At 46.1% G+C, this 144,179-nt stretch overlaps 3 protein-coding genes and 1 pseudogene across 4 annotated transcripts; 1 reads left to right on the top strand and 3 right to left on the bottom strand.

Annotated features, from left to right (window-relative positions):
* Positions 1-4,801: 4,801 nt before the first annotated feature.
* Positions 4,802-7,926, bottom strand: LOC131403201 (T-cell surface glycoprotein CD1a-like; annotated as a pseudogene).
* A 25,804-nt stretch (positions 7,927-33,730) lies between these two features.
* CD1D (CD1d molecule) lies at positions 33,731-38,737 on the bottom strand. 2 transcript variants are annotated; one of them, XM_058539517.1, is made up of 6 exons: positions 38,606-38,737; positions 38,022-38,315; positions 37,448-37,726; positions 36,657-36,935; positions 35,784-35,883; positions 33,731-35,681 (listed from the first exon to the last, which is right to left on the bottom strand). In XM_058539517.1, the coding sequence occupies exons 1-6, from the start codon at positions 38,664-38,666 to the stop codon at positions 35,660-35,662; spliced, it is 1,035 nt and encodes a 344-aa protein (XP_058395500.1). In that variant the 5' UTR covers positions 38,667-38,737; the 3' UTR covers positions 33,731-35,659. The 2 variants fall into 2 exon arrangements, with proteins under 2 accessions (XP_058395500.1, XP_058395502.1); XM_058539519.1 differs by having other exon boundaries at positions 35,784-35,880.
* Positions 38,738-76,953: 38,216 nt separating this feature from the next.
* SMIM42 (small integral membrane protein 42) lies at positions 76,954-78,786 on the top strand. Its single transcript, XM_058536567.1, has 2 exons — positions 76,954-77,234; positions 78,703-78,786. Exons 1-2 carry the CDS (start codon positions 76,995-76,997, stop codon positions 78,784-78,786), a joined length of 324 nt encoding a protein of 107 aa, XP_058392550.1. The 5' UTR covers positions 76,954-76,994.
* A 22,331-nt stretch (positions 78,787-101,117) lies between these two features.
* Positions 101,118-124,776, bottom strand: KIRREL1 (kirre like nephrin family adhesion molecule 1). The gene is given in 16 exon segments (XM_058539516.1): positions 101,118-106,773; positions 107,030-107,107; positions 107,702-107,841; positions 108,005-108,112; positions 109,321-109,519; positions 111,043-111,143; positions 111,225-111,351; positions 112,083-112,210; positions 112,409-112,557; positions 112,708-112,813; positions 113,803-113,953; positions 115,841-115,998; positions 121,357-121,495; positions 121,497-121,507; positions 123,644-123,793; positions 124,643-124,776. Coding segments are annotated over 16 exon segments (2,307 nt in total). The 5' UTR covers positions 124,728-124,776; the 3' UTR covers positions 101,118-106,296.
* Positions 124,777-144,179: the final 19,403 nt, after the last annotated feature.

Below are 144,179 nucleotides of genomic sequence, written 5' to 3'. Positions count from 1 at the left end.
ACGAGTCTGCTGAAAGCTTTGCTGAGCTTCTCAGTCTCTTTAGCTGCCTCTCAAGGAATCAGCAGATGCTCCTGGGGGAAAAGCAGCCCCTAATACAGAGCTCACCTCTGTGAATTTCTGTGTTTTCCCAGATATTGGCCCAGGAATTCATCTCTCCTTTGTTGGTTGTTCAATGCCTTGAGGCAAATTATATTTGATATTTGTCTTGCTTTTTCTAGTTGTCCTTGACATGAGAGTTGGTCCAAATTAGGTAATCTACCATTTTGAGAAGCATAAGGACTTCTGTTTCTTTTTTAACTGTTTATTAATGAAACTTACTATCTTTCCATGAGTGAAGTCACAATTTGTGTCTCACAAATCTAGGCAATAACAGAGCTGGTATAGACAAATTATGACTATATAGTGGGAGGTGACTCTTGAGCCTGTGTACAAGCCTCCTGAATTCAAAGTTAGTTTCTTCACAGGTCTCCTTCTTGACCAGGAATCCAGTTCAAAGTAATATAGGAGGGGAACCAGATTTGGGGCATCTCATCTAGGCTGCACACCTAGTCTAGACTGAAAGCCAAGGCAAAACTAGCACTACTTGTTTTTATGCCGAGCGTTTTAAAATAATCCGCTTCTAACAGCTCCTTGATTCCTTTAACAGAATCTTTACCTCAGCCATTCCTGCTGAGGAAGCCTAGTTGAAAGTCAGTGCTTATAGAATCTCAGGCAAATTGCCTAAGATGTGCTTTGGCCTTGTGGTCTGTGTTTTCTGATATTGTTGGTGAGGCCTGTGCATTTATTTAAGGCCCAGCAGGTAAATCTCTACTTCCATAAGAGCACACTTTTGCTCTAGTGGATACTGCGGCCAGTCACCAATATACCCTCTTCAGGACAAATATGCTCATTCCTGCAGCTTAGGGGGGTATTAGCTGCTGACTACTCACAGATAGGTCTCTCTCCAGGAATTGCCTTCAGTTGAAGAGAGATGCTTTGTCCAAGAGAATGTTCCTTCCCTGGCGAGAGCACACATGAAATGTGGGAGTAAAAAGGTACAGTCCCATTACCTGTTTTAGGAAATCTCTGAAGGGTCATCCTAGCTCCAGAATTCTCTGTGAGCTTGATTAAATCCTCTGCTGCAACTGCATCACACTTCAACATCTCCCTCTGCTCGGTACTGCCTCCCTCTCTCTTTTACAGGTGTTGTTCCTGAGAGCACTTCCTAAAAAATGTTCTGCATGCAGGACAAGAGAGAACATTGCTTTCCCCTACATTCAAATACAAGAATCAGGCTTCATATAAACTGTGCCACCTATGAGCAGGTGCCTAGCCCTGAGCCATCACTCTGAGCAAGGATAAATGCAATCTATACCATGATTTGGCTTAAATTATAAGTTACCTGTCCATCCTTTACCTATCACATTATCAAGGATGCTTTCTCATGATAGCCTTAGGCTGATCAGAGTCCAGGACTACAGATGAGGATGGAATCCACCGACCAAAACTCACATGACTGTTATACGAGGGTGGTGTTTGAGATGTACAATTTTAATTTCCACAAAAGGTATTATACTGTATTCTTAATCTATTAATGTATTTAATTCAGCACCATTTTAAAGACCTGCCGTACTGCTCTGTGTCTAGTCTGTTGTTTATACCTGCTGCACAGAACCCCATAGTGTGCATCTAGTGCTTTTACTTACGTGTTGCCATAGGGATGAACATCTAGCGTGCTTCCAACACCTCAATACCATAAAAATGTTGTGATAGACATCTTTATATGTGTTCCCTCTGGACCTGGGTAAATATTTTCTATTATGCATATTCAGAAGTGGGACTACAGGGTCAACATGCACATCATTAGACAAGATACTGCTGCAGACTCTCCAGAATTTCTTCACCACCAATAATGCACGGGAATAGCCACCTAGTCCACATTTCTGCAAACACTGGCTTCTACAGCTTTCTGATTTTGCCAATTTCATGGTGAAAAATGAAATCTTGTCTTCACGTGTGAGAGTGAAAATGTAGATTGGAGCCTAGAGAAGCAATCAACCAGTCTAATCCAGGTAGCAAGATTGCAGTGATCCCACCGTTTGCTTTCCCCAATCTTGTATTTTTCACCTTTTCCCCCTTTCCCATATCAACTTTATTTTCCAAAACTTTACACGTGTGCAGCAGCTGCAACCTGCCCTAGGTCCCTTGGACATTCTCCTTGCCCTGGGCCTCCATTCTCAGCTCCCTAAACAAATTAGAGTTAAATCTTTTTCCACTAGTTCAACCCAAATAAATTGCTGTACTATGAAACTAAGATAGAAACAACAAACGAGAAAAAACAATAAATGTAAAATCAAAATAGAAAGGCAAAATTTTCAGGCTCAGAAAGAAAACGATGGTCTTTCTCTTCCTCACTACTTTATACTCAATATGTCCCTGCTGCATAGTAAGTGCTTAAGAATTATTTGTTAATTAATTAATGAATGCTAGAGTAGTTGATGTCTAGTCATATATATCTCCACTGACATTGCCATTCGGGGTCATCAATCGTAAAGAGTCGATCTCCATTAGTCACAAATACTGTATTTGCTAATTAGCCTACCTGATAAAATTTATTTCTAACCCCTAAATCAATACTCACAACACTTTAACAGTCATTTATAGACATGTGCAGAGTGGTGCAAAATTTGTAACCCTCCTCACACATTTCAAACTCAGGTTAAACAATGTGGTGCTCTGTCTTCTTTGTTTCAGTTCTCACACTCTAAATAAGTGTCCTTTTCACAGTCTATTTAGTGCCACATTTTCTGCATTTTTGTGCTCCTGGTTGAGGGATTTTGCTGTTTAAAATGGCCCTGAAGCATAGTGCTGAAGTTCTGTCTTGTGTTCCTGAGCAAAGAAGGCTGTGATATGCCTTATGGAGAAGATGCACGTGCAGATAAGCTTCGCTCATGCATGAGTTATAGGGTTGTGAGCCATGAGTTCAGTGTTAATGAATCAACAATGCAGGAATCCTAGAAAAAGGAAGAGGAAATTCACTGATCTGTATGTGGAGCCAGTCCAGGGAGTGCTAAAGTCATATCTATAATGCTACGATGAAGCTGTGGAAAGACAGAAAAGGAGCTAGATTTGTAAATTCACGAAATGACAACTGCTTTTTGTTTGTTTATTTGTTTTTAGAATCATAGTGGACAGCACAGCTGCGTGACTGAAAGCCCAAGAAATTTACCATCACGTTACCCAGGGTGGGGAAAATATTAAACACTTTTTGGCTGATCTTTTATTAGAAAGAAATACTGTGTAAAATATATAAATTATCTGCAAATGTATATATTAAATAAAGTGTCTTTAAACAGAAACACACATAAAACAAAGCTATATATTCATCAGTTGACACAAATGCTGTGACCAGAGGCTCACAGCAAGCTAACCCTGTATTTCCCACAGGAACAATGGCTCAATATTCACTAACTCAGTGTTCACAGTGACTTGAACACAAAGGCTGTGAATAGCAAGACCGTACTGGATGTATTCTCCTTACCTTGATCTCATTTCAATCCTGAGGATCAACACTCGTTCTCTTCTCTTTTTTGCTGAGGAAGATTCAGCGTGAGCTAACATCTGTTGCCAATCCTCCTCTTTTTTTGCTTGAGGAAGCTTAACCATGAGCTAATATGTGTGCCAATCTTCCTCTATTTTGTATGTGGGTTGCCACCACAATATAGCTGACAAGTGGTGTAGGTCTGTGCCAGGGATCCAAACCCACAAATGCAGGCCACTGAAGCAGAGTGCACTGAACTTAACCACTATGCCATGGGGCCAACCCCTTGTTCTTATTTATTGACCATCTTCTTTTCTCTTCAGTGACACACTTGCACTACTACCTCTCAGGCGTCACCTATATCAGTGCTTCTCAAATTTTAATGCACCCTTGAATCCCCTGCAGATTTTGATAAATGCAAATTATGATTCAGTAACTCTGAGATCCAAGATTCTATATTTCTAACAAGCTCCAAAATGATAACTCTGCTGCGTGTCCCTGAACCACACTGAATAGCAAGGGACTACATCCTGCCTTCCTCATTTTGCTTAGAATTCATGGAGCAATAGTTTCATTTAATTCTATAGTTAAATAATAAGAATGGTCAGTGACAACATCGTGCTTCTCCTTAGAGGCTGAGAGGAGTCACTAAGGAACTAGGAAATTGTGAGTCTCTTGGCCAAGTGAGAAGACTTTTAACAAGAAGAGCATCAAATATCTCAACTACTACAAACATGTCAGGAAGGAAAAGAATAAGAAAAGACTAGAAATTTACCGTAAGTTCAACACAGATTTTTATTGACAATATACTACATGAGGTAAGACACTTAGTTAAGGATACAAATATTAAAAAGATGTGGACTTTGCTCTCAAAAAGCTTAAAGTTATAAGGGGAAGAGGGATCCAAACAGCTACAATAAAGGGCAGGAAGTAAGCAGTAGATTTGGTAAAGTACAGTTCAAGTGTACTGAGGGTTCCGCTTGTGAATCAGGGAAGGTCCTCTGGAGGAAGTGATATCTGAAACGGACCTTAAAACCCATTAAAATATGACTATGTGGAGGTTGCTAGTACCCTAATCTATTCAGAGTTAAAATTTGACTTCTAAAGTCCCAGAACTCAGGTCAGAACAAGAAATCCTGCAAAATTGCATCTAGCTTATATTAACAACTGATCATTAAGCAGAAGTGAACAACAACAAAAAATGTTGTAGAGGAAGAGTTGAGTGGATGTCATATCTGTGTCAGGTTTAGATACATCCTGAGCCCCTGGGCTGCTGGGATCTCATTCTAAAGGGAGAATACTGCTTGGAGGTTCACAGTGTGTCCTGTCAACAACAGATATGGAAGTCACTGTGCATGAGGTGGAGGTGAGAAGTGAAGGGGAAGAAGGAAGGGGACTGGGTGGAGGAAAACTGAGGAAAGAGAAAACAAAAAAGATGGAAAGAGAAATGGGGAGTGGGGCAAAGAGCAGGAAGGATGGATACAAAGAACTCACCAGCGCTTCCTAAACCAAAATGCAAGAGCTGTCAGAAGTACCAGGGGCACTCTCACTGCCAAGAATGTCAAGCCCATGGAGCTGTGATGTTCTGTGGATTTGAGTGAACACAAGGGAGTCATTTCAAATCCATCCCATTTTACTGCATTTCCCTGGTCTTCGTTTTTTCATTTGAGTGTCTGCCTCACCAATCTCTTTTCTTCCTATTTCTTCTCTCATCCCTTTTCAGAGATGAATCCTTCATCTAACCCTCAACACCCTCCTACATTTGCACGTCCCTCATTTTCTACTTTTTTATTTCTTGGGTAACTTACTTTTCTTTCTTTTGGGTCTGAAACCCCTAGAATCCCAAATTTTTTTTTAAAGGTTTATTTATTATTTACTTATTTTGTGTGTGTGTGAGGAAGATCAGCCCTGAGCTAACATCCATGCCAATCCTCCTCTTTTTGCTGAGGAAGACCGGCCCTGAGCTAACATCTATTGCCAATCCTCCTCCTTTTTCTCCCCAAAGCCCCAGTAGATAGTTGTATGTCATAACCGCACATCCTTCTAGTTGCTGTATGTGGGACGCCACCTCAGCATGGCCAGACAAGTAGTGCCTCGGTGCACGCCCGGGAACTGCCAGTAGTAGAGTGTGCGCACTTAACCACTAAGCCACGGAGCCAGCTCCCCAAATTTTTAATCTAGTTCTCCTGTTCTGCTTGAAGACCAGCTACTCCCATTCCCAGCTTGGGCCCCAGTTCTTTTTTACCCCAGTAAAGGATGATATACTGGCCTCCTAGACTACTGTGTCTCATGCGGCAAGACAGGCCAGCTGCCTCAGTGGCTTCAAAATCCAAGGACACCAGAAGATACCATGTCCCATCAGCATTGGGCAAGATGTCACTTCGCTGAGTGCCTGCATGCTCCTGCTCGCCCTGCATCAACATCACCCAAATCGGTTTTGATTAGAAGCCAGACATGTGACAAACCAGCTTCAGATGGCCAAGACCAGGACTGTGGCCAGTGGACAGCCAGGCCTCTGGCTTTACTGGAGAGGACAGGAAAGGTATTCAGATGAAGACTCTAACACAGACTTAGAGGTTCAGATCTTCACATCAGTTTAGATAGACACATCTCTACCAACTCTAGGAATCTGTCACCTATGATTCCCTCTCCCTCTTGGCTCCTTCTTAGGAAGGGGATGAATGGAAATGTGTGATTTTAGAATAGAGAAGTCTTGGGGGAAGGGTGCAGGACTGACCTTGTCACTGGAGATCTGCCTTCCCTGCATCAAGAAGACTCAAGATGAGATGTGGGCAGGTGTCACTGAGGAACCTCTGTTATTTCCAGGCTGACTTTATCCAAATTGAATAGTCTGAAGACATGCTGAGCCCTACTTCCACCCTTTGGAGATGGCAACCCCGATGTTCTGGAAGCTGAGGAAATCTGATCCTTCATAAGCAACCTGCATGAAGCCTAATGAGGCTTCCCTGAAGTGCAGCTCACAACCTGCTGTAATCTGTACCTCAAAGGGATCTGGGGAAGAGGGGTTGTGAATTAATGAAAAAGGAGTACAAAAGATAAAATGAAATGAGAGGAAGCAAAAGATGATAGAAGCAGAAGGGGGAAGTGTAGGAGATTTGAGGGAATGGAGCAAAGTTTGGTTTCAGCAGAGCTTCAGAAAAAGGGGAATTGTTGCTAGTTGGAGATAGAGGAGGAGACGAATGACATAAGGAAGGGCCAAATTGTTCAAAGAAGGCAACATGAATGATGTGGTCAGAGAATAATGCAGGACGTAGTGTGAGAGAGTTGACATTATGATAATTTAGGGTGAGCGGAATGCAATAGCTTATAATGAATATATCAACAGAGATTGCTGAAGAGATGGAATGGGGGAGAAAAATCACACTTTAAGGAGTCAATCAAAGAGTGAGGAAGCTGAGGGTATCTGGTTGGAAACCAGGGAAAGGGGTTGTCACAAGATACCACTAATGGAAGATAATAAGGCACAATCCTGCAGTCAGTGAGAGAAGTTTGTAAGCAGCGGCAGATTAGAAGCTTTCGAAGTATCGGGATCTGCATTATACTCTCTGCCCAAAAGTATTTAATTGCAGTTTTATAGTGGAGAGAGGTAAGTTTCAGAAGTGAGGGGAAGCTGTTTCCCAGAACAATAAGAGATTCACTGAGACACACACACACCTCCCACCCATACCTCCAAACTCTATGGAGGGAACTGAACTCACATTCAAGCTGCCGTTGACTGGCATGGTCATGAAATGCCTGAAGATTTCCAATGGAGGACATATGGAATAGCTTTTCCAGTTCCATCCACTCTTCACTGCTGAAGTTGCCCTTGGGCCAGGGCCACAGGAAAAAGATAGTGCCAGAGTTGCTCCCCCACCCATGAGTCTGCAACTCACCCAACCAACCTGAGCCCAGAGTTTGTACCCAGGAACGATTGTAAAAGGATGAGATCTGGATGATTTGAATGGAGACTGTCCCCTGGAATTCTGTGGCAAAAGAACAGATACAATGAGGACAAAAACTGATATTGAGAAGGAGAGAGAAAGGAGAAAGAAAAGTACCAGAGAGGGGAAACTCAGAATCTGAAGGAAAGGAGAGCCGTAGTTACCTCAAGAGACATTTGCCTGCACCAGGGCCCCGTGCTTTCTATTCAGCCTTCAGAAGATCACAGGGACCTGTCAGGGACACTCAGAATGGAATGAGGCTGACACTCTCACCTTCCAGGTTTATGCTGGGGAAAACCCACCACATACACTCATACAAAAACACACATACACACTCACACGCACACACACACACACATAGACCCTCTTGCACCCAACTGGGCAGTTGCCAGAGTTCTTACCATCTTTATTGTCACCACCTGGGAGGAGAACTGCTAGCAATGGAAGTTGCAGAAACAGCATTTCATTTGCAAATATTACTTTCTCTCAGAAAAGTTGGTCTTTGATTTCTGTTCTAAACAAATCTACCACACAAGACTTCTATTCTGTCTTCCTTCTCTTACGAATAGAAAAATCTGTCCTTTAATCACTGTCTGCAACAAAGAAAATCTACTCCCTCCTTAAACCCTGGACTACTTATTCCAACTCTCATTTTCCCTCCAGTTCTCTGGACAGCCTACTCAGAACCTCATTTCCCTTCCGGTTCTCTGGACTACCAACTCAGACTCACTCCACTTCCAGTTCTGACTCTCCTCTTGAGCTCCAGCTTCTCTCCTTGTCACCAGCTTCCACCCTGTTCACTTTCCCCTGATTCATTTTCTATGGAACAAGTCATGGCATTGAAAAGTCACTTTACCTGTAGGGCTTTTTTTTCCCACTCATCCAATAAAACCATGAAACTACTAATCTCCTGCCCCTGCTCTTGTCTGTCACTCTGTCCTTCTCTTGCCCTTTTGAATATTCCCCAAATATTCTCTTCCCCTGTCTCACCCACTCCCCACCTCATTCACTTCTCTGACTTCTCATTGGTTGCTTTACTTTCTTTTTCAGAATCCCTATGTCTGCCCCGTGTAACAGTATAAATTACCACCAGATCTACATTACTCTTAGGCAAGAACCAGTAGCCATCACGGCGACCACAGGAACATGGAAACACAGAAAGAAAAACCCCTCTGTTTGGCTTGCATTGATATATATTCACTCACCAAACAATCACTTAGCGCCTGCTGGATCAAGCATCTTGCTACACTCATGGACATACAGTGCTTGACAGTGCGATCACTTTATTCAAGGAGCTTTTGGTCTACTTGGGAAGAAAAACACTTAAACCAAGACCTGTAAATATTGATGTGCTAAATTTTCTTATAATGTATAGACTCTCTAGACAAAAACAGCATGCTTGAAACAATAGTTTCGAAAATGGTGACCCTTAACTGAAGTTTGTCCGCTCAGATTCTTGACTTCAGTGGTTTGCTGGGGGTGTTAGATCTATACCCCTACTGTACTGGATCCCCAACATCTAACAGAGTGCCTGGCAAGTGGTAGGTACTCAGTGAACATTTTTGAATGATTGAATAAATTCGGTTCAGGCATCCAAAAATAATTTCTTTTATTTTTAAAATTATGGATATCTTCAAGGTAAAAAATTTTTAAGACATCAGAATGTGCTACTTGTAACCCTACTTGGTGAAATTAGAACCTATTCGGTTTTATTTAGGATGAAAGCATATTTTAATAAACACGGAGCTTACACACAGGGTTCTGCTGTAAATCTATCACTTATGAGAAGAAACCAATGAGAACTGGTGGGAAACGAAGTTAACAGAGTATTGTAGAGTCATTTATCCAAGATTCCCTTCTCATTGGTCCTACTTGGATATTCTGTGTTTGTCTTATTGCTATCAAACCTGAAGTGAGTTCACTCATCCATCACACAGCAAGCCAATCTCTGACACCAGGTGTAGTGGAAGAAAGTAGGAATTTTTATTGCAAAGTGCTGAGCAAGGAGAAAGGGCAGCTCGTGCTGTAATCCCGGACTCCCCAAAAAGTTACAAGCATGGGGTTTTTTTTTGCGGGGAAGATTAGCACTGAGCTAACATCTGTCACCAACCTCCTCTTTTTGCTGAGGAAGATTGGCCCTATGCTAACATCCATGCCCATCATCCTCCACTTTATATGGAACGCTGCCACAGCATGGCTTGACAAGTGGTGCGTTGGTGTGCGCCTGGGATCTGAACCCCAGGCTGCCGAAGCAGAGCGCACACACTTAACCAGTACGCCACAGGGCCACCCCACAAACAAGGATTTTTAAAGGGGAGATCAAAGGAGAGAAGTCGTGGTGGTTGTGACCACGTGCATCCAGGGGAGCAATTGTACAAGGGTTGGAGCAGACATTCTGGCCTTGAGTTAGTTGTCACCTTTTTCTACAGCAGGAGGTTTAGGGCTCCATTGATGAATCTTCCCATGCCACCTGAAATTGGGCCCTGAGGAGAGGAAGGAAACTGTCGCCAATTAACGATCACAAAGTTTACAAGGTTTTAGATAGGGAAAGGGGAGCTGTGGCTTTGCAGTTTGGTGTCCTCCCACCAGTCTGCGTTTGGTTGAGATAAGGGAAGATGTAGGTGCCCTCGGTTGTCTGCCTCTGGTTGTCTGCCTCCGTGATGAAAAGTGGATTTCGGCACCAGGCAGCCAAGGAGCTGGGGAAGCTTTAGCTTTTTGATAATTTCTGGATATCAGTTTCCCTTTATCAAGACTTCAAAGGATCAAACTTCAGCGTGAGCTCCAGCACAAGGCCACCTGGGCTTTCACAATTTGTTACTTCCATTTGCCTTGTGGAATTCAAGGATACAAATGTTAAAAGAACTGACACCTAGATGTGAATGTAACTTAGGGAAGCAGGGAAAGGAGATGAGTGCTTTTTGGTTTTTAACCTCAAATATGCTGGGTTGAATGTAGGGAAACTGATATCAGGGCCAGCATCATTATTATAATCTGGTCTCTGCGGGACATGCAGAACTTCTTCTTCCGTGGAGTTTACTTAGCACTCTTAAATATATGATTATGCTTTGTATCATCTGGATAAATGTATTCGGACTATTTATTTTGTTATTGCTTGGTTTACAAGTAAACAGAAATTATCTCAGGCTAATTTAAGGAAGAAAATAATTTTTTGGAAAGTTAAGATTAGAACATAGAAAGCTGGAAAGAGCTTCACTCACATACTTACAATTTTTAAAAGCTGGATAATCAAAATCACAACTTCTCTTGAACCCATCAGAGACCCGAAATATCAGGGCAACCAATTAACCCAGAATCTAAGGAAAGACAGACTCCTCCAAAGAAATAGGGGATGCAAACACTTGCTGACTTAGGACAGATGTCAGATGCTATACAAGCCAGTAAAAGTAATTCTGCCAAATATGTTAACAAATTACTAAAAAGTAAGAGGAGTCTACAGAACCCCCTAGAGTTTCAGACACAAGAAATTCAGTTATATCTCTAGGCTTTTTTTCCATAGACCTCACCAGAGATCCTGAAAGATTGGAGTCAAGGATGTAGACCAGAGAAATCCTTTCCTGTTGTGCCAGCCTAAGGTGTGAGAGCAGCTACTGCATGAGAAAGTCCCAACCAGATCTTTTGCCCCTATCTCCCAGACAGAAAAAAGTCTTAACCTGGTGGGGGAAGGGCAGAAAGCTCTGTTGCCTTCAGGAAACAGGTGAAGATGCACTGCAGCTGGGAAAAGGGGAAAAATGGGAAAGGGACGGTAAATATCTTGTCTAGACTATTAGAGGTTTCATACTGCTGAGAGTGTTGGATTCCCAAGGGGAAGGGGAGGGAAATCCCAACTCACCAGGTCTCGGGATGACGCGGGCCCACAGACACAGAAGACCAAACTTGATGCAAACGCAAGAGGTTTATTGAGCGGAGCTCCGGGTCGACTCGTGTCCCTCGCAGGAGACAGAGGGGTCGACCCCGAGCCTTAGGGGGCAAGTTCTTTTATAGGATTTGGGAGCATAAAGCGGGAAAAGGTTGGCGCGGTTTTACATGATTGGTTAATTCAAAACATTCAGACAGTTACATTTTATGGCGCGAATTGCTACGGCGCGAAACAGCTATCAAGGTGCACACACATGTCCCCACCTGGCCCCCCTCCACCCCGACCCTCCCAAACTTATCCCTCTGTAGCACTCCCTTGTTCTCAATTTTCTCTGAACAGTTTAGGGTGAGTCTTCCGCGAACAGAGTCAGTTGGGATCGATAGACTCTATTTATAAAAGACTCGCCCCAACTGCCCCTTAAGGTGTTAACATATTAAATTTTTAACATAATTTACATCCTTCAAGAGAAAGAGAGGAACTCTTAAAGTACCAGTCCCATCCTAAAAATCAAAACACTGCCAAAGAATGAGATGGAACTAGAGCAAAGATAATGCCCCTATTCCCTCTCCCAAGCTGGCTAGCAAGCACCAAGTCACAAGAGACATCACTGCTAGAAGAGGAGCAAGAATATGGAGATAATTCCTCTTGAGGCACAGCACAAAGGACACACCAAAACCTGAGTGGGAAGCTGACATTAAGAAAAACCCTCTGGCAAACAGCTCCACCATACAAACAAAGTAATGCTGGAGGAATTTTAAGACGGTTGAAACAACAATAAAACGCAAACCCACTTAACTGCTGATGTGATTGACTCAAACCCCACACACAATGCTTAGAAAAGAAAAGGCATATCCACTTCCAGACTCTCCCTCAAAAATACTATTTACCTCAATGTCTATTATTCTACACAAGATGTCTGCATTCTGACCAAAAATTATCAAACCCACACAAAAGGCAAGGAGGTGGAGCCCACAGGCACCTCAGAGGATCTGCATCTGCCCTGTGAGTCACTATGCCCAAGGGAGAGTGACATTAGCAAATTAAAACAAAGAAATGATAACAACAAAAAAATAAGAACAACAAAACACCAGGACAGATAGAAAGACAGAGATATCAACAGAACAGAAAAAGTTTCATATTTTAGAACCTTTAAAAGCATTTTTTTCTGCTTTTTAAGTATGAGCCCCCACATTTTCATTTTGCACTGGACTCCCAAAATTATGTAGCCCCCAGTGCTTATATCCTTGAGTGTGCTGTGGAGAAAGTGAGGAGGAGGCAGTTTGGGTTTGGGTAGGAAGAAGAAGGAAGAGTTAACTAAACGTGGAATGGAGTTCTAGGACCAAAGGTTGGGAGATGGTCAGAGACACCAAGAGCCATAAAAGATAGGGGAGGAGGAGGAGGAATCAAAGAAAGGGAGGAGAGGAGGAGGAGAAAGAAGAACAGGAGAGGAAGAGGAGGGTGGCAGAAGAAGTCGGGAAGCAGAAGATGGAGGAAAAGAGAAGCAGGAGGAAGAGGAGGCAGAGAGGGAGGAGATGGAGGAATGGAAAGACAAGTGGAGCAGAACCACAAGTCTCTTCAGCTCAGCTCCTGTGGGCGGAGTTAATCCTGGTCAGGGATGCGGGAAGCAGCTGGTCCTTGAGTCATGATCCCACTGTGCATCTGAAGCTTTCTCAGCCAGCCCCACTCCCAAGTGCACACTTATGGATGAAGGACAAGACCTGAAAGAGGAGACAAGAAAGGGGCTTCTTGGGAGCTGAGGGATATTAAGAACTGGGAGAGGTGAGAAAGAGGAGGACTGGAAGCAAAAATCAAGAGATAAAATGGGGGCATGTGGAGGTGACCAGGACCAAAATTAAAAAAAATAAATAGGGCCAGCCCCGTGGCTTAGCGGTTAAGTGCTCACGCTCCGCTACTGGTGGCCCGGGTTCGGATCCCGGGCGCGCACCGACGCACCGCTTCTCCGGCCATGCTGAGGCCGTGTCCCACATGCAGAAACTAGAAGGATATGCAACTGTGACACACAACTATCTACTGGGGCTTTGGGGGGAAAAAAAGGAGGAGGATCGGCAATAGATGTTAGCTCAGAGCCGGTCTTCCTCAGCAAAAAAAAGGAGGAGGATTAGCACGGATGTTAGCTCAGGGTTGATCTTCCTCAAAAAAAATAATAAAATAAAATAAAATAAATAAATAAAAATATATATATATATATATAAATAAATATATAAATAAATAAAAGACTTGGGAGAGAAGGAGATGGCTACACAGGTCACTGATAATCATGTGCTCCCACATAGGAGACCCCAGAGGAGAAAACTGGGATGGGTGGGATATACCCTGATTATAACTCAACCAGGCAGGGTTTCCCAGGTATCCTAGAGGAGACCAGCATTCTTCCCTGTGTCACCAGAACCCCCTGGAAAACTATTCTTGATTCATTGCTGCTCAGGCCACAAGCTTGCTTATGTTTTTTCTAACAGTTCTTATTTATTGCTCCCTCAAACACCATCACAGCTCTTGAATTCCTCCCTCTTCTCTGAAGCTCTCCTAGGACCCAGATATGAGCTCCCCTCCCCACACAGTCCCACACACTCATCTGACTTCCCGCTCCCCACCAACAAAAACCTCAACTTCCTGGCTAGAGAAATCCACTCCTCTTGTGACGATGTGCCTTTTACTGAGCTTCTCATTTTCCCTCCCACTCTTCTTCAAGCTTTTCTCTCACTTTTCTGGCTTCCAGCAGCTCTTCCTACATCTCGTCTGTCTCCTTCTTGCCTCTCACAGCAAATCTTTTGCAGTAAAAGGAGCTTTGGACTGAGAGTCAAGATGAATTCCTGGATGGGACACCTGCTGGATGCAGTGAACTGGATAAATCATATCCACACTATGGCCTCAGTTTCCTTATCTGTAAAATGACTGGTTGAAAGAACTGAATATTTTCTGTTATCACTTTTGGCTCTAACATTCTGTATGTCTTACTTCTATGGGCTCTCGTTCCTTCTCACCCATGTGTTCTTCTCTTTCCCACTCTGCTTCTCCCTCCTTCTTTCTCACTCTTCCTTGTCTTCACATTCTCCACTTAGCCTTCATCTCGGCTCCCAGGGCCTCCCCTCCATTTTCTCATACTCCATATCCATTCAATCTCATCTCAGCCCCTCCCCACTGACTGACTTTACCTAAAGCACTATTTAATCACAGGACCCTTGGATTCCTGTGTAAATATATAAAACACAGTTACGGATTCTACTTCTAGCAAGATGGCACACTACATAACCTCAAAAGACATAAAATATAAACACCCAGTTACAAGGTAAAAATGTCTTTTAATTCTTTTTAAATGCAGAGCTGCATTCACAACAAATTTAGGGAAACCTCCTAAGGAACAAAACAAAGAAGAAATGGGAACCCAGAGAGGCAAGCAGAAACTGACACTTGGGTGGGGCATGTACAGGTTCCTTAAAGGTTTGGCTATTGTGGTTACTTGCATCAGGAGATAAGGCCTTGAGATGAGGAAAACAATGGGAAAGATGCAACTGAGGCTTCTGCTACACTCTCATCTAGTCCAAGAAAATTTCCACCCAATTGTACGGGGGAGGAAGACTGTCTGTCTATTTAGTGAATGTTGGTTTGGTTGGGTTTTAGTTGTTTTGTTTTGGTTTTTTTTTGCAAGGAAGATTGGCCCTGAGCTAATGTCTGTTGCCAATCCTCCTCTTTTTGCTGAGGAAGATTGGGCCCGGGCTAACATCCATGCCCATCTTCCTCTACTTTATATGTGGGACACTTGCCACAGCATGGCTTGATAAATGGTACATATGTCACACCCAGGATCTGAACCTGTGAACCCCGGGCCACCGAAATGTAATGTGTGAACTTAACCACTACACCACCAAGCCAGCCCTAGTTTTTATTTGTTTCTCATTCTGAGAATTACTAATCACAAGTCAGAGACTGGAGTTTGAAAATATTCTACTTCTGCCGGCCCCATGGCTTAGCCGTTAAGTGCACGCGCTCTGCTGCTGGCAGCCCAGGTTCGGATCCCGGGCGCACACCAACGCACCGCTTCTCCAGCCATGCTGAGGCCGCGCCCCACGTACAGCAACTGGAAGGATGTGCAGCTATGACATACAACTATCAATTTTCAGCTTTGGGGGAAAAAAATAAATAAATAAAAATTATAAAAAAAAATTCTACTTGTGTGATCTTGGAATACACACTCCAATAAGTTAAAATAAAAGGTTATTCCAAGTTTGTAATATCTCTGGGACAGCTAGTGAAATTTAAAGAAAGTTAATCTCAAGACAATCACACTCAACACGAGCTGCAAAGGATTCCCACACATAAAGCCTTTCCTAATATGAGGCCACAATCCAAAATTAGAGAAGACAGTGAGAAATAGTTCATCATGAAGGAAAGTTAGCAGAAAGACAAATAATAGATTAGACCCTCAAGAAACCACACAGAGGAAATTATATTTTAAAAGCTTAAAGATATAAAAATAAATAATACCAGAAAAGAAAGAGACAAGATGAAAAAATAACAGGCAGATTTTTAATAGCAACTTAAGCCTCTAGGAATAAAAACGTTAATCACTGTAATTAAAAACTCAATGGGTGGATTAAGCAACAAATAGAGAAAGTAATTTAATAATATTTATAAATTGGGAGATCTGAAGAATTTCTTATAATGTAATACAGAGCTAAAGAGCTACTGAATATGAAAAAAGAAGTTAAGAGATATGGAGACTAAAATGAAATCCAATATAAGCCCAATAGGAATTTCATTAGGAGACAAAACACATAATGAGAAGAGGAAATATTTGAGAAAACAATGGCTGAGAATTTTCCAGAATTAATGAAAACCAAAAATCTTTAGCTTCAGGAAGACAAAAGCTCCAAATCAAATCAATGAATTTGAAAAATTATCTTCACTTTTCATAGTGAAGAAAGCAACTCAAAGATGTAGGTAACTTATAAATCAATAAACCAAAGTTCCTTTTCCTTAGATTTCAGTTATTATTTAAGTAATAATTGCACCAATATCTAATGAAGGGGAACAAAATTTGCCACCCCAAAACGTGTCTCTTTAATATGAGTGTTATTTTTAAGAAACAAAAAATTCAGAAAGTTTTTCTCGTTACCTCCCCCTTAACTGCCTAAAAAAATTTAGATAAATGGTCTGAAACAGGAACAGAGCTGTCACCACAGATATCTACAGAGAATACAGGCAAAGTATGGTGGGGGAGATAGCAGGGCCTAGAGATGAGAGTCCTCTCCATGTCCCGTTATCTCTTCATGGCATGGCAAACACTGGTTTTGTTGACTGAGAAAAAAATCACTACAACTTAAACATCAGATAATTATTTGAGCAATTAGAATTGCAAGTCAGGAGACACAGATTCAGGCAGAAACCCAAACTGTGTTCCAAGGAAGACAAAGAAAACAAGGGTTTATAAAGACAAAAATACAGGGGCCGGCCCCATGGTGTAGCGGTTAAGTGCACATGCTCTGCTGCTGGCGGCCCGGGTTCGGATCCCAGGCGCGCACTGACGCACTGCTTCTCTGGCCATGCTGAGGCCATGTCCCACATACAGCAACTAGAAGGATGCGGAGCTGTGACATACAACTATCTACTGGGGCTTTGGGGGGAAAAAAATAAATAAAATTAAAAAATAATACTAAATAAATAAAGACAAAAATACATTAAAATTACATAGGTTGTTGCAAAATTTGTGATTGCGGCTGGCAACAACTGTTACTTCTTGGCTGTATGTGATTGCAAGCTACGGCCATCTCTAAGGCAAAAAGATCTTATCTATAGGAGTGAGTATATTTCTTTTTAAAAAGTCAAGGTGAAAACAGTGAATCACGGTTCAAAAGTTACATTTCATCTGAGTAGAGACGTGGCATGTGTGCCTAAGCCCCATTTCGTTAATGGCCTCCCAGCTCAGTTTTAGAAGCCTTGACATATGATACTACTCCATTTTGTTATTGCTGTCTACAGTTTGCCAAACATTTGCTTTTCCCACTGCATGTAAACTGCCTTCTTCCCCTCTGAAGTATCAAAACACTACCCCCGACATTCTCTTTTGCCTTTAACTGAAGATGGTATTTATGGTGGAGGCTTCAGCCCTTTTGGGGAATTACTCCATTTTCCTGGATCTCTCCCATGTATACAAGTTGTTTAACTTTTTTTGATTTTCTCCTGTTATTCTGTCTCATGTCAATTTAATTTTTAGACCAGCCAGAAGAACCTAGAAGGGTAGATGAAAATTTCTTCCTCCTCCACACTACTAAATACCAAGGGTTGGACTAAACACTAAGATTAGAAAGAGTAGAAAGTGGCTCAAACTGTAGAGAACAAAACATGCAACTAACCATAAATATAGAGTATGACAATTCTCTTGTGAGAGATAGTATAGGAATCAAATGAGCCTCACTAGAGGCAGGCAGGACCAAGGCGGTGAGACTATATATCCATGAGAAAATTGCAAGTGGTTTTTAATTCAGAACTTTATGAAGATATCAACAAGGATTGAAACTGAATCTACATAATGAACACCACATATACCACTTTGTGTGTTAGATATCAGCTCCTCCTAACTCCTCAATAAGAAACTGATGAGAATTCTTGGACAGTCAGAGAACATTCTCCTGGCCATACTCCCTAATAGTTTTCACCTGTTCTAGCAACCACTAGATAATAAGGAGAATAATTAACACACCTGGTAGGTGCCTCTTTTTGGACAGATTGCAATTAATATTGATATTTTTTTCTGGTTTATTCTGCCAGGGCCCTTATGATCAGAAAGAAAGTAGGTGAAGACTCTCTTTGTTATGCGTTTACTCAGGGTTCTCCTTAAAAGCATCCTCTACAAAAAGTATTTTAAGAAGACTTTGTTTTTCCCTAATATCTTCTGAAAATGCTTCCTAAATGTTTACTTATTATCCTGCAATGCCTGTTATATGTTTGTTTAATTTACTACCTTGCTTAATGACTAATCATCTAGAAACAAACATTACGCCAACATGGGATGTATCAGTTTGCTAGGGTTGCCATAACAAAATACCACAGACCAGTGACTCAAACAACAAAAACTTATTTATCATGATTCTAAAGGCCAGAAGTCCAAGATCAAGGTGTCAGCAGATTTGGTTTCTTCTGAGGCCTCTCTCTTTGGCTTGTAGATGGCCGTCTTCTCACTGTGTCCTCACATCAGCCTACCTCTGTGCACGTGCATCCCTGGTGTCTCTTTGTGCATCCAAATTTCATATTCTTATAAGGATACCATTCAGATTGGATTAGGGACCACCCTATAGTCATCATTTTAATTTAATTTCCTTGTTAAAAGCCCTATATCCAAATACAGTCAAATTCTGGGAGTTAGGGCTTCAATATATGTATTTTAAGAAGACACAATTTACCCCCAAACACTGGATATTTTTACTTTTCAAAATCTTCTTGACTTTCAGATGTGTTTTTTTTTAACAGAGGCACCTTATAGACTTCAGAGACTATTGCTATGTCTTATGAAAGTAAGCTTTAACTCACAAAAAGTCTGCAATTCTGCATTGTTTACCTATTAATAATTATTGTCAAATATAAATATTGTATTTATATTTAAGTTGACATCTCTATTATCTAAAATGTACAAATAACTCAAATTCTTCTTTATTAAGCCCAAAGAGAAACATTTTCTTTTTCCTCTTGTTTCACAAGATGCACTTGAAGAAGAAGAAAGTAGGAAGAGTTACACGAGTGGTTATCAAGATTTATTATAAATCTTAAGTAATTAACATTACTGTATTACATTGCATTGGCACAAGGATAGATTTATAGAAGAAAAGACCAGAATAAAGAGCTCAGAAACAGATCCAAAAATATGGACACTTCAATATCAACATAATCAGTACTGTTTATCAGTGGTATTAGTCAATCGACTAACATTGAAAAAAATAAAACTTTATCCCTATTTCATACATCACACAAAAAACCAAGTACAGGTACACTGTAGATTTAAATGTAAAAAGTAAAATAATTAAGATTCTAAAAGTTAAAATAGTACAGTTGTTTTCAAAGTGTGATGATCCCCAGACCATCACAATCAACATCATATGGAAGTTGTAAGAAATGCAAATTCTTAGACCTCTTTCCTGACCTAAAGACTTAGACACTCTGGAAATAAGTCCCAAAAATCTGTGCTTGAAAAGCCTTCTCTATGATTCTGATACCAACTCAACTTTGAGAACCACAGATTAAGGAGAACATCACATGACCTTGGAGTAGGAGCAAATAATTTACAGGAGTAGATCACAACAGTTATTAAAAAAAAACCTACAAACTGTATGCCATTAAAAAGAAAACCTTTTCATCTAAATACAATTTTAAGAGAGTGAAAAGTAAGCCAAAAACTGGTAGAAAATATTCACAATGCATATATCCAACAAAGGACTAGTATTTAGAAATTACAAAGAACTTCAATCAATAAGAAAACCACTGACCCCCTCCCACGCCATACACACACACGATTAGCTAAAAACTTCAACTGGTACTTCACAAAGAGTGTATCTAAATGGCTAATAGGCGTTTGAAAATATATGAGGTAACATTAGTCAACAGGGAAATACAAAGTAAAATAAAAATTGCATACACTACACCCCCAACAGAATGGCTAAAACTAAAAGAGTTAATTCTATCCAATATGGGTGAGAAAGTGGAGAAGATGGAAGGTACATTGGTATAACTACTATGAAAACTAGTTTGCCAGTATCTATTAAATGTAAAAAACATATATAGTCTGTGACCCAGCAATTCCGTTTCCATGTATATTCCCAAGATAAATGAGTGTCTATGTTCACAAAAAGATATGTACAAAAATGTTCCAAGAAGCATTATTCAAAAGAGCTAAAGTCAAGGAAAAATTCAAAGTCCATGACAGTAGAAGGGACAAGTAGTGCTATAATCACATGGTGGAATAATACACAGCAGTGAAAATTGTGAACTGCTGCTACATGCCCCAATATGGATAAATTGCACAGAAATAATGTTGAGTGAAAGAAAGCAGACTGCAAATATGACTTATTGTATGATTTTAGTAACATGAAGTTCAAAAACAGAATCAAAACTAATTTATGGTGATAGAGATCAGAATATTTGTTGTCTTTAAAAGGACTAGAGAGTGGAGCCATGAGGGAGACACAATGGTGGGTTATCAGAGTGGTCACCACTATGAAAAACAAGTATCTGATCTCACTGGGACACTCTGGTGAATCATGCAGATCATGCCTCAGTGTTGTTTACCTGAGGAATATGAAGAGAGCACATATCCATGATCCCTGGACCATAATACTCAAGAATTGCCTCATAGGATGTTAATTCCCCTAAAACCTTGCAGTTTTGAACATCCACAAGTGAGGAGCAGCTTCACACAGGTGTCCCAACCACATCATGAGAAAAGCCACAGTGCAGAATTGCAAAAGATAAGCAGTGCAGCAGAAGTTAGGTTCTGTCACCATTTGCCTTAGCAACGGATGGGGGAAAGAAGTAGGCTGTGAGATATGTGGCTGGACACAAGAGGTGTCTGACACCGTCAGGTTTTTATGAACAAACAAACAAAAAATCTAATATATACACAAAATCAATCATTTTTTTTCCACAGGAAATCTTCACTATGCCACAACTGTTCAGTAACTGTTTAACTCCCAGTGACACCTAGTGGTGTAATATGGGCATTCACAAGCATCAAGTTACAGCTCTTCCTATGAAAATTCTACGTTGCTCAGTTTCACTCCATTCTGAATGAAAAACCCAGTGCCTGATGTGGACAGTCACCTGCAGTAACAGCTGTTGATCCGTTGGGACCCTTATCATAACACATCACTTTAAGAAGAGAAGGCAAACTCAATTTGGTAACTTGTAAGTAAACTCTATTGATGTGGGGAACTTTGTGGTAAGACTTTGCTGTAAGTAGAGGATTTTATATGACACTGGGCTACTTTCTGCATATGTTTTACCATAGTTACACTCAGCCTTAAATGAGATCTCTATCTTGCATTTATAATCTAAAAATCCCAATTTCTCCAAATGTAGGGAGTCACTCTACTTAAATCTCCAAATTAAATTATCTATGAGCAAGAATACCAACTAAATTCCATTAAATCAATTTAATTCCATTATTCTAAAACCACAAATAATTAATTTCTATTTGTCCCAATTTTGTTTCTATTTTATTAAAAATAAATACTTTGGTATCAAGTTTTATATGAAAACAATACACATGGTAAAAATTAATTGGCAAATTAAATGTTGAATTTTACCTGTAAATGTTTTGCTTTTGCGAGTTTTCTTTTGTAGTCATTGTTTCTACCAAAGTGCAATTTTCTCAGATTGCAATGTACAGATCTAATGGTACTATATGCAGTTTTAACCATCATAAATTTTATTTTGTGTTGGTTTTGCTGTTATTCACATTTATTTAAAAATTTAGGTAAAGCAAAAGTAGTTTAGCTCATTGATGCAATTTTAATGAGATGGTCTGTGATTTTCATTTCTCCTGGATTGGTTTATTATATTTCTAATTTGGTTCTCCCACAGCCTTACAAACTGTATACTAACTATGCAGGCTCTAAACTGAGAAAAAAGGCTAGAACAGGAGCAAATATTCTTTGTTATAGACACTACCATGTCACCTACAAATAAAGATAGTTAGGCTTCTTGTTTTACAATCATTATGGTTTTATTTACTTTCTTTCACCTTACTAACTCATAATAAGTTTGGGACCTCCGGTACAATGCTGAATACAAATGGTGAGCACAGACATCTTTGCCTTGCTCCCAATCTTAGAAGAAAAGCCTATACTGTCACCAGTTAGTATGATGTTAGCGGTAAGATTTTGTTGTTGTCCTTTATCAAATTGAGAAAGTTCCCTTTTATTCCTAGTTTACTGGGAGTTTTTGTCATGAAGAAATGTTGAATGTTTCAAGTGTTTTACTTGTATCTTTTGAGATAATAATATAGTTATTCTCTTATACTCTGTCAACATGGTGAATTATGTTTGATTTGCAACCATTAAGCCAATCTTCCTTATCTGGAAAAGTCCCACATAGTCATCATATAGTAGTCTTTTTATACACTGCTAGATTTTACTCTGTTTTGTTAAGAATTTTTCTGTCTAAGTTTATAAGAAATGTTAACATACAATTTTCTTCTCTTGTAATGGCTTTGTAAATTTTTAGTGATATGGATAAGCTGGCTTCATAAAGTAAATTGGGAACTTTTGCCTTCTCCTCTGTTTTCTGAAGGATTTGATGTAACATTAGTAGTTCTTCTTTAAATGTTGATTGAATTCAACAAGTCTTCTGAGCCAGGAGTCCATAGATGTGTGGTTTTATGTCTGGGCTTTCCATTCTGTTCCACTGATCTGTGTGTCTGTTTTTGAGCCAGTACCATGTTGTTTTGATTACTACAGCTTTGTAGTGTATTTTGAAGTCAGGGATTGCGATGCCTCCAGCTTTCTTCCTTTTCCTCAGGATTGCTTTAGCTATTGGGGTCTTTTTGTTGCTCCATGTGAATTTTAGGATTCTTTGTTCTACTTCCATGAAGAATGTCATTGGGATCCTGATTGGGATTGCATTGAATCTGTAGATTGCTTTAGGTAGTATGGACATTTTAACTATGTTAATTCTTCCAATCTATAAACACAGAATATCTTTCCATTTCTTTATGTCCTCTTAGATTTCTTTCAATAATGTCTTATAGTTTTCAGCTTATAGATCTTTCACCTCCTTGGTTAAATTTATTCCTAGGTATTTTATTCTTCTTGTTGCAATTGTAAATGGGATTGTATTCTTGATTTCTTTTTCTGCTAGTGTTTTGTTAGTGTGTAAAAATGTGACTGATTTTTGTGTGTTGATTTTGTACCCTGAAACTTTACTGTATTTGTTAATTATTTGGGCTGTGAGGGACCTTGGAGAACAAAGGTGTTCCCGTGGACCCTCCCCGCTCTCCTCTCAGAGCTGTGCGTGGTCCAACACCCTCGGTAGCTACCATTGGGGGAGGGAGAAAGATCACCTTACCTCCTTCCACTTCCTCTTGGGGGTCCAGCACCTCTACCTTCAGAGGTATGGCTGTGTGGGTCTCTCAGACGTCTTTTGTGTTGTGTGAATGTCTTCTGTTGGTATATGAATATCCTTTTTATTGTATCTTAAGGGGGAGAGTCTAAGGGAAGAGCTCACTCTGCCATGATGTTGATGTCACCTCTGTCAAGAGATTGTTCTTTGAAAAAATAAAGAAAATTGACAAGCCCTTGGTTAGACTCACTAAGAAAAAAAGAAAAAGACTCAAATAAATGAATTCAGAAATGGAGGGCCGGCCCCGTGGCTTAGCGGTTAAGTGCACACGCTCCGCTGCTGGCGGCCCGGGTTCGAATCCGAGGCGTGCACCGACGCACCGCTTCTCCAGCCATGCTGAGGCCGCGTCCCACACGCAGCAACTAGAAGGATGTGTAACTACGACATACAGCTATCTACTGGGGCTTTGGGGGAAAAAATAAATAAATTTTAAAAATCAGAAATGGAAGAGGAGAAATTATAATGGAGACCACAGAAATAGAAAGGATTATCAGAGAATACTATGGAAACCTATACGCCAACAAATAGGATAGCCTAGGAGAAATAGATGAATTCTCAGAATCATACAACCTCCAAAACCTAAGTCAAGAATAAATAGAGAATCTGAGTAGACCAATCACAAGTAAAGAGATTGAAATATTAATCAAAAACCTCCCAGAGGGCCGGCCCCATGGCTTAGCAGTTAAGTGCACGTGCTCCGCTGCTGGCGGCTGGGATTCGGATCCTGGGCGAGCACTGATGCACCGCTTCTCCAGCCATGCTGAGGCCACATCCCACATACAGCAACTAGAAGGATGTGCAACTATGACATACAACTATCTACTGGGGCTTTGGGGGAAAAAATTAAACAAATAAAAATTATAAAAAAAAAAAAAAACTCCCAGAAAACAAAAGTCCAGGAAAGATGGCTTCTCAGGTGAATTCTACCAAACATTCAATGATTTAATACCTATCCTCCTCAGATTACTAAAACACTGAGAAATAAAAAGTTAAAAAATGGCAGTAAGTACATACTTATCAATAGCTACTTTAAACGTCAATGGACTAAATACTCCAATTAAAAGGCATAGGGTGGCTGATTGGATAAAACACCAAGACCCATATATATGGTGCATACAAGAGACACACTTCAGACCTAAAGACACTCACAAACTGAAAGTGAAGGGATGGAAAAAGATACTCCACACAAATGGCAATGAAAAGAAAGCTGGGGTAGCAGTACTCATATCAGACAAAATAGACTTTAAAACAAAAACTGTAAAAAGAGACAAAGAAGGGCATTACATAATGATCAAGGGAACAATCCAACAAGAGGATATAACACTTGTAAATATCTACGCACCCAATGTAGGTGCACCGAAATATATAAAGCAATTATTAACAGACATAAAAACAGAAATAAACAGTAACACAATAATAGTAGGGGACTTTAACATTCCACTTACACCAATGGATAGATCATCCAAACAGAAGATCAATGAGGAAACATTGGCCTTAAATGACACACTAGAACAAATGGACCTAGTAGATATATACAGAGCATTCCATCCAAAAACTGAAGAATAAACGTTCTTTTCAAATGCACATGGAACATTCTCCAGGATTGATCACATATTAGACCACAAAACAAGTCTCCATAAATTTAGGAAGATTGAAAGAATACCAAGCATCTTTTCTGAACACAACGATATGAAACTAGAAATCATCTATATGAAGAAAATCAGAAAAGCACAAATATGTGGAGATTAAACAAAATGCTACTGAACAACGACTGGGTCAATGAAGAAATCAAAGAAGAAATCAAAAAATACCAGGAGACAAATGAAAATGAAAATACAACATGCCAGAATTTATGGGATACAGCAAAAGTGGTTCTAAGAGGGAAGTTGATAGCAATACAGGCCTATCTCAACAAACAAGAAAAATCTCAAATAAACAATCTAACAATGCACCTAAAGGAACTGGAAAAAGAAGAACAAACCAAGCCCAAAATCAGTAGAAGAAGGGAAATAATAAAAATCAGAGCAGAAATAAATGAAATAGAGACCAAAAAAACGAGAGAAAAAATTAATAAAACCAAGAGTTGGTTCTTTGAAAAGATAAACAAAATTGACAAACCTTTAGCTAGACTCACCAAGAAAAAAAGAGAGAAGGCACAAATAAGTAAAATCAGAAGTGAAAGAGGAGAAATTAACAACGGACACCTCAGAAATACAAAAGATTTTAAGAGAACACTATGAAAGGCTACATGCCAACCAATTCGACAATCTGGAAGAAATGGATAAATTCTTAGAATCATACAACCTTCCAAAACTGGATCAAGAAGAAGTAGAGAATTTGAATAGACCAATCACCAGTAAGGAGATCGAAACAGTAATCAAAAACCTCCCCAAAAATAAAAGTGCAGGACCAGATGGCTTCCCTGGTGAATTCTACCAAACATTCAAAGAAGACTTAATACCTATCCTTCTCAAACTCTTCCAAAAAATTGAGGAGGTGAGGAAGCTCCCTAACTCATTCTATGAAGCCGACATTACCCTGATACCAAAACCAGACAAGGACAAGACAAAAAAAGAAAACTACAGGCCAATATCACTGATGAACATTGATGCAAAAATCCTCAACAAAATACTAGCAAATCGCATAAACAATACGTTAAAAAGATTATACACCATGATCAAGTGGGATTTATTCCAGGTATGCAGGGATGGTTCAACATTCGCAAATCAATCAACGGGATACACCACACTAATAAAAGGAAGAATAAAAATCACATGATCATCTCAATAGATGCAGAGAAAGCATTTGACAAGATACAGCATCCATTTATGATAAAAACTCTGAATAAAATGGGTATAGAAGGAAAGTACCTCAACATAATAAAGACCATATATGAGAAACCCACAGCTAATATCATCCTCAAGGGTGAAAAACTGAAAGCTATCCCTCTAAGTACAGGAACCAGACAAGGATGCCCACTGTCACCACTTCTATTTAACATAGTACTGGAAGTCCTAGCCAGAGCAATCAGGCAAGAGAAAGAAATAAAAGGGATCCAAATTGGAAAGGAAGATGTGAAACTGTCACTATTTGCAGATGACATGATTTTATATATAGAAAACCCTAAAGAATCCACCAGAAAACTTTTAGAAGTAATAAACGAATATGGTAAAGTTGCAGGATACAAAATCCACGTACAAAAATCAGTTGCATTTCTATACACTAACAACGAAGTAGCAGAAAGAGAAATTAAGAATACCATCCCATTTACAATTGCAACAAAAAGAATAAAATACCTAGGAATAATCTTAACCAAAGAGGTGAAAGATCTGTACACCGAAAACTATAAAATATTGCTGAAAGAAATTGAAGAAGACACAAAGAAATGGAAAGATATTCCATGCTCTTGGATTGGAAGAATTAACATAGTTAAGATGTCCATACTTCCTAAAGCAATCTATAGATTCAATGCAATCCTTATCAAAGTTCCAACAACACTTTTAATGGAAATAGAGCAAAGAATCCTAAAATTTATATGGAACAACAAAAGACCCCGAATAGCTAAAGGAATCCTGATAAAAAAGAACAAAGTTGGAGGTATCACACTCCCTGATTTCAAAATATACTACAAAGCTATAGTAACGAAAACAGCATGGTACTGGCACAAAAACAGACACACAGATCAATGGAATAGTATCAAAAGCCCAGAAATAAACCCACACATCTATGGACAGCTAATCTTTGACAAAAAATCAAAGATAGAACTACCATATAATCCAGCTATTCCACTGCTGGGTATTTATCCAAAGAACTTGAAAACACCAATGCGTAAAGATACATGCACCCCTGTGTTCATTGCAGCGTTATTCTCAATAGCCAAGACTTGGAAGCAACCTACCCATCAAGGGACGAATGGATAAAGAAGATGTGGTATATATACACAATGGAATACTACTCAGCAATAAGAAATGATGAAATCCAGCCATTTGTGACAACATGGATGGACATTGAGGGTATTATGCAAAGTGACATAAGTCAGAGGGAGAAGGTCAAATACCACATAATTTCCTTCATTAAGTAGTAGATAACAACAACAATAAACAAACACATAGAGACAGAGATTGGATTGGTAGTTACCAGAGGGGAAGGGGGGAGGGAGGAGGGTGAAAGGGATAATTCAGCACAGGTGTGTGGTGATGTGTTTTAATTAGTATTAGGGTGGTGAACATGATGTAATCTATGCAGAAATAGAAGTATAATGATGTACACCTGAAATTTATACAATGCTATAAACAAATGTTACTGCAATAAATAAACAAAAAATTAAAAAAAATAAAAATAAAGTAATACCTATCCTTCTCAAACTATTTCAAATAATTGAAAAAGACAGAACACTTTCCAACACATTATATGAGGCCAACATCACCCTGATCCCAAAGCCAGACAAGGACAACACAAAGAAAGAAAATTACATGCCAGCATTGCTGATGAACATAGATGGAAAAATCCTCAAAAAAATAGTGGCACACCAAATACAGCAATACATTAAAAGGATCATACATCGTGATCAAGTGGGATTTATACCAGGGACACTGGGATGGTTGAACAGCTGCAAATCAATCAATGTGATACACCACATTAACAAAATGAGGAATAAAAACCACATGATCATCTCAATAGACACAGAGAAAGAATTTGACAAGATCCAACATCCATTTATGGTAAAACCACAACATAATAAAGGCTATATATGAAAGATCCACAGGCAGCATCATACTCAATGTGGAAAAATTGAGAGCCATTTCTCTAATAACAGGAATAAGACAAGGGTGCCCACTCTGGCTATTCTTATTCAACATAGTACTCGATGTATTGGCCAGAGCAATTAGGCAAGATGAAACAAAAGAATCCAAATAGGTAATGAAGAAGTGAAACTCTCACTGTTTGCAGATGCCATGATTTTGTATATAGAAAACCCTAAAGAATCCCTCAGAAAACTATTAGAAATAATCAACAACTACAGCAAAGTAGCAGGGTACAAAATCAACTCACAAAAATCAGCGTCATTTTTATACTCTAATAATGAACTAATAGAAAGAGAACTCAAGAATACAATCCCATTTACAACTGCAACAAAAAGAACACAATATCTATGAATAAATCTAACCTAGGAGGTGAAAGACCTATACAGTGAAAACTATAAGACAGTATTGAAAGAAATTGATGCTGACAGAAAGAAATGGAAAGATATTCCACACTCATGGATTGGAAGAATAAATATAGTTAAAACGTCCATACTACCTAAAGCAATCTGCAGATTCAATGCAGTCTCAATCACAATCCCAATGACGTTCTTCAAGGAAATAGAACAAAAAATCATAAAATTCATATGGGGCAACAAAAGACCCCAAATAGCTAAAGCAATCCTGAGAAAATTAACAAAGCTGAAAGCGTCACAATCTCTGACTTCAAAATATACTATCAAGCTATAGTAATCAAAACAATATGGTATTGGTACAAAACAGACACACAGATCAATGGAACAGAATTGAAAACTCAGAAATAAAACCACACATCTACGGACAGCTAATCTTCAACAAAGGAGCTAAGAACACAAAACAGAGAAAGGAAAGTCACTTCAATAAATGGTGTTGGGAAAACTGGACAGCCACATGCAAAACAATGAAAAGAAACCATTATCTTACACCATACACAAAAATTAACTCTAAATGGATCAAAAATTTGAAGGTAAGATTTGGTTTCAGTGAAATCAAAAACTCCTAGAAGAAAACATAGGCAGTACATTCTTTGACATCGTTCTTAGAAGGATCTTTTTGAATACCATGTCTAATTGGACAAGGGAAACAAAGGAAAAAAAAAAACAAGTGGGACTTCATCAGACTAAAGAGCTTCTGCAAGGCAAAGGAAACCAGGAACAAAATGAAAAGACAATCAACCAACCTGGAGAAGGTATCTGCAAATAATATATCCAACAAGAGGTTAACCTCCAAGATATATAAATAACTCACACAACAACAAAACAAACAACCTGGTCAAAAAATGGGCAGAGCATATGAACAGACATTTTACTAAAGAAGATATACAGATGGCCAATAGACACATGAAAAGATGTTCTACATCACTAATCATCAGGGAAATGCAAATCAAAACTACACCAAGATAGCACCTTCAGCCGTTAGAATGGCTATCATCACCAGAACAAAAAATAAGAAATGTTGGAAAAGATGTGGAGAAAAGGGAACCCTCATACACTGCTAATGGGAATGCAAACTGGTGCAGCCACTATGGAAAACAGTATGGAGATTTCTCAAAAAATTAAAAATAAAAATGCCATATGACCCACCTATCCCACTACTAGGTATTTATCCAAACAACTTGAAATCGACCATTCAAAGAGACTTATGCACCCCTATGTTCATTGCAGCATTATTCACTATAGCCAAGAAGTGGAAGCAACCTAAGTGCCCATCAACTGATGATGGGATAAAGAAGATGTGGCATATATATACAATGGAATACTACTCAGCCATAAAAAAAGACAAAATCATCCCATTTGCAAAAACATGAATGGACCTGGAGTGTATGTTAAGCAAAATAAGCCAGAAGAGAAAGACAAACACCACATGATTTCACTCAAATGTGAAAGATAAACTAACATACAGACAGTTTAGTGGTTACCAGGGGAAAGGGGGTTGGGAGTGGGCACAAGGGGTGAAGGGATGCATTTATATGGTGACTGACAAACAATAATGTACCACTAAAATTTCACAATAGTGTAAACTGCTATGACCTCAATAAAAAAAAGTTAAACATACTTACTATTCAACTGAGCAATTCCACTCCTAGGTATTTACCCAAGATAAATAAAAACATATGTCCACAAAAAGACTTGACATGAATGATCATAGTATTCTTATTTCTAACAACCCAAAAGTATAAATAGCTAAATTTTCATCAATAGGTTAATGGATAATTTGGTGTGTCCATACAAGAAAATACTACCCACAACAAGGTGAACTACTGATACACGCAACAACATGGATGAATCTCAAAAACATTATGTCAAGTGAAAAACCAGCACAATTCCATTTATATAAAATTCTCAAACTGGTGAAACTAATCCATAGAGACAGAAATCAGAACAGTGGTTGCCTGAGGCCAGGGGTTGAGAGACTTGTTAACAAAGTAACAAGAGGAGCTTTGGGGGAATTGGAAAGTTTCTGTCTTTTGGGAAGACAAAAATGTAGTTACATGAGTGTATATATGGGATAAAATTCATTGAACTGTACACTTAAATTAAGAGCATTTTCTTGTATGTAAATTATACCTCAATTATGTTCCTTATGTTAAAAGAGTGTTGAGCCAGCCCTGATGGTCCTAGTGGTTAAAGTTCAGCGCTCACCAGTTTGGCAGCCCAGATTCACTTCCCAGGTCAGAACCACACCACCTGTCTGTCAGTTGCCATGCCGTGGTGGCAGCTCACATAGAAGAACTAGAATGACTTACAACGAGAATATACAATTATGTACTGGGGCTTGGGGAGGGAAAAAAAAGAGGAAGATTGGCAACAGATGTTAGCTCAAGGCGACTATTTCCCTGCCAAAAAAAAAAAAGTGTTGAGTAATACTGATAAAATTTTAGGAGGGTGTGGTCAAGAAAGAAATATATTCGTTCTTGATGGCTCAGAGGAGTTTTCATTGAAGCTAAATCTTGAAGAAGGGTAAGATGTCAACAAGCAGGGAGGTAAACAGGAAAGAGTAGACCATCTGTGGAAAAATAAGTGGAAGACAAGTTGCCACTGAAGCATAATTATTGCAAATGCCCACCTAAGGATTCTGGCCTTTATCAGGCAGGCAAGGGAGAGTCAGGGAAGATTTATGAAAGGATGTGACATGTATGCTTAGGAAGAGTAACATGGCAATGTCGTGTAGCATGGACTGGAGAAAGAAAAGGTTCTGATGTAGCCTAAGGGAGGGGAGAGGAGGGTCTGAACACAGACAGGAACAATTAGCTGCAGAAAGAGTCACGGGTGCAAAAGTTAGATGGCAGGTGAGGGTGCATGGTGAGGGAGCAGCAACCCTATGCACCCATCATGTGTGGGAGAGGGTTTCAGTGAAAGGGTGAAAACAGTATTGTTCCTCAAAAGGAAAACAGGGTCCGCTGTGAACACTAGAAGGCCAAGGTAAGGAGATTGTGAATGGTGAGACACTGAGCTATGCCAGAAAAGCCCAGATGGAAGGGTCTGGCTTAGCAAAGATAGACATTTCTTCTGCAGATGAAGATGAGCAGAGAAAACCACCCTTTGAGCCAAGAAGGAGGAAAGATGAAGGATTCATTACTGGATAATCCTGCTTTTCACTAGCAAATAGCAAAGATGCTTATCTGCAGGGTGAAAACCAGGGAAACAAAAATGTGGAAGCACCCCATAGGGATGGTTCAGTAAAACCAGTAAAAGAAAAATGCAAGTCTTGTGAATTTCCAGCCAGAGTTAAGTAAAAGAAGTTGAAGAGGGTAAAGCCTTTTCTATCACTGTATCTCAGAGCAGGAACCAAGCTCCTGCATAGAAGACAAAGGAAGATCAAAGGGACAAGCGAGTCTGGGGAGTGGGACATGGGAGTGGAAAGATATGTGTGGCCTGAGAATAGAGGCCAGGCCCGGGAGGAGTCCAGAAGAGTCAGGGTTGAGCCCTTCACAGAACAAACGGAAAATAATAAATCAACAGAAAGTTTGTCTGAGCCAGTCCAGTTTACATCCGTCCTGGCTTAACTATTAAAAGCACCCCTCTTAATTACACCCTAAACAATGGAAGCTCCAGTGAATGAGAGGAGCAAATGCATTAAACGTGGGGTAGGTAACGACTCCTGAGGATGGTTTTGGCAAAGAATCAAATCTAAACTCTTGAAGGAAGAGCTACACCACACGTGGATCAACTCCGTGCCATAGACTTATGAGCAAAAGTAAATTCAAGTAATAACTTTAGAAAGTTCAGATTCCTGTGTATAGTCAAAAGTAGGCACGTGTATCCACTCGGTCTAATCAGGTTAGAGAAACAACACAGTGAACTAAGCAGAGGAAGTTTAATTATTAAACTATAATAGGAAAATAACTCTAAGATCTAAGAAAACTCTACATGGAACTCTAAGGCTGAAGAACAATATCCAAGGAAGAAGAAACTTGGAAGGGTAACCCCTCCCCAAGGCTGGCGTGTGGACCTCTTTGGAGAAGGTGTAGTTTAGCCCCTTGGGTGGCAGAGAAGTTCTGGTTTGTTCAGGCCAGAGCTGGTCTGCAGTCACTGAACAAGCTGGAAGCAACCCTCCAGACCTCAGGTGGGGGCTTGCAGAGAGAGTGGGTCTCAGTGGACACCTCTGGGTGGCCACTGGACTAACCACAGTTGCCACTAAACACTAACACTAACCTCTGCAAGGGTCTGCAGAAGAGTTGGGCACCAGGAAGGGCAGGAAGCCAGTTTCCATATTACGAGGGCCATGAAAAGGTTATTGCCAGGCTGTGGCTGCAAGGTCACCAAATGTCTGGGCAGGTGGCTTGGGAAGCACCCTACAGGATGCCTTTGCACCCACTCTGCTCACCCACCATGCAGTAGCTGGAAACTGCAGGAGAGCCCCTTCCTCCTGCAGTGCCTCTCCAGGGCTCTCTATTGAAAAAGCTTAACATTGTGCTTACTTTAAAGGAGAAATGATAAGAGAAATTCAGTCCATTATCACTGAACATATAGTGAAGGATGATTTTGGAGCTGAGTGGCAATAAATTGACAATCAGCATAGCACTCAATAAGAAACACGATATTCATAAAGAGAATATTAACACATTCTAAAACGAATTCTCAGGATTTTCTGAGCTGTTTTGAACTGAATATTTAAAGGAAGAAGACAGATTCTCCTGGAGATGTAGGTCTTTATTTCCAAAATAAATCAAAGTTGCTTAAAAATGAACCAGAGCTACTGTAAATTCATGCTGAAGCATTTCCAAAAAGATTTCCGTAGACACTTTAAAACACATGCCCTAAGAATGTGGAAGGCCAGCGGGATTGGTTCACAAACTTGACATTGCTTGGGAAGCTAAGCTGAATAGCATCACCTGAGGGCAGTGTGGTACCAAAAACAGTGACAGGCCCCACATTTAGAAGGTAATGTATATTGCACACATTTGTTCCCCACAACAAGTGTAGGAGATAATCTGTCTTAGTCCATTCAGCCTTCTATAACAAAATACCATAGACTGGGTGGCTTACAAACAATAGAAATTTATTTCTCACAGTTCTAGAGGCTGGGAAGTCCAAGACCAAGGCACCAGCAGATTTGGTGTTTGGTGAGGGTCCACCTTCTGGTTCATAGATGGCACCTTCTTACTGTGTCTTCACATAGTGGAGGGGGTTTGGGGTCTCTTTCATAAAGGCACTAATCCCATTCATGAGAGCTCAGACCTCATGATTTAATCACCTCCCAAAGACCTCACCTCCTAATACCATCACCTTGGACATTAGGTTTTCAACATATGAATTTTGTAGGGACACAAACATTCAACCTGTAGAATAATCAAGACAGACTTTATTATCCCCATATGACACAGAAGGAAACTAAGTTAGAGGCGAGAACTCCAGTCTCCTGATCCAGTGCACTTGCTGGTTCACCACACTGCCTCTCTAAATCCTACTTCAAATTCTCCTACTCCAGGAAGCCTTCTCTTACTAAATACAGACCAATATCTTAACTTAGCATTCTAAGAAATTTGTCACATGGCATTACACAATGCCTAAGAACACTGGTTCTCTAACTTGAGAGAAACATCAGAATCACCTGAGGGCCTGTGAAAACACAGATTACTGGGCCCCACTCCTAAGATTTCCCATTCAGTAGGTCTGGGGTGGGGCCAAAATAATTTGCAAGTTCCCAGGTGATGCTGAGGCTGCTGGTCAGACCACAATTTGGGAACCATTGATTTAGAAGGTAGCAGGATCTTCACCCACATCCTGGGTTCGATCTGCTAGTCCAGCATAGAAGATGCCAAATGCTAATTTTCTCAAGCAAAGACTCTCCAAGAGTTTAGTCTCACTTTTTCTGGATTTCAAGGGCTTTGAGTGCCAAGAGACTACTTCCCTGATAGCTAACAGATGATTTTAACTTGGCCTTCTCATTTCTTGGTATCAGGAAGGTCTGTTGTTCCTCTAAGTTTCCCGCTCTTTCCTCTCTAAGCCAAGAATAGAGCAGACAGCTGGGCCACCATCACTAGAGCTCATGCCTGCCCAGCTGCGTTCAGCCCAAGTTGGTTCCAACCTGAGAACATGGTCTCCTTTAATAGCCTATAAGGAGGGGAGCCCGTTTTGGGGGGGGATATCTTCATGCTTGTCTTCTTCCAGTCTGAAAACAATACTGGCCATTTGACAGAAATATCCCTACCCACAGTAGCTTTTTTCTACAAAATACACATACACTAAGATTTCTCCTCTTTTAATCAAGTTACACCAAGTAAAAGCTTGAGACACCTCTGTTTCTTATAACTTAACTTTCTCTGAAAGAGAAAATGTCCCTTTTTATAAATCCAAATTCACAATAGGAACCATGTCCTAAAATTGCCAATATGTCATTTAGGACAAACTTTTTATAAAAGAGAAACAGACTGAGACTCCCCAGGTTGTCTCAACCAGCAGAGGTGTATTTGGGGTCTCCCATACCACAAGTTTTGTAAAAGTTTGAGTCAACATTTTCATATCAGGCATGTTCACATAAAAATCCAGGCTTCCACTTTTCTTCAAAAATGTACGTTACAGCCAACCCAGGGTCTTACTTTATACTTGACGACAAGCAGTTGGACCTGCTTTCTTTGGACAAGACAAGTGCTTTCCAGCTGACTGCAGATTCCATCATTCAAACACCGAGCACGCACGCCCTTACACCACGGCCCTTGTCTGCTTGCCCTTGGTAGGCACCTGAGGGTGCACTTCCATTTTCACAGAATCACTTGGGCTCATAAACTTGTAGTATACGGAAAAAGAACTTAAATCTTCTTAGATAAAAATGTTAAAAGGATGTGATGAGAGCTGCTTTATGACTGTTCTCCCCTTCTTCAAAGTCCTTTCTTTTACTCTCAATTCCCAAGCACTGAAGTCCTCAGAACCTGAGGTCCTGAGTTCCAGACAGACAAGTGTGGCAAGGACAGTCACAGGATGTCTTGATAGGAGCTGTGAGAGAATAGAAAGGGAGAGACCATTGAGGAAAAGGGGAGAGGAGAAGATATGGGGAGAGAGATTGAGGGAAGGAGGAGATGGAAAGGGGAGACTTACCAGCGCTTCTTAAACCAGAAGGTTAATAAGCCTCCACTGATCAGGAGGGACATGAGTATTGCCCCGGCGATCAAGCCCACGGAAGCACGGCTCCGCTCTGCTGGGGGAACACAGGATGCCTCTCAGGCCAGGATCCCTCACTATTCCAAGTCCCCTGGTCTAAGCACAGGTGAGGATGCCAGGTGCTTCTTAGTTCCTCCCCCATTGAAAGCACCCACTTCTATTCCTCTGAAGTTTAGATGCCTTGTCTTTCTCATGGTCTGGCCATTGGTGATTCAGTCCACTTCAGCACATGACAGTACAGCATACACGGGAGAGGCAAGCATTTCGTAGCTAGGCAGATCTGAGTCTAAATCCAGCTCTTCCATTTTCTAACAGGGAGACTCTGGGTAGATTACCTGACCTAGCTCAGCCTCAATTTCCTCATCTATGAAATGAGAACAGTAGCACCTGCTTCAAACGACAGTTGGATGATTAGATGAATTGCTGTATGCGAGTGCTCAGCCTACACACAGGAAGCACTCAGTGAATCACAGCTACCTGTGTTACCCTCCCATTCGAAGGTCCCAGCTCCCTCTCCTGAGGCATGAATCCTCCTGAGATTCTTTACTTGCTGCCTACTTCGGGATCTGTGAGTTTTCTAGTCTCATTTTTCTTGTATATGGAACATCCTGTCTCCATCCTCTTTGAGCTCAGATCTTTATTCCCCTCCCTGTATCTGGCATCCCCTCCTTCCATCCCTGCTGCTGAGACGCCTCATCTTGGAACTGCTCTGTCCTGGTTGTGTCAAGTCCCACCCTTTCCCCACTCCCTCCCTCTATGCTTGAGAACCATCTCCTCCCATTTCCAGCTGGGCCCCCCGGTCTTTCTCACCCCAGTAGAGGATGATGTCCTGGCCTCCTAGACTGCTGTGCCTCACTCGGCAAGTCAGGCCGGCCGCCTCCTCTGCTGCCACATCCAGGGTTACTCGGAGATGCCACGTTTCATCAGCATTGGGCAGGACGTCACCTTGCTGAGTGCCCGGCTGCTCCTGCTCACCCCGCATCCACATCACCCACACAGGCTTTGGGTAGAATCCTGAGACATGGCACACCAGCAGCAGATGGCCAGGCCCAGGAGTAGGGCCACTGGACAGCCAGGCCTCAGGCTTTACTGTATCCAACAAGGGAATGGGGGATCTTAGAGTGAGGCTCTGGGCTCCAGGCCTCACAGCAGGCTCATGAGTCCCATATTTCCACCTCTGGAGATGAAGTCTTTCATAACGTCACTCCATTTGTGTTAGCTTCCCCAGGAAAGCCTTCCCTGATACCCATGTTCCCTCCCTGATCCTGTCTCCTGTAAACGCCACTGCTCTGTACTCCTATAGCACCCTGTGTTCAGCTATAACACATGCAGCATATTTCAAACACTGCTTTAATTGTTAACCTATCTTCTCATCCTCCCTCTCAAGCAAAGATCCTGTTTGACCCCCACTGTTTGTTTAATTTAATTCATGGAACCCAAAGGGTGCTCAGACAACATATGTGGAATAAATAAACACCTTCATGCCTTACCCATCCCCTCCTTTCTCTTCCCCCAGTGCTGAAAGGGAAGTGATCCCTGGGATGGAAAAATCCAGATGGAGCCCGGGAGTGGAGGGCAGGGAGTAAGAGGGGCAGGCTCACCTTGCTTGTCCAGTTCTGACCTCCCTGTCTCAAGGAGGCCTCTGACTAACTGAGGGCAGGTGTCATTGAGGAGTAACTGCACTGCTTCCTTGGTCCCCTGGTCGTGGTTGAGCACTCCAATGATTTTCTTGGCCCACTGTGGGGCATCTGGGGCTGGCACCCAAGAAGTTCCTTGGAAACTCAGGATATCTCTTCCTTGAAATGCTGTATGGAAGAAGCTTTCTGAGGTGTTGCCAGGGTGCACCTCACATCCAGCAGACACCTGGATCTCCAAGGGATCTGAGGGGAGGAATGGAGGTCAAAGAAGGGCATAAAGATTGGAAGGGATCAAGGAAAAGAAACTGGTGTGTGGGTTACACTGGGGACCCAGAGTTCAGGGGAATGGGAGTGGGTGACCCGGAGCAGGGGGAACAAGGAATATTTTGAGAAGTCAGAGGCTGAGACACCTCAGGCAGAAGTAGAAATCAGGAGAGAGCAGAGAGTCTTATCAGATGGGGTCAGAGTCTCCCAGTTAGGGTTCTGCGTCCACCGTCTCCCCTTGGGTAGCTGCCCAGGATCCCATCCCTCAGCTCACAGGCCGTTTGCAGCATTTTGACGAATTCCTGTATGTCCCTGGTGAAGCTGCTTCGATAAACCCAAAACAGATGCTGCAATTTCTCCCACTGCTGGTGACTGAATTTGCCCTGGGACCAGGGCTTTAGGAAGCGGATAGTGTCCGAATCGTTGCTCCACACGAAGGGCTGCAGTTCCCCGAGCCACGCCAAGCCGTCCGTGCGCGCCCAGCTGCGGTTGAGGAAGGACGAGATCTGGAGGCAGCGGAACGGGAAATTCCTTTGCGGGACTGGGAGAGAACGGAGATTGGAGGAGCCTAGCGAGTGCCCAGAGAGCAGAGAGCGAGAGGAGAGGGGAGAAAGAAAACAAACACAACAGGTGGGCTGGGGAGGAGGGTAGCTCTGAGCCGCGCTCCCCCTCCCGGAGGCGGGGGCCGGAGGCCGGGAGCAGCGGGTTCTGGGCCGGATCACGCCCGCGAGCTCGCGGCTCCCGGCTTCCGAGATGGATCGGTCTCCACCCGCCGCCGTCAGGCGTCGCTTCCTTTCCCAGCCCCGCTCCCTCTCTCCGCGCTCCCCTGCGCGAACCCGGCGCCCTCGTCCCACTCACCCTCAGAACTTCTCCAAATCTGGGGGAGCCCCCAGAGCAGCAGAAACAGCAGGCACCTCATGCCGCTGGGCGTGGGAGCCTCGAGGAACTGGGAGCACTGGGCCCCGACCTGCGATCTCCTTCCCCCACCCCCATCCCCGCCTCCCCAGCGCAGGTCTCTCAACAGCTGCACTCTTGACCTGGTTGGTGGCCTTTTCCCAAGCCCAGAAACAGGCAAAACTCCCACTCTGGCTTGCCCTGGGTTTGCTTCCACTCCAGTCGAGGGATCCTTTTGTCGTGTGTCAGGTGGCCTGCCTCGCCGTCAGCTATTTGAGCTGCAAAGAGCCTTGGTCGGGGTCCAAGGAGTGCTGACGCCGCCACTCTCTTCAGTATTGCTCACAACCGGCTTGTCTAAATCTCCTGTTTTATTGAAGAGTTTGCGAAGCGTGTGGGAAGCTTTACAACTATTATTTAAGTTTTAAAAGCAGGACATACAGTTGTATCTATGGTATAACTCCAACCATGTTAAAAATGCAAAGAAAAAACAAAGTAGAAGGAAAGTCCATGGCTTAGCAGTGGATGTCTCTAGGCAGAAAGACCATGGGTGATTTTAATTTACTTTACATTTTTTTATGTCTTCCAAAATTTCTACAAGTGCAAGTATCACATTTCTAATAAAATAAAAACATGAAAATTAATTTTCTCAGTTGCACATTGAGAGGATTGGATTGGGTTGGCTATGGGTCTTTAGGGCTTTCATATCTCAAGATTCTTCCACCTTAGTGTTCCCAGCCCCTCTTTCCTCATGTCTCTGTCCCTGCCCTCTTCCTCCCCTTCCCTTGGACGAGCCGCCCCCACTCCTTCTCCTCTGTCTTCCCTGACTCCTTTTGGAGGAATATCCCTGGACTCTCCTCTTCCTCCTCTCACTCCTTCTGCCTGGCCTCTCTGCCTGCTCAGTTTCTCCTCTGGCTCCTTACTCATTCACTCACTCTCCGAATATGAGCCTCTGTGTTAAAGAACAGAGACAAGTACATTATGTGCCTGGACCATAGCTCCCCACTTCTCACGCTGAAAATAAGAGTGATGAGACATAGTGGTCTGAACCTCAGATCACTGTGAGAAAGGGCCCCCACTTTGGCAAGTCAGAACCTGGGCAGCACCCTGTCACCTCCCTCTTCCCCTCTCCTTTTATCCAATCCATGGGCAACTCTCCTCGATTTTACCTCTTTGGAAATATCTCTTGAATGTGTCCCCTTCTCTACATTTCCACCTCCACCACCACCCTAACCTTTTGCCCCATCTCCTGAAATAGCTTTCTCAGGATAGAGACCACAGTCACTGGCATGACCTACAAGATTATGCACGGTCTACCTTCTAACATCATCTCTCACCCCAGTCCACTTGCTCTGTTCTTTAGCATCGCTGATGCGCTTTCACTTCCAGTAATATGCAAAGCTTCTTCCTGCTCAAGGTCTTTGCACCAACAGTTCCCTCTGCTTGGAAAGCTCTTGGCCCTCTCCTCCTCTCAGCCCCTTTCCACGCTTAGTTATTTCCTACTGAGATCTCAGCTCAAGGGTCACTTTCTCAGGGGAGTCTTTTCAGACCTCCCAGACTGTGAGAGCAAAGGCAGAACTCAGTTGGCCTCACTTCCTCTCCTTGTCGCCAGCTAGCTTTGTAAACCTCTCCTCCCAGCACATATCAGAGCTTCTAGTTATAGAAATGCTCATATGTCTGTCTTGTCTGTGTCCTCTTCTCAATCCATGCAGAATAGCCAGAATTCAAGGATCATGTCTCCTTCCTCTGGTTTCTCCCGTTCTGCCAACATTAATGCTTCCATCCTCCCACACTCAGCTGTAATAAGAGCCTTAGAGAGAATACGCTTCTGTCTTCACTCAAGGCTGGGATCTTGGAGATGGCCCTTATTTTGTTAGACACCCAGCCTATCTTATTAAGCTTAATGTTGCCCCCAAACAGTTTGAGATAACATCGAAAAATTATTTTTGCTACATATAGGGAGTTGAGTGATTAAATTAGGATGCAAAATTGCCTAAATATTGAGTAGATCCCTGGAGAGCAGGGAAGCTGTAAGGATAGAAGTGTCACACAAATAACCAATAACCATTCTTTTTGTGTGTGTGTGTGAGGAACATTAGCCCTGAGCTGACATCTGTTGCCAATCCTCCTCTTTTTGCTCAGGAACACTGGCCCTGGGCTAACATCCGTGCCCATCTTCTTCCACTTTATATGGGACACCGCCACAGCATGGCTTGACAAGTGGTGCGTCGGTGTGCGCCCAGGATCTGAACCTTGCGCTGCCGCAGCAGAGCATGCGTGCATAACCGCTATGCCACCGGGCCGGGCCCCAATAACCATTGGATAGAAAAGAGAGAAAAGCTGAGTTTTACTTGGGTCAGGCTGAGGACTACTAGCCCCAGAAGGCAGTTTCCACAAAACAAGAAAGCATTCTGGAGAAGCATGGTTTTCAGTACAGTTTTATACCTTTTTAGAACAAACAATGTACATCAAACATGCCCAGGATACATGTTCAGCAAAGTTTTAAAGACATATTGAGTTACAGATTAGCAGGTCAACATGACCCTGATGTCCAGGAAAGGAAACTTATCTTCAGGAGTACGGATACTGGCATCTGTATGAAGAGAGTATGCATTCCTATCTTCAAGGAGTGCATTCTTTTACATTAAGATAATGTTGAATGCATCGTCATCTTAATGGTTAAAGCATACTACAGTGTACGTTTGATAGGCGATAAGTCAGTCTTCTTTAGTTCAGGCTGAACCAGGTTTAAACCAGAATAGCTACCCCATATACCTCAATATGTGAAAATTTCTCATCAAAAGTAAAAAGAAAAATGATTATATGAATCATGGTACAATACCTAACTTTGCCTTCTTCAAATTTCCAACCTCCCTTTAAAAAGTCAAACGGGTCTGTTTAGTTTATCTGTATCTTAAAATTTTCAAGTGCTCTCATTCTTTCAGACTTAAAAGCAAGAACTATATTTTATCAACAACAAACAGACAGGCAGTCTAGACTTCAGAAGTTAGGGTTACCTGGAGATACACAAATATATTTGTCCAAAGGTCAGTTGAGTCAGATACTTATGAACTATTACAACTTCTACTGCTTTCTTCTGGGAAAAGACTCATTGGATCATGGAAGAACACTTCAGGGCAAGACTAACTCGCACATACTGGGGGCCAGAAAACCAGAGCACAAAGACGTGGTGATTTACCCAGGGCCTCGAAATAAACCATGAGAAGTCAGCCAGAGTACTTGCTGCTTTTCCCGGGAACCAGCTGTTATCCATGCCCCTAGATTAATCATGTCTTTCACTTCTAGAGGGTTTTCGGTTTACAAAGAGCTTTCACATATGCCATTTTGTTTAGTCCCCATAACAAGTGTGAGAGAGGGGGATCATTATCCCTAATTTGTAAATGAGGAAACCAAATCAAAGAGAGGGCCTGGAACTCTCAGAGGCAACACACAGTAATGCCTGGGAGCCAGCACTAGAATTTTCATCTTGTGACTCCTGGTCCGGCATACTTCCTTTTCTGTCACGGCTGCATTTGAGATTGTATCTCCTACTATAAGGAGGTGGTTAAGTGATATGACTAGTGTGGTTTCTTTTAACCTTGGGAGTCTGTAATCCGAGGTCATCGCAGCTCAAAAAGAGAGTAGGAATTTCTTGGGTGGCAGTGAGGTTGGACTAGAATAAAAGAATCACAGATGCTTTGAGTAAAAACAGCCACAAATATAATTGGTTATGGAGTCGTTGAGTTATCAGAAGCCCAAGTATCATGAATGCTTTGTTAGTATTCCCATCTCCTACCCCTACCCCTGTTCCCAATGAAAGGAATAATGGGCACCACCTACTGACTGCTGGTTACCCAGCTGGCTTCCAAGTCCTGCCTCTCTGTATTGTATTCCAATGGGTTCTGATCACCATATGTTGATTTGCTTAGTTCTCTTTTTACTCCTGGCAGTACTTTTTGGTTCTCTTTTTACTTCTAGCGTTACTGCTCCATTGGCTCGCTTGATCTGATTTTCTGAAATAAAACTTTCCCTTTGATCTCCAGAGTGCTTTTATTTGCTCTTGTTGATTTATGTGAATCAGAAACACGTATTAATATCTGAAATTAACTGATTCATATAATTTGCCTGTTTATTTTCTTATCTCTTTCCTTTGGTCTTACTCAGTACTGTATCCCCAGTGGCTACAACACTAACTAGAACATTGTAGGTACTCAATCAATATCTGCTAAGCCAAAAAATTGCCAAGCACATTTTCTATGTCTGTAACTATTCTAAGCACTTTACAGCCATTTTCTTGCTTAATCCTGGTAAGTATCCACAACGTATCTTATTGGTCTTGTTTACTGCTGTCTTCAGCACTTAGAATAGTCCCTGGGACAGTTTAGGCACCCAAATATTTTTCAAAAGAATGAAAAAAGGTAGTATTACTCCACATTTTATTTCTGGGGAAAAAAATTAAGTACAAGGATTTTAAATAACTTTTCACCAGCTTGTAAATATTGACTCTAGGACTATAACTCAAGTGTCTTCTTCCCAAATGCCATGTAATTTGCACTGTACTACGTATCTTCCCTCATACTATCCCAGGGAAAACCTGAGTATGGTATTAGGGGGACTCTAAGATGGAGAAAGTAGGTTAGAGTGAGGGAGAGTGAGGACTTTCAGCCCTGAAGATACTTGAGAAATCTCCTTTCCCAGAAGAGTCAAACCTAAAACATTTATAGATAGTTGGTATGAATGTGAGTGTGTAGTGTGTGTGTGTGTGTGTGTGTGTGTGTGTGTGAAAGAGACAGAAAACAGATAACGCTGTGAGGGAGAATGGAAGGGGAAATAAAAATGAAACTCCATTATTCCAATATACAGTATTTAGGGTAACATAGCAACAGTGAAAACAGCAAACATTAATGGAGAAAATAGAAGCCTAAGAGTTGTAGACACTGTAGATATACTCTTTGTATGTTCTACAGGTAAACAAAGAAGAATTGTGCACTATATGCTATGGTCATATGGCAGAATCAGAGAATCTAAAAATTAGATTCAAAAGTTTCCATACCATGTCTGTAAATCCACAGTGCATGGATACCTACTATGCACAGTAAATTGAAATGACACTATGCATATCAAACAGCAATCTGGGTCTAGATCTGACCTAGTAATTTCACCCCCGAGTGCATATATAAATTCAGGCCTCTATGTACCAAGAGACCTGTTCATAGCAGCATTGTTTGTAGTGACCCCAAATCAGAAATGTTTTCATTTATCAACTCAGGAGTAGTTATACTTTAAATGGTACCTTCATTTTGTTCTTTAGTTTGGAATACTCTCATTTATTATCTTTGTGATGGGTGATTCTCCATTATCTTTGCTATTCTCTTTTAGACTTTCAATTAGATAAATGCTGGAGTTTCTTGTTTTCTCCTCTACATCTCTTTAACTCAGTTTTATATTTTCCTTCTTTTTATCTCTCTTAGTGCATTTTTGGGTAATTTCTTTAGAGCTATCTTCTACTTTACTAACTTTACCTTCAACTATCTCTGTTTTGCTATTTAACTTGTCCATTGACTTATTAATATTGGAGACTAATTTCTCAGTTCTTGAATATTTATTTGATATTTTTTAAAAATCCTCCTGTAGGGCCCACCCAGTGGTGTAGTGGTTAAGTTCATGTGCTCTGCTTCGACGGCCCAGGGTGCTTGGGTTCAGATCCCAGGCATGGACCTACACACTGCTCAAGCCATGCTGTGGCAGCATCCCATATACAAAATAGAGGAAGAAGGCACAGATGTTAGCTTATGGCCAATCTCCGTCACAAAAAAAAAAAAAATCCTCCTGTTATTTTTATCATACTGTCCTATTTTTCATTATGGTTTCTATTCCTTATTTTAGCTCATTAAACATTTTGGGAATATTTATTTTATTATCTCTTTCAAATTATTTTATTATCTTTAATTCTTGAGATGTGAATTTTCTTATTGTGTCTGCTGACTCTTTTACCAGTGTAACTTGTACTTTATATTGTGTCCTCATCTTCATAGAGGGTTTTATTGATGTTTTATAATATTTTTTCTGTGAGAGTCTCATCTGACCTAGATTGTGAAAAAAGTCCATATAGAACTCTTTTGCATTTGCTTCTGCCAAAACCCTAGGAATATCACTGGCCCAGGACCAGTTCTTGTGTTAATTTCTCAGCATGTGGTTCATACTCTACGTAGACAACAAAATCTTGAGGCCTCAAACCAGTGCATATCACATGCCTGGGGTTTTAATTTTTCCAGGATAATTTTTTTTTCATTACACCTAAGGCCCTAGCAAGTTTTCTCATCACTTCCCAGGGCCAGTGGATAGGGTTTTCTTGCCCCTTTGTCATAGACTTTACACCTTTTAAAGGATCCAGCTTAATGCAGGGGACGTCTTTTGCAGAGTTCCACCTTCCACGATCCCAAGGTAAAGTCTGCTGTCCCAGCATGAGCAATACAAAGCCAGCCCCAGCACTAAGCATAGCCAGGATCAAAACCCCCATGAACTGCCTTCTGTCACCTCACCCTTACCATTACGGATGTAACACTTCTCTTTTTTACAAGCAGGTAGGAGCTTGACTATGTGTTTGAATTTGACTGTGTTGTTTATAATCTTTAGGTTACATTTCATTCAGCATTTACAAGTCTTTGAAGTCTGTGTTGGGGGGGGTGCACAGTCTCTATTACCCTACTCTGCCTTGTTACCAGAAATTGTCCGCTATGTTTGATATTGTTCTGAGTACCTTCATTGTAGAAGAGCATTTACAATTATGTCCTGTCCAGAAGAGGTCATTCAAAATGGAGAAGGGTCTGAAATCATCAAAATGAAGAACAATTTAAGGGATTGTGGATGTCTAGCCAGTGTTTGAAGATCTGTCATGAAGAAATGGGAACTCACTCACTTCTAAGTTGCTCTGGCTGGTGGCATTAGGTCTAGTGTGTGAAAGTAACCAGAAGATAAAATTTAGCTTAACACAAGAATGAGAAAAATTTATAGCTGCTAGAGTTATCTAATAAAGGATGATCTTATTTTTTTGTGAATTCTGCTAATAGGGATGTCCACACTGGACCTGACGACCAACTGTCAAATGTGCTGTAAAAGAGGTTACTGCATGGACTAGGGTCTTGCAGTTCTAAGATTATTTGGTTTTATGACAAAATTCTAATCTTCTGGGCTCACTTTTCATGGTCTATGGCTCAAGTAGCCTGGAAATCTAAGCTCATGGCTTAGACATATCAGGGAGATATTAGCCACCAGTGAAAGGAACAAAGTTCATAGAGTAACCAAAAGATGGAGGAAAACACATCTCAATGCCTGCTTTCTCACAATCCCCAACTTTGATTTCAAGGACAGGAAAAGAGCACCTACCCTTTTGTAATTGTTGCTTTTCCTCTCCATGACCCACAGTTTACAAAGCAGATGCCTTTGAAGAGTGACCATTATGTAACAGACACATAGCTACATCTGCCAGATTTTTTTTTTTTTTTTTTAACCACATGTTGCTACACCTCTTCAATCTTTCATTCTTCTTCCTTGGGGATCACATTCTCTCTGTCTCTCTGTCTCTCTGTCTCTCTGTTTCTGGCTGTCCTACATCCACATCCATATCCAGCCAAGTCATCCCATTCCTTCCCTTTCCTACTTTCTTCTCCCCTCCTCTTCCTTACCCCGTTGTCTCACCCCTGGATTCTGCCCCAGCTCCTGATTAGGGTACTCGCCCATCTCCCAAATGTAAACGTATCGGTAGTATCCTAGGAGCTCAAAACTCTGCTCAGTCATGTAAAAACTGGGTTTCTACCGTGGCTGATCGGGCAGAGCCCTGGCCCTGACCCCTTTGGTCAGTTTCTGTTTTACCCACAGTGTAGGCGTCACAGAAGATGACATGTCAACCAAGGTTCAAACCAATGAGTGAAACTTGAGCTTAGGGAAGTGAACTTTCTTCTCAGTCTAATGCTTTGACTACTAATATGTCTTGAGCAGTTGCTATTTGCCAACACTACAGTAAGCACTTTACATTAATTTTTCTCTTTTGATTTTCACAACAACCTGATAAGTTAGGTACCATTTTAACCACATTTTACAGCTGAGAAAACCAAAACATAGAGATACAAACTTGCCCAAGGTTATACAGTTAGAGGGTGGCAGAGATGGGATTTGAGCCCAGGCCAGGTTCTTAACTACTCGAGAATTCAGTCTCCCACTAGGGGTCTTAGCTCCTCTGTCCCATCCAGTGCTGTGCTTGAAGCAGGAATGGTTTGGAGTACTCGGAGTGAGGCCAGAGATCCCTGCATACAGTAATGTGCTTTTCAGCCCAGAGTTTTATTTGTCATAGTAAACTAAGAGAAATTGTGCAGGATGATCTGATTAGCTTTCCCTACATCACTTTTAAAATTAGAGATACAGAGGACTAAGGAGACTAAAAAGAGGAGTTAAAATCTAGCTTCCCCATTTTACGGGCAAGTCATTTAACGTCCGAGTCTCAGGTTCCTTATTTATGAAATGAGAATCTTATATAAAGCTTAGGTAGGAGACTAGATAATGTGTGTAAATCATCTGGCATGTAGTAGATATTTGGTATCTTTTAGTTGAATCTTAATCCAATGTCTTTTATTAGCACTCCCTTTCCCAGTCTACCCATTCTCATCTCCAGGCTACTTCCAACTCATCCATCAATTCTGATGCCGTTTACTCCAGAAACCTCTCTCACCACCACCCCTCGCTGCCCAATCTGAATTAAATGACAGTTCTGTTTTTCTGTAGAACCTTGTGCATGCGTTCATTCCAACTGTCACTACACTGCCACTACCTACCTGACTGTCTCCCCAACTAGTCTGTGTGTTCCTGGAGGAAGGAGACCTTTCCATTTATCTCAATAGTTCCAATGCCGAGCACAGGGTCAGACACATCACAGGTGCTCAATAAATGTTTAATTAAAGTATTTAATTTATTTAATTAAATAAATTTAATTTAATCTATTTTAAAAATATGTTAACTGTGAACTTAACTGAACACAATGGTTTTCGGGTTTGTTTTTTTTTTTTTTTTTTTAAGATTTTATTTCCTTAGAGCAGTTTTAGATTCACAGCAAAATTAAAAGGAAGGTACAGAGATTTCCTATATACTTCCTGCCACCCACACATACATAGCCTCCCGCATTATCAATATCCCCCACAAAAGTGGTACATTTCTTACAATTGATGAACGTACGTTGACACATCATTATCACCCAAAGTCCATAGATTACCTTAGAGTTCACTCTTGGTGTTGTACATTCTATGCATCTGGACAAGTGTAAAATGACATGCATCCATCATTATATATCATACAGAGTATTTTCACTGCCCCCAAAATCCTCCATGCTCCATTTATTCATCCCTCCCCACATCCCCAACCCCTAGAAACCACTGATCTTTTTCATGTCTCCATAGTTTTGCCTTTTCCAGAATGTCACATAGTTGGAATCATTCAATATGTAACCTTTTTCAGATTGGCTTCTTTTACTTACTAATATGCATTTATTTCCTCCATGTCTTTTCATGGCTTGACAGCTCATTTCTTTTTGGTGCTATATAGTATTCCATTGTCTGGATGTACCACACTTTACGTCTTGCTTGCTTTCAAGTTTTGGCAATCTTAAATAAAGCTGCTATAACCATCTACGTGCAGGGTTTTATGTGGACATAAGTTTTCAGCTCCTCGGGGTAAATACCAAGTAGTACAATTGCTGGATCAGGTGGTAAGAGTATGTTCAATTTTGAAAGAAACTGCCAAACTGTCCTCCAAAGTGGCTGTACCATATTGCATTCCCACCAGCAATGAATGGGAGTATCTGTTGCTCCACATCTTCACAGCATTTGGTGTTACCAGTATTCCAGATTTGGGCCATTCTACTAGATGTGCAGACACACTTTGTATTCAATGGTAAGGTGAAAGGAGTTGCCTAGATGAGTCAACTGCTGTTGTCGACTAGAGATCTAGTCGCATGGTTCTCACTCAGGCTGGAAGTCTTCAGAATGCAAATATTTGTTTGTTCTGCTCAGACTTCCTCTAAGGCAGTGTTTTTCAGACTATAATGACAGACCCCTTAAAAGCTGTGAAATCAATTTAATGGGTCACAACAAGCATTTCTGTTTTAGTGAGTATAATAGACTAGGATAGATAGGATAGAAAATCCTGAAATCAGACTGAATCACAAACAGCAAGGGTAAAAACTGTTTCGTGAAACAATTTTATGTGCTGCGTCAAAATGGAAAATGTATTTTTTAGTGTGATTCCCAGGCAAACATTTGAAAGTCATCTGCAAAATAAGCCTAGGTATTAGGGAAAGGGGCCATGATGGAGTAGTATTCTTGTCACTAAGGGTGCGTGTTTTGGGTGAGGAACTAGCCAAAACAAGTGAGATGGATGATTTGGGGAAGTAAATTGGTCTCTTCTTATAAAGACTATGATCGTTAATATTTATTGAGCAGTTTCTACAGGCCCGCATTATATTAAGCTCTTTACATGTATAGGGGATAAGAATTTGACACCTCAAAATATGTCTCTTTGCCTTGATTATTTTCAAGAACAAAAGACTCTGAAAGAAACTTTGACCTCCCCCACCACTCCTCCCCACTAACTGCCTAAAAGAAATTTAAGGCAGAATGCCTGTCCCCAGGACAGGCCATCACCATAGATAACTCTGGGTACCAATTGACTGGGAGGGTCCTTGCTAAGCCCATCCTTATCCAAGGTTTGTTTACTAAACATTTGCTTTTCCATTTCCATGTGAATTGCCTTCCTCCTCTTTGAGTCCCAAACCACTATCACCAACATTCTCCTTTGTCTTTAGCTGAAGTTGCTATTTAAGATGACAACTTCAGCCAGATGGCTGAGTTGCTCAGTTTTCCTGAATCTCTCCCATGTATACATGTTATAAATCTTTGTTTGATTTTCTCCTGTTATTCTGTTTCATGCAATTTAATTTGTAGCCCAGCCAGAAAGACCTAGAGTGAGTAGAGGAATTCTCTTCCTCCCCTACACATGTATTTTTCCTTTGGATTCTTACAACAGTCCTATAAATTAGGTATTGTCCCTATGGCTATAGCAGTTTGCCCTACACCTATACTTTGTTACAAGAGAATAATATGCCACAGCATAGAAGCCATAACTGTAAGATCTTTGTAAGATTCTGGATTCTTTGTAACTTTCCTACATATCCTTGTAATGATTAGGAATAAGTTCATGGGAATAAAAAATAGAGGGCTCACTGTTCTTTGAGAGTAGAAAGAAAAGGAGAAATTGCATTAATCTCATCCATTTGTATAGCCAGGATTCAGAGGGGAAAAGATCAAGGGATATAGCAATCCATGACAACTCAGTGGCACCTTGGTCTCTTAAAGGAAGTGTTACTTCAGCCTGTCCCCCCCTCCTGAGCAAAAACCCCAGGGATCCTGATAGTCTAATGTGGCTCTCTCTTTCTATTTTGACTCTCTTATATTTAAAGTAGCATTGCCTCATTTTTTTCCTTTTTCTTTCTCATTTTCCCTTTAAAATATTCCAGGCTTGACCCATATTCTTTTTGGTTTTATACTCTAATCACTTGAATCATAATTTTCTTAGTATTCATTTTAGAGACTGAGAATTCATGATCTTTTTAGCCTGCGTTTGTGAGGTCAATTCCCTTTGAATATACTTTCCAAATGAACGTACTTAAATTCCTTCCCCATCTCTTAATGCTCCCCAATCTTCTACCCAGATCCTGCTTCCCCTCTTTTCCTGGCTCTGTGGCCCTGCTCTGTTTAAGCATGGATTTGCCCAAGAATAGAACTATGTTTATGGTTTGGCTTCCAAGACGTGGTATTCCTAATAGTGCCTGGCATTGCTTCAGCTGCAGCAACATAAAATTAAGTGTCTTCAGAAAATCAGCTGTAATAAATCTAAGACCTATTTCTTTCCCTGGTATGTGGATGATCATTTGAATAGGGGTGACCAGTGGACCTGTGAGTCCCTCCCAACTCTATAATTTTATGCTTTTATATATTATAGCTATAATCTTGTCTATGCATAACTAGCCTTGGGAGTTTTTTAAATGTAGAGATTTCTGTTATTCAAATATTGTTATTAGTACTGCAAGTGTCATTTTTAGAAAGTCTAATATTAACAATAGTTTGCATTATTTTCCTCCTAATTATGTTACCTTTAATATTTCTCTTCCTAAGGGCTTACTTTTCACTTTGTAAGATATAAAATTTTGCCAGATTTTCCTTCTGTTTGGAAACCCTTACTTTGCCAGTTGAATACTGGAAAAGTTTAGTGTAAGCTATGAACTTGGGGCACCTGACAAGATTATTGAAGAAGAGCTGACACAACACCAATGCCTTCTGTGTTATGACTTCCCCAATACATCTTTTTCTATATCCATCAAAGAAGTAGAAAGATCATAGTACTGAAGATCTTGTGTTCTTCTGACCACGAGGAGAACCCAAAAGGTATTCTTCTCCATTCAAAAAACTATTCATTTATGCCCACCTTATATTTGCTGTTTCTAAATAGCTCACTCACTGTGACTTAACTATCCTCCAATATTTCTATGATTCAATCTTTCAGCAGCCTTTCACAGACAATTCTATTTAAATCTTTAATAAAACAAAAATCTGCATAAAATAAGTTCTCTGGACATGAAGAATGAGATAAAGTTTTTTCAATTCAATAAATACTTAATGAGCACTGAATAGACCTAGAGTTCTGTCCCACTGAACAGGCTCTTAGGCTAAGTACTTCTCTCCCCACCCCTGCAGGCTGGCTCCCCTCCACCTTGACATCCTCTCTCACCCTCAGAACTCATATTTTAACACCTTCCCTGTCCCTTGCCATCTCTTTTAATTCTCCACCACGGAATCCCAACTATAGTCAAACAAGTCCTCTTCTATCCCAGACAGGCCTTGCCTACTCTTGACTCTAAGCTTTTTCACTAGACATACCTCTCCCCATTTGAAACTAAGCTCCATGAAGGCAGAGAATTTTGTTCAGTGTTGTTCACTGCTATACCTCCCAGCACTCAGAACAGTGTCTGCAGTTATTGATGAAAGAACAGTTGAATGCAATTACTACTTGGTATTTAAAAACAAGTGTACCTCATTGACTTAAAAGTATATTCCCAGAAAGTTTAGTGAAAATTGACTTAATGAATATCAAATGTTAGTTTGACATGGACTCATATGGCTATTTCAAGATGTTCTGACTCGTCTTTCAGATTGACCTTTGAGTAGCAAAGTTTCCTTTTCTCTTTAGGTTATGCTGCCTATTAGTTTCTCTACCAAGTTGCCAATGATCTGGTAGCAACCACACATATTTAGGGAAAAAAATCATATAAAAGAACCTAGTGGGGGCTGGCCCCATGGCTTAGCGGTTAAGCGTGTGCGCTCTGCTACTGGCGGCCCAGGTTCAGAATCCCGGGTGCACACCGACACACCGCTTGTCCGGCCATACTGAGGCGGCGTCCAAGTAACTAGAGCAACTAGAGGGATGTGAAACTATGGAGTACAACTATCTACTGGGGACATGGGGAGAAAAGGGGATAAAAAAGGAGGAGGATTGGCAATAGATGTTGGCTCAGGGCCGGTATTCCTCAGCAAAAAGAGGAGGATTAGCATGGATGTTACTTAAGGGCTGATCTTCCTCAAAAAAAAAAAGAAACTAGTGATTCATCCACTATAGGAAAAGTGGATAAGTCTTACCTAATATAATTTTTTGGTAACTGCTTGATTTTCTAAGCTTTCTAATATCAGGTAAAACCTATGAGAAGTTAAAATGATCATTACAAATGTAGTCAACATTCCCATCCAAAGCACAGACCCAGCAAAGTGGCTATGGGGATAAAATATGTATACAAATTAACCTTTTTTTTTTTTTTACTTTTTCCAAGGCTGTATATGAATATAAAAACTCAGATTTGCATTATAAAGGCAAGTTGTAAAAATGGACACACTTATTCCATATTAAAAAGAGCATTAAGCCTGTATTTTAAAATGTCCAGTTACCAATCAAGAAGCTGCAGTGCATTCAGAAGGAGCACAGTCTATAAGAAGTCATGACAAGGTAAAAGGTTATTGTCTGAAGAGTGGTGCCCAGAATCAGGTCAGAGGGCAAGGAGAGACTATGAATCACAAGGTGAGAAAAGAGAGGAGAATTTGAAGTAAGTGTAGGATGAGCTAAAGTAGCTAAAGTTCTGGTCATGAGCAATGTGAGGACATTAGCGGCCTGTCTATCTATTTGTCCGGTTATTTTGTTTTATTGTGGTCCTGCAAACCGTGAGAAGCGGAGGCAAATATGACAGCTTAAGAGAACATATAAGACCACACAGGAAGTCCTTGCTCAACACCAAATCGAACTTGCACCAGCTGTGTCAACTCGGACAAAACTCTTTAACTTCCCTGAATCTCAATTTCCTCATCCAGATAGTGGGTATTATTAAAGCCCCTCACAGAGTTGTGATGTTTGGATCAATCATGATGGTGCACATATTTGGTACATTATCATGTGCTAGACAAAGCCAAGCCCGCAGCCCACAGCAAAGTTCCTGATTCTCGCCCCCTCCCAAGGCCTATCCTGTGTCAGTTTTCTCCTCTTCATCAATGGCATTTTGGTTCCCAAAGTTGTTCAGGCAAAAAGCCTGGGAATCATCCTTTCACTCCTTTCTTTTTTCCAGTCCATCAGGAAATCCATCAACTCCACATTTAAAGTATATCCAACATTCTACCACTTCTCATCACCTCCACTACAACTACCGTGGTCCATAGCACCATTTTCTTTTAATTTGGACTACTGAATAGCCTCTTCACTGGTCTGTCCACCTCACCTTTGCATCTTACAGTTCTTTCTTGACTTAGCCAGAGAGAGCCCTTTAAAATATGTCAGATTACATTACTCATCTGCTCAGAGCTCTCCAATGGATCTGGTCTCATGCAGAGTAAAATCCAGAGCCAGTACCATGGCCTACAATGTTCCTGCAGGATCTGGTCCCCTGCCATACCTCTCTGGCTCAACCTCCTATCCCTTTCTTCTTTACTCAGCAACAGCCACATGGGTCTCTTTGATGTTCCTCAAAACCACCAATTGAATTCTCACCTCAAGACCTTTACACTGTGCTTCCCACTGCTTGGAATGCTCACCCCCCAGATATCAGCATGGCTCATTCCCCCACCTCCTTCAGAACTCTCTCCAACATCATCTCCTCTGTGAGCCTTTCCTGACCACATTACATAGGGTGCCCCCTCCTCCTGCCACTGTCTGTCTCCCCACACTGCTTTATTTTTCTCCATAATATCTATAGTTACCTGATATCATATTATATATTGACTTGCTCAGCCATTCACTGTCTGTCACTCCGCATGAGAACGTAAGCAACTTGAGGTCAGGGACCTTGTTGTGTTCACTGTTGTTCGGCCAGCATCTAGAACATTACAAAGCGTGTCTCGTGCAGTCAATAAAATATTTGTCGAATAAACTTATTGAATGACATATGAGATTTATTTCCTAGATCAGCTGTAAATAAAGGTAAATGTTGAAAAGTAAGGATTTCAATTTAAGTAACTAAATACACAGTTAAAATGGATAAGACAACCTGTATGATATTCACTTGATAGTATGTCATGACAGTCATACTTAAGGTTTGACAACAGCATAATGAACAACAATAGGGGTGAGGGTGGGGGCCTGGCTGGTGATCAGGATACAAAATGCCAAGTGGAATCACACAGGCACTTTCAGTTTGGTGACTTTTGTATAAGTTCCCAAAGAGGTCAATTTTTTAAATTTTGATTTATAAAGATAAATAGCTAGACCTCCTCCTATTTTAAATTGGTCATTAACTTTTTGGCTTTTTGCCAAAAACATAAACAATACTGGCTATGTAACTGAGAAAATTTAGTTATTTTTATTGTGGTCTCAGTTTCCTTATTTAAAATGAAAGTATTAATATCTAGATAAAATGGAAGTATTCATAAATAGGATTTTTGTGAATGTTTTAAAAGATGATGTATATAAAGTTCTTAGTATGAAGTTGGATACAAATTAAACGCTAATGAATAACAGCTACTTTATTTCTATATCCTGTGGCATAGTAGGAGAGATGTTTGGTCTTTGTCCCCAGGTACTGGCACAGAGCTCCTAAAACCCTTGGGATTCCCTGAGTGACACTGTGATAGTAGAGTATTTTGTTCTAACTAGGTGGCCCTTGACAGACTCCTAGATAGCTTTAATATGGAGGCTGGCTGCCAGAAAGACCAACCCTCGATTAGAAGCTTAGAACTTTCAGCCCCACTCCCTAACCTCTGCGGAGGAGAGAAGGGCTGGAGATTAAGTTAATCAACAATGGCCAATGACTTAATCAATCACATCTATGTTAGTGATCCTCCATAAAATCCCCTAAATAACAGGGATCTGGGAGTTTGCAAGTTTGCAAACACATCCACATGCTGAGAGGGTGGCACATCTCAAATCCATGGGGACAGAGGCTCCGGCACTTGGGACCCTTCCAGACCTCGCCCTATGTACCTCCTCATCTAACTGTTCTTTTGCGTGCTTGATGATAAACTGCAATAGTAAGTATAGCATTTTCCTGAGTTCTGTAAATCATTCCAGCAAATCATCAAACCTGAATGGAAGGGAGGGTGTGGGAACCTCTGATCTTGTAGCCAAGTCAGAAAAACGTGTGAGGGGACCTGGGGACATGATACTTGCAACTGGCATCTGAAGTGAGCGTACTCTTGTGAGACTGATCCCTTAAGCCTGTGGAGACCAACACTAATTCCAGGTAGTGAGTGTCAGAATTGAATTGAATTGTAGGATACCCCATTGGTATGGGAGAGTTGGAGATGTGGTGTTGGAAAAGACTAACATATGTTTGGTTGGTGTGAGCGAAAAACCACATGTATGCATTGTATTATATTATTGGATGCATGAAACTCAGAGTTATGGGGTCAGTGCTTACAGAAATTTGGAAGACTTTAGTGTCGAGACTTAGCCAATGCCTCTCCAAAGCTATCCATGTCCTAATCTCAAAAATGTGTAATTATGTTAGGTTACAAGGCAAAAGGAAATTATGGTTGTAGATAAGATTAAGGTTGCTAATCACCTCACCTTAAAACAAGGAAATTATCCTGTATTATCTAGATGGGCCCAATGTAACCACAAGGATGCTTAAAAGTAAGAGGGAAGCAGAGAAAAGTCAGAGAGACGGCAGCACAAGGATTCAGCCCAACATTGTTGGCTTTGGAGTTGGACAGAGCAGTCATGAGCTAAGGCATGCAGACAGTCTCTAGAAGCTGGAAAAGGCAGTTCTCCCCTAGAGCCTCCAGAAGGAACATAGCTCTGCTGACAGCTTGATTTTCCCCCAGTGACCCTCATTTCAGACTTCTGAACTCCAGAACTGTAAATTGATAAATTTGGTTGTTTTAAGCCACTCAGTTTGTGCCTACCATCAACACTGCCTCAAATTGTCTATCCCTGTACTTAGAGCCCTTTTTAAGTCATAAGCCTTATAGTTTAACAGCCTTATAGTTTAACAGCACATTAAAACAGGCCTTCAGTACCTTCCCATTATTCACAAACTTAGTCCCAAACCACTTACACTGTCCCTTTTCCCACTGCAAAACTCCAACTTTCTTTAGATCTGCACTATCCAATATGGTAACCATTATCCACATGAGGCTACTGAGCATGTGAAATATGGCTAACTGAATTCAGATATAAGTGTAAAATACATACCCAATTTCAAAAACTTAAACATATGAAATGTAAAATGTCTCCTTAATAATTTTAAACTATTAATTGCATGCTGAAATGTTCATATTTAGGATATATTGTGTTAAATATATTATTAAAATTAATTGTGCCTGGTTCTTTTTACCTTTTCAGTGTGACTACTAGAAAATTTTCAATAACCTGTGTGCCTTCCATTATATTTTTATTGACAGTGCTGTTCTAGACCCATTCTAACCTGTAAATTTGGGATTAATCCTATGTGTATAGCCTCACTCTACCCTCAGGCCTGAGGCAGTAACATATTGCTTCCTTCCTTGACTGCTGTTGGCCACCCTGTGCCTGACCTCTAGCCACTGTGGGCCTCCCATAAACCATGCAATGAGAGGCACAGAAACCCTAACCATGGGCAAAATGCTGCTTCACGGCAATTATGCTAGACTTACTCAAGCTCTCCTACTCTACTATACTATAGTCTCACAGTTTTGGCAACCCTGTTCTGTTTTATCAGTCCCACTTGGCATTTTCCAAGAATCTAGAGGAGGAAAAAAGCGCTAAGAAAAGATTTGCTCATTTGCCAACTATTACAAACACTTCGGTTCCTCCTCCATAGCCTTGTTTAAACTTTTTAAGTTTACAATTAAAAAGTGTTTTACTAAACATAGGTGCACATATTACTTTTAAGTTTAATGCACGGATTTTAAGTTTAATGCACAGATAAAACTATTGGAAGGGAAATTTCTAAAATGTTAACTTCTAAAATGTTAAGTGTTTTCTCTGAGTAAAGATATAAACAGGTGATTTCTGTTTTGTTTCACATTTATCATTTTTCTGAAATGTATACAATATACATATATTGGGAGGAAAGGGAGGAAAAAACTTCAATTCTAAACTTCAGTTTATAACCAAACAGCCAAGCCTAATAGAGCACAGGAAGTAGTGTGTTCCCCATATCTGTGAAAAGAAGAGAAAGAGTGGGTTTCCTGTGGGTTTTGCTATCCCAAGAACCAAATGAAACAAGCCAAGCAGTTTGCTGATTCTCTTTAAGCGTCTTCAGGAGATCGTCTGCAAAGGCCTCCCAGTGGGAAGAGGAGATAGCCCAAGATTTCTGAAGACAGAAATAGAGATTCAACAAACAGAGAAGAGGGGGAGGATTTCCTGGGTAGGTCTGCCTGCACCAAGTAGCAGATGAAGTCATAGATCCCAGAATACTGTGTCTCTTCCTCTTTAAGCACCAGCCACCCAACCCAGACACACACATGACCAGACAAAAAAAATGGAGTATTTGAGAAAAAGCAGCAGAGTCCCCTAAGACACCTAAGGAATAAGATGGTTTCCTACTCTGCCCCAAGGTACCTCCCTTGCCTCGGTGTCTCTGCATGCAGTCAAGGTGCTGCAGCCTGAGTATGTCACCACTGGGTGTGTCTGCGTGATCAAGGGTCACAGCATAAGGCGGGGAGGACACGAGAAGCAGCACAAGATGTCCTCACTCAGCAGGTGCCTCCCCCATGTCCATGTTCACATCTGCATCCCGACAACCCTCCCCTATTAATGAGGAATTCAAGGAATGTACCAGAAATATCAATGGACGCCACCCCGCCCCACCACCACCACCAAACTGCCTTTGCCAACAGAGAGTAAGGGAAAGAGCAATCATTTTTATCAGACAGGCTTTGGTTCTTTAATCTGCTCTCTCACTTACAGCAGTGAGACTCTGGACAAGTTATTTTGATTCAGAATCTAAGTTGTAGTCAAAGTGCCTAAAATGGGAGGGAGACTAGTCAGGACCACTTTCCTAAGAGGCAACTTTGCACATTCCAGGAATGCTCCCTAGCTACAGGAAGTACATATTCTAGGTGAAATGGGCCTCCTTGGGGTCCCTTTGACTTCTCCCTCATCTTCCCTCATTCCTGTTCTCTCTGGATTCCTGTAAATGGAACAAAATTCCCCCTGATAGTCATTTTGATCAGAAAAAAAGGAGGAGGAGCTAAATTTATTTCAGACTCTTGACCTTCTACACCTTTCTCCAAACACACACACATACACACACACACACACACACACACACACTTCCCTCTGCTACAGCTTGCTCATGACAATCCTAATCCTATTCTTGCACCTTATCAGAGTTCTCTGCATGTACTTATGTTTGAAATGGACATGTCATTCAGGGAAACCGTTCAGGGGCCTAGAAAGAATCCTTGGCTCTAAAAGAAGAAAGAGGATAAAATGAAGCCCTTTGCAACAGGAAAAATTTAGGTTAGACTTTTTAAGACCCTTTAAAATAAAACTAACTCAGGAGGTCCCACTTCCCCTTTTGAGTAAAATTGTTCTTCCCTTTCTTGCTCCCCTCCCATTATACAGTTTTTTTCCCGAAAATATTTTCCTCAAATAAAGTTTATGAGTCACCTGGGAGAATACATTGTGTAATCACAGGGAACTCCCAATATGAAGAGGGCAGCACCACTTAACCCCAGTTACCAAAAGAGCTATGGGTGACTTCAGCATTTAGCTAAGTCAATCCTTTCATTGTTCAAGTGAAAATGAAATGCATAGAGGAGAACTATTTAGTGATAAAGAATCTAAATTCTAGCTCCTGAATCCCAGAGGAGTTTTTTAGACATGATTGTGAAAAGGGTAAGGAAAGATTGGCAAAACTAGAGGCCATGTTAGAGAACAGGTTTTGCAAAGAACTGGGCAGGTGAACAAGGAATGGTCTTTGGTATGCCTGGACCCAGGGCACCTACATTTATCAGGGAAGACCTATCAGAATTAATATAGCTGGAAGGATGACAGAAATTGAGAGGGTGATGTTTGGGCCAAGTATTGGAGGTTGAGTGAAAAACTGGTAAAGGGATGTGGGGAGGCGATCCTGACAGAGGGATATTCATGGCTGACCAACTTCTTCAGCTCAAACACAACTGCCACCTAGAGTCCATGGTTCAAATTGGCCCCATTTTTTTTTCCTGGTAAATGAGCCGACATCCGCAGAGCACGCACAATTATCCTTCTTGATGGCCTAAGAAAGTATTTTCTCTCCTCAATATTTTCTTGGATGTTTCTGTCAGGTGGTCTTCTCCCTAAAAGACGGCAGAAAAATGTGTGTTCTCCGATATACACGGAGATCTGAGAATCAAAAGAACACTGTCCCTGTCATTACATGTATAAGTTTCTTCAGTGCTGAGTGAGGGTGGAGTTGTGACCAAACTTTTTCTCAAACTCTGTACACTTATAGGCTTTTTCACTAACGAGAACTCTGGTGCTAGATGAAAGGAAAGCTCTGAAAGAAGCTTTGCCACATTGGACATATATATAGAATTTCTCCTTCAAGTGGATTCTCTTAAGGCTGAAAAAAGACAGCATGCCAACTGAAGCTCTTCCCAAACTCACTGCATACACAGAACCATTCCCCTGGGGATACTTCTTAGGGACAATCGCATCTTAGGCAAAATCCCTGGCACTTTTCTTGGTGAGATGCTTCTTTATCTTTCACTGTCTTTCTGTTGCTGAGCTTTTTCCAGTTTGGATGCTGTAGAGCATTTACTGTCCTTTCTTGTAATATTTCAGTATGCTCTAATACCCTGGAAGTATTCTGCTAACCAGACATACTTGAGTAAAAAAAATAAGGAATAACATGCCTCAAATATAGGTTATTATTATGAGAATCCAACATTTTTCTTCTGAAGAATTCAAAACAAAGGAAGAAAACCAAAATGAGGTATGGTCAACTTTCAATTGTCCATTATCACTGCCCACTTTCAACTGTTAACTTTCAGCTATCATTATCCACATCTTTTTTTTGGAGAGGAGCACAGTACTTGCTTTATTGCATATTTCATGCGTTGAAGGACATAATAAGCAGATTCTGGAAGTTCTCGGAAATACAACCAACCGTTTTTTGAAAACTAGGCTGAAATGAGAACTTACCATATTATTAACCCATTCTCTAAAGTCAGTCTACCAGAAAAATCAAAGACCTCTTAGACTTCTGAAATCTCTTACTCTCATGGTTTTGTTTGAAACAAAAGTAAATGACTAAAGTTAAAGTTTACATACTATGAATCAAAATAAAACCACCTTAGGTTTAAGATGTCAATTTAATAAATCATATTCAAATTCACTTGTTTTTGTGGGTTTTAAGCTGGAAGTGTTTAAAAGCAAGTATAAATATTTTGAAAGTTTTTATCTTTTCAGTCTTATTTTGCTTGGCATAACCTGCTCTTCACTCCCACTGCCACAACAACCCTAACTTACGACCCTAATTAGACACACATCATCCACTTGTAACAATCAAATGGAGCAAGACTGAGCTTGGGATATAACCTACTCATACATTCATTCTCGCTCTCTCTGTCTCAAATACAGACAGATACACTTACACATCACTCCCTCATGTCAGGCCTACTGCTGTTAGAACCAAGAGTCAGCAGTCCTGGACCTGTATGAACAGTAAAGGAGCAAGGAATGTGGAAAAATCTACAAAAAGAAAACCAAGTTGAGTGCATTAAGCCTGCTGCCAGAAGCTGGGGACACAAAGATGAATAAAATTATGACCATTTAACTGAAGAGGAAACAGGCCCAATGAGTTATGTGACTGGTCTAAAGACTTACAGCGAACAAGTGGCAGAGCTGGAATTCAGACCTGGGCCTGACTGAGTCCAGGGCCTGTACTCTTAAATACCATGAAGATAGCCCTTCACAGGACCACCTTCACAGGACCTAAAATCTAGTAGCTAGAAAGAGATTATTAAACACAGTAATGTGTTTTTGTTTTGATAGAACATAGGGAAGGAAACTCATCTATCATGGGGAAGAGAGGAGGGCAGTTAAAGCTTCTTGGAAGATATATTCCTCCAGCGGGGCTGGGAAAGACCAGCAACTGTAGAAAGGCAAGGATTAAGGGAAAGAGCATTCTGGGCAAAGAGAACAACACTCAGAAAAATAAAACAATATAGTCAGGGAATTGCAAATTTCACATTTCTGGACCATCAAGTGAGGAAGGGTACTATGGAAGATAAAAATGTTGAGGTAAACAGGAGTCAGAGTGGGGGAGGGGAAAGGGGGGTGCCTAGAATGCCAACTAAGGAGTTACCAACTGAGGGGTTTTAAGTAGGAGACATGGTCGCATTTGTGGTTAGTGACAATTACTCTGGTGATAGTGAACTGGATGCCTTGGAAGGGGTTGAGACTGGAGGCAAGGAGACCAGAGAGAGAAGTAAAAGCAGTAATTTAGATGAGACACAGCATAGGTCAGAATTAAGGTAGAAACCTAAAAGAATTCATTCTGCTATGAATCAACAGGAGCCAGGGGGAGACATCAGGGCAGAGGTTGTAGGTTTGGAAATCAGTAATTAATAAATGGCAAGGGAGGGGAAAGTTTACCCAGAAAGAGTGTGTACAGTGAGAAGATTAAGGACAGAATCCTGAAAAACATAAACACTTGATGGACTGGCAATATCCAAATGGCCCAAGAGGAAACGGTGAGAGTCAAAGGAGGAGAACCAAGAACTGGTAAAGGAACTGGTGAAGGAACTCTAAGAACTCAACAAGTATTACCTCATTTGACTCTCACAAGAACCCTCTGAAATAGGTACTATGATAAACCCTATTTTATAGATGAAGAAACTGAGGCATGGAGAGCTGAAATAAATATATTGAACAAGACCACAGTTTACTTACTAGGTAGTGAACACTGAGAAATCCTGCAAGAAGTAAGTAAGATGTAAGTCCCTAGTAAGATGAGCTGAAGAGTCCACTGAATTTGGCAAATTAGATTTAATTAGATGTAAACTTTATTGGAGCAGTTTTTTTTTTAATGACAGGGCTGTGAGCCTGATTACCATGGGCAGAAGATGGAAGGGAAAGTAGAGCTTAAGAATCTTGACTTTTAATGAGTGTGGCTGCAAAAAGGCAGGAGAGAGACAGCATGATAGACAACTAATTCAGGGCCTGTTGCCAGTAGACACGAAGATACATGATGGGAAGGGCTTTTATGTCTTAGCCATTGCCTGAGCCTGCTCTGCTGCTTGTAGAGATTCCTGAGCAGCGCCACTGCTTCTTCCCCATTTGTGTCTGCAGTAGCTGTTCTGGCCCAGCTCTGGAGCTCACCAGGCAGAACAATCAGGTTTTGTCTCTAGGAACACAGCTGAAGCTACAGCCAATAATCATAGAGTGTATAATTTGGGTGCTCACAGAATTAGCCACTTCCAGGTAACAGAATGCCTGAGATTCTGACAGAGGGTCTTAGAACTAAGATTTCTGAGGTTAGGAAGGATTCCCAGCCCCAAAGAGAATGATCTCCCACCTTAAGAACAAGAAAGCCCCACTGAAGACCTAGGAGGCTGGCTTCATGTTCTCAGCTGGCTCTTTAACTTTGTGGCTCAAGTCAGTGTGCTAGTCGAGCCTCTGGAAAGTACTTTGGCCAGATTCAGGGAAGAACAGAGAAACACAAGCAAATCAACAGAAAAAAATCCATAACACATATGTAAGTGAGCATGAGTAAGTAAGTGAGTGAATTATATTCACCCTTCACAATCTGCAGAACGGACAAAAATAAGTTGTAGTGGTACATTCTGACTACTGGTGTCGCTAGAGAGAATAGCAGAGATAATCCACAGGTAGGCTTCTTTGTTTCTTTTGTGTCTTACTTGCCTGGTTAGGCTCATCCTTCTGCACAAGGACATCATGGGAAGGTGGTCCCAGAGCTGAGAGAGTAGCAAAGAAGCCAGTTGAAAAGTATGTCAAGTGGGAAAAATGATTCTACATCCCAAATACACAAGAGTTGACTCTACCTCTTCAGACTTAAGAACTTTTACTGAGCCACAATTGAATAAAATATCCTTAAGTAGACCATTCTCCAGTTTCTCTAGAGTGTGGATTGTTCAAAGTTAAGGACTATGTTTTATTATCTCTGTAGACTCCACGCTATACACTATACACACAGTGGCTTACACATAATAGATGCTCTGTAAATGTAAATTTACATTTACGTTACATTGCTCTGTAAATTAAAAAAAATCCTTTCATTCTACAAGCCAGCTCCAAGTTCCTTGATTAACTAAAACATAAACTTACCCAAAATATCACATTCACTTGTTCATCCAACAAATATATATTGAGCAATATTTATATGCTAGTGTCTGGTAATAATACAATAAAGACACAATTCCTGCTCTCAAGTTACAATCTAGTGTTGGAAAAAACAGTCTCAGCACTAAGAACTATGATAGAGTTACGCATTTATGGCCTGGAGGTGGTAGAAGTAAGGGGAAGCTTCCCAAGGAAAATAACACTGGCTTAGCCTTAAAGGAGAAGTTGACCAAGTAGGGAAGAGGGAGGGGAGAGGTGCAGGATTGCAGGCAGAGTAAACACCAGGCACAGAGGTCAAGAGATAACAGAATCAAATCCTTGCTGAGCACTGACCCTGTGCTGGACACCACTCTAAGAACTCGACAAGTATTACCTCATTTGACTCTCACAACAACCCTTTGAAATAGGTACCGTGATAAGCCCTATTTTATAGATGAAGAAACTGAGGCATGGAGAGCTTAAGTAAATATATTGAAGATTACAGTTTACTTACTAAGTGATGAAGCCAAGACTGAAACCAAGAAGTTTGAGTCCAGAGCCTCTGCCCTTCACCACTTTGAAGTCGATGTAAGTTGTCTTTTGTAAAGGAGTATAAGTAAGATGCATAGGAAGGTGTGATAGGAAGAGAATAAGCAGGGAGGTGTGGAAGGAAAACATGAACGAAGAGTTTACATACCACGTGGTGGCATTTGAACTTTATCTTAAAGGTAACAGGGACCCACATGATGGATTTTGAGGAGTAACATGGTCTGATTTATTTGTGTATATTACTCTGTTAACACTGAATAGCACAGATCATAAGGGAATAAGACTACTAGAGGTAAGCAGACCAATTGGTAAACTATTGCAAGAACTGATAAGGACCAGGAAATGAAAGTGTGAACTAAGGTAGAGGCAATGGGGATAAGGAGGAAGGGACGAGGGCTTATAAAGAGGGAAGCCCGTTAAGGTATGGGAGGAACTGAAGGCCCTTGACGGCGAGACAAAAAGAGTGAGGTCTCACCCGAAAGAGAAATGGCAGAACAAAGCTCCACCGACGCAACCACTCCACACCCAGGTCTCCTGTGCAAGCAACTTCTCTGTGCCAGCTCAGCCCACTGGCCTCAAAGATTTATCTCCATAAGGTTGGACCGCGGCCCCCTGAACTACAACACCCATAGTGCCCCACGCGCAGGGCGAGTGACCTGGCCCCTTCCGATCCCCACTAGCCAATGGGCTTCGCCAATTTCCTCTGCCCCGGAAAAGCCTCTGGAGGATTGGGGGCTTCTGGTCTGGTGACTCGTTCATTTTGACCCTCGGGGGATCCAAAAGTGTGGTGCTTAAAGCGAGACCGCAACGCATCTGTCTTAGGTCTAAGGAAGGGACCTTCCATGGTATAGGTAAAACTAACGGAACGTGGGTGGCTTAGGCGGATCGATAGAGCCAATCCACTCCTTTTAGGCCCCTTAGCCACCTGTTCCTGGCAGGGCCTCGGACCTGGGGCTCATGCGCACTGCCCCACCTATTCCGCGGCGGGTCTCGGACTTGGAGCATGCGCTTTTCCCCCTTCTCGGGGCGGGCCTCGGGTTTGGAGCGCATGCGCAGTTGCCCTCCGGGGGGGGGGCGGTCCTTGGCCTAAGATACTCGCCCACTTTAAGACAGAGTGGACACCTGGTCGTGGGTCTCTAGTTTTTCCATTGTGTATAAGGCATTGCATTTTGGTTAATTCTGTCTTTTTTTGCCTTCCTTTTCTTTCTACTGTTTAACTTCGGGATGCAGCAGTGAAGTGTTAATAAGAGAGTCCCAGAGCTGGAGTTGAAATTTATACTTGGTAACAAACCAGCTGTGGTACAATGGAAAAGTCACTTAAACGTCGGGACCTCGGCCTCATCTGTGAAACCAGGATGCCGCTTGAGGTGCAGCCTGCCTCCTCACGCGGCTGGGGGGACTGTGGAAACGGTACCGGTGGTGGCCACAGGGGGCAGCACTGTCCAGGCCAAGCCGCCTCCTGGAGTCCCATGGCCCAGAGAACAAAGAAGCTGAGCTGGGCATGGGTCCAGCCTCGAATGAAGTGGGAGCAGGAACTGAAAATGGGACAGCATTGCTGGGGTCAGCTGGACGGAGAGGCAGGGAAAAGAAGCTGCACTGGCTTTTCTCTCTATCAGCAATTCCTGATAACTCTTTACCTAAATATCTTCCCATCTCACCACTTTTCTCTGTCCCTACTGCCATTCATAGATCACCATCATCTCTTGCTTAAATGATTTCCCTGTCTCCAGTCTCCACCTCACCCCTGTTGGATCATTCTAAAATGCAAATGTGATCATTAAAACACACCGTGGCGCCCCTTTGTGTTGGAATAAAGTACAAACACCTTAAGGTTTTCATCTCCTGGCCTCTTCCTACTACTACAACCCCCTCTCTCTCTGTGTTCCAATCATCTTCAAATATTATTAGTTCCTTCAACACACCAGGCTGCCTCTTACCTCAAGGGCTTTTTATGTATAGAAACAATTGAATGAACAGTCTGAACTCTGCTGAACACAATCTTGAGGTGGTTGTAACCAGTGCCTTCCACCATATTCAGTTCTCCGTTTCTGGCTCTGACAGATTCTGGAGCTTTCTGTTCATTTAGTTATTACAAGTGCAGTCTAGTGTAGTCCACTTTAAAACCTCAATCTCGCGTCAAGTTTTACACTCCTTCCCCTCAGTGTGAGCTAGGTTTCAGTCTTCGGACTTGGTTTGGGGAAATGGTGCATTCTCTCCTTTAATAGAACTGTCTCTTGCACTAATGTAAACTACTTGTTATTCTGGGACCTGAAGGAAGGATGGGGGAGGGTGGAGGAGGAAGGGCAAAAAGTCCTTTTACCTAATGGACATGTAATTACAATCACCTGTTGCTTATCTGCCTCTCAGGCTGAGGCTCACTGGTCATGGACACTTTCCATTTGGAAGGTGCCCATATACTAGCTTTTATGGGTACGTGGGTTAGCTTCCTGGGAGCTCTCCCCATTGCACAATCCCTTGATGGGAAATCTGCTCCAGCTTAACTGCTTCTCACAAGTCCTCAGATCCTTGGTGGTATAACTAGGCTCCCCTGGCTACCACTTTTCTTGGAAGGAGAACCAGCAAGATGGCTCAAGCCCTGTTGATTTCCACACTGTTCATTTGACTTACAGGAAACACACACATCCTTGTTGCAGGAATGACAGCTCTTTCCCTGTCCACCCTCTCCTTCCTCCAGGAATCACAGAACAAATCAGCAAGTTCATCTGCAGATATCTAACCAGGGACTGAGATGTCAGTCTCTCCTTGCCAACCCACGAATTTCTATGATTGGTTCTCTTGGAAACTCCTCACTTTGGGGAAGTGACAACAAAACGCACGACACTCGATCCCTTGGTTGGTGACTGAATCGTGACTCCATCAATTCCCTTTCTCTTTTCACCTCCACACCATGTTTTATTAATTTCCTGCAGAGGTAGAGGATGGGGTACTGGAGTACTGATGGGGTACCACGACTGGGGTACCAGAACTGACTTGCCACTTTTCGATGTTACGTGTCAGTTTGGCATCCTAACTGACAATTCCAGGGTATAAATTAAGTCCTACTTATCCTGCAACACAGATGCTGTCTCCTTTGCGCAAAACACTTGTCACACACCTTGACACCTTCTCTTTTTCTCCTCTTTCTGTGACTAACTCCTCCTCATCTGTTAGGTATCAGTGTAGAATCATCACTACCAGGAAGAGATCCTAACACCACCAAGCCTAAGGCAGGAGACTGATCTACCACTCCACAGCTCCCCGTGCCTCCCTTATCATAGCACTTACCACATTATATTCCACATGGCTCTTGATAGTCTATCTTCCCCCATGAGACTAAGTCCCATGAGGGCTGGGACAGTGTCAGTAGTGCTCATTTTTGTACTCTTAGTGCAAAATGAGTAAAGATTGTACACAGCAAACACTCAATATTTGTTGGCTAAATAGATGAACAAATGATTCATATGGTGTTGGGGAGGAGTCTGTGTGATTTGAAAAAGCCTAGGGTCCTGATGAGATGCCCCTATACCTGCTGCTGCCTACTCCCTGAGAACTATTGTGCTCTTCCTGCCACACACATCAGATTATGTTGGTAGAGCATCTTTGAAACATCTAAAGTGCTGTATTAGAATCTGCGTGCACTTTTATAAATTAGTTTTATTTGATCAACCTACCCTGTAAGCATTTGCAATGTTCGTAAAAGAGGAAATTGTGAGACAACCAAGGATGGGATATTACCTTAAACTTTTTGCTCCATTCCTGACAAGCCCAGAATCCTTTTCCCAGTTGATTAAAAGTGTGACTCAGTCCAGCAGGAGCTCCCTTTCCACTATTTGACTGTAATAGAAGGAAAATTATGACTTCTCCTAATACACCACAGCCTCTGGATGTGATGTCTCTTCATTTGTTCAACAAACTACTATTAACTGCCCTAGAAGGGCTGAGGGAGCTTTAATGTATGTCAGGCTGGGGCCCTTGAGGCTAATGGGACAGGATGAAGGAAGAACAGTTTCCCTGAAGTAAGCATATGTCAGACGCTAGGTAGAGATCTCAGAGCTAGAGCCATTCCTTCCTTCTCTCCTTACCCTTCCTCTCCACACCCCCACAATGGAGCAGAAAGGACAGGTTGTGCCACAGGCCTGTGGAAAAATGCCTCTTGGCCTTCAGAGCCCTGGAAAGAAATAAGATATTGTTCCCAGGAAGCAGTTCCAGACCTAAGATCTTCCCCATACCCCCTGCCCTGAATTGTCTGTTCTCTCCTTTAAAATGGGGCAGCATTTTTGTCTGAAGAACCAAGTTCCTGGATTAACTACAACATGAACTTACCCAGAATATCACATTCACTTGTTCATCCAACAAATATATATTGAACAATATTTATATGTTAGTTTCTGGTGATACTACAATAAAGACACAATTCCTGCTCTCAAGTTACAATCTAGTGAGGGAAAAAAGTTTCAGCACTAAGAACCATGATAGAGTTATGCATTTACGGCCTGGAGGTGGTGGAGGTCAGGGGAAGCTTCCCAAGGAAAATAACACTGGCTTAGCCTTAAAGGAGAAGTTGACCAAGCAGGGAAGGGGGAGGAGAGAGATGCAGGATTGCAGGCAGAGTAAACACCAGGCACAGAGGTCACGGGATAACAGAAGCAAATCTTTGCTGAGCACTGACCCTGTCCCGGACACCACTCTTAAGAACTCGACAAGTATTACCTCATTTGATTCTCACAACAACCCTTTGAAATAGTTACTATGATAAACCCCATTTTATAGATGAAGAAACTGAGGCATGAAGAAGTTAAGTAAACATACTGAACAAGATCACAGTTCACTTAGTGATAAAGCCAAGACTCAAACCAGGAAGTTTGCGTCCAGAGCCTCTGCCCTTCACTGCTTTGCTATCTGGTTCTTGAGGTCAATGTAAATTGTCTTTCATAAAGGAGGATAAGATGCTTGGCAAAGTGTGATAGAAAAAGAGACTAAGCAGGGAGGTGTGGAAGGACAACATGAATGAAGAGTTTATATACCATGTGGTGGCATTTGAACTTTATCTTAAAGGTAACAGGGATCCAGATGTTGGATTTTGAGAAGTAAGGTGGTCTGACTTATTTATGAATATTACTCTGTTAACATTGAATAGAATAAATCATAAAGGAATAAGACTACTAGAGGTAAGGAGACCAGTTAGTAAACTACTGCAAGAACTGATAAGAAGCAGGAAATGAAAGTTTGATGTAAGGTAGAAGGATAGGGATAAGAAGGAGGGGATGGATGTGAGGGATATTTCGAAAGAGGAACTGACAGTACATTGAAAGTGAGTAAGTGCAGGAGTCAGGAAGAAAGAGCAGTCTAGCATGACTCCCAGGTTTCTTATTTTGGAGGTTGAGTACAGAGGAGAAGCAGTGTTGAAAGAGTAGAATAATTAGGATGAATCTGGCTGTGAGGGTTTGAGATGACTGTGGTACAGTTAAAGGGTCAACTAGGCAAGATAATGGGCAGTTAGATTTATGAGTCTGGAATAAGGAATGAGATCTGAGTAAAGATACAGGTTACAGAGTCATTGGCTTATAGGTTGTTACTGAAACCATGAGAATGGATGAGATAACCCAGAGAAGATTTCCAAAGATAAAAAGACTGAGGGTGGACTCTGGGGAAACACGAAACATACAAAAGAACAACAGGATGTAAGGGGCTAAGAAGGAGGACTGAGGTAGGAGGAAAATTGTGCAGGCGTGCTCTCACCAAAGCTAAGAGGACAAAAGGGTTTCAAGAAAGAGGAATTGGTCAGTTCCGATACATTAAGATGAAATTTGAAAAGTACTCATATATTTGGGATGAAGAGGTTGTTTTTGGCCCTGGGGAAAACTGATTGAGTGGTGGGGATGGACGCCAGATCAAAGTGGGTTTAGGAGCAAGTGTGGGTGGAAGGAGATGGAGACGGGGCACTTTTCAAGAAACTTGGCTTTGATGGAAAGGAGAGAACAGAGGATGAACAGAGGGACGTTTTGTTTTGTTTTGTTTTTTGAAAGATAAGAAAGACTTAGCTTGGTATATTAGTTTCCTATTGTTGCTGTAACAAATTACTACAAACTTAGTGACTCAGCAGTACACAAATTTATTATCTTAAAGTTCTGGAATCAGAGGTCTTAAAGTGGGTTGGCAATGCTTCATTCTTTTTGGAGGTTCTAGGGGAGGATCTGTTTCCTTGCCTTTTCTAGCTTCTAGAGGCTGCCTATATTCTTCAGCTTATGGCCCCTTCCTCCATCTTCAAAGCCAGCAATGTAGCATCTTCCAATAGCGCTCTCTCTTTCTCTCTCTCTCTCTGCTTTTGTTGTCACATTGTCATTCTGTCTGACTCTTAAAAGGACTCTTGTGATTACATCTGACCCACCCAGATAACGCAGGATAATTTCTCCATTTCAAAATTCTTAACTTAATCGTATCTGCAAAGTCCCTTTTACCATGTAAGAAAATATATCCACATGTTCTGTGACGTCTTTGAGGAGCCATTACACAGCCTACAACATATAAGATCTGCCTGGCACATAGGAAGTGCTCAAAAACAGTATTATTAATAATAATATTAATATTTCTATGCTAAGGAGAATCATCAGAAAGACATTACAAACACAGGAGAGAGAGAGAGAAAGAGAGACTCAGAGTGAGAGAGAGAGAGAGTCTGAGAGAAAGAAAGAACACTTAGGCCAAAAGGGATGTGCCCAGAGCACAGCTGGAGGGAAGAACACTGTGGCCCCTGGACATTAAGTGAGACAATATACACACACCTGACAACGGTTTTTGAATGCAGCATTGCATACATGTTTGTTTTTCCCTCTTATTCCTTCAAGTGTGCCTAGACTAGTGAAGGACCATGGTATCGTCCCTACTTCAGCCTGACAACCCCACCATATGTGATCATGTAAGTTCCCCAAAATTTCACCTCTGATTTATCATTGTTTCTCCCAGAGCTCCTGGCTCAGTCTCTTGCAAAATAGATGCTCCATAAATATTTGGGCTCGAGTAAATGAATGAATTAATGAAAGAACAAATGAACAAACTTAAAGGACTGAGCGAATATTGATTTAGGGTGATCAGAATGTAGCAGCTTCCAACAGTGAAGACTACCTGCAAAAAGGCCTGTTTTAGCAGGGTTAAAAGGAGAGAGCTTAAAGAACAGAAAGGGAGATGTTGCAGGTGGAAGGAATTCTTCACAGGCAGAAAAGGGAGCCATGGGAGGGCAAGGTGGTATGTGGGAGTCAAGTTTTCCCCCTTAAGTGTAAACACTGGCTGAACTGATGAAGCACGTGGTCAGTAGAGGGCGTTACAAGCTGCTAAGAATGAGTCTGCATTGATGCAAGATAGATTAAAAATACTCCATGTTTCTTAAAGAAATGAGAATGACACTACAACAGAAAGAGCATTGGCATAAAAAGAGCAAGGAGTTAGATTAAAAAAAAAAATCTGAAGCTGAATGCCTGGTTCTAGAACAAACTCCTGCATGACCTTGAGCAAATTACTCAATCTCTTTGAGCGTAAATTGCCTGAGAGGATTAAGCCAGCTGACGAAGGTAGAGCACTTAGCTCAGTAGCCAGTATAAAGAAAGAAAGAAATGATTACTATTACTGTCTCTCGGAGTTCTTGTTTTAAATAAAATAACATGTCAAAGCACCAAGGATAGTATCCTAACAGGGCCCAGTAAACTTTAATGTCCTCTCTTCCATATTAGAAATTTAAACTAAATGCTCTCCATAAAAAATTTAAACTAAATGCTCTTCATAAACAAGGAGTGAGAGACACTGGAAGCTGGGAAGCTCTTGAGATTCTGTTACTGTCATCTAGGTAAGAAGACTCATGTAGTAATCAAGTTTCTTCAGGAAACAGAACCAATAGGATATATACACATCTGTGTATATATGTATATGTGTGTGTGTATATATTATAGGAATCAGCTCATGCGACAGCGGAGGCCAAAAAGTCGCATGATCTGCCGTCTGGAAGCTGGAGATCCAGGAAAGCCGGTTGTGTAATTCAGTCAGAGTCCAGAGACCTGAGAACTAGGAACACTGATGTCCAAGGGGAGGATGGATGTCCTAACTCAAGCAGAGAGCAAATTCACCCTTTCTCCACCTTGTTCTATTCAGACCCTCAACAGATTGGATGAGCCCATCTGCATTGGTGAGGGCAATCTTCTTTATTCAGTCTACTGATTCAAATGCTGATCTCTTCTGGAAACACTCTCACAGGCATACTCAGAAATAACATTTACCAGCTATCTGGGTGTCCCTTAGCCCAGTTAAGTTGACACATAAAATTAACCGTCACAACTCAGGACCTCTCAAGTTTATGGAGGACTCATGCGTTTGGGATTTAAGTGGTCAATACATAACACCTCCCTTTTCCCCACCAGTATATGTCACAATACTCTTTGCATCACAAAAATTCTGAACCAGTGGAGATAGAGAAATGAGGCAGATGGAAAAACTGACCTTTATAAAGACCATATTGGAAGATATGGTTTAGGTGTGCAGCGACAACAGGGAAGTTCGGAGTTAGACTGACTCACCACCCCATCATAATTATCAATGGAAAACCATAGGCCTCTCACTCATGGGAGTGTACCCCTGTAAAACTTACAGAAAGGAGCAGATCCAAGTGGGTGCTCTCTGTACCCAGGGGGTGGAGTGGGAGGGAGTGAAAGCCACAGTGGAGAGAGGCCATAAGTTTTCTGCCCCAAGAAAGAAAACTTTTTTTCTCTTTAGGCTTTCGGACACCGACATCCAGGTCATCCAGAGATGCTGGCCCCAGCCTATGGTAAACTTTTCCTCAACGGTGTGGTGGGTGGGTCAGTGGAGTTTCCCTGGAGATACTGGGGGGAGCTCAAACTGCCAGGCACTTCAATGTGACTCAGTTTATGGGCCCTGCCTCTCCAGAAATAAAATAAGTGCAGTTCAATCTGGATATCTTCAACAGTTGGTTCAGGGAATGATGAGTTGTTGGGCCATTTCCTACAGGTCAGCAACCCAAGTGGGAGCATAAAGGAAACGACCAGCTCCAGGCTCCAGCAGAGACTCGTCTGTACCCCGTCTAATGTGAGTTAGGAGTAACCAATCAAACCACAGTCCCAAGTGAAGCAGCAGAATAGGGAATGGAGAAGAGTACAGAAGATAAGGCACTGAGGAGCCCAGTTTGGCTCAGGAGATGTGATCAATATGCCTGAAACAATGAACCATAAAAGACACAGACGAGAATGCTAATAGTGGGTATGGGGTTTCTTTTGAGGGAGGATGAAAGTATTCTGAAATTAGATTGTGATGATGTTTGAACAACCCTGTGAACATACAAAAAAACATGAAATTGTACACTTTAAATGGGGGAATCGTGTGGTATGTGAATTATATCTCAATAAGAGGTTTGAAAAAAAAAGATCCTGACAACGTGTATCAGTGAACTAGGAGAGTGAGACCAGAATCCCAGTCCTTTACTTATGATGCCAATAACTGTGTGACTTGGTCACTTTCCTTTTTCGTGACTCAGTTTCCTCATCTGTTAGATAAAGGAGTTGGACTAGATGATTATCACAAACTTGGTGGGGTTTTTTTAATAATTTTATTTATTCATTTATTTTTTCCCCCAAAGCCCCAGTAGATAGTTGTATGTCATAGCTGCACATCCTTCTAGTTGCTGTATGTGGGACGCGGCCTCAGCATGGCCAGAGAAGCGGTACGTCGGTGCGCGCCTGGGATCCGAACCCGGGCCACCAGCAGCGGAGCGCGCGCACTTAACCACTAAGCCACGGGGCCGGCCCCCAAACTTGGTGGTTTAAAACAACAGAAATTTGTTCCCTCACAGTTCTGGAGGCCAGAAGTCCGAAATCTAGGTATTGTCAACACCATGCTCCCTCCAGAGGCTCTCGGGGAAAATCCAGTCCTTGCCTTTTCCAGCTTTCAGTGGCTGTGGTGGTCCCTCGGCTTGTGGCTGCATCTCTCTCTGCTCTGTCTTCACACCCCCTTCTCCTCTGTGTGTTTGTCTCTCTCAAAATGCCCTCCTCCTCTCTCTTAGAAGGATACATGTAACTGTATTTAGCACCCACTGGGGTAATCTAGGATAAGCTCCTCCTCTCAAGATCCTTAACTTAATCACACCTTTTGCCCAATAAGGTAACATCCTCATGTTCCAGGGAATTGACATAGATATCTCGGAGGAGGAGTGGGTAATTCATTTACAGATCTTTGCAAGTCTATAGGAGAGTTGGGAGAACGGACTTCAGAAAACCTGAACTGCCTTATATTCTCCAGTCACCCCCTCTTCACTTCTCTTCCATCCTAGTTCTTATTTAAAATAACTTACATTTGCATGGAATTTTATAGTTTGAAAAGTTATTATGCATTTATCAGCTCATTTCAGTCCTATAAAAACCTATAAATTTGATATCATTACTGTAATTCCATTTCTGCTGAGTAAGTGGAGGCTCAGAGAGATTAAGTGAGCTAACCAAGGTCATGAGTACTGGCAAGTGTGAGTGCTGGACTCCAGCCTGAGTCCTTGGACTCCCAATCCTGTGGCTCCCATTCTGCCATCACCTGCCTGAATCTTGGGGTGGCATCAAGAGGTTCCAGACCCAGATGGAGTAGGCGCACTTGGAGTACATTCAGTTCTCCCTATTCCTCTTGCTAAGCACAGCTAAAAACCCTGGACATTTTATATAAAACCAATATGAGAAGATTCTGAAAGGTGAGAAGAAGAAGACAAGCTGACTAGGGACCTTGGAACCCAAGGATCAACATGACAGTGAGTTCGCTGGGTTTTCTTTTTGCCTCACATATCCTGGACTGTGTGCTGGAGAAGCAGCCTGGAAATGCCAATGGGCAGAGACAAAATAAAGTCTCAAGAAAAGCCTGCTTGCTTTCTTTCTCTAGCCAAAAGACTAGGGAAAAGGCAATCTAGCAAGATAGAAAAATTTTAGACTATAACTGCCCTACTCCAGCCAAGCACCATGGAAAAAATCATGGCCCCACCCCCACCCCTATAAGCAAAGACCAAGTGGAGACCTTAGGTCTCCTCCCTTGCCCAGCTGTAATGAGGTACCCTTCCCCATTCCCCACCCCTCACCAGTGTGGTATCAGAAAAGACTGAGTGGGAGCAAGGACTTTCATCCCTGTGCAGAAGTAATGAGCTCCCCATCCAAAGGTAACAAGGCTCCCTTCCCGATGCCTGCCAGAGTGTCAGAGGAGCCTCCTGGGGAGTCAGAAATCCCACAACCACTCAGCAGTGAGCAGTTACTTCTCCCCCGCCCACCACAGGTTGACACAGGAGGCTGAGTGGAGAACCTAGACCTTTGCCCCTGCCTGGCATTAGTGAGGCAAAGTCTCTTACCTACAACTGGCACTACGTCAGAGGAATCCTGCTAAAACAGAAGTTCCAGAGTCTCATAACACTCAAAATGTCCAGCACGCAATCAAAATCATACATCATACCAAGAACCAGGAAAATCTCAAACTTTAAAAAAAGACAATCATCAGATGCCACTACCAAGATGATGCAGATATGGAATTATCTGACAAAGATTTTAGAGAATAACAAAAATGTATCAACAAGCAATTGTGAACACACTTGAAACAAATAATAAATAGAAAATCTCAGTGAAGAAATTGAAGATATAAAAAAAGAATCGGGGCCGGCCTGGTGGGGTAGTGGTTAAGTGCGTGCTCTGCTGTGGCGGCCCGGGGTTTGCCAGTTCAGATCCCGGGCGTGCACCGATGTACTGCTTGTCAGGCCATGCTGTGGCAGCATCCCATATCAAGTAGAGGAAGATGGGCACGGATGTTAGCCCAGGGCCAGTCTTCCTCAGTAAAAAGAGGAGGATTGGCATCGGATGTTAGCTCAGGGCTGATCTTCCTCACAAATAAAAATAAAGAACCAAATGGAAATTTTAGAACGGAAAAATATAATTACCCAAATAAAAACTCAATGGACGGACTCAACAGCAGAATGAAGGGGACAAAAGAAAAGAATTAGCAAACTTTAAGGCAGAACAATATAAATGACCCAAGCTGAACAACAGTAAATTGGGTAAATACAATAGACTTTTCTTCTCCTCTTGTGTTTCCTAAATTATATTTGACAGTTGAAGCAAAAAAGCATAACATTGTCCAAATGTGAATTTATAATGTATATAGAGGGAATATTTCATGAAATTATATTATAAATGGAGGAGGGTAAAGGGACTTAATGGGAGGTAAGTTTTCTACACTTGTCTCCAACTGGTGGAATGTGGACACCAGCAGATCTTCATGGTGGTGGAATTGTTCTGTATCTTGATTTCAGTGGTGGTCACAAGAATCTACAGGTATGATAAAATGCCGTAGAACTATATGCGCACATTTGTTCCAATGTCATTTACTGGTTTTGATTTTGTACTATAGTTACACAAGATTAGCCACTGGGGGACACTGGGTGAAGGGTACATGGGACCTCTCTGTATTATCTTTGCAACTTCTTATATACCTAAAATTATTTCAAAATGAAAAGTAAGAAAAATAAGAGGATTGAAGGGGCATCTTCACAGGTAATTGGGGAATTCCTTTTTCAATCTGGAGGCCAGACATGAAGGGAGGTGGTGCTCAGAGGGTAGAGGTTTCTGGACTGGAACCATCCGTTCAGACTATAGCCTCACTTTCAAGTGACATCATAAAGCGTCAGAAGCCCCACCCACCAACCAGAAGTTTTGCCAATTGAACTATCATCTTAGAACTGTGTTTACATTGGTAGCAGTTGTTCAACCTTGCTGAGCACACTTCACTGCCTGCTCTGTTACATCCAAAGGAAAATGGACCCATGTGAGCAAAAGGATCAATAGATGAGTGGCCACAGCTCCACACCCATGCCTAGGACATAACAAAGAGCAAGCCTAATTCTCTTGGTGTTTTCTTGGTTGTGTGGGCAGTCTGCTTATACCACATATCTCAATTCCTTGAGAAACCTATGTCTTCCCCACAACTTTTCTTATGGGACAAGGGCACACTCATCACTGCCATATCTGCTCCTGCTTACCTAGTAAAAGTTCTCTTCTTCTTTGCACTCCTAATAACTCTAGTTACTCTACTCATCCTGGTCTGGAAAGTAACCAAAGGAAAAGGCAATAAGAACAGAGAGCCAGACTTAAGAAAGGAGGCAACACTGCTGCCACGAAGATCTACGGTTCTTGGAGGAGACTCCATTGAGGTGAAGACCTGGAGGTTCAAGAAGCAGAGCCATCTTGGGAGCTGTCTTAGAGCCAAGAGCCTGGGAAAGAAGAGCTGTTTTAGGCACCCAATTCCCCCAATGCCAGATGATCTGCCCAGGCCTGATTTTCGTCCTCTACCACCACCTCCGTTATAATTCACACTCATCCTGCTATTCTTTGCTTTGTCCAGGCTCCTGAGTTTGAATGTCTTCTCTCTGTGGATCTTCTAGACTAAAATTATAAATGGCTCTTGATTTCTAATGGCATTAACTGAAGAAAGGAACAAACAAGGAGAATTAAAAATTGATTATAAAGCCCAAATTTTCCGTTTTAAATTGGGGATGTATTGACTCTCAGGATATTGAAATTATTGGGAGCTCACAGCATCTCAAACTCTATAATGAAGCGATACTGGAAGATCAGTTCCAGAAGATCTTTGAAATGGAACAGCTCACTACCCTGAATTCTAGGTAAAATTCTCCCTCCTCTTCACCTAATTCTGGCAATGAAGAGTATTTACTCTCAAAAAAAATGATTTGAAGCAGCAAGCACTTTTTTCTCTTCTTCACCTTCCTCCAACTTTGTGGGTTGGCAAATTTTTAAAATATCATATTCTAAAATTATAATTTTATTTCATTTTTTAAATCTTTTCTGAGTTTGGAACAAATTAACTCCCTTTTCAAATGAAATCCAAATGAAAGAGGCAGGGTTTTGAAAATCCATACTCACATCCAGTTAGGCTTAGGTTACCCTAAGGAGCATTTGACCATTTGCCTGGAAGATATTAGTATTTTTCTGGGAGAAAAACCTCTTTGCTCAACCCCATTGTTAACCCTTCCTCGTAGAAGCATCATATCAGGTATCCTCTTTACTCCACCTCACATGCACTTGGCTCTGGAGTCTCAAGCCAAGAGTTCTTCCCCCAAAAGCTTTTCCATTGCTTAGAATTAGGGACTGTGCTCAGCCCTCTCTAAGAATAAGTCCTCCGGGCCGGCCCGGTGGCACAAGCAGTTAATTGCGTGTGCTCCACTGCAGTGGCCCGGGGTTCACTGGTTCGGATCCCAGGCGCACACCGACGCACCGCTTGTCAAGCCATGCTGTGGCGGCGTCCCATATAAAGTGGAGGAAGATGGGCATGGATGTTAGCCCACGGCCAGTCTTCCTCAGCAAAAAGAGGAGGATTGGCAGATGTTAGCTCAGGGCCGATCTTCCTCACAAGACAAAACAAACAAACAAACAAAACAAAACAAAACAAAAACACAAATTAAAAAAAAAAAAAGAATAAGTCCCCCTGGTACCTGGGCTGTGTCTTCTGCATCTCAGACCCATGGGTCGCTCCTTCGCTTCTACTTTAACCCATAAAAATTAAGGAGCTTGGTCATGTGGTGCTGAGGAGAGGTTAGTATTGCCACCAGACCCAAGAAGAACCCACCCCAGTCAGCAAGTGTTCTTGCCTGTCTCCTTGAGTGCCTGGTCGTGGTGGTGGTAATTGCTTTTGTGGTTGACCAGCTTCAGGAGAGACAGATCATGGGTGGCCGGCACCGGCACTGAAAGTCTAATGGCCAAGGAAGATGTATCGCCCTCCCCTCTGGTAGCATGGGCCCCTTCTATCAGAGGCCGGCTGGCGTTCCCCTCCAGCTGGCTACCACACCCCTTCTCAGTTCAGCATGCCTGCGGGGAAGTAGGGGTGGGGTGGGGTGTGGTGGAGTGGAGAATGTGTTGACATGAGTGAGTGTGGTTTCCACGCACCTCTTTGTTGACGAGGAGTTCCACAAAAGGTCCATGAACACCTCAGAGTAGGCAGACAGATCCTCAGCACCCCCAACACTCTCAGGATCTTTCTCTTCTCCCTTGCAAATGCCTCTATTCATCCAACAGACTTTATTGAGCTCTTGCCATGCATCAGGCTCTGTCCTAGGTGCTTGGGATACAAGAGAAAGGGGCCCCATCGTCTCTCCTTTAAAGCCTGTACAGCATAGTGAGAGATAGAGGTTAATGAACCAATCACATAGATGAATTATAAACCAAGAAAAGTGCTCTGAAAAAAGATTTTGGCTTTCTGAGAGCGTATACCAAAGAAACCTGACCTAGACTGGAGAAGGCTTACCTGAGGGAGTCGTCCTTGGGCTGAGAGCTGAGGAATGGGTGAAGTTAGCAGATAGGGTGGGGGAAGAAGGGCAGGCATTGTAGACAGAGAGATCAGCATGTGCAAAGGCCTGTAATGGAGGAGTTTGTTATACTAATGGGATAAAAAGATGGGGTTCTGGAGCACAGAAAGTGAGCTCAAGAATGGAGCACTGCAAAGCTGAAGATGTAGGTGGAACTGGATCTCACAAAACCCTGGTGGGCAACACTAATGGGAGACAGGAGACAGGCCGTGGAGGTGGGGGTGGGGGATGTCCTCTACAGTTCCCTCCCACCAGTACTTTCCTTTGTTTAACAGCTAGGTGCATGTATTATAAGATTCCGGGGCCACGTTGTCCCATACTTCTTGGGGACTCTAAGTCACCCTTCTCCCATTTTCTTCTATCATCCAGGATCTCCTTACTCTCCAAACTCCTCACACACCGCAAATCTCAGTTTTATCCTTATTGGGAACTTACTGACAAACCCACCAGACTGCACTGTAAGCCTATGGCCACCTGATGGCAGCAAAGGGTCATCAAACCTGGTCCTTGTAGGGACCACAGGACAGAGGGATCCCCTCTCTTCCTCACACTCTGAGAGCAGGATAGTTTGTCCCTAAAGGACTATAATCAAGTTATCCATGATAATGGGAAACTCTTATCCAGAAGACCTCCTGGGCTGGAAATTTCATAATTTTTAATGTAGGTACTATACATTGAGCGTCAATCACATGCTGCCTCTGTACAGTACCTCTGTTCTACCTAACTACTCTATGAGAAGGACATTATCCCTCTCACAGATGGGATGATGAGGCTCAGAGGCTGAAACAGAGAGTCTGATTATCTGCCCAAAGTCTCACAGCAGAGCTGGATTATCTTTCCTCTCCCAGGCTGCCTCCCGCACTCATCCTAGAATAAGACATCCTCTTGTGGGAGATCAAGATTTGGCCATCCTGAAATATATCTCTTTACCTTGATTGTTTTCTCTGATGGACATTTGACCTCCCCCACTAACTGCCTAAAGAACTTGACATAGAAGATCTTTTCCAGGAAGGAGTTACTATCTGATGGCTGTAATATAATGTAAAATAGACGTTACAATAAGAAAGGCACCAATAAGCCCATCTTATCAAAAATTCTGTCTCTCTGGCCACATTCTCTAGATGGCCCTGCAAGGAGTTGCCAGACAAACATTTACATTTATAAGAAAAATCTCCATTTGTAAAGGTATCTCCCTCTCCGTATTGGGAAGAGGGGGGATGACCTCATTTCTAGAAACTTATCAAGGTGGAAGGGGAGGCCTTAAATCTGCATAATAACCTTACTCTTGTTTACTGTGCTTCAGTGGTAATCTCCTGTAACTGACTCCCCCCACCCCCAACACCCTCCTTTGTCTTTAGCTGAAGATGGTATTTAAGACCAGAATCTCTGCTATTGTGTTGAGAAACTCAGTGTCCCTGGTTTCTCCCATGTATACATGCTATTAAACTTGGTATTATTTTCTCCTGCTAACCTGTCTTGTTAATTATTTGGCCAGCCAGAAGAACCTTAAGGGAAAGGGCAGAGGGGGATTCTCCCTCTTCCCCTACACCCTGCTTTGAGGCACCTCTTCTTTCCCTATCAGCAGGCTCTGCCCCAAAATGTCACTAGCATGTGTTCGTGTTGTTGTCTTGTGACTGGGGTGCCCTGTGTCTTCCTCTGTTGTCTCCTCCTCTGGCTTCTCCCCAGCTTCTTCCGAGAGGTCTGTCTGCAGCTCTAGGTCCTGCACTCGTAGGGAGCAAGTCAACAAGTACCAGCCACCATAAAGCACCCAGTGGAATATAGGAACCACAGGGAGAAGGCAGTGGAGAGGAATAAAACGCTGCTCCCTCCTTCAGGAAGCTTCCGGTCCACATATGGCTGAGGGCTTCCCTTGGACCAATAACAATCTCAGGTGGTTTCTGAGAAAGACCAAGGATGGGGTACTAGTGGAATGCTCCAGGCACTCTGAAGCCTGAGGGACCCCTGTGGGCTAGACCAATCAGGGAGGACTTCCTGAAGCAGCTGAAATGCTAGTGAAAGGGACAGCCTGGATTTAACTGTGGAAAGGAGCACATGAGGCATGACAAGACACAGTGAGTGAGGGCCGGCCCCATGGCTTAGCGGTTAAGTGTGCGTGCTCCGCTGCTGGCGGCCTGGGTTCAGATCCCGGATGCTCACCAACGCACCACTTTTCTGGCTATGCTGAGGCCGCATCCCACATACAGCAACTGGAAGGATGTGCAGCTATGACATACAACTATCTACTGGGGCTTTGGGGGAAAAAAATAAATTAATTAAATTAAAAAAAAAAAAAGAAACAGTGAGCGAGCCACGTGATGCATGTAAGGGACCAATGGGAAATCAGGTTTAGGAAAGAGGACCAACCAATGATAAAGGGCTTTGAATGCCAGACGAGGGTGTTCAATTTTAACCAAGAGGGAACCAGGGAAGGTTCCTGACAAGGAGAATGACAAGCAAAATTAACATTCAAGATCAATCTGGCACCGTCAGTGTGTAGAACGAATGGGAGTAGGGACAGACTGAGTCAAGAAGACTATATAAAATGCTAGTTGAACGACTAAACTTTCCAAAGTCCCCGGTGCTTTCCTGTTACTGTGACTTTGCCCATTCTATTCCTTCCACCTGAAATGCTCTTTTATAAACCTTTCTCGGGCGGCCCCATGGCTTAGTGGTTAAGTGCGCACGCTCTGCTACTGGCGGCCCGGTTTGGATCCCCAGCGCGCACCCACACACCGCTTCTCCGGCCATGCTGAGGCCACGTCCCACATACAGCAACTAAAAGGTTGTGCAACTATGACATACAACTATCTACTGGGACTTTGGGGAAAAAAAAGGAAGAAGATTGGCAATAGATGTTAGCTCAGAGCCGATCTTCCTCAGCAAAAAGAGGAGCATTAGCATAAATGTTAGCTCAGGGCTGATCTTCCTCGCAAAAAAAATAAATAAATAAAATAAAAAAAATAAACTGCACCGATTTAAAAAAATAAAATATAAACCTTTCTCCACTCAACAGTTTTTTCAGGGTGTTCGGGATGAGGGAGGGGCGCGGAATTCAGAGGAGTCAGAGCTTTGTCTAAAAGCAGGCCCTAGAGGGGCTGGCCCCACGGCTTAGCAGTTGGGTGGGCAGACTCCACTACTGGCAGCCTGGGTTCAGATCCCGGGCCCGCACTGACGCACTGCTTGTCCAGCCATGCTGAGGCAGCGTCCCACATACAGCAAATAGAGGGATGTGCAACTATGACATACAACTACCTACTGGGGCTTTGGGGAAAAAAATAAATAAATAAAAGCAGGCCCTAGGAATAGGAACCTTCGCCCATCCCCTTCTCCGAGCCCTGAGGGCTGAGTGGCTGTGCCAGAGGCTGAAATGCGTGGAACCACAAGTTGGGGGAGGGGTGAGACACCTCTTTTCTTGGAAAGTTGAGGACTCACAGGGCTGTCCTCTCAATAGGATGTGAGAGCAGAAGGAGACCCCTTGGTCCTTCGCCGTTCCTTTAGACATTCGAACTGTTCCAGCTCACTGAAGCGCAAACGCCGTGGATTCCCTAAGTGGGCAGCAGCCGGGGAATCAGAGCTGCCCAGAGCTGCAGTCCTCCGGACAGAATCCTGAAGTGTCAGACCCAAAAGGGCCTTAGGCCACCCAGGATTCCTCTCTCATTTTACAGAGGTGGCCCCTGATGCCCAGAGAGGGTGAGTGAGGAGGCGGTGAGTGTGGAATAGCGGCGAGAATATCATCATGAGGTCAGACAGGCCGGTGTGAACTCCCAGCTCCACACTTCACACCAGCTGTGCGTCCACAGGCAAATCATTTAAGCCAGTGGCTCTCAAAGTAGGATCCCGGGATCCCTGGGTGTCCCCCAAGGCCCTTCCAGGGGATCCAGGAGGTTGAAACTATTTTCATAAAAACAGTAAGATGTTATTCTGCTGTTTCACTCTCATTCTCTCATGAGCGTACCAGGGAGTTTTTGAGCGGCTACGTGATGTGTCTTCTGATAAGCCAAGTGTTAAAGAGATTTACAAAAATATAAAACAATGCCATTCTTGTGTCTAAGTATGTTATGTTAACTTTTAATAAGTTTATTATTATTATTTTTATATGAATTAAGTACATTTTAAAGTTTAATGTTAATTTCTAATACAGTAAACATGGATACATATAATCCATAAAAACAAAAGCTCCGCAACTGTTAAGAATATAAAGGAATAAAGAAATTAAAAAGTTTGAGAAGCACTGGTTTAAACTCTCTATGCCTCCATTTCCTTATCTGCAAAATGGGCATAATACTTATCTCACAGGAGAGTTTGAGGCTTGAAAAAGATACCTCAGGTAAAATGTAAAATTCCTGGTTTCCCAGTAAGTTGGTGACTGAGTTGAGAACAGTTATCGTGTTTCTTGAACTAGCCGTCTCTCCAACATCACCTGAGGGCTGTTCTTGGCTATCTCGGGGGACTTGGAGAGCCAAGAGTCCGGGGTCTGGGGAAAGAAGGGCTGTGGAGTACGAAGATGGTTTGCTGTTGGAATGTCTGCATGCACAAAGCCCCCATCTGTGCCTGGGGCAGATACCTAAGGCAAGGTCACCATACAGTGAGTGACAATCCTATCAGATTGCCCTGTGCCACCATAAGATGCCTGATGGTAACTGGTGAGAGCCCAGAAATGTTTGTGCATCTGTAGTTCACGTCTCTCACCACCTGAGGGGAGCATCTCCCCACATGAAGAACAGCAGCGTGCACTCAGGAGGAAAAAAAGAAATAGCTCTTGGCGTTTCCACAGCAGAAGTCACTTCAGAAAGTGTCTCCCTGAAGGCTCTGTTTTAGGAGCTGTGACATTTCCCAACCAACCAACCTGGCAACAGGATGATAAACCAAGGATAAGAGAAACACTCCTGAAGAGTTCCAGTTATCAATTTTCCTTCAAGTAAGGATTTCAGTATTGTATTACCTCCCCAGGCCCTTTTATCACTGCAGCTCCATCACAAGGGCTTTGCATGTCCCAGCTTATCCAGCCTGCTGATGGAGAGCCTAGAGGGCTTCTGGCCCCTACTTCCTCTCCCCCAGTAAATGCCAGTGGATTTTTCTCATCCCATCTGAATAGTGAACCAGCCTTTGTCTTCACCTTGAAGGAGCTGCTCCACTCCACTGAGCCCTGCTCCCTCCTCCCACCCAGCCCAAACCCTAACAAGCAAAGTTTCCTCACAGCTGTGCAGCAGTGAACCACGGAGCCATGTGGGAGCCACGTGAGATCCAAGAACACAGCACAGTGTGGGGGGGGTGCAGCAGAGGTCAGCAAAGGGGGACTGTGTTCCCCTCAAGACAGGAGGGCAGAGGAAAAAGGGGGAGACAGTGAGGTGGAGACCATGTGGGATCAGGGTCAGGGGCACTGCAGAGTTTGAGCCCAGCTTCTGTTGCTTTCTCCTTAGGACACTCAGGCCTGTCACTCAACTGCCCTAGCCCTTGGTTGCCTCATTCGTAAAAACACCTTGTATATTCCAGATGGCCTTCCTGGGTAGACCCAGGCAAAAGCAAGGCCCACGTACTGTCAAACCCTCTCTGTCAGAAGGAAGGCTTTATTTGATCTCCCCAACTCTCGACCCCTAACTTGCACTTTTTAATTCACATTAACACGTATTTCAGCCAATTGCTTCTACTCCCACCGTGGGATCCATGGATAGATTTTTGAGGCTCTGGGGACTTGGATGGAGGGGAGACACATTTTCACTAACCTCTCAGTGAATTTAGTATTTCTCTACCACAAGCCCCAGTAGTAAGGGCTATACCTGTGCTGCTGTCACTGACAGAAATCAAGATGCTTTCATATTCTCTCCGTTGCTGTGGGTCTCTTGAAATATCATTTACACTCATCACAACTTGGAAATTATGGTAGTTATTAGATCTGCTGCTAGATCTGGTTATTGAATGCATTGTTAGAGAAGATGGGAGATTACATGTCACAAAAGTGTTTTTTTGATTCTTTCAATAACCGTATGTCAGTAAAATTGGCTTCCTTTGTAATCCTTTGTAATTCTGTGTGTGCATTCGGGAATGTTGTGAGGAGTCCATAGGAGTCCATAGACTTCACCAGACTGCCAAAGGGGTCCCGAGCACAGAGAGGATTGACCCCTGACCCAAAATGCTCCTCTGAGTCCTCAAGGGCATTTGGGTCCAAGCAGGCTCCCAGCATGGAGCTCCCTGTGTGAAGAGAGGCTGAAGGGTGAAGCAGCTCATTTCTTGAGCCCCTCTGAGTACCAAGATCTCCTATTTCATTTAATTCTCACAAGGATTCAGAGAAGATGAACATACGATACATATTTAAAGAGGAAGAAGCAAAAGCTCACATAAGAAGTAACAGCCCACTCCCTGCTCCTCTGTGGTCACGGGCTAGGCCTCACATTCCCTGCATCCCTTCATAGTGAAGAAGTGGGCCTCGAGTCAGGTCCAACCAGCTGTGTGACTCCAGACATGTCACGTGACTTCTCTGAGTCTCCAAGTCCTCATGTCCACAGTGAGGATAAAAACACTGGTTCCACAGGGTTTCATTGTGGGGATCAATGAAAAAACATGTGTAATGAGCTTAGCACAGTGCCTGGACTCACTGGTTATATCCTAAAAAGTGGCTGCCATCACTATTACACAAAAGGCACTCAGTACATTGCATCTGCAGCCGCATTACAGTCCATTTTGGAAATTACAGGCAACTCTAAGGCCTCTCTCCCGTCTCCATCTTCTTCATCAGAAATGGCCAAGTATTTTGTTTGTTTTCTTTCTCAACATCCATGATTTCTTAGAAGCCAAATGGACCTCTCCCTCCTCCCCAGTGAGGAACTCAGACTGAAAAGATGGAAGCTTAAGTGTCAGGGCGGGGAGAGAGGAGGATGGTGGTATCAGTAGCCCTGGGCTCGCCTGGGCAGAGCTTTTCTCCGGAGCTGAGCCTGCTGGAGCGGAGGACAGGATCGTGCCATCCGTGTCTCTGTGTGCATGTGTGTAATTTATTTTCTTGCATGGGTCGGGGAGGTGGCTGAGATTTCACAAGCTGTACCTGACAGATTATTACACAAAGACAAATTGTGCCCTGTCTTACTCTTCTCCCAGTGTGGCAACCTCCTGACTCTGTGTGGTGGTGGGGGGTGGATATGGAGGGCAGCGGGGTGCAGAGACAGAGGTGCTGGTCCTGCTGACCCATTGCTCATCTACACACCGGGGTGGACAGTGGAGCAGGAAGAACTGGGGCACAAACACTTCGGGAGCAGGCTCTCTTAAAGGATGACGGACGCAGAGTCCTCCGCGTGCCTAGTCCAAACCTGGTAGCTCTATGGAAGACCAGAAGCCGACCCGCAGGGGCTGCACCAACCATACACGGGGGTCTCTGCTGCGCCTCCTGGAGAAGCCACCCAGAGCCTGGACGGGCCCCACCTGGTGTCCCTGCTTCTGCCCTGGGAGCTGATGGGAGTTCCAGTTTCTCATGGGGGTTTCTCCTCAGCTCCCAGATTCCTGCCCACACTCTCCCTGCTCCCACTATCTTCTCCTTTTCCCTTCCTCTTCCTAGTAAAACCTTTTCTATCGCATGACAGGATTTTTTTTAATGTTCCCAGGAGAAAATTTGGAAGACAGTGTATATAGCCTACAACCTCCCACACTTTTTTTAAATTAAAATGGTAGTGACTTTCACTGTAATCTTGAATTTATAATTATTTTATGTTGACCAGCATGGAAGCTAATAAAAATAAATCAAACCTATAAACATATTAAGCTTATTTGTTTGAGAAAGAAAAATAGACTGCTCAGAGCCCAGGGATACTAGGACTTTGGTTTTAAGAAGAGCCTTGACTTCCTCATCAATAAAAAGTAAAACATATTATCTTCCTCAGAGGGCTCTTGCTTGGGGCAAGGCACACGAGTTAGTTCAGTTATTTGTTCTTGGAGCATCTATTGAGCACCAACGGAACGTCTGGCGCTGGGCATGACATACTTTGGTCTGCATCATCCAAGAGAAGAGTGCAATATGGAAGGGTCCTCTGTGTGGCCACTGAGGCCGGAGTGCCTGATGTCCTCCACGGGGGTCAGGGAGGGCTGCCGTGAGGAGGCTTTGTGATCAATAGTTCTCTCTTGGGCTAGGTTCTTTAGCGCAGAGCTTGGCCTCCTCTAGTCCCTCAAAACAGACTGCTACCTGCCACACTCCCTCTCTCGCTACATCTGTCTAGTGTATCTCAGTCTCTTGCTCCTTCTTCCATCCAGCCATCCATGGACCCCCAGGGGAGATTAGCAACTCCCGCTCCATCTCAGTTCCCAGAACCCCACACACTGACCTTGATCTCATAGCAAAATTACCTGTGGTTGTATCTGCTCCACCACCCTGCAGGTTGGTACCACCTCTTCGTTCCCCAGCCACCACCCTGCCCTGGCACAGAGCAGGCACACAACTATCACTGAGCTGGATGGGCCTCTCCTCCCTGGACCGATCTCCATCTGGGTCTTCATTCTCCTGCTTTGCCTCCCTCCTCCATCATCTTCCTCCATTTGCTTCTGCTCACCCTCCTCTCTCCCTCTCTCCCTCTCTGCCATGCCTTCTCCCCACTCCTTTGTTCTCTTTCATAAGATCTGTAACTGAGGAAACGTTTCTCCTACTTGTCAGGCCCATTCATTCTCCTCTCGCCATGCTGTCTGGGCCGGCTCTGTATCACTCATCTCCCTGTGGTTCTCTGTCTTCCTTTGGCTCCTCCCTCCTTCCCCGGAGCTGTGGCTGAGCCCTGGCAGGTGCTCCCAAGTCCCACGCGGCCCCCACAGCAACTCCATTCCTCACAGGCCCCACACCCATATGTTCCCATCCAGGCATGCCCCAGTGCACACGCACATCTCCATCCCCTACACGGACCTCACTGTGCACACACACCTGCCCCCACACAAACACACACGCCCCCGGGTCTTCCAGCCTTTCACTGAGGAGCCACTTTTCCTTTCCTGAGAAGGAGTAGGAGATGCCTCGAGCACAAACCCACAAGTTCTTTGGAGGGCGTGCTCCTGCACTATTGGAAAGTCCAGCAAATCTCAGGAGACAGGGTCCTCAGATGACAACAGGCTTGGAGGAGATTCAGCAAGGACGGTCCAGGTCCCCTACAACACAGCTCCTCCTCGAACTCCAAGCCACATGTCCTCAAGGCTCCTGGACCACTGGTCCCTGCTGGGGCCCTCTGGCTCCTCCTGCCACTCCCTCCCAACTCCTTCCTCCTGCCACACTGAGGACATAACCTCTGACGTGTCCGGAAGCTCTGGACTTCAGCCTCCCACCCCTTTGCTCTCTAATCATCCCAGTAGTGCCCACACTCTTTTCTTGTGGCTACACGTGCACCCCAGCCCAGCCCCCCTCCCCCTGCTTCTTTCAGACACACACCCCAAATCACTCCTGCTCCTCCTCCTTTCCTATCCCAGCCCACCCGACCACTCCTTTCCACTCGTTCAGATCACCCATGGGCTGCCCCTGGTACAGGGAGCCTTCCTGAATCCATGAGCACAGAGGACTGGGGTATTCTGGGATAATCTCCATCCTGACAGAGAGTCACAGATTAACAGTTTGTAGGACCTCTGAGTCCATCCAGTCAACCTCTTTATTTTACAGATGGGAGAACTGAGACTCCAGCAAGGAAGTCAGTCATCCAGAGCACACAGCTCCTTCACCTGAGTGTAAACAGCATGCACTCACTCCCTGCTCAGTGCTCACACACCGCCGGGAACATGCTTGTATGCACACAAGTCCACTGCCAGGCGTGATTGTGCCGATGGTGAAGGTAAAGGTGGGGGAGAGAGAGCTGGACATAATTCTGCATGGCGACCCCAGGACAGACAGCTTCCAGACTCTGAGCTGAGTGGAGGAACCTTACAGCTGAGGAGATGGTCAGCTGGCTGATTCAGTCACCCCTCACCCCGAAGAGATGACCCCAGGAGACGTCAGCCTGGCAATCTCTGGATTTTTTCCTATCTCTCTCTCTCACCTGGGAGCCTGTCAGCTTTAGGATGGAAAAACCTCTGGTGAATGAAGAGGCAAGGGCCAAGACCTCAGGAGAGACGGATGCTCATTCTGGGGATCAGTCTGGAATCTTCATCACCTGGAAATGATGGAAGGGGTGCTGGGTCTTCTTATAGGCATAGGGACAAAGGTCAGGGTCAGCTAAGAAACAATGAGGGGACCAGAGGGAAAGACAGAGATGGAGGCGGCCTGGAACGTGAAGGGGGTCAGCCAAGTTTCCCCGTGAGGCTGAGTTCCTTGGCAGAGAGACGACTATTTTAATCATCCCTGTATCCCTCTTGCCTCCTCCCTCACCCCCGGGTCCCACCACAAAGAAGAGAAAGATGGAGAGGAAGGGAGGGACTAAGACTCACAAAACATGAAGCAGAAAGACGGGGGGAAATGGGAGAAGGAAAGGAAAACGCCTAAGTAGCAAAGATAGCAGCAGAAAGAAAAGGCAGAGAAATGGAGGCGGCTTCTTCTGCGCGCCGGGCTCGGCCCCGGAGCCGCAGAGGGGCGCCAGGCACATCGCACTCCCCGTGCCTGGCCCGCCCGCCCGCCCGCGCCCCTCCGGCCCCCTCGCTACCCGATCGCGCCCCGCTACACTCCAACAGAAGCCATTACAGAGAACAAACTACCTTCTTGTCTCCGAGATGGGTCCCCGGGGCGGAAGGCAAATTGCCTGCCTCGTGCATAATAAACCAGGCGTGGAGACCAGCGCAGAGGAAGCCGGGGCGCCACCGGCCCGCAGTGCCGCCCGCCCCCGGGCCTGGAGCCCTTGCCGAAGAAGTGGGTGGCCGCACCAGGGTGCCAGGGGCAAGGAGGGAGGGACCGCCTCGGTCCAGGAGAATCACAAAAGGCTTTAAACACAGAGTTGCTCCCGGTACGCCCATCCCTCCACCCAGTCCACACTTAAGTTTGTGACTGTCCCCTTAGCCTGGGAGAACCACACCAAGCGCTTGGTGCCTTTGCTGGGTCAGTCGCCTCTGCCTGGAATGCCTTTCTTCCACGTGAAAAAGCCAATTGCCTTTCTCATCCTGAGTCTCTGCTGGGAGGTTACATTCTCACTTTGAACCCTCAACAGTTAGAAGTATGTAATGGCTTTCTCTTCCTGCTAAGGAAGCACTGTGTTCAGAATCTGAGTATTTAGCGATTACATCACACGTACATTTATTTGCATACACATATGTCTCTGCTATTGGACTGCACATCCTAAAGGACAGACACCATAATTTACTTCTCTCCATACCCCAGAGTCTTAGCACAGTGTCCAGTACTGACTGACGGGCTGAATGAGTTGAAAAGATAAAACTAGAGGTCCAGACCACCAATCATCACAGATTCTTCTCCTCCACTTACTATTGGCTTCCTGCAATTCCTATTCTCCCCTCTCTGATTCCATGTAAGGGCACCGGGCTATATATAGGTGCTATATATTGGATGAAACCTCCTCAGGGGAGATTAGCCATCCTCAGGAATTGTGTAGGAAGAGGACATTGAAGAGGGAAAGGGGTATTTATTGAGCCCAGTCCCTGCCTCCAAGGAGCTCCCAGTCTCATGAGGAAGCCATGCAAATAAACAATGACAACCCAGTATGCCAACTGCATGTAAAGAGAAAAATAGGAGAGCCACAGCTTTTCCTGAGACAAGCCAACAGTCACAAACTTGTCAGTGACCCTGGGAGCAGGGATGGGGGCACAGGGAAGGTGCAGCTAGGAGGAGCCCATAATCCAGACAGGGGTAGAGGTGAGAAAGTCTCCAGGGAAGAGGCAAAGCCCAATGTAGGTTTTATAGGATGATCAGGAGTTAGGTAGGAAAAGAGGAAGGGTGATGGACATATGTTTCAAGGAGAGAACAACCCATTCCAAGGAGGCAAGAAATGGCATGGCCATCTTCCTGGGGACTGTAAGTAGACTCACAGGTGATCTCCTGAAACCCTAGGAAGGGGCTCAACAAGAGAAGAGCCTGCAGAGAGGGAGTGAGTTCATGGAGGCCCTCAACTAGCTGGTAAATGGGCTTCATTTTGTCCCAACCGTGACAAGGAGCCATGGAATGATTTCAGGGATGAGAGTATTGCCTCAGATTTGCATTTTAGAAGGATTATTTCAGCAGCAGAGTCAAGTCTGGATTAGATGGGGTCAGTCTAGAGACAGAAAGATCAGATAGGAGGCTCTCGTATTAATCCAGACAAGAAGTGAAGACAGCCTGAACCAAGGCAGGCAGACTGGAAACGGAGAGGAGCAGCCAGGCTGGAGTGTGAGCAAGGAGGCAGAGTCAGCAGGTCTGGGTGCCGGATTGGATCTTGAGGGATGAGGAAGGGGAAGGAGACAAGCCTGGCTCCCAAGGTATCAGATTAAGCACTTGGGTGAAAGGTGACACCATCCAAGGAAGAAGGGTGGGTTTTGTAGGTAGAGCATGTTGAATTTGAGGCACTGTGGGGATATAAAAATGTAGGTCTGCAGCTCAGAAGGAAGCAGTGCTGGAGACAGTTTTGAGAGTCATCAGCATAACCTTGGTGGCTTAAAGAAAAAAGAATAGATGCGATTACCCTCAAAAGTGGGAGCAGAGTGATCCAGCCCTGATGGCCTCGTGGTTAAAGTTCAGCACGCTCCACTTCGGTGGCCCAGGTTTGGTTCCTGGGCGCAGAACTTCACCACTTGTCTGTCAGTAGCCATGCTGTGGCAGCGGCTCACATAGAAAAACCAGAAGAACTTACGACTGTACACAACTATGTATTGGGGCTTTGAGAGGAAAAAAGGAAGAAAAATGGAGGAAGATTGGCAACAGATATTAGCTCAGGGTGAATCTTCCCCTGCAAAAAACAAAAACAGTGGGGGTAGAGGGAGAAAAGGATCCAGGACAAAACACTGGAGAATACCTACATTTAAGGGCAGATAAAGGAAGAGGAGCCCACTTCTGCTGAGAAAGAGTGGTCAGATAGGTGGGGGGAATCTGAGGTGATGCCACAGAGCAAAAGGAGGAGTTTCAGGATTGGTCATTAGCGCTCAATGCTGAGGACAGGTCAAAAAAGTGTCAAGAAAGACTTCAAAAGGGACAAGAAAAGGTTATTGGATGTCCTGTCTAAGTTACCCATCAAGGTTATCTCTGCCTTTCATTGTCTATCAGCTATTTTACATCCCTGTAAATGACAGAAAACTGATAATGTAAATGATTCTTGTTCATAGAAATGCAGATTAGTTGTGTCTGGTGGTGTGCAATTGATTAGTGCCTTGTAGACAAACTAGTTTTACATGTATTTGTAAATTCATTTATGAATTCTTGGTTGACCTATGTAAGTGTGGTATTTTGAATTTTCCTTTGAACCAGTTGAAACGTCTTACTGGATCCCTCGTTAATTAATGGGTTATATACAATTTTTGACATGTGTTCATTTTATATTTGTATGAAATTCATGACTTAACCTTTGTTTAAAAAATGATCCTGTAACAGAACAAAATAACTGAAAAGTGACCTTTGGATTTGATGAGTGGAACAAGATCTGTTTGGAAGGTTTGGCAGGAGCAGAAGATACATTGTAGTGTGTTCAGGTGGGAGTGGTAAAAGTGAGGAAGCAGAGACAATGGATTTCAAGAAATTTGGCCTTGAATGGAAAGAGAGAGATTGGGAATTAGCTGGACGGCACCATATTGTGGAAAGAAGGAAGTATTTCTTTTACAGCTGGCACCACAATTCCTCTTTAAACTGCCAATACCTTGGTAAACTGCACTGGGTATAAAAACAACGACAGAGGCACAAATGGGAGGGGCCAAGAAGAGGGTGCTATGAGGGGACAAAGGAGGGGCATTTAATTTGGCATGGTGGGTGGAGGCTTCCCTGAGGAGATAACTCCTGCTTTAAGTCTTTAAATAAGAGTGAGTTAGGGGGCCAGCCCCATGGCCTAGCGGTTAAGTGCGCGCGCTCCACTGCTGGCGGCCGGGGTTCGGGTCCCAGGCATGCACCAATGCACCACCTGTCAGGCCATGCTGTGGCGGCCTCTCATATAAAGTGGAGGAAGATGGGCACAGATGTTAGCCCAGGGCCAGTCTTCCTCAGCAAAAAGAGGAGTATTGGCATGGATGTTAGCGCAAGGCTAAAAAAAAAAAAAAAAAGAGTGAGTTGTCTTCTTTTTTTCTATGATTATATGGAGGCCCAGAAGGAGCCAGAGATGTTGCACTGAGTCAATGCCAAGTAGGAAGGAAACAGGCTGTGGTGGGAAAGCCTTAGGGTCAAAAAAAACCTAGGATCTTGCTCTTGCCACTGATTTGAGAGTACACATTGAAAGTGTACTCTCCGGAAAATCCAGACTGCTTAGTTGCCACCAGTTTGGATCCCTGAAAAACATCAGAGTCATGGAACCCTAAACACTAGTGCTGAGAAGGAAACTCAGACACCAGTGGTCCAATCCCCTGCCTCTCTGCCGTCAGAGAGCTTCAGCATCAGATCCCTGAATCGGACCTGTACAACCAGCCCATGGGCCTGAATTCAAATACTAGGCTTTTCCTCCTCAATCTACCAGAATCTCAATGTTTCTACACTTACTTCGACGTTCTTTTACCCCCATGGAGATTTTACATCCAAGAGGAACCTGTGTCCAGCACTGGGGGTCTGTTTCCTCCCGTAAGAAAGGGGCAATCTTTGAGCCATGAGGTCTGTCTCTCTTTTCCTATCCTAGAGGAGTGGCTGCTCTGTCAAAGGGGGATTTGGGATTCCAGCTTCTTTTTGTCGCATGTAGCCAGGACCAAAGAGACAGGCATCAAAAAAATTGTTTTAATAAGTGAAGAGACTGTTAATAGCCCTTTAGGTTATTAGAAGGAGAGAGCTGGAGCTCTGGGGGCTCCGAGGCCGGAAGCTCCTTGGGTTTATTTGCTGAGCTTTTCTCTGAGCTGGCCCCCTGGGTGCTGGGATGGAGGAGAGGGGAATGCCATTTAAGGTCTGGCTTCAGAGGCCCATTCTTCTGAACGATGCGTGTAATCATATTTACGAAAGTGCCTGGCACATTTACTTAATGAATGGTAGCTTCTTCCCTATCCTATCCTAAGCATCCCCAAAACTTCAGGTGGTTTCATTGAAGGAAGGGGTCTAGCATTTTGCTCCATAATAGAACGTCACAGAGAGCAAGGTCAGTGAAACTAGAGTGGTGAGTGACAAAGAAAGGATGCTGCGAAGGTAGGCAGGGGCCAGCTATGGTACGGCCTGTAGGAAATGAAAGGAGTGTGGATTTCATTCTAAGTGGAATAGGAAGCATAAGAGCTGCAGCAAAGGAGTGATGTGATGAGATTTACTTTGTAAAAGGATTACTTTGCTTGTGTTATTTTAGTTAAAGTTTAATTTTCTAGTATTGATGGTGAAATTAAGAACAGAGGTTCTTTTTTTCTCAAACAGGGTAACAATTCCTTAGGGAATTGCTTCCAATGCCCTGCTGTGGAGAACAGACTCTAGGGGCACAAAGAATGGAAGCAGAGAGACCACTTAGCTACTGTAGGAGTCTGGGCGGTGCTGAAGGACTGGTGGACAAGAGGATAGCAGTGGAGGCAATGCAGAGTGGTGGGAGTTAGGATACATGCTCATTTAATTTCCAATTGTGCTAGCTCTTTCTTCAGCTAATGAAGTAGTATCATTATCCCCATTTTGTGGAAAAGAAAACTGAGACTCAGAAAGTTCCAGTAACTTGCTCAAGGTCACATGGCTAGTAAATGGAGCTTGGACTAGAACCCATAGCTCTTGATTCTCAAACCAGAGAGCAAAGAGATGTAGACCCTGAGTGTCAGGTGTAGGTCATTATGGTGCCAGCCATGCTATTACCTGCCACACAGAGCACTCCAAGTCTTGGGACACCCCAGAAATCCTAAGTCGTGGTGCCGGGCATGGCCACAGCCGAGCTGCTGGACCTGCGAACCCCTCTTATTCCATGTTCTAGGGATTTTCGTCTGAGAATCTGGCACCATCTCCCACTGCGGTGGAGAGGATGGTTCTCAGGGCCATTGGGAGGTTAAGGGGCCACCACTCCCTCCTGGGGAAGAGCCAGAAGACAGTGTCTGTATTTATTGAAGGTTGGGAGGTGAAGGAACGCAGAGAACCTAGTGGGTTGAGGTGGGGAACTCTCCATCAGATGAGTGGGGTACAGTGGGAAACTGCCGTTTCCTGCCAACTGTTCAAAACTCACTTGGAAGGCAGGGTGAGAAGGATGAGGAAGAGTCAGGAAACCAGATCATCAGAGAAATGATTTGAAGAGTCAGAAATATTAAACTCAGAAAAGAGGCATCTCAGAAGAGACATGACGTCATGACAACTCCGTTTCAATATCAAAAGGGCCAGCTGCAGGGAAGGGGGGCCGACTGTCCAGACAGCATTGCCCTGAAGGCAGAATTATAGCCATTGGGTGAAAATTGCAAGGAGGCAGATTCATGCTCAATAGAAAAAAGAAATGTCTTCCAATTAATCCTGCCAAAATAATAGAAAAGCCGGGTTTTTTTAAGTGGTAATAATAAATTAACAATAGTGCAATTTACATCTATTAGGTTGAACCATATAAAATTGCTGATGTTCAATCATTTCTGACCTACGAAAACAACAGTTTCATGTGGCTTGACTTACTACATTTTCCCATCTCAGAATAATTTCCCAAGTCCTTTTAATGGCCTACAAGTCTCACAGGATCTGTTCCACCCCACTTCTCTCACAGGATTTCCTTCCACCTCTCACCAGTCCCCCCAGCCAGACTCCTTGCTGGGCCTTGAACCCTCTAAACTCATTTCTGCCCCAGGGCCTTTGCAGTTGCTGTTCCCTCTGCCTAGAATATTCCTTCCCCAGGCTTACCTGTCTTCTTATCTTAGAGGCTTTCTCTGACCACCCAACATAAAATCATGCACCCCTCCCCCCATCCCTCGCTATCCCCTTCCCCTGCTCTGTGTCGTCCACAGCACTTACCCCCATCTGACACACATTTAGTTGTTTATTGCCTGTTTCCCGCCATGATAATGTAAATGCCACCAAAGCAGGGACTTTGTGCTGTTCCCTGCTGTATCCTCAGGGTTTGGAATAGTGCCAGACCCATGGTAAATGTTCAATAAGTATTTTTTGCATGAAGAAATGATTTTTATCAAAGAGGAAACCAAGGCCCAGAGAGGTCAAATGATTTTCTCAAAGACACAGAGCTGATGCCTGGAGAAGCTAGAGGGAAGCCCAACCATTCAGATTCCAAAATCCAGTCTCCAAAAAAGCCAAACTGTGTTCATTGCAGCGTTATTCACAATAGCCAAGACTTGGAAGCAACCTAAGTGCCCATCAAGGGAAGAATGGATAAAGAAGATGTGGTATATATACACAATGGAATACTACTCAGCCATAAGAAGCGATGAAATCCAGCCATTTGTGACAACATGGATGGACATTGAGGGTATAATGCAAAGTGAAATAAGTCAGAGGGAGAAGGTCAAATACCGTATGATTTCCTTCATCAATTAGTAGATAATAACAACAATAAACAAACACACAGAGACAGAGATTGGATTGGTGGTTACCAGAGGGGAAGGGGGGAGGGAGGAGGGTGAAAGGGATAATTCGGCACATGTGTGTGGTGATGGGTTGTAATTAGTATTTTGGTGGTGAACATGATGTAATCTATGCAGAAATAGAAGTATAATGATGTACACCTGAAATTTTTACAATGTTATAAACCAATGTTACTGCAATAAACAAAAAATTTAAAAAAAAAAAACAAGCCAACCTGCTGTCTGGTCCCCTGATGGTCTTGATGGAGAACCTGTTTGTCTCTGAGGCTGAATAGGGGCTCCTGTTTTGGGTCCATAGTTGGACCAGGTGGCTCCAGAGGTGTCTTCAATTTTTGATATTCTTTTATCCACAGTTAAGCATCTATTTTAGTGAAGGCTCTGGGAAGAGCAAGGTTTTGGTCACCCCCAGGCTGTAGCACGACTGGGGAGCCAGACTAGGAGTGTAGACATGATACTGTTTGAAAAGAAGTCCCAATCAGTGTCTGTTTTGGGGAGGTGGAACATTAATCTGAGCCTCAAAATATGAAAGATTCCCCAGTTTGCAAATGAATGCAGGATGTGTTTGCATAGCGACCACCAAGAGAGCAGTATTATGTGGAGAGGAATAAAAAGACAAAGCTCCTCTGGTTCAATTCTGGGAGCTGATGGCTCTGCTCTCCCCGGGCGGTTGCCTCTGTGTAGCTAATTACAATGAGGAAAGGAAATGGGAAAGTGAGGGCCGTGAAGTGATCTTTCTCCTCCCTCCGGGTTCCTGCTTTGCAAAGAGCTGGTCTTTTGGTTTTAGAACACTGAGGGCCAGCAAGATAGCCTCTATGTGCCCAGCTGGGTGGGCATATTCTCCTAATATCAGGGCACTGCTAGAGCTGCCAGTGTATAGTGTGTGTGTGTAGGGCTTGGGAGTATGTTTGTGGCAGCGAGGTGTGTGGTGTGGGATGGTGGAGAGTGGGGATGGGGTGGGGGTGGGACGCTACAGTTTTAATAGAGCAAAGTAATCAACTCACATTCAATAGCATTTAGTAATTTACAAAGGGCTATTTTTGTATATCTCATTTCATCCAGCGCTCACCACATTTTACAGATAAAGAAAAGGTAGCACGGAGAGGTGTGCTGACCTGCTCTGAATCACAGAGTTCCATGAAGCACTGCTGGAATTTCAACCTAAATCTTCTCATTCCAGATTCCATGCTCTTTTCATAACCCCTGGGCAATTGTTGACATCTTTCATGATGTCTCTAAGGAAAAAGGCAAAGGGGAAGGGGGCAGATGCCCACAGCTCCCCCTTCTCTAGGTGAACAAAAGCTAATATTACTGAGTACTCATATGCTAGGATCTCTGCTAAGCATTTTAAATGGGAGAGGAACTACTATTAGTCCATTTCACAGAAGAGAAAAATGAGATGCTGAGAGGTAAAGTAACTTACCCAAGGTCAAGCAGGAGCAAACGGTGAAGCTCTATACTAATCAAGATAGGATACACCAGGGGCCGGCCCTGTGGTGTAGTGGTTAAGTGCACGTGCTTTGCTGCTGGCGGCCTGGGTTCGGATCCCGGGCATGCACCACTTGTCAGGCCGTGCTGTGGCAGCATCCCATATAAAATAGAGGAAGATGGGCATGGATGTTAGCCCAGGGCTAGTCTTCCTCAGCAAAAAGGGGAAGATTGGCGTGGATGTTAGTTCAGGGCTGACCTTCCTCACAAAAAATAAAAGATAGGATATGCTATGTTGAAGGAACAAACAACTCCAATATGTCAATATCTTAACAAAGATTCGTTTCTCCCTCAAACTACACGTTCATCATGGGTTGGCAAAGGGACTCTGCCTCGCATAGTCACTCAGAGACCCAGGCAGAGAGGGACTCCACTATTATGAAGCTGCACCATCTGGAATAAATGAGCTCTTGTCGCTATAGCAGGTGAAGAAAGAGCTGGAGGGTCTCACACTGGCAATTAAATGCTTTGGTCTGGAAGTGACATGTCACTTTTGTTTACAGTACACTGGCCAAAACTAGACAGGCTGGCCTTGCCCAACAGCCAGGGGACTCAGAGAGAGAACCCAGTATTAGTGAGTACTGGTAACATCTATCAGCTTGGCAGACTGACTTGAGAGTCCATGCTTTTAATCGCCATGCTACTCCACTTCATCGCGCACGAACTCCTCTAGGTTGAATTCCTTTTATGCATTGCGTTTATGAGTTTGCTTGCCTTCCCTCTCCTTCCTTCCATCCCTGCATTCCTCCAGCACTTACTGAGCAACTGTCTGCCAGGGACTCTGCCGGCTGATGAGGATACTAAAACAAACAATACATATCTCTGCCTTCAAGCGCCCTTAAGAGAAAAATGCTAATACATCATATACAAAACCCTGTGAACAAAGCAGACAGTTGTAAATGGTATCAGTAAGATACAGCTCACCTGTCCTGGACCTTCCCAGGAGGGAGGGAAGGTGAGTAGATGAGTCAGGGCAAGGCTTCCTGGAGGAGAAGGCCTTTGAGCTGGGCCCTAAGTAAAATTTGGGGATGAGAAGGACATGGACTTTCCAGGCAGAGACAAGAGCTAGGACAAAAGCCCAGAGGCAAGAAAGTGTAGGGTGTAGTCCAAACAGGGCAGGATTCCATTTGACTGTGTCGAAAAGTTGGGTAAGTGAAAGGGAGGGTTGACAGATGGATCCTTCGGGAAGGTCGTTGCGGTAGATCATGAAAGACTTTGAACGTCACACTTTGGTGGGAAAGTGCAGACAGGAGCACATTTGTACCTCAGCCCAGAGCTCCTGCTGCGAGGCAGATGATCTCCCAAGGAGGGAGTGGCTTTTAAAACTCTGGGAAGCTGGGTGATAAAAGGGCTGTTCGTGTCATTATTACTTGTCCTCAGGCTGGGGGTGACTTAAGAGAGGAGCCTGAGCCCATGTCACAGGAAGAGGCCTAATACATGGGACAAGCTCCTGTGGCCTGTCTTGTGCCTAAAGAAGAGAGTGGGTTCAGGCCCTTGGAGGCTCGTGTGGTGCCCTATCCAGCTCGCAGACTTGTCCCAAAGTGCCTGCTGGCCCTGTGGTGGGCTCTACAGATGCAGAGAGGAATATAATCGCAAGTAGACACACAGCATAGGAAGCACTCCACCTAGCACTACTTGGCCTAACAAAATTCATCTGGGCCTCCATGTTTGCACAAATTTGCTTCTTCGCCTCTATTTTTTTTTCACTCTATTCTGTTTGCATCTGTATCCCAACTGTCATGCCCTGTTTTACCTGTGTCAGTTCAACTTACCTGACTGCAGACTCAAGAGTCACCCAGGCCTCTCATTCCCATCCAGGTTGGACTTGCCTTGGGCTACCTACTGGTTCTTGGTCTTGGATACGTCCCTCCAACTGCAGCCCCCACTGTGCCCTGCCGCTCCCTCAGTGGTAGCTCTGGGCTGTGACCTCCAACCTTCTTGGAAATGGGTCACATTATCTCCAAAGTATTTTTCAGCTCTTACATCCCATCTCTGTCTCTGACTGCGTCCTGTGTCCCTTGTGTACAAAAAGGCTACTGTGGACCATCTTCAGTTTGCTTGGTTGTTAATTGGATGAGGAACACAATAAACCCTTGTATTTCTCTAATGATTTAGGGCTTTCAAAAATATTATCTGAAAACAATTTTTTTTCAGTTATCCTCAAACACTCCTGTGAAACAAGCAAAGTGAAATCCCTGCAAACTCTACTAACCTTGGAGAATTTAGAATTTCTCAGCAGGATGTCCTCTGTGTGAGTGCCCTGTGCACCTTCTGCCTTTTCAGTTTTGTTTCACTACAAGTTCAAAAAGTTGGAGACCTGGTAACTTTTACCTAAACCGCTGCATTTTAATAAATGAAAGCAGCCCTGCTCACACTTCCACTCCCAATTCCTTTGAGATCTGGATCCCAGGTTCAGTCTCCCCCTTTCCCATCCCCATAATCAGATTTGGCACAGAACATTTGGATGCTGTGTTCCAAAAGCACGGAGCCTCTAGCTATTTGTCCCTGAACTGCCATAATTGGCCCCAGGGTTTTGTAACAGTCACAAACTGGTGACTAAAATGCCTTTGCCCCACAGCCTGGAGATGACACAGATATATAGTCTTTGCAATCTCAATTCCAAAATCCCTTGTCTTTTCCCAAATCTGGACCATTTCACCCCAAATCAGGCAAGCTTTTAAGTAGTTAGAACTGCTCATGCATTAAATAACACAAACATGGTACTTTTTAAAACATTTATATTTATATATATAAAAAAATTAAATATATATAATATATAGTGTGTTTGAGACTAAAAATATAGTACATAATATTTAAAAAAAATGAAAATGAAAAAAGGGAGAATAGGAAAAGGTGTGAGGGACACACAGATACACATTGCTAAAAATCTACGATGGTTTGTCCTAACAAAAATAATATTTTTTTCTCTTCTCTTAATTATCATCATGGATCCATTTATTATCGTGGTTTGGGTGAAGAAAAGTCAACCAGAACCAGAAATGGAGGTTGTAATCCCAAGTAGAGTTGGGGTAGAAATGTGACCACAGGGAGCCCTGGGCCTATTTCTCGTGAAACCGGAGGCAGCCAAATCCTCTGGGTTGCTATTGCTAACAAGATTGTGTCAAGAGTTTGATTGTTTTGGTGACTTGGCTGCTCTCTCCCCAGAGTGAGGGGTGTTCCCAGGGCTCATCATCTGAAGACCTCCAGAAGCAAATAGAAGAGCCCATGGCCCACCAACACTTGAAAAGGCCAGTGATTGGGGCAAGCAAAACAAGCCAGGAGTGGGCACAGGAGACTGGTAGGAATGAGTGATAGTTCTATGCAAATGGAGTTATTATTATTATTGATATTATTTTTCAGGGCAGGCTTGTACCAGAACTGCCCAGTATGGCCTGTGATTTCTGCGCAGCAATTATTTCTCCAGAGACAGGGCCTGGAGCTCCCTCACAGTGATGCAAGAAAATGAGATTCCACGCCCCACCCCGCCTCCATCTCCCAAATTCAGAAATCTCCCAAGCCACACATCCTTCCATTCTGTCCACCAGCCCAGAGGTGGAATGTCAGGGCCAAGCTGATCAAGGTGAGGCCAATGCCTTTCAGAAAGAGGCTGGCCTCGAGGAGAGGAGAGAGATACCATGGGAGGACAGGGGGAGGCAGAGAGAAGGGAATGGGATATTTAAATGCTAATTTTATAGCCTCTTCACAAAAATAAATGTCTTTCCAATTACATCCCTTGGTCTGTGCACTTCAGTGTTCTATTATCACATCCTCACCGGTCCCACCAGGGTCAGGAACTTGAATAACGCCTTTCAGGTGATTCCCTCAACATGCAGAAGGGCCTGCAGAGGCACAGAGCAGTGACCCGGCTCAGGACACAGCACTAAAATGGTAGAGAAGCCAGGGTTTCTGAGGCTGGGGTAGCCTTAGCAGTGCAGCAGTGGGGACAGAACGGCCCTCGCAGCAAAGAGTGAGGCAGTGACCGAGCCAGCTCAGTCCAGCTGGGGTCTTGGCTTTAATGTGGTTTTCTTCAAACCCAAATGGCCCAACATTGCTATGGACATGGTCAAGTATACCGAGACCATCTGATTCCATTTTAAGGAGCCCAGGACTTGTGGTTCCTGACAGAGTGCCGACCGGTTAATGAGGGCACGAGGGCTGAAGAGGCTCCAGCCAGGGTGCTCCATCCTGTAATGCAGAGAAGACTGCCCTCAAAATTACGAGGAATGCAGTGACTCCTGGGATAAGGAGAGGGCACAGTGCCTGGAGACAGGGTGGTCAAACTAAACTTTTTCATCCCAAGGAAGGCATTTGTGAGAGCACGGCATTGCTCCCATTCCTGGCCGCTTTCTGGCTTCTTGTGGTTTTTGCCTCACATAAACTCTGTGGCTGGATTTTGAAGGATCCAGGATTTAGGATGCAGGCTGGGCCCTCCATGAGAAGAGACCATGGGTCACCCAGAATGACAAGAACCTCTGCAAGAGCCAGAATTTATGTCAAAACTGCTGTACCACTCTTCCTTGTACAAGCTGCACTTCCTACCTGCTCATTTGACAGCGGGGTCAGCTGTACTCATGCCTCACCCTCTGGCTCAAGACACCGTAAATTGCAGGATTCACCTTGCTTGGTAAGTGGGGCCTGCTGTCCCTGGGCAAGGGGAATGCTCCTGAGGACTGGGGTGGAGAGTGGCTGCTCCCATTTCTCTCCACAGAGGAAGTTGCCTGAAACCTCGGTACACAGTGAAGGAAACTCATCATACCCTGCCCTGGCCAGAGACACCTTGGCAAAACTGTCAGAATTCTGAGTGAGGAGCAGCACAGTTATCCAATGACAAAGGATAACCCCACGCCAATTTCACTCAGGTTTAGGATATGGTTTTTGTTGCTGTTTGGGATTGAGGGGTTCCTAGTGGAAATTCATTCACAAGACTTCTGACAAGATAAGGGAGCCCATGGTGAAAGCTTGCTTTCAAGAGGGGACCAGAACCTTTCCACTCCCCCATCCCTCAGCCTGGTCACTTGCTGTTCCCAACTCTTTTGCAGGGACAGCCAGGCCCCTCCACCTCACCAAATGAATACAGTAAGAGCAGAATAATTCTAGGTTTGTGCAACCCTTCCCCCCTCATTTTACAAGTCAGAAAATCGGGGGCAATGAATGTGGAGATTAGGCCAAGGTCACTCAGTAAGTGGCAGCTTCAGAACTGAGTCCCAGGTCTCCTGGCTCCTAGCCCCTTGCTCTTCCCACCAAAACAAGAACGCCAAAGGCCGTCAGGCTCACCAAGGTGACCACATCTAGTACTGAGGCGCCCTGCTGGAGGACATCAGCTGTAGAAAACAAAGCTCTGCGTTCAAGGGCACCTTCCACTCCCCAGAAAAACTCTTCCAAGTGGCCTAACAGGGAGGTCCCAATCCAGATTCTGATCAGACCAGAGCCCAAGCTGCAGAGGGCAGAGACAGTCTTGGTCGCTGTGCCATTCACCTTGCTTGCTTGCTACTCAGGAGGCCCCGGTTAATGTGTTGAACAGAGAACAGTGAAGTGGCTCTATATCAGCCTCCAGAAAAGTAATGGTCCCTGCAGCGTCAGTTGAGTTACCTAGTGACCTTCCGCCCCCTCCTTTCCATCATTTCAACAGATAGGGCCCAGCACTTAAACCAAAATGGAGGAAACAAGAGAATCTGGCCAAACCCCAAACAAAAGATGAACGTTTTTTGGAATATTCCTGTTTAAAAAGCCACCATCTTTAGTCTTCAACTGTTTAGATTACCCATGGCTTCTGGTTTCTGTGAAAATAATCAAAATATGCATGAATTTGTCTGCAGAGGAACCTGCATCCTTAACAGACCTTCTCACTTAGCTCACATAAACGGACTCCACAAGAAGAGGCAGGGGCAGGAGCGGAATGCAGCTGGGAGCCTGTATCCTGCCTTGGGAAGGGCCGGTCCTCGGGACTGCCCCTGCTGGGTTGGAGGAGGACGCAGAGGCAGCCTGCGAGGCTGGAACTGGAGCTACTTTCTTCCTGGGTATTAGCTGGTCCCTCCCAGCGAGGGGCTGGCCAGGAGTCACCCCACAGACCCATCCGCAAGAGTGGTGATGGCCCGTGGCTGATGGGCATGTAACTCATTAAAGCGAACAAGACTAAGGAATGGTGACCATGAGAAAGGGCAAGGCGCATTCTGGGAACTGCACCGTAGGCCCCGCTCCCTCGGGGAGCGAGTCTGGAGAAAGGAAGAGCAGACTGCAGACTCTGCTTCTTGGGAAGGGGCGCTGGGGCAGGGATCCGAGTTCTCTTTGGAGCGCCGGTTCTCTTTGGTCAGAAGGTGGCGGCTGAGAACCGCCCGTGTGGAATGTGTGTGGGTGGGTGTGCACGTGTGTGCGGGGGGGACGGCATGGGCCGCGATTGCCTGCAGTGCCGTTTCGCGCCACCTTACCCGGTCAGCCATTCCTCCCCAGGCCCCCTCACCCGTCTATCTCCTAAACACTGCAACGCTTGACAGCGGGTCTGGGACTCACAATACCCGCTCCCTGCACAGCTACCCACATAGGGACGGTCAACCAACGCTGGACACTCAAGGCACTGAAAGTGGAAAAAGGAATCTGATTGGTCCAAGAAAAAAAAAAAAAAAAAAGACAACGAACCAAAACCTGTCTCAAGAGAACATCTCCCATGCCCCCTGGAAGGTGGCCTCTCTAACCAGCTGGTGGGCCCTGGGGTAGGACAGTAGAGTCTGAGCCAGGCCCCCTCCCTAAGCCTGTCAGAGCCCATCCAGTGACAGGTCTCACCATGTGAATGTTTAAAAATGGATTCAAAGTGCTTGGAGATGGAAAGAGTAATGGAAGGTGTTAGCAATCTGGTGGAGAACAGGCGCCCCCTTTCCTTTCCATTGGGACGTGTATTTGGGTGGGGGGATCTCTACAGCTTTTTTTTTTTTTTTTCCCAAATGAGGTTTTCATTGTTTTTTGTTGTCTTTGAAAATAGCTTACAGCACCCCTACCCTCACCCCACCACTCCCCAGGCAGGCTCAAGAGTTAAAGCCAGGAAGTGGGGCAGATTGGGGAGAGAAGGGGGCTCGGATGGGCTCCCTCTAATGTGGGTTCTGGAAACTGCTATGTAGTACACAGCTGTCTTGCTGGTGAATCAGGACATGGTGCCTGACCTTTCCTTTCTCCACCACGATCCCCTGACTTATCTGACTGGCCCAGGATCGAGGAGCAGGGAAGTGGGCTGCACGCCTGGAGACCCCTGGATCCCTCCGCAGGCTGAGAGACAGGTGTCCACAGCGGGCAGCCAGGATGATTGGCATTTTAACCCCAGCTGAATGATTTGAACTGGATTTGAACTCAGTGCCAGGGCTGTTCTGTAGACGGAGCTAAGATAAATCCAAGGTCCCTTCTGCAGTCTCAAGGAGGGAGAGTTGCACCCAGAGCATGAATGCAGATGACAGAGGGACTGGCTAGGCTCTCCTGTTTCCACTTATCTGTGCCAGGGCCACCCACCCCCACACTTCATGTCCCCTAGGCCAAAGCCTGCTCATGCCCACGTGACCCCCCAGCCACTTACGGGAGACCAGAGGGGTGGGATAGAAAAGGAATGCTAAAAAGTGCCTACTCTGCTCTCTGCAGCCTTCCCTTTCCCTGTCCCCATGCTGGGGCCAGGCGAGAGCGCAGGTCAGAAGAGACACATCCTCCCGAAGAAGAGGGAAGGGCAGGCCCAGGAGGTGGGGCATGCACAGAGCACCATCCTCGGGACGGGGTGTTTCCGGGAGACCTGCTCCCCACCTGCCACGGCGGGAGGAGGAAGGCTGGTCCGGGACGGGAGCAACGAGCAATGCCCCTGAATATCAGGGAACAGCTGGGAGAGCCTTCTCCTCTGCCCCGCAGAGATGCCCCAGCCGGGCTCTGGCCCCTACACGTGAGTCTGCATGCGCTGCTGGAACCGCTGGCCGTAGTCCGAGTGTTGGGAGGTGTAGGAGAAGCGAGTGGCGGTGGCGTACTTGCCAATGGGGTCGTACGCCTCATACGGGGTCCGCTCCAGGCCGGAGGGCGGGGCCTGAGGGTAGCCCAGTCGGTAGGTGGGGTACCCTGCTGCCCCGGGGAAGGGGTGGGAATTGAACTTCTCATAGTTCTCGTAGGACAGCTGGCTGGTTGTGTCGGTGCCAGCTGGCGCAGCAGGGCCAGGGGGTGTGGGCTCAGGGCCATAGTCGGAGGCAGGGGCCCGGCTGTAGGTGTTGAGCTGGGCATAGCCGCTGGAGTGGGAGAGACGGGAGGAGGGGCGGCCGTCGAAGCGGGCAGGGCCAGGGGCACGGTAGTCAGCATAAAGCACTGCCCTGGAAGACGGGCGGTCCTCGTGGGCACGCACGTTGTAGTAGCCATTGGTGGGGTCCTGGGGGGCAACGAGAGAAGAGGATGGAGGAGGGAGCTCTCTCTTGGGGCAGGGGCGTCAAGTCTCGCCATGGCCCCCTGGCCCGCCTCCTCTGGCTCTGCCCTGTGTCCTCAGGGGGTACCTCTCCAACTCCTATGTTCCTTCAATTAACCTCCTGGCCATTCCTCCCCACACCTGCCCTCACCTCCACCCTGAGGCCCTCGGAGCCCCACGTGCCCACCCAGGCCTCGTGCCCTGGCCCCTCCCCCTTTCCCACCTTCATCTCATACTCCTCCCGGGTGTCGATCGTGTCGCAGCGCAGGTCCTGCTTCAGGTCCACATCATCCTTAAAGGACTGCAGAGCAGCAGCAGTGGGGCATCAGGAGACAGAGGCCCTGTTCTTGGCCCCCTTGCCCACCCCGTCCCCTCACCCCAAGGCCACCTGCTGACCAGAAGGGTCTGGGGGCACAGGCAGGCTTGAGTTCTGTATCCTCTCCCAGCAGAGGCTCTGGGATGTGGTGGGAAGACCCAGGTTCTAGCACCAATTTTGTCACTAAGATGCAACGTGACCTTGGGCATGTCGCTGCCCCTCTCTGAGACTGCTTCCTCATCTGAGCAATGAGGCCATTGGACCATAAAACTTGTAGGGGTTTCCAACTCTGACACTCTGTCAGGGAGGGACAGGGCGAAGGAAGCCTATGGGGGCCCACCTGCCTATCCTCTGCTTGAGGGAAATTAGCCCGGGGAGCGTGGGTGCACACTCACGTTAGCGTGTGTCAGTGTTTGTGTGTGAGCATGCGCACATGTGTGTGCCTGTGTGTGTGTGTGTGCGGCAGGACCAAGGCAGGGACTGAGGGAAGAGAAGGTGACAGTGGCTATTACAGAGCTGGGTGGGCCGGTCCCAAGAGCGTGAATTGGGGAGCGGGCCGGGGAGGAGCAGAACCCTCACCGAGTAGATGGCCTTCATGACCCGGGTCGCTGTGGAGACGCTGGCAGTATCATCGTCCCGGTCAGAATGCATCGTGAGTGGCTCCCGGTTCACTGTCTCCACCTTGATGTCCAGCTTCCTCAGGGTCACGTCCTTGCGACCTGGGAAAGGGGAGGCAGCCTGGACGCTTTCTGCCAGCCTCTGCAGTAGCTGCTTCTGGACCCACCTGGGCTGGGGAGGGCAACTCCAACCCCCTTGCTCCTCCCAGCACTGCCTGCTGGGGACCCTGGAGGGTGGGGGGGCCCGCGGAGGGCCCATACTCACTGCCTTTGCGGCGCCGGTAGAGGAAGAACACTAAGGCGATGAAGAAGAAGGTGAGCAGGATGCCCGCGCCAATGGTGGCCCCGGCGATGATGCCCACGGGCAGCACCTCTTCAGATGAGGGAAGGAAAGGAGGAGGGTAAGCATGGAGTCACACGGGCCAGCCACAGCTCCACTGGCATCCCTGGATTGTGTAAGGGTTAGGTTTCAACTGAGCTTGTGGACAGTGCTTGGTTTAAGTAAGGGTGGGGTTTGAGAGGAAGGTCTGCATTGTGTTTGGGTTTTGGCCTGAGCTTCAGCTTGATCAGAGTTGGGGTCACCTCTCATCCCTGCAGCTGGGGCATCAACTTGACCCTGGCCTTGGTGGTTGGTCTCTCCGTCTCTGCTGCCCACCTGCCTGTGAGGCTTGGTATCTCCTTCCCGGGCTGGGCTCCTGGTTGAGGTCAGCTGTCTCCAAACTCTCCGATCTGCCTCTGTGTTCCGACCTTTCACCACCTTCCCCATCCACATCACTGTGATGGCCCCCCCTGCACCTCGCAGCCAGGGCTCAAACAGTCTTCCTCGGTTCCCCGTTCCCCAGAGCTGAGAAGGACCCAGGAATCCTGCCTCCAGCTTTCTCTCCCCTCCTGCAGTCCTGGATGGATCTGATCCACGTAAGCCTCCTCCCCTCCAGAAAGCCTTACTCTGTCCACTCTGAACTTCCCACCAGCCCCTTGCTGGCACCCTCAGCTAAGACAGAACTGATGGACACCCAGTTATTTCCCTCCATCTCCCATGTCAAAAGGCTAGTTCTCAATAAAATAAAATAAAATAAAAGCATTCTTTCTCTCATCAGACCTGGGAGCTTCCAAAAGTGAAAGCTAATGCCTCTTTCGGTCATACTAGAAGTGCCTTAAGGGAGGGAATGTGTCTCTCCTATCAGACTAAGGATTCTTGAAGAGATGGGGAAGCAGAATGTACTGGGCACATATTATATGCCAGTATTTTATAAATACTCTCTCATTTAATCCTCACACCAACCCAGTGAGGTAGGGCCTGTTACTCCCTTTCACAGATCATTTGATTCTTGATTTGCTGCCACTCTGTAAGTTCCTCCACTAAACTGAAAGTTTCTTGAGGGCAGGGATTGTATCTGGTTCACATCTGTCTCTGCAGCTCCTAGTGCAGGGCCTGGCACACAGCAGACGCTCAAGAAATGTTTAAAGAAGTGAGTGGGTTTCCCCAGGTTCTGATGGGGAGGCCCAAGAGAGAGTTTCTCCCTCTGAGCCCTGCCCCAGGGAGAAGAGGGAGCAGAATCCACAGGCTGCCCTGCCAGTCACCTCGCTCTTCCAGCTGGATGATGGCCGTGCCCGGCCCAAAGCTGTTCCAGGCAGTGCAGTTGTAGTGGGTCTGAAAGTCGGCCTCCATGACATTGTTGATGGTGAGCGTGGACAGCACCCCGCTGCCCGAGTTTGTCCTCTCAACCGTATAGCGTTCCAGGGTCCCCACCTCCAGGAAGTTCTCCTTCCATGCCCATGCCTGGGGGGGAGGGCAGGAGGGGTAAGGAAGCAGCAGGTGGCAGAAACACCTGACTCCCCCCTCAGGACATCCTCACCCCCTGCACCTTGGGTAACCCTGGGCCCAGCCCAATGCTCACTCCATGACAAACCTAAGTCACACCTCCTGCCTCAAACCTTGGCGTGGCATCTCTAGTCTAGGAGAAGCAGTGTCTCCCAAACATGACTGAGACTTATGCCAGGGACATGCACATATGCCTGGGGACATCTTTAAAATGTAGATTCTCGGGGCTTATCTCCTAAAAATGACTCTCCAGGGAAGAGGTCCAGGAATCTCTATTTTTATAATGATCTCATATGATGTGGGTGCAGCTGATCCAATGATCTGACATTTGGGAAGCCCTAATGTCAGAGAAAAAGTCCGGGGTGGGGAGTTGAGAACACTGGACTCTGGGCCTAGGTCTCCCCTTGAGTCCCTGTGTGGCCTTCCTTACCCTCTCTGGGCCTCAGTTTCCTTATCTGTAAAATGAGAGGACCAAGGCTCTTCCAGCTCTGATAGTGTGAGATTCTAACTAAATATAACTCAGTCTTCTACCTCACCTTTAGCCAACCCACAGCCGGCCCCACACCAACCTGCCCGCTGGCTCTGGAGCCCCATCCACGGACTCTCACAGTGGGTGGGAGTTATCACTGGAGAGGGGGGTCCCCAGGCTCCTCCACCCCTGACCTCCCAGCCGGGGCATCCCCCCTTCATATCCCCTCCCTCAGAGTGGAGCCCGAGGGAGTGGGAACAGCTGAGAACTGGCTCCTTTCCAGGGATCAATCCTCCTAGCTCTGCAAGGAAAGCCCCCGGGAGCCAAGCCGCCCGCTGCCCAGACGGCCGTGGTAATGAAGTGTCCCTGGGCAGCCCTGGAGTTAGCCAAATGGTCATTAAATGTGATGAGGGGTTTGACGGTTAATGGTCACGGAAGGAATTAATGGCTCATGATGTGGGGGAGAGGAGGAAGGAGGGAGGAGAGCGGCAAGGGGGCTGGTAGAAAGAAGAAGGCAGGAGAAGGGAAAGGAGTGGGCGGGGTGAAAGGAGAAGGATGGGGCAGGGTCCAGGGGAAGAGGGGAGAGGGGGGACCAAGGGAAAGATCAGGAGGCTGAGCAAAGGGAAGGAGATGAAGAAGAGAGAGCCCAGAATGGTGGCCAAGGAAACTAACGATAAATGGAGTGAGGGGCTCCCCCAGGCTTTTCACACCTGTTGCTACAATTACTTCTCACAGCAACGCTGTCAGGTAGAGATACTGCCCCCATTTCATGAATGAGGAAACTGAGGTTCAAAACACTAAGTAATTTACTCAGGGTCACACAACAAGTAAGAGAGGAGGTGGCATTTGAGCAGGGAAAGGGACAGAGGGACAGAGAGTCAGAGCATTAGAAGTACAGAAAAGGCATGGGGAAGTGGAAGGAGCAAAGGCAGAGAAGGCAGGAGGAGGCTAAGCCGGAGCAGAGAGGCAGGTGGCGGGCTATCCTCAGAACCTCTGCCAGTCCCAGACTCACAATGCGGTCCGGGGGCGGCGTGCTCCCGATGAAACACTCCACCTTGCCGCCGTCCCCCCTAACAGCGTACTGCACTGCCTCGCTGGAGATAATGGGGGGCCCTGAAAGCAAGAAGACGCAGTCAGGGCCAGCTGGAACCTACAGCACCTGCCCACCCAGCCCCTCTGCCTCAGGCCACTCACCATTCACATAAAGTGGCACCTCCCGCTCAGCCACTCCGATCCGAGGCACGATGGCCCGGCAGGTGTAGGTGCCAGCATCTGCCTGGGTCACCGACTTCAATAGCAGCTGGTTGCTGTTACTCAGGACCTGGGCAGAGAGAGCAGCCTCGGGTGGGGAGCCAGGAGGCCTGGGCCCCTAGGTCCATGTGGGCCCCCACATTGGAGGCATTGGAAAGAAAGCAGGAAGGGCCACAAGTGAATTCCCAGAAGGGAAATAGGGTCCCGAGTCCATCTGGTCCATCCCCTGACTCTAAATAGGTTGACATTTAAACACACCATCTCTGCAAGAGTGGGCAGAGACAGGTGGAGGCCAGTGAGGGCAGGTGAGACTGCAATAAATTTATAGAGGATGCAGACTCTTTGGGTGATCTGTTCTAGTGCTTTTCCTGCCAAACGAAGTAGAAAGTTTCACTCTGAAATCCCTCTTCCTACAGTTTTGTGCCAAACTGTCTAGTGTAGGTCTCTGTAGAGCTGCAGAAGTCAACCTTCTCTTCTCTAGTGAATCATCCCAGCTTCCCCACCTTCCTATGCAGCATTCATTCACCGGGTCTGTTGCCACTACAGCAGCTCCACTCTGGCCCTCTTCCCTCCCCCCAAACACAGGTCAGCCTGTCCCTCCCACTGCCATTGAACCCGCCTGCTGTCCTGCGAGGAGGTTGGGAGCTGACTGCCACCACCGTCCTTCTCCTCCAAATCCAAGACACTAGAAATACCCCAGGTTCCACGTGAAAAATAATGCGGCACCTCCCTTGCCCCCCGGACCTCGCCCCCAGTGGCCTCGCTCCTTCCAGCATTCAGGATAGGCAGCAAGCGTCTTACCATGTTTGAGTCCTTTTTGGTCCAGGTGAGTGTGAGGGGGGGATTCCCAACCCAGACACAGGTGAGGGTCACATCAGAGCCAATGTCTGTGGTCGTGGGTTTGGGGTCAACTACGATCCGGGGGGCAACTGAAGTAAAAGGAGCAGCTCGTTAGGGTCTCAGTCTCATCGGGGGTCAGCGCCAGTCGGTCTTCCCTTCCTTCTCCTGCCCTGCTGCCTCCCCATGTCTATCCCGGTCTTCTCAGCTTCGTGGAGCCTCCCCCACTCCACCCCAGGCCTTTTCAAGGCCCCTGCCCTCTGTCCCCGCTCGCCCTCGCAGCTACTCACAGTGGACATTGACCAGAGTGCTGACGTTGGTGCTCCCCACTTTATTGTGAACCTCACAGGACACAGGCTCCGTGAAAAAGGAGTAATCGACGTTTGTCTCATAGCGACTCTCGTGGGCATCTTCAATCAAGAAGCCCCCCTTGGCCCACCTGGGGGAGGAGGCACCACAGAGCCGGCTCAGGGCCTGGCCCCTCTCACCCACGTCCAGTGGCACTGCCCTCCCCAGCTTCCCCACTCCTGGCCTCAGGGGCCTCTCCGCTGTCCCTCCCCAGAATGCTCCCAGTCCCCTCCCCTCGCACCTGTAGCCCAGGATCTCGGGGTTGGCCGTGGCCTGGCACGTAAAGACGACACGCTCACCCTCCTGCACTGTCTGTGGCTCAATGGACAGGGTCACTGTAGGAGGGTCTGCAAAGCAGGGGACAGGAAGTCACTGTCTTTTCTGTCCCTCGTTTCTTTTTCTCTCCTCAGCACATACACTCAGACCTCACCACTATGTGGTGATCTGGGAATTTGAGTTTGCAGTGTACTAGCCCCAATAAATAAACTGTCTTCTTCACCTTTACCCCATGGAGCCTCGAGGGGGCCAGCTAGAATCACCACCCAGGATGACACCAAAGGGACAAATTAATCAGTGGATGTAATGACCCAATGTGGCCACTAGGCGTCAGTGTGGGTTTGCTTGGCTGGCTAGAAGGGATGGGGGTGGGGCATCTCTCCAATTGCTGCCCACATTCCCACCCTTCCCTAGGCAGAGGGGATTGACTGAGCACCTACCAGGGAGCATACTCCATGCTAGATGCTCTTACACTATATCTCATTTAATGCTCGCAACCCTGAGAAGCAGGTCCACAATCCCTTATCTGAAACCCTTGGGATGAGGTATGTTTCAGAATTTGGGATTTTTCAAATTTTAGAAAGGTAATGGGGTGCATAGACGGTTTACTATGTAAGACCCCCAGCAGGGTCTGGGCAACACCCCACAGTCAGACACATTAACACATCGGCAGTGAAACGTATGACTATTCAGATTAACTGGATTAAATAAAATACTATGAAGAGCCTTGGTTCAGGTTTTGCCACCAAATCACTTTTGGTTTGGAATTTCAGATGAGGGATTGTAGACCTGTATTTTATTCTCTGCAAGTATACAGAACTGGAAACTGAGGCTCAGAGAGATTAAATCATTGCCCAAAGTCACACGCTGGCTTAGACGTGGGAACTGCCTGACACATCCGAGGCCTCTTGTACCAGCCCTCAGTGCCCTGGGTCAAACCAGGGAATCCGAGAGGATGAAGAGTGAGCATCTGTCCTGGGGCCCCTGGAGGATTCTTCCGTGTTTCTCCAGGGTGCCCACATTCCCTTCCCAACCCCACCCTCCCCAGGACCCCGCTCACGGTGCACGTCCAGCTCGATGGAAGTCTCCTTGCCACTCGGGATGGCCTCGTTCACGCTGCGGCAGGTGAAGACTCGCCCGATGTCCAGGTCGGTGGGGTTAATGAGCAGCTGGCTGATGGTCGTCTCCCGCTTCCCATCCTTCAGCAGCTCCTGGGGTGGGACAAGGGTGGGAGACGTGGTCAAGCTAAAGGCCCCCTCCTCCGTTCTCAGGGTGACCCCACTCAGCTAGGCTTGCGCTGGAGGGGCTTCTCAACTTGAAGCTCAGCCCCCTCCCCCAGCCCCAACCTTTTCCCCTGATTTGGTTTTGTTTTGTTTTCTTTAATTCATAGCTATTTTTTTAGTGAAGTTTTAGGTTTACAGAAAAATTGAACAGAAAATAGAGAGTTACCATATACCCTCCTCCCCGACCCCACAGTTTCCCCTATTATTAACATGATGCATTAGTGTGATACATGTGTTACAGCCGATGAACCAACACTGATACATTATTACTAACTGAATGCCATGGTTTACACTGGAGTTCACTCTTCATGTTGTACAGTTTTCCCCAGGGTTTTGAGCCTCATTCCTGGAATTCTCAGAGACCAGCTCAAGGCTCTTCTCTTCTGGAAAGTCTTCCTTGCCCATCACAGCCCTCAGGACTCTCCCGGCCTGAACTTGTGCCCATTGCAGTCATTCTGTCCTGCACTCTGCTCAAGGCACGCCCCGCCTTGCCTCTCAGGCACTGTGCCTGAGCGTCTCAGTGTTGGGTCTCTCCTTCTAGACCGTAACCACCTGGAGGGCAGTGAAGGGACTCAGAGGCTCAAAGTCTCACACTGGCTCAGGGATATCCCACCTCAGGTCCCTGAATATGGTCATAGGAATCCATAGGCTGTTTTCCAAATTGCAAACTGCCTAAGGGATACCGTACTACAAGCCAAAGTTAGGCCCTGCAGTTTGACAGCAATACTCGAATCTTTGCTGGCCCGGAAGAGTACCAGCCCAGTGCAATAAGCCCGGCTCCCTCATGCTGCCTTGAAGCTCCATCGTCTTTAATGAATATAAAAGGGGGAGTGGAGGACAAGTGGCTAGCACCAAATCAGCTTGTTTGGTTGCCAAAATATTTCAAAACATGTAGCCCTAGAGGAAAAAAATAACAGAGTTCTTGGTGGTGAGAAAGTTAAGCACCACTGAGGCCAAATTCTCATTTGTCAAATGGTGAAACTAAGGCTGTAGAGAAGTGAATTGTCCAAGGTCACAGGGCATGTCCAGGGCAGAGCTAATCCAGGTCCTCGCTGGGGCCACACTGCGAGGCACACAGACGAGCAGTCTCTCCCTGCAGGTGAGCAGGTCCCCGGCGGCACCTAGCAAAGGGCTGGGTGCACAAATATGTTTGCCCACAGCTGGCAGAAGGAACCCCAAACAGGAGATCTGGATTCTAATTCCAGTTCTATGTGGGATACTGGGCAAGTCACTTGATGCCTGTCTCTGCCATAAATCCGTCCTCTATAAAATGTACACAGTAATCCCTGCTTCCCCAACCTCTTAGTTGTGTCAATTGGGAAAATGTGCCAACTAGAGGCTGAGGGAAGGAGGTCGAGGCGCTCAGTAGAGAGAAAGCACAGTCTGACCCAGGCACAAACCCCAGCTCTATTGCATGCCAGCTGTGTGACCTTGGGCAAGTCACTCAACCTCTCTGACTTCCCTCTTTGTGAGTTGGAAATAACACCTAATTTATGAAACTCCTATGAGGATTAAGAGAGATTATCCATAAAAAGCTTAGCATGTACCAGTGCTTGGTACACAGTAGGTGCTTAATCTATATAGCTATTATTACTATTATTCTTAGTCTCTGCTCAGCTACTGAATGGCATTGTGAACCCGGGAATTCAGTTCTGTTCTCTGGGCCTCAATTTTCCCGACTGTATTGGACCAGATGCTCCAAGGCCCCTTCTCACATCTGCGTCTCCTTGAGTCTGTGGTCAGAACCATGTGGGAAAGGAAAGGTGACCTGGGACGAGGCCCAAGAGGAGCTGGGGGGAGCAGGCAGGGTCTCACCGTGCTGGCCACAGCGCCCTCCTGCTGTGTCCCATCCCGGAACCAGAGGATGGTGGCGGCAGGCTTGGCGTTGAAGGCTCGGCACGTGAGGTTGTGGGGGGTGCCTGCCTGCAGCAGAATCACAGGACCTCCATCAATCTTGGTGTCCTCCGGAGGGACTGTGGGGAGAGCAGAGCAAAGTCAGTCCAGGGTGTGGCCAACACTGCCCTGATGACCAAAACCCCTGCCCCTGGACGCATCCCTCCCTCTGCATGTTCACCCCCTGGTGGGGCAGTGCCACCCTTACCCCCTGACTTACAGTCATTGTACCTGTGCTCTCACGGTGGCTTCACCCACGGCCCTCAGCTCACACAGCTTTCCCAGACCTCCATCAGTTATTCTTTCCCAGCCTGTACCAGTTCCGGTACTGGATGCCCTGCCATTGCTCAAGGCTACACAATATAAATGAGGGGACTGGCCTCAAATTAGGAAAGGGCTAGGTTATCTTGGGGTTTGAATACAGCTCATACCCTGGGGGGCCTAGCACAGAAAGGTGGCTACCTCCACGGAGCTTCTTCCATCCATTCCCTCCTGTCTGCTCCTCTGCCCTGGGGCAGCCAGATGAGTGGTTCCTCGACAGCAACCTCCCAAATGAACTCCCTGCCTCCAGTCCCTGCCGGCCCCAACGCATCCATCACTGCTGGCAGGTTATTTTCTCTATAGCACAGCTAAGACTGTGCCACTTCCCAGCTCAAACACCTTCAATGGCTACCAACTGCCATGGGCATGAGTTCTAAGCATCTCAGCCTGCTGTTCAGGGCTCCTCAGACCAAGTCCTGCACTTTCTCACCTCCTTGCCTTTGCTTCTGCTGTTCTCTCCTTCACAGCATCTGCTGAAGTGCCAACCATCCTCTTCACAACCCAGTCGTTGCACAAGGCCTTCCATGCCATGTCCCCCCCAACCACCTCGGTTGTCCCCAGCCAGTCACTCAGAGCTCTCAGCACCATTGGCCTTGTGTTTGGGTTACTTATGATTATCCACCTCCTCTTCCCAACCAAAACTGTTATTCCTGGAAAAACAGGGACCCCATCTCACTAATATTTATACCGTCTCCAGTGCCTAGAATGTGGCCAAGGCAGGCTCTTGCTAAATGCTTAGGGCAGTAAGTCGATCAGATGTCCGATACTAGGACATAGGGGGCCTCTTCCTGTCCCGTCCCCATGGGCTTCTAAATGCTCCGGTGAATTGGACTACAAGTTCCCTGAGGGCAGGGGCTGCCTCTTATTGTCTCTTAAAGACCCAAAGTCTAGCCCAGATCTTGGTTGATAACAGGTCCTTGGGGATATCAGGTGAATTAATGAATACATGATTGATGAGATAAAGGCAGAAGGATTTTTGATTATAATCTTTCTGGTCAACCTCGTGTTCATCAGGCCAGAAATGAGAAGGGTTTAGTTTGCTTTTTGCTGGAAAAGACCAGGAAGACTCAGATGGGGCTCTGGGAGGGAACCCGTGAGTAGCCCTGGGAGGCCCAGGAATCCAGTGGTGGGCAGGGCTGTCTGGAGTTTATGCAATGACGGTCTCCAGGCTGGGGTTTCCGGTAGAAAGGAACCACTTGCAGCCCGTCCCAGCATTCTGCTCACCTCGTGCACGCAGAGAGGTTGAGTGGAAAAAGCATGGAATTTCGCATCAGGCTGCCCTGGTTTTAAATCCTGGCTCCTTTATTTTCCTGTCGAGTGATCTCGAGTGTATTCTTCGAGTCACTGAGTCTCAGTTTCTTCAACAGAGACACAACAATGGCTACTCACGGTGCCCTCGTGAAGGTCAGGTGTGTATGAACTGTTATGTGCAGGGCACGTGTAATATCTGGAATGTGTTCGCTTTACTGCCCGGACAAGAGCCAGCAGTGCCTCCAACTCCTGACTGGAGAATTATCTGCTGAATCCCTGGCTCCTCTTTGCTCGCTGAGTTCCTGGTCCCAATGCCGGATGGGTGCAGATTTGGAAATGGGGTAGGAAGGAGAAAAAGGTGGAGAGAAATGGATGAAGAGCTGCCACTCAGGGTCTCCTGGTCTGTGTGGGCCACTCCAAGGTCACACCTTGCTCTACACCTGAGGAGGAAGGTCCTGGATGAGCAGAGGCCCTGTGCTTCTACAGAGGGAGACACTTATATGCAGACATGAGGAGTCCTTCTCTTGTTGGTTCTCCTTTCCTTGTAAGGCTGGCCCTTTCCCTTGTTCAGGACAAGACTGTCCATCTGTCACCAGCCCACCTTTCTCTTTGTATCTGGGGCAAAGGAAAATATGGCTGTTGAGGTATCTGCTCAGCCATCAGTTAGAGGGCACGTGTGCATGTGTATATTTGTTTAGGAGCAAATTTTTGATTTGTGACTTAAATTTGTATATCAGTATGTATATGTGTCTGTGGCCTCAGTTTCCTTGTGTGTAAAATTTCAAAAAGAACAGTGACACCTATTCCCCAGGGTTGTTATTGTGAAGGCGAAATGAGATCAAGGATGTGAAGCCAACTGTAAACTGTAATGTGATCTACGATATTTCTACCATTCATTGCATGCTTACCATGTGTCAGCTAACGTGCCTCATGCGTATGATTTCATTTAATCCTTACCACTAAGTGCATTTCATTAATCCTTTCGGGGTAAATACCATTAACCCCAATCCACAGGTAAGGCACAGAGGCTCAGGGAGGTGAAGCAAATGTGCTCGGAGACAGGAGAGTGAGTGAAATGGCAGGGCCAGGATGTGGACAGGCCTGCGGACCCCGGAGCCATGCTCATCTCTGCTGCACTGGCATTGTTATCACTGTGAATAATGAGGGAGCTGTGGGCTGCAGATCTGCACTATGTCTGCGTCTGAGGGAGAGTGTGAGGCAGCTCCTCCAAGTCCTGCTGCAGGAAGAATGCAAGGCCATTCTGTGAGGCAGGCTGGCCTGGGGGTGAGGCCAACCACTGAGGGGTACGGCTGCAGATGAGAAGGGTTTACCAGGCTGGCTGTGTGCACTGCCCGGCCCAGTTCTGGGCCCCCAGGCTGCCCTGAGCAAAGGCCGTGTGTAAGCAGGCGAGGGTGCAAGAAACATCCTGCTGTCTTACTCCCTCCAAGTGTCTGCAGGTGGCAGGGAGTTTGAGAGTTCAGGAGCAACAAGGAGGGGAAAGAATGAGGGGAGGGGGCCGGCCTGGTGGCATAGCAGTTAAGTTCACGCACTCTGCTTCGGCGGCCCAGGGATCGCAGGTTTGGATCCCGGACGCAAACCTATGCACCACTCATCAAGCCATGCTGTGGCAGGTGTCCCACATATAAAGTGGAGGAAGATAGGCATGGACGGATGTTAGCTCAGGGCTAATCTTCCTCACAAAAACAAAACAAAACAAAAAAAAAGAATGAGAGGAAAGGAGGTGCTGGACTAACCTTTAATCTCTTACTCTTGGGGCCTCTTTTTGCTCCCCTCATCCACCCAAATTGCCCAGATAGGCTAGGAAGGCCCACACCCTCAACACGACCATGCCCTCCAAACAAGCCTGTCAGCTTCCCCACTCATGTGCTCTCCCTCATTGACTTGCAAGCTTTTAACAAGTTACTGCTCCATCTAGGGTTCCCATTGATATTCTCCTCTTCCAGGAAGACTTCCTTGATTGAAGCAAGCAGCTGGATGCCATTATAAGCCCTTTTCCTGCAATACCTAAAGGCTTGGTTGGCCTTTCTTCATGTCTCTCTATTTCTCTGTCTCTGTGCTGGTGTAGGAGAGGGAAGGGAGAGTATCAGGGCCCCCTCATTAGGATGGGAGTTCTCCAGGGCAGAAGCAGCACCTTCCAGGACTCAAAACAGATGCAGTTAGGGAGGGAAAAAGAAGAGAAGGTCTCCTACAACCTCCTGGTTTCCTTGGAATGCCTGGAACAGCATGGGGGCTCACACACACTCCAAGGAGGGAGGGAAGATGGTGTCTTGGCATCCGGTGCCCACTCTCGGCGATCAGCTGACTCTTGCTCCCTAACCTCAATCCTGCTCCTTGCTAATTCTTTCCATTTTGTCCTTCCCATTTTTGGAGGAAAAGCAAGTCATCCACCAGCCTTGAGTCCTAGTCTTTCAGGGCCTTTACATCTCAAGAAATTGGCTGTTGGGTCCCTCCAGTCCTCACTTATTCTGACACTTCACATTTGCCCAGACCTTCACAGTTTACAACTCCCTGCGCAGGGAGAACCAAAGCAGCAGTTGCTAAGAAAAGGCTGCCATCATTATGCTGCATTACCGATGAGAAAACTGATGTCCAGAGGTCGTGACCTCTTTGGAGTCTTGGTGCCAAAATGGCCCACGTCTCCTGCCTCCCAGTCCAGGCCTCTCCCTGCCACACTCGGACGACTTGTCACGTTCTCACCCCCTACCCTCCCAAATAAAAAACTTGCTTGTGTCCAAGCTCACTCATCTCAGCTCCTCTCTCCTTCCTCCCATCCCTCCTGGGGGCTCTCCCGCTCAACGATTTCAGGTTAGGGGAGGAAAAAGAGCAGGACGGATCAAACGGAGGCAGGAAAAAAGAAAGGGACAGAGTCGATGCCGAAAGGGAAGAGAGAGGGTCACAGGCAGACAGAGCCAAGCGGGAGACGGAGAGAAGCACAGCAGAGGCAGAGGCCTGGCGAGAGCACCAGAGCTTGAGGAAGACAGACTGATGGAGCCTGAGGTACCGCAAGAGAGGCATGGGGAGAGGCAGAGGAGCGTGTCAGAGCCGGCCTCAGGCCTCATTCCTGCACTGAGTGCAGGAGAGAGTCCCCTCATTATGCAAATAGCCCCGGGTGTTACCACAGAGGGACATCTGCTCTGTGCCCTGTGGGCGGCAGCTGGGAGCCTGGCTTCCAAGAGACCTGCCCTCCTCCAGTGCCCCTCCAGAGGCAGCCAGGACCCCCGCCCCACCCCATCCCCAGTCCTCAGCCCTCGAGGCCCATTCCTTCCAGTGGTGCTCCCCTGTTCTTGCGGAGGAGGCCTTGAGGCGAATCTGAGGAGGAGGGTGAGCGCTGAGGGGAACAGGAGGCCGCGAAGGCAGGAGGGGCTGAGTGAGGAGGAGGAGGAGGAAAAGGGGCACAGAGATGGGGGGAGAAGGGAGAACTCTCTCACCAACAAGCCTGTCTGCCAGGAGAGGCTGGAAAAGCAAGGGGCCGGGTCTGCATCCCCCCAACACTCCTCTGCTCTGGTGGGCAGAGCCTTATGTCCAGAAGGACGAGCCCAGTCCTTGAGCGGCCTGGGCGCAGGCTGGGTCAGAGGGTGCCAGACCTCGCACACCCCACATGTCCCGCCAGCGGCTGCCCACGTGCCTGTTTTGCTCTCTTCTATCTGGACGTGGCTTCAGAAGAAGTTTAAAGAAGGACTTGGGGAGGGAAAGCTGGGGAGATGGAGGGACAGTGAGGGCAGACATGAGGCCAGGAATAGAGAAGTGGGAAATGAAGGAGGGGATGGAGGAGGGGAGAGACTGCCAGGACACCAAGAGAAAGAGATGGGAGGATGGGGCTGGGCACTGCGGGCGGTGGTTATTACTGAGCACGGTGAGTTTTGCCCGCCGGGAGCGCAGGGCAGCCTCTGTGGCCTGGCACTCGTAGGAGGCGTCGTCAGAGAGCTCGGCATCCGTGATCTCCAGGTTGTACTGCCCGGCATCCGCAGAGCCCACGACCCGGTACCCGCGGCCAGGCTGCAGGAACAGAAAGGGCGAGCCCAAGGTGAGCCCTGTCCCAACATGGGAACCAGCCTGGCCTACCCTGTCCCCAAGGGCATATCCTCTCCCCACTTCTCATCCCCTTGTCAGGGTCCACATCCCATTCCAGGCCAGCACTCCTCCCTCCGCCCTCTCCTGGGACCCCATCGCCCTCTCCTGGGACCCCACGGGCAGTTAATGAGGATGAGGTCCCAGATGCAGACACCACCACGATGTCACAACCTCCTCCAGTGAAGCCAGGAGCCAGAAAGCAGAAGTGGGGAGGGGGGCCAGCAGAAAGGGTAGATGAGCAGAAGCAGATGAAATCTCTGAAGCTGTTTGCAGACAAATGTCCCTCATAATAATAGGAAAGAAAGAGAAAAAAAAAAAGGCAGACGGCAGGGAGAAAAGGAGAGAGAGAGGGGGAGGGCGTGTGGGCTCTAGGAAATATAGGGCATCGCAGCACAGACATGAGCTCACTGGGGCCAGAGGGAAGCCCAAGGCAGGCCAAGGTCTTGCCCTCACTCCCCAAGGGAGGGACGTATGAGTCAGGGTCCTGCCCAGCTCCCTGAAGGAGCCCCTAAACCGGCATCCCGTTGTCTGCAAAAGCCATGGCTGTGGCAGGTGGGCCCTCTCCAATTCTGTCTCCCTTGCCCTCCTTCCTCCAGGCTCCCGCCCACCACCTCACTCTCCCGTCCTCCTCTTTCATGTTCCCCACCATCAGCTCTCTCCCAGTATCTTCCTCTGTCCAGAGGCTATTGATTCTTCTCACTCCATATCTATTGATCTCTCTCTCTCTCCCAGTTTCTTTCTCTTTCTATCATGAAGAGATGCACCAGACCCATCTCTTTCCTTTATACAGACTGCTTTGTACAGACAAATTTCCCCTACCTGTACTAATACATGGAACTCACAGCAAATAATCTCAACCCCCTAGATAACAATAAGAATAAAAACATACAGTCCCTCCTATATTTTTATCATCACACTGCTTTACAGTGAGCAGTGTGTTTTCACAAGCATATTCTCTCATTTCAAATCTCCCAAAGGCACTTCTAAGGCAGACAGGCAGGCCTGCAACTATTCTGCCCATTTTACATGGCAGTAAAGTAAGGTCTAGAGAGGTGCAGTGGCTTTCCTAAGGCAGGACTAGCACCCAGGTGTGTCTTGACTCCTCATCCACTCTGCCAGGCAGCCTTCCCAAAAGCATTTTTACTTGCTTTGGAATATAGGAGGTTGGATTTTTTTCTTTTCTTTTCTATTTTTATTTATTTTTTTTTACTGACTCATTATGTTTGCTTCAGCACTGGCTCCATAGTGCTTAATAAAGGCTTGTTGAATGAATAAATAAATAAGCGCTCAGGCTCATATTAAAATGAGCTTTGGGGGCCGGCCCGGTGGCACAAGTGGTGAAGTGCTCGTGCTCCGCTGCGGCGGCCCGGGGTTCGCCAGTTCGGATCCCGGGCATGCACCAACGCACCGCTTGGCAAGCCATGCTGTGGCAGCGTCCCATATAAAGTGGAGGAAGATGGGCACGGATGTTGGCACAGGGCCAGTCTTCCTCAGCAAAGAAAGAGGAGGATTGGCAGATGTTAGCATAGGGCTGATCTTCCTTACAAAAAAAATAAAATAAAATGAGTTTTGGCCTCTGAGCAGACATTGCCTGGGCAGGGGGCAGGAGATGCTGCGCAACGGCAGCCTGGCGTGAAACACTTGCAGGGCAGGGAAGACGCCCGGGCTCTCCCCTGCTCCTGCAGGGACTCTAGTCTCCCAGCACATCCTGTGTCACCTCTGTCTGCCGGCAGCACCTCTCGTGGTGTCCATCTGTCTGTCAGAAGCTCTCTTATGTAAAGGTCTCTTGGTTCCCTTGATCTCTCAGGCTTCCCGCTGGCTTTCTTGAGCCAGTCCACAGCCAGGAGGAAAGGCAAAGCTTCGGAGTTTGGACACAGTGGAGACAGAGCACAGGAGGAGAGGGACAGACTGACCCCCATACAAATGGGACAGGGGAGGCTGGAGCAGAGAAAAGGAATGTGGTGGGGAAATAGGGATGTTGAGTCCAGGAGTCGATGTTGAGGTGAGGGGGCACAAAGATGGGACAGTCCAGATCTGGGCTGGCTGGGCAGCCCCACTCACCTTTGAGGCCCTGGCCCATGCCCAGCGCCAGCCCGTCCTTGGTCCATTGCACGATCCCAGAGTAGTTGAGCAGCACACAGGGGAGCACGGCCCGCTGTCCGGCCACCACGGTCTGGTCGGCTGGCTCCTGGCTGAAGCGGGTCTGGGTCCCTGGTAAAGCCAAAACCGACACTGGGTAAGATGAGCAAGGAGAGGGCCTCCCCCAAGAGGCCACCCATCCCAGGCTCCCACTCCACGCCCGCCCTGCAACAGGCCAGAGACAGAGAGTCTGAGTCTGGGAAGGTGGACTCTCCAGTCCCTGCCCCACTTCAGTCCCAATCCCTTGCCTCCAAGATGTTGCCTGCTCGCCCTTGATTCCCTTCTTCCTCCACAGCCCACGGGAATGGGGTTCAGGAGCTCAAGTGCTTAGCCATCATGGAAAGTGGTGCAGTGTTATGTAAAGGCCTTAGGGACCTGTCGAGTCCAACCCTCTCATTTTACAGACAAGGACACTGAGGTCCAGAGAGACGAGTAACTTACTCAAGGGCACCCAGTGAGTTAAGGACAGAGCTGGGACTCAAACCTGAACCTCGGCACTCCAGGTCCTGGGTTCTTCCTCTGTCAGCTCTACCACAGCTCCCTCACCCCCACACTGAGGTCAACGGTCAATGCATCCATAACAGATGTTGCTGGTGATGCTGCAGCCCCCTCAATACTTGGGGCGGAATATACCACCATACCCCTACTTGGACATCTGTCCTATGAGCCAGCGTGAGGTAACACATATGTGCAGCTATTCCAGGTACCTATCCCCCATGAATGCACCTGGCAAATACCTAAGGGCAAATTCTATGGGGCAGGCATGTCCACATGTCCACATGTGTGTATATAAGCTTCCCGGGTGGCAGTGTATTCAAAACAAAGTAGCTCTGAGCCCACTTCTTGGCCCCCTTGCCCCGTTGTGTGTGTTGACTCCTTGCTCCCAAGCTCTGGGGGCATGAGTGTATTCACAGGACACACCTGCACATGGTCGGCCTCCTGCACTGTGGGAGCCGAGAAGACATGTGACTGTTCTGCTCTTCCTCTGGCTGCGGGAGCTACACATGGCTGCCCGGCTGGCAGCTCGGCCGGGAGCATTTGATTAGAGAACTGCAGAGTAATTGCCTTTAATTGTGGAGCCTAAATGGAGCAGGGAATTGGATTGTGGGTTTCTTCACCCCCACCACTCCCACCCACCCACTCCAACCAGCCCTGCTTGGCCCAGTGGTGGGGCAGGCCTGGGCACCATGCAGAGGAGCTGTGGCCATCAGCTGTGGGGAGAAGGAGAGGAGATGGGGGGCTGCAGGACAGCAAAAGGAGAGGTCTGGGGCTTCCTACCCACGTCCCCAATCTGTCACACCACTGTAACCAAAACCAACTTTTCCCAGAACTCAGGGCACTCCTCACCTTCTTTCCCTCCCCAGCTCCCAAGTCTTTGCAGAGACCACAGTCCAACTCTTTCCAAATCCAGCTTTCCAAAATTTCTCTGATCCTCCATCACTTCTGCGTGTAAGCAAATGGAACTTGTCCCTCCTCCATTCAAGACCTCCCTCTAACGACAGGACCCTAGTCTCATCCCTCCCTTCTTTTTTTCCCTCCTCCAGCTCCATTCCTCCCCTTCTTTCCAAATCTGCCCCACATCCCCTTCCTCCAGGAAGACCTCCTAGATTGATCCCTTAGCTCCTTGGGCAAACATAACTTGTCCCATCACTCAGCCCTGCTGTCACAGCTCTGTCCGTGAGATTTCCTGTCTAAGCTATCAGAGTCTATGCCCATGCATTTGCCCTTCTGTTCCACCAGAATGGGAACTTCTCGAGGCCAAGGGCCATGCTGTCTCTTCCCTCTGAATCTCCCTGGACATTTGACATCCACATTGGCTGCTGCGCACAAAGAGGACCATGCAAGAGGTGGTGGACTTATGGCCAGCGTATGATTTAATGCAATGAGGCAGCATCTTTTGGTTAAGCCTGCAAATCCAGCTCTTTGTGTCTGCAGGAAGTTAGAAACAGCGCCTCTCCCCACACTCCATGAGCAGCTCCCCAACTCTGCTGACCTGACACCCCATCCGTGTCTTCTAAAGGAGGAAAGGCTAAGGCTCACCCATATTTCCAGGGATTAGGGTGGCAGGTGCTGAGATCCTGGGGGAGGGGTGGGTCAGGTGAGCAGCCAGCATTATTAATTCAGGCATTGCCCTCATTATTATTCAAATTTATTCATATCCTTGCGCATTTCTCCAGTGCAGCTACATGCTGCAAACTCTCCACACTCACGTTTCTCCTTTCTATAGCCCCCGGAGCCCAAGTCAAGGGCTCGGCGGTGGGGTGGCCTGTGAGCCCTGGCTCAGAGATGGAATTTATATTCACAGCTTTCCCGTGTGGGGCCTGGAGGCCCTGGTCTCCTGCTGAATCTCCAGAGGACAGTGAGAAGCTGGCTCCTCGTCCACTGGGAGCGAGGAGGCAGCTGACCTGTGGAGGACAGGTGGGAAACCCTTGGAGTCAGTCAGTGATGGGGGTCTTGCAGGAGGGAGGAGTGGTGTGACCCTGGGCATGTCACTTCCCCTTCCCAGATTCCTTTGTCACCTGTACAAGGACAAGTGTGGACTAAAGACTGCAGAGGGCCCTCGAAGAGCACAGGTTCAGGAGACAGACTGAAGTTTGCATGGTTCCTCTGCCCCTTCCTAACTGTGTGACCTTGGCCAAGTTACTTACTCTCTGAGCTTCATTGTCCTCACTGGTAAACTGGGGGATGATAACGCCCACCTCCCGGATTGCTGTGCCAGTTACATGGGATGAGCTGGATGACATGCCTGGTACACTCCCTTGCATGTGCCCACTAAGTGGCAGCTACGGCCCTTATTTATCCTGAACAGTTAGATAATTAGAGGGACCCTCAGAAACCTGAGCAAGGACATGACAAAGAAGAATCTGTCATCCTGGGGATTTTGGAGTAAAATTCCCTCTTGGTTTAGGCCTGGTTGAAGCAATTTTTTGTCTGGAGACAGGGGGATGGAAGCAATAACCCTGAAGAGAGTCCAGAGAGGAGGGGAAGTGAAGGGGCTCAGGAATTTAACTCGATGGGAAGGCAGCCTAGATTCTGAGCCTGCAAAAGTCACAGGCAAAACAGCCCCTGCAGCCAAGACAGTATCTGAGATAGAGTCCAGACGCCCAAGGGCTGTCCCTATGTGGCTCATGATTCCGAGAAAGCCCCAGGCTTCCCCTCACCAAGGCCCCTTCTCTCTACTCTGCACACTCCAGGCTTCTGTCACCCTTCATGCCCTTACACAGGCCTTTCCCTGGGTGGGACACTGCTCCCTCCTCCTCCCTTGGAATTCCAATGGCCAACTCCTCTGTGAAGTCTTCCGTGACTTGCCTGCATGCCCTCAGAGCCCTTTATACTCACTTCTCACCTCTGCTATAGTAGCTCCACACTGCACTGCCCTCCCCCTGCCTTGCCCCTGGGGGAACTCCTTGAGTCTGGACTGTGTCACTCAGAGCTCCAGCCCCATCACCTAGCACAGGGCCTGGCTGCCAGGTATGCAGCAGGTGTTCTGAGTAAGTCTGTTGATTGATGGGGTGAGAGTGAGCCAGTGCCTGAGTAAATGGTCCTGCCTCATGAAACCCCCATCAAGGAAAGGAGGCGGAGCTCCCCCTGCCCCAGGGCAGGCTCACAGACTCCAGCAGAGGCAGGGACAGGGCAGGGGACCAGGGACACAGGGGACAGGGCAGGGGACTGAAGGGACAGGACAGGGTGCAGTGAGAGGAGGAACAGTGCTGGGGCAGGACTTGGAGTCAGTCCTGGGAGGTTCCCTGAAAGGAATGGGCAGGGGAAACAGAACTCTGGAAAGGTCTGATGCAATGGTGGGGGTGGGTGATGAGGGGATACGGCGATTGCTGAGAGAAAAGCCTAGAAAGTGAGCAACGAGGTGCAGACATCAGACAGGGCCCAACAGGAAGGGCAGAGGTGTCTGGTGGCATTACAAAAAAGGAATTACTGGTTATGTCCTTGAGTGTCAAGAAGGCACCCAGAACCACCACCAGTGGCCTAACAAGGATACACACAAATCTGAGAACACAGACGGGCCTCCGAAGTCCTGGTGGCCTGGGCCTTCCACCATCTGTGACAGAACAGAGCCTGCACCGGAACTGGGGGGAGATTTCAGCCCCATCCCTGCACCCGCACCCCACTTCCAGGAAACAAAACCAGCACCCAACAGAAACGCAGGGGAATGGCTCCCTGTGGGATGGGGATGTGGGGCTCAGGAGCCAAGTGGGAGGGGAATCAGGAAGGGCCTGACCACAGCCAGAACGTGACCACAGACCAGCCTCCCTTAGCAGCAACGTCAGATAAACGGCCTCACCGGCCTGGCAGCTCTAGTCTGGGGGGTGCACAAATCTGCCTTTGTGTTTTTAAATGAATTCCCACCTGCTTTGATCCCACCGCTTCCCTGTCTTCAGACACCATCACAGATGTGGGGAACTCTGGAGCAGCCATTGTGGAGGCAGGCAGAGAAGAACTGCGCCATACACAGGCGCGCAGGAGCACACACTCACACAGACGGAGGGGGAGGCTGACGGAGGCGCAAATGACGCTGAGAAATAGAGACAAAGACAGACACCCACACAGAGGCAGAGGGAGCGTGGAGGAGAGAAATGAGACCGGAGGGGACGCGAGAAGGGAAGAGGAGATCGTGGTTAGAAAGAGGCCAGGAAAGAAAAAGACACAGGCGCGGGGCAGAGATCCAGAGAGGAAAGCACTGAGAAAATCTGGTGACACAAAGACTCCCAGGGAGTCAGAGATCCAGGCCAAGGCAGAAGGGAAGAAAGGCTGAAGGTCGCTGAGAGATGGAGACCCAGAGAAAGACAGGGAGCAGAGCAGGGGAGATGCGTGGTGCGTGTGGGCCATGGGGGGCCAGGGCCCCATCTCCTGCTGGGTTCTCTCCTTCAGACATGTTGCCATGAGGCTGGGGCGTCTCAGACTCCAGGTGCCCTCCACCCCCCAGCGTTGCCACCAGGACAGGAGAATCCTAGGAGGCTCAGGCCTCCAGGTGAATAGCTGAGCAGGGTGGGGAGGGCAGGAGGAGCACAGAGGGACCCTGGGGAGGAGTTAGGAGTGCAACAGGTGGGTACGTCGTCGGGGGGGGAGCTGTGCTTCTCACACAAGTGAGGAGAGGGCAGAGCTGGGGAAACCCCAATGTCCTACAGCTTCCCCTCCCTCCGCCTCTTTCCCAGACCTCCTTCCTCTCGGGTTAAGCCCCGGCCTCACCACCCCACCCCAGAACTCCAGGCTCCTCTGGCCTCTGACCAGGCATAGTTTCCTCCCCTGTCTTCCTCCACATTGTTTGAGCTTCTGGTTATGGCACTTATCACAGCCTGCCTGGGATTAAAAGTTACTCATGTGTGTGCATTTCTGTCTCCCACTCTCCTGGGAGTCCCTGGAGAACAGAGACGCTTTGATTTACCTTTCTTGTCCCTTCAATCCCTGCAACGTTCCTTAATAATGATAACTCTCAATTATGAGATGCCGACTATGTGCCAGGATCCAAGGCAGATGCCTTATGGACATCATTTCTAGCCCTATAATCCACTACACAGTGGCAGTTATTATCTCCATTTTATAGAAAAGGGAAATAAGGCTCAGGGTGCTTAAGGCACAGATGTTAACTGGCAGAGATGGGAATGAACTCAGGTTCTTAGGCCGCATAGTCCCAGGTCTTGGCACCATGCCGTGCTACAGAAATACCTAGGTGTCTCCTAAATGGACTGGACTCAGGGCCCCCGCCCCAGAGAACTTCTGGTGCCCCTCAGCTCTGCGCCCATCTACCACTTCTGATCTCCTCCTTACACCTCAGAGTTCCACCTTAACCCTGTTGACCTCCTGGAAGGACAGTGCTCCTCAGATCTGGGGCTGGCCCATGCCCCGAAGCCACGCAGGACTTGCCTGCGTGCTGCCCCCAACCACAGGAGAAGGCTTGATGTAAATATCCCTACTTGAAGGAAGAGTAGTTCCCAAGGCTGGAACAAACGCCAACAGCATCCAGAGAGGTTTCAGTGATTCACAAACCGCCAACATTTAAGCCACCCATATCCACCAGCAGGGGTAATAGTAATAATATAGCCCCTGGTTATAAAGTGCCAGTCACTGTGCCAAGGATCTCACTGAGACTAGTTCGCTTAACGTACACAACAACCCAATGAGGTAGGTACCATTATTATTCCTAGTAAGGATCTAAGGCTCAGAGAGATGAGCAACGTCCCTCCAGTCACACAGCTGCAGAGTATTGGAGCCAGGAAGCCAAGCAAGGAGCCAGAACACCTGGCTGCCCTGGAGTGCAATGCCATCTCAACAGCCTGCCTACAGCTGTCCTCCCACCTATCCCCGTCCCCTGGACCTCCTAGCTCAGACTCTAGCCATTGTGCAAACTTGTCCCCTGGTGCCTCTCCATCTCCCCTTGATACTGTCCCCTCACCTAGGACATCCTCTCCTCTTCTCTCAGCACCATCCCACCTCTCCTTCTCCACTCTGATCTTCTTGGGCCAACATTGCTTTCCAGCTCTATTCTCCAACTCCTTTCTCCATCCTCAGCACAGCCTGGGGGTCCAGTGTTAGGCCAAGAGAGGCCACCTGTGTGTGAGCACATCTCCTGTTCCCATTGGGCCTGTCCCTGGGGTGGGGGATCAGTGTCCCCAACAAAGATCTGGTAAGGACAGAGAGTTCTAATCCCATTTTCAACTGAGAACTAGGAAGTGACCTCTAAATCTATCACAGAGGGGCTGGAAATGCTTACAGATTCTCACACACATTGTGTACTTCTTGTGGGCACATGTGAATTATAACACATAAGCACACACGTTCACTGGTGCATGTGCACTTGCACACACAGGCACACACACACTTCTTTCACTTTGCATTCAAGTACATGTTTTTGCACCCCGTGGGTGCCCATCTGTACCCGTGTCTTGGCACATGTGCCCTGGCGGTCATGTTCCCAGAGCCTTGCCCTTCAGGCCAGCCAGACACCAGAGAGGCAGAGGGGCCAAGCACATGAGAAGCCAAGGAAGCCAGGCTGCAGGAAAGGGGGTTGGTGGAGGCCAGGCCCTGTCTCCCCGGATTTATCAAACGAGCAGTAATGAACCCCCTGGGCCGGAGCAGTCCCCACGCTCTCCACTCCAGATCGCTGCTGGTTCAAAGGGAAGCCTTTGATTCACACCGACAGCTTTCAGATGGAACTAAATCTCTCCACACTCCACTCTTCCTCCCGCCGCTCTCCCTCCCTCTCTCTGCTCTCACATCTTCACTCTCCCACCCTCCCCCCAGACTTTCTCCCCCTCCCCAGCCATTCCCTTCCTGCTCTATGAAAAATACAACAGCCAGAGAGGGCCCCTCCCTTTGGATTCTCTCACCCAGAAAAGAGGATTGCAATTCTCTGGGACGGCCAGCAAAGGGGAAAGGAGAGAAGAAAGGGAGATTTGCACTTTTTTTTTTTTTTTTTTTTTGTGAGGAGATCAGCCCTGAGCTAACATCCGCCAATCCTCCTCTTTTTTTGCTGAGGAAGACGGCCCTGGGCTAACATCGGTGCCTATCTTCCTCCACTTTATATGGGACGCCGCCACAGCATGGCTTACCAAGCAGTACTTCGGTGCGCGCCCGGGATCCGAACCAGCGAACCCCGGGCCGCCGCAGCGGAGCGCGCGCACTTAACCGCTTGCGCCACCGGGCCGGCCCCAGGAGATTTGCACTTTTGATGAAGGAGAGAAAGCAGAGGAGAAGGGAGGAAGAGAAGAGGGAGGGCGAGGAGGGAAGTGCTGGCTGGAGCAGGCAGAGTGAGGATAGAAAGGAGAGAAAGACAGAAACCCTGGCTGCCCAGGCAGCACCCAGCATGGAGACATACAGAGGCAGAGAGAGAAGCCGGTTCAGGACCCACAGACCAGAAGCTCCCAGGAGGGAAGCCCCACGCCTGCCCAGTTGACTGGGCATGAGGGGAGTGGGTCTGTTGATTTTGCCTTATATAGAGCCCATCCCAGAATCTGAAAATGTCAAAATGATGTGACTTTAGGGACTGTGACCCCCTCCTTTGACAGGAGAGGAATCAGGGGTCAGAGAGCTCCACTGACTTGCTCACAGCAGGTAATCTCAGGTATGGCTGTGAGGAGATGTCAGGTCATATGGATATCAGATGGACTCCCTCAAAGACAAACATTCAAGGACTATTATCACCCCCCATCTGCTGCCCACCAGCATTTACCATATCAAAGCACTTTGCCTTCATTTTACAGTTTGAAGTGAAAAAGACATAGTGGGCAGCAGGGGCCTCAAATGGCTTGACTCACTCAATCCACCCACCAATCCACTGATCCACGGACCTTCAGCACCGACCCACTTTCGGTCCTTTCTCATCCCAGGAAGCTGAACAAGTCTTTCTTCCCTCCCCACAATCTGCTTGGCCAAGCCACCCTGATGTCCATCTCCAAGGCCGGGGTATGGTAGGGACAGCCGAAGGGGAATCTTTCCAGGGACCAGATGGGATTTTACAAGTGGCCACAGTCTGGCCTGGTTTCCTTGCATTTGAGCAGACCACAGACGCCGGCTGTAGAGGCTGGCTGCAGGGCCCGGCTGGTGTTCAAAGTGACAGGGCTCATGAGTTTATTGGTCTGGGCCAGTGGACTAGTCACTGCAAGAGGCAGGAACAGAACCCTGGAAGAGGCAGGGGGAACAGTCCAGCCACGATCCAGCTGCGTGACTTTGGGGAGATCACTTCACTTCTCTCGGTCTCAGCTTCCTTCTACTGTAGAGAGAAGGAGCAGAATACTTGGCACCCCAAGGGCCTTTCTGGCTCTGAGGTTCCAAGATTCTACCGCATCTCACCCCCTCCTGGGGCTTCAGCCAGACCTTGCTGACACCCCTAAGGACTCAGCCCCGGGCCACATCGCTCTCAGACTGTGAGGGAGCACTGGTATACCCAGGCCCATCCTGGCATCTCCTCCCAGCAGGGGTGTAGAGGGAGGTCTGTGGGTTTGTAACACTAAGACAGTGGCTGAGAGGACCAGAAGATGTATCCAGCATACGGAATTTTTTTCCGTATTTTCCGTATTTTCAGCCACTTTTGTTTTCCCCCGTAAGGAACTCCCCATCAGAGTTTCTTACATCCCCTTCCACTAGGTTCGTGGTGAGAAAAAGGAAGATAGAGTGCAGGCAATCCTGGGTCTCAAGTGACCTGCTAGCCCAGGCCCACTCACAAGGACTTTGAGCTCCCGAACTAAAAACGACTGGCAGGTGCAGCTGGAAATTCCCCCCTGCCCCGTTTGGACCTCCAGCTCCCTCTGCCCTGCCAGCCCAGAGGCACCTGGGCCAGAACTGATCTGACAACTCTATGCAAATGTGTCCTGGCAGGGGACCCTGAGAATGTTTTATATGAAGGACAATAGCATTGTGAGCCCAAGTGGGGTTGGCTCTAGCAGGTATGACAGGCGGGAGCAGAAAGGGAGTGGCAGGGCTGGTGGATGGTTCTGCTGAAAAACTGAATTTCAATCTGGCTTCAGTGGGCAAAGGAAGGGCAGTGTGGGAGAGAGGAGGCAGGTGGCTGGCAAGGACTTAGCTCAGACAGGAGACAGAGGATAAGGGGAAAGAGCAAAAGATAGACAGAGAGGGAAGGAGAAGAGAGAGCAGACGCTAGGACAGCCACAAAGTCAGAGAAGGAGTGAAGGAGGGGGGAAGAAGGCACCAGGAGCTGGGCTGGGAAGGTGGGAATTGAAGGAGACCCTCCTCCCTCCACTAGACTCCAGGCCCTGAATCTGCCTCCTCCAACACACTGATGGAGGAGGGAGATGCCTGGGTCGCCAGCGGTGCCGAAGTCCACAGAGGGAGAGGAAAAGACACTGAGAGAGATGGCCCAACATACAAAGACAAAATGAAAACAGAGAAAAGGAAGGGAAGAGCGACAGACAGTAAATAGACAGCAAAGAAGAGGAAGAGAAAGTTGGCGGCAGGAAGAGTGAGAAAGAGGCGGTAAAAGATTGTTTGAAGGTAAGGAAGGAGGGAAGAATGAAGGAAGGAGCTGAGGTGACACTGGTATGAAAGAGACAGAGAACAAGACAAAGAGACAGGAGAGGGAAAGAAGAAAATTAAATTAGAAAGAGGATCTGCAGGTTATATCTGGAAAGAGCCCTGATCACCAATCCTAGACCCTTGTTTGGAGGAAACTGAGGGTCAGCAAAGGAGAGAGGTGGGCATGGCCCCCAATTCCTCGTGGCTTCTGAGCCAGCCTCCCAATTACAGAGGGCCCCCTTCTCCAGGGACAAGGCACACCCCAAAACTTGCTGTCCTGCACTCATGGTGGGGGCAAGTTGGGGGGCTAGGAATCGTAACCTGGAAGCCCTCCTTCACTAAAGGAAAGGAGGGGAAAAGGAGCAGTGAGAGAGAAATTACAGAGAAGGCTGGGAAGATGGATAAAAACGGGAAGTGAGAATCAAGAAAAAAAAAGTAATGAGACCATCTGGGAGAGGAAAATGTGAATGAAGATAAGGACAGAGAAGCAGAGGAAAGAAATTGGAGAAGGCGAGGGGGGGCAGCAGAGGCCTTGGGGGCTGTGTGGGCGGATGGGCGGGGAGGTCTGGGGCGGATTACCACCCTCTGGCCTCATCTGAAGGTCTTGAGCATTTAGGTCAAAGAAAAGGAGTGAAATCCTTGAGAAATGGAAGGGATTTTTGAAAGGATTAGCCAAGGAGGGGGAGGAGGAGAGAGGTGGGCTGTATCTGAGGTAATTCCAAAGGCAACTGAGGGCAAAGCCCACAAACCAGGACAGGCCCAAGTAACCACCACTATTGCCTCCCTCCCACAGGCGACCTCAAAGGGAGAGCTAATCCTGGCCCCAGGCAGCCGTGTGCCCTCCAGGAGGGAGATCAGTGAGTCACCCCTCATCTCCCACCACCCTGCCTTTCCCTGGGCAAACAAGAAGTTTGTCCTGGGGTCTAACCCCGTTCCCCCCTCCTACATTAAACCCCTCCCTCAGGCAGACAAGAGGCCTCCCTACAGAGAAGACAGTTCTGCTCTGAAAGCCTCCCTCTGCTTGATTGAACAGTCTCAGTCACCACTGTTAGGAATATGGCTTCGGAGTACAATCTGAGAGAAGCCAGAATGGTATCCCTGAGTGCTCTCAACAGGCTCAAAGCCCAAGAAGAAATGCAGGCTGATCACCAGACCCTCCCCACAGAGGTCTCCTGGCACTTCTAGGAACAGGCTCTGGAATAAATAGTCTCAATGCTGAGAAATCCAGAAAGGCGAAGGCTGGGGCAACAGTGAGGAGGGCATTCTCTCCTTTACTCTGAAACCAAAAGAGCCAGAAGGAAATCCAGGTCTTCCGATACAGACAGGAGCTCTTAAGAACACTTCTCCATTTCTAGGTTTAATGAGCTTTATTATATTTCTGCAGCCCCTCACATCCCCCTCCCCTCAAAAAGAAAAAAGACCAGCAAATCCAGGTGTTAGACCTTAATCTCCTTCCAGAGTCGGGAACCCTCCATCACAGATGACTTCACAGATGTCTCCAGCACTTCCAGATGGGCTGACTCTATGAGCCAGGTGGGCAACTAATATGGGAAGGCACGGGGCTCTGATGAATGCTCTCTACATTGGCACTGGCTCTCCACTAGTGCCTCCGAGAAAGGCTGACTTGGCAGACACGTTACAAGCCCATAACACAGGTGGATCCCCAGGCCCCATTACTGAGCCTTCATTACAAGCCCCCAGGCCAGACATTAATGCCTGTGGCTCCCAGGGGAGCAGATTTTTTTATTCGTGTAAGAACCTTCTAATAGCACATGGCAATGAGCTCCCCATTACTAGAGGTGTTCAACATATAGATGGATGACCATCTGACGGCAATGTTCCAAAGGGCTGTGGGTAGTATTTAAGATCCTTTTCAATTCTGGCGCTTTATGATTCGACTCGCACACCTCATATATTTTCTTCTTACTTTGGACACATACTCATCAAATAATCAATCTGTAACAGTTCGATCATGGTGGACAGAAATGGTTTGCAGTACCAAAGTTTAAAGGAAGGAATTCTGAACAGAGCCGCCTGCAGGTAAAAGAATAGTTCAAAAAATGGTCTAGGATAGAAGTCAATGGCATAAGTAAAGCTTTTGTCCCATGGCAATTAATCATGAAACTTCAATGAGGTAGCGATGAGACCTGAACAGAATCATGTTGGTTTAGACCTATAGTTCAGTCTGTAGCTATACTGTATTTTATTCTGGCTCCTTTTTCACATGACTAGACTGTAAACTCCTTGAGGCAAGAAATGTAATCTCAGTTGTGCATCTTCCAAAGTGACTAATACAAAAGTGCTTTGCACATAATAGGTGTTTAATAAATGCTTGTGGTTTGATTATGCGAATTAATGATTAATGGATAAAGCATCTGCGTCCAGAGAAAGTCAACTCAACTCAATAGTCATTCATTCGTGTAATAAACATTTTTTGGGTGTCTACTACATACTAGACACTGTCCTGGGCTCTGCAATGCAAAGTGAACAAGATAGACCTGGCCCTGCCATCACCTCACTTACAGTCTAGTGGACATACCAAGTCTCTGGGCAACGCAGCATGATGAGTGTCATGATGGAGCGACACAGAGGAAAGTACCTTAGATCAATGAATAAGTTGCATTTTTTCACATGTCTGACTTCCACACTGGTCTTCCCTTGGGCTGAGACCCGTATCTTGTTGGCCTTTGCTGGCTCTAGGCTCTTTCTATAGTCATACAGGTTAGACGTTGGAGGCTTCGCTTGGCTCAGTAGATATTCAATAAATACACATTTACTGACTAGAATTGCATTGAGCCTTGAAGACGAAAGGATTTCAACACCCAGAGAACTCGGGGGAGGGCTTCCAGACAAAGAGAACAGCATGAGCTAAGACATGGAGACATAAAAGACCAGTGAGCAGTTGGAAGTGGCTGGAATTCAGACACATAAAGAAATTGGATCCAAGGATCCAAGGTCATATTTCTTTAAAAATTAAACACTTTCTCATTCTGGGCATTCCTCAGTCTCTACCCTCCAGAAATATCTAGGCTGTTGAGAGAGACTGGACATAGACAAAGACAAACGTCCAGATTCAGAAAGACAAAAGTGGAAGATGTGGCTGATCCAAGCTGCACAGAGCCACAGTGTGTCAACTTAGTAAGGTTCTGAGATGGGCTAACAAGAATCAGAAGGAATAAGGCAGCTGTGTGGTGGTGTGAGTGTGTGTGTTTATGTGTGTGTGTGTGCTGGGGGGCACATGTGTCCTTGTTTGCATTCATGTGTCTAGTGAGCTTGTGTGTGTTACTGCATGTCTACATACAAGTGTTGATATGTAGCCACCCAAAGGGAGAATGGGGCACTTTCTGCCTATAACTAGGACATTCTAGGCTTTTCCAATTAATCTCCATTAAAAAGATTTCCCGCAAAGGCACTTCTAGAGGCCCCAATTTGGGGTCATCTAGATCAATCCTGCGTAAAGTAAAAGCAGCTCCGACCGGCTGCTGAATCGATCCATCTAACTTGGTTCACTCTACACGTGCAAGGGGCACAGAATGTTAATTTGCTGCAGGGAGCTGAGGGAGCCTGGACATGGAGGCTCTGTAATTAACAGCTGTAGGAGCAAGGTCTCAATATGGCGGCATTCAATAGGCATAGGGTAGGGAGGTCCCAGAGGTAGGCCTTTGGGGTTGATGCTGAGGCTAGGGGCTGGGCCGGGAACACTGGTCTCTCTGTCTGCTCCTGATCTTTCCTTCTCTACCTGACTCGGTGTGCTTGTCAGATGGAACACAAATGCCCCAAAACAAGGGAAGCCAAGGGAGACCAAAACCATTCATCTAACCACTGTTGGTTAGATAGACATTGATAAGGGACACAGTGGTGGTGAGCAATTGGGAGTCCATACTAAGTGTCCATGGAGAGACCTTCTCTTCAAGGCCTTGCATACTGATGACTGTTCCTAGGACCCCAAAGCCTGTGAAAGCCAGGAGAGCTCTGTGGCCTTATTTCTGTGAAGGAGGCAAGTATTTAGCAGAAAAGGGAAAGTAACCTACGTGTACACGTGCCAGCCACCCCGCCATCTTCTAGCAAGCCTACACTTACCCAGGGCCTGCTACGCATCCTTCAAAACCCCCTCCTCCAGGCAGTATTCCCACAGGTGTTGTACAGAAGGTATTGATTTTCCTCTCTCCCGTTCAAACCAGCCAAGCTGGCCTGTGTCCTCATCAGCTTCTCAACCTGGGCTCTTTTCAATTTTTCTACTTACAAAAATTTCACTGATCTGGGGACACTTAACCCTGCTCACTTGTCTCTTTGTCCTGTGTCCTGTGTCAGGCTGAGACCACCTAGATGCCAGAGGAGAAGTCCGGAGCATATCACTGACGGAGGTGCTCACTAAAGCTTCGTAAAGTTTGCATAAAGAGGAGCTTGGTGGGCCCAAGGCACAGAGGGTACAGACTCTCAGATACAAGAGAAATCTTGGAGAAAGCAGCCTGCCTCTTCCTTCACATCTCTCTGCATCTCTGATTCTTTCCTTCCCTTTTTGATCTCCCTGTGTTGCTCCCCCTCCCAGGGAAAGGGGAGGGGGTCTCTCCTTCCTCCATCTCTGCATCTCCGCTGTCCCTGGTCTCTGCCATAACTTAATGATTTCTCATTTGGCTGCCCAGCCCTGGATGGGGAGAGGCTGCCTTTGATTGCTTGTGACACCAATCTCACAACAAATTTAGCACCTCGTTTCCTGGACGAGCCAATATTCCCCCTCGATTATCTCCCTGTGAGGGGACAGGGCGCCGTGCATTTCAACGAGCAGCTTATGCCTTCCCCGATATCAGAGTCAATCAAGCTGATGGTCCTCAGAGGGATGGAGGGGTGGGGTGGGAGGAGGTTCTCAGGGGAGCACAAGAAGGCTCCAAGAGCAAGGAAAAGGCAGAGGAGGGGGCGGGGGGCAGGGACGATGGTCTGGAGCAGAGAGAAGCCTCTGGAAACCCAGCCCTCAGTAGGTTTATATGCAGATTCTCTGAAATGGAAGGTGGGGATGGGAGCAGTTTGACCTCTGCTCAGATAATTCTGGAACTTCCTTCCCAAGCCACTCCTGAAATCCTGGCATTTCGTCCAGCCATCCCCTGAACTCTGGCATGGGGCTAATGGAGGGAGAAGGGTGATGACCTTGGAGTCAGGGTATTTCACCCTGGAATGAAACAAGAGAGGAAAAGATGCTTCCCGACTCCACACCCCCACTTTAGCATTCCCCGACACCTTGTATCCCATGGAAATGACTTTCCTAACAGTATCACTTGCTCCTGGTTGGGCTGCCAGAAGGGGCAGGCATCCTGTGAGGGATCTGCCCCACATGACTGATGAGAGGAGATGAAAGGAAATTTCTCCAGCCCAGAGGTGGTGAGTTGGAGGGATGGCTGGGGAAGGTGGGGGGGGGGGTGCGGTTCTCTGAAGGGAGTTAACGGAGGAGGAAGGGCAGACTGAAATAAAAGCCTCAGGGGACTTCTGACAGGACCCTGGGAAACGCATCAAAGGAGAAGGAGGGAGGGAGTGATAAGGAAATGTTGCTTCAAGGCAAGAGGGGAAACAAGGAGAGGCCAGCTCCACTGAAGACAGAGGGTCCCAAATGTGTGAAAGATGCAAGTGTGAGAGCCCAGCTAGGTGGGGGTGGTGCAGGGGAAGGAGGGTGGGGTGGGTACATAAGGTCATCTGTAGTGACTGCAGACAGGGAGCTGGAGAGGGAGGGGCCCAGTTCAGAGAGTCCCAGAATGTGAGCTGTGGGAGAGGCCCCGCCCCCAGGAAGGCAGGATGCAGGACTCCCGCTGGGAAAAGGCGGAAGGAGGCGCAGAAGGGGAAGGGGAAGGGGCTGATCACTAGGAGGGGTAGCAGATGGTGGCTGTCATTAAACGGATTCCAGTAAGTCCAGGAAGCCTTAGACAGCAGAGACGAGCTCCGGTAAGCAGTGGGAGGGGAGAATTAAGGAGCAGGGCCTCGGAGGAAGGAACTTACACACCAACCTGTATGGTTACACACAACCTAACTCTTATTCAACACTAACCCCAAACAGTGGCCCCTAACCCAATCTCAACCCCAACACCAACTCCAACCCAAGCCTAATCCTAACCATCATTCTAACCCCAAATCCTAACTAGAACATGAGCTTCTTGAAGGCAACGCATCTCAAATTCCTTCAGTGCCCAGTCAGCAGAAGTGATCAATAGATGTTCCTTGAATAAATAAGCACATAAACCCCCATCCTTAACAGGAACCCCTGCTTCAAGCCTGGCCCCTCTTGCCCGCCCCAATGCCCGTCCCAAGCATTGGTCAATCTCAAGCCCCAGTTCTGACTATATCCCCACCCCAATCCTAAAGGCCACTGTCCCTAACCACAATTTCACTTCACTAACTCTCATCTCAGTTTTTTTCTGCCCCCACACCTCTGGACAGATGGTTAAAATTCATCTGGGCAAACAAAGGTAGAGATAAACTAAAGATCAACACAACCTGGAGGCCACATCATGGTGGGACTGTAGCCCCTGAATTCTCAGGCTAATAATGGATGATTACTCTTGTCTCTAACCCAGCCACCCAGAGCCTTCTGCCCCGGGGGCTGGTCCTGGAAAGTGGGACTGAACAAGGCTATGAGGTTCAGGACAAAAGGAACTTGATGCTTGAGAACCAGGAAGAGTGAATTCGATCTGAAGAGGCAAGTTTGAGTCGAGAGAAATGCGACAGAGAATAAGTGAATGGACTCCAGTTCAGGAGGCAGAGCCTGAACATCATCCCAATCACATCTCTGATCCTGGATCCCCTGCCCAGACACAGGGCACAGAAACTCTGCCTGGGGTGCCCGTGGGAAGCCCTGCAGTGGGGAAAGTACTGTGAAGGTGCTGAGCTGCTCTGGAGACTCTGCCTATTCGCCACCTGACTCTGGAGCAGGGACCTCTCCCTCTGGGCCCTGCCCCTCCCTCCTTGAATCTCCAAGGAGCAAGGCTCTCCACATCTCAGGACCTATCACTGTAAAGCCTGGGAGAGGAGCTGAGTATTATGTTCTGTTCTTGCTGCAGCCAAATCTGATTATGGGGACGTGTGATGGATGAGCTGGGTTTGGACCCCCAGCTCAGGGAGTGCGATGATGGAGTTAGCCTGTCACTCTTTCCCCAGGGGATGAAGCATCAGGTCCCAGATGTCATCTGGAACGTGCACACCTCAGAGATGTCTCCCTAACCAAGATCCCTGGGAGACTGCAAATCCCTCTCCAACCATTTCTTGATATAAACACCTTTGAGCACCGAAGCACCTGTGAGTTCTGTGGAAGGCAGGATCAGGAACCCAGGTGTGAGAATCCCCAGCCCTGGGTGAGACCCATCGCCTCTGGCCAGCTGCCACATCTGCGAGGGCCACTTTGAGGGAGGAGGTGGAAAAGCCTGCCTCTCTTGGTGAGGGGCCTCCAGGCATTTCTCAGTGACAGCCATGGGCCTTGGAAGCCTGGGGCAGGGCAGGGAGGGAGGAGGGAGAGAGATGGTACAGAATAATAACGAAGGATTTTTAATAACTTGTCAGCTACGGTGTCAGTTGAACAGCAGCGGCAGCAGAACCCTTTGGGAAAACTTTGTGAGGAACTATCTTCATAGGAAGTGAGAGGAGTCAGAAGGGCTGAGGGCAAGGGGAAGCGTCCTCAGCCCTGGCCCCACAAAGCTTTGAGTTAGCATCCAGCTGGGGGTGCAGAACAAAGTGCAAACAGAATTACAGAGCCCCAAGCCTGGTCCTCAGGGAGCTCCTACTCTGGGCCAGACCCACAGGCTACAGACCCAGCTGAGGACAGGAGCAGCCTATGCAGACATTACAGAGCACAGGCAAGCCACCCTCCAGGAAAACACATCCCCCCAACTTGCTCCACGAAACCAATCAACCGGAAGGCAGTTACCTCTTATCAAAGGGCTTCTTCTCTTTACCTAATAACTCACCAAGGAATTGTGTGAAGTAGGAGCATCATCAAAGAAGGTCAGAGAAAGCCCTAGCGACCACCTTTTCAAGAGCCTCAGTTTTCAGATGACGACACTGAGGTCCAAAGACATTGCAAAGACAGTTGGTGGCAAAGCAGGACTCCTAGAAACTAGAAATCCAGGTCTCCTAAAAATGCATACGATTCTACAAAAATAGAATTTCCATATACTTTTCAGGGGGCCGAATACTGCAAAGAGGGCAGTACCCTGGTACTCCTCTGTGTCAAGGGCAGCTGTCTTTTGGGTGGGAGCAATGGGAGAACTTGGGGTAACCCATCATAACCATTATCCTTCCTCTCTTTTCCTCAGATCACTCTAGGAGGGCTTCCTGGAAGCAGTGGCTGTGGATGTGGGCTGAGAAATGGAGAGATTTCCCAAGCCTTTGGAGTGATAGGTGGAAAAGGGCTCAATGACATGGATAGAAGGGAATATTCTAGGTCTGTGAAAAGCCCTGGAAAGGAATGAAAAGATGCGGGTATTTATCATGCACATGTGTGAAAGGCACAGGGGCAGTAGTAGCAGGGTTGAGAAAGGTTCCAGTTCTTAGGAGGTCAAGGACCCTAAAGGTTTAGTGGCTCTCAGCAGACCACCAAAAACAAGGCAGGGTTTCCCCTCCAGGTCCAAAGAAGTGAGCCAGCTGGGTTCCCTCGGAAGCCCTGGCTGCCTGCAGAGAGCATCCCCGTCCCCACATCCCCAAAATCGAGCAGAGAGGAAGGCGTCATCCCTTCACTTTAGGCCACAGTTCTGGGGGCAGGGGACTCACACCTCTTTCCCATCCAACCCCAAGAGCCCCAAAGGAGGTCGCACCTCTGCATCCCAGGCCCTGGCACACAACAGGCACTTACTAGAGTTTGATGAATGAAAGAAGAAATGATGGGGGCTTTCTAGGAGAAGATCAATGAAGGAGAAATGCAGTCTGGAAGAAGGGGGTAGGGTGGCAAGGAGAGGCACCTCCGTACCCTGAGAGAGGCCGAGACTGAATGATTCCATCACCTGTTTCAGAAAGAGAAACTTAGGCACCAGTGGGTAGGCATATGATCCAGATGAGAAGTCCTGAAGTGAAACCTGGCTGCCGGGCCCCCGCCCAGCCAGCCGCTCTGGAAGATGTAAAGTGCTATCTAAACGTGATGCATTATTAACACTTTAGAAATCATATTTCACAGCCGCCCGGCTGGAGCTGGGAAATGAATTCTTCCTCCTGCTCTCCAGCAGGGGAATTATTGTTAGAGCCAAATGTGACAGCAGTGACATGTGACTGGGGGCCAAGGGAGGGCAGTTGAGGGTGGAGGCCACGGGCACCTACCTGGGGCAGGCCCTGGGTGCTCCTCCTCCGCCTGGGGCCTTGAATCAAACACTTTGGCCCCACCCAGGCAAGGCAGCCAAGCTGACCCCTGCCTTTCCCACTTCATGGCAATCAACCTGCCAGTCCCTGGCAGAAGGCAGATAGAGCTGACGACCCAGCCCCTCACCCCCAGGCCACTACTGAGCTCCTCCTCAGGTGCAGAACCTTATCCTGCTTGGTGAGGAGGAGTTACAGAGGGTGGAGGATGCTCCAGCCTGACAGGAGAGCAAGTCCTCAGGAAGGACACACAAGGGCAGAAGATCTAGAAGGATCACAGGCCCTAAGTCACTACTGCAGGGGCTTCATGGAAGAGGAGGGTACAGAGCAGCTGGGGAAGGAGTGCGAGGAGGAGCTGGGAATGAATGTCCTGGGTGGGGGGAGTGGCCTCCAGACAGGTCCAGAGGTGGAGAAGGGAATGGTGTTGACAAGCAGAGACTGGTTTTGCAAAATTGGGCTGGAAGGAAAAGAGCGGGCAGGACAGGGGGTGGGAGGAGGATAGCCCAGGCAGAAGGGAGGAAGCAGGCTGTGAGCTGTATCCTGTCCTCACTGGAGAATCACCAGCCATGGAATGGGGAGGAAGGGGGAGGTGAGGGAGAGTCCTGCTGCAAAGACCAGAGCCCACTCATCAGTAAGAAACCAGAAGGCCTCACATGGTGGGTGTAGAAGAGGGAAACCTGCCAGAGTCACTTCCATCGCCACTCCAGGACCAACCCCGGGCTTCCCTGAGGGTGCTGGGCCCCTGCCTGTGTGCTCTGCTGGCAGTGCAGGCGGCTTGTAATTAGGCACAGGGAACAGACGAACCAATTTTCAATTAAAACCTTATCTACAGGGTGCATAGATATAAAGGCGGGTCGGTTTGATTCTTTTCTAAGCCAGCCTTCAATATTTGCAGTGCCTGGAAGGAGACGCAGGGAGGGCGCCCAGGCAGCCCTGGCGACGTATAAATTCTGCTCATAATTACATGACTTTCAACACCACGAGATGCCAATAAAGTATTTGCAAGGCACACAAATTAATGGTGTGTTGGCATTCCCGAGACGGTGCTTGGACGGCCAGGGGGCTGCCGCTTCTGCCTGCAAGGTTGAAGGAGCCAAGGCTGCTGATGCAGACTCCTCCTGGGTTTCTCCACAAAGATACCCACTATTCAGGTCCCCTA

This window comes from Diceros bicornis, chromosome 4 (genome assembly GCF_020826845.1).
Source record: "Diceros bicornis minor isolate mBicDic1 chromosome 4, mDicBic1.mat.cur, whole genome shotgun sequence".
Taxonomy (NCBI): domain Eukaryota; kingdom Metazoa; phylum Chordata; class Mammalia; order Perissodactyla; family Rhinocerotidae; genus Diceros; species Diceros bicornis.
The sequence above is the reverse complement of the archived record's forward strand: the minus strand, read 5'-3'. Positions and strand labels throughout refer to the sequence as shown.

Bases quoted from the DNA above. Each gene is read 5' to 3' on its own strand.
- CD1D (XM_058539517.1), bottom strand. From the start codon at position 38,666: ATGAGGTGCCTGCTGTTTCTGCTGCTCTGGGGGCTCCCCCAGATTTGG. The intron at 38,316-38,605 runs GTGAGTGGGACG...GGCACTCGCTAG, and splicing joins GATTTGGAGAAGTTCTGAGG to GCTCCTCCAATCTCCGTTCT. The intron at 35,884-36,656 runs GTGAGAAAGACC...GTGTTCCCCCAG, and splicing joins GGACATCATCCTCTACTGGG to CAGAGCGGAGCCGTGCTTCC.
- SMIM42 (XM_058536567.1), top strand. From the start codon at position 76,995: ATGTCTTCCCCACAACTTTTCTTATGGGACAAGGGCACACTCATCACT. The intron at 77,235-78,702 runs GTGAAGACCTGG...TGTCTCCTTGAG, and splicing joins TTGGAGGAGACTCCATTGAG to TGCCTGGTCGTGGTGGTGGT.